Source organism: Hippocampus zosterae, chromosome 17 (assembly GCF_025434085.1).
Source record: "Hippocampus zosterae strain Florida chromosome 17, ASM2543408v3, whole genome shotgun sequence".
NCBI lineage: Eukaryota > Metazoa > Chordata > Actinopteri > Syngnathiformes > Syngnathidae > Hippocampus > Hippocampus zosterae.
This window is the reverse complement of record NC_067467.1, coordinates 11,755,164-11,881,590: the sequence shown is the minus strand read 5'-3', so window position 1 is coordinate 11,881,590 and position 126,427 is coordinate 11,755,164. Positions and strand designations below refer to the sequence as shown.

Here is a 126,427-nt window from a genome sequence, read left to right as displayed (position 1 = left end):
CGACGTTCGTATGTGGAGTGGATAATTATCTTTTGGTGAAGCAGCAGGTGGCTCAGCTGGTCATCTTGGACATTTTGACAGCAGCTGTCAGTCTGAAAAATAAAAAGGAGTCTGCTCTATGCACTTTCTACTCTTTTCTTGCAGGGAAAACTAATAAGATGTTTCTTGGTGTTTCCTGGTTGTTGGGAATCAAAATGTCTTTGGTGAAGCTGCATGTGGGTCACTGCCCGAAATTATTTCTGTACCCCGTGTTGCATCCACACATCTGCCCTATGCAATTTCTACTCCTTGCAAAAAGTATCCTTAAAAGTTGCTTCGTGTATCCTAGTTACACAACATACATTGTCAACAATTGCGTGCAACTAGAAATAATTGTATATTTGTGATCACGAGGCAACTCAGGGTGGTCCGGTGATGAGCGTGTCGATCTCACAGTGCAGTGGTCGTGGGATCGATCCCACCTCTGGCCTTCCTGTGTGGAGTTGAAATGTTCGGCCCGTGGCTGTGTGGGTTTTCTCCGGGTACTCCGGTTTCTTCCCACATTCCAATACATGTATGGCAGGCTGATTGAACGCTCTAAATTGTCCCTAGGTGTGAGTGTGAGCGCGAATGGTTGTTCGCCTTTGTGTGACCTGCAATTGGCTGGCAACCGGTTCAGGGTGTCCCCCGCCTACTGCCCGTAAACAGCTGGGATAGGCTCCAGCATGCCCCGCGACCCTTGTGAGGATAAAGCGTTTCAGAAAATGGATGGATGGAGGCAACTTGGTGTTTAGTATAATCGTCGCAGAAGCTACCGTGTCCCTCTAATTTGCATTCCTGTGTTTTCTTTTTACAATTTCTACTCTTTCTATTTCTTGTATACCAGGTAAACAAAACAAAACAACTATATATTATGAGGTGGATCATTTTTCATATGAAGTCTGAGAGCAGCTGTTATGTTAGTCAGAAAGCCTTGGATACTGCATTTCTGCTCTTTGCACTGAAGGAATAATTCATTTTATGCTTTTGCTTATGTTAACCACGCTTTATTGCTCTTTATTCAGTGTGTAAGAATAACAGACATGTTCTCTCAGTTCTTCATCTCAGGGAGTAACGCACATAACGGCAGTTCTTTATCTCAGTGAAAAACACCAAGGGAGTGACATAACGGCCGTCCGTGCGGGCCACTGCTGCGCGGGCAGTGGCGGGAAAACACCAAGAAGACCAGAATACGTGGAAACACCAAGAAGACCAGAATACGTGGAAACACCAAGAAGACCGGGCTCCAGAATGCGTGGACCAATCCGCGTTAGTCTAGGCTCATGAATAAACAATGATCTGTTGTAATATATTCTGTCTGTCCACCTGAGGGTGACGAGTCTGTCCAGTGGCGGTGCAGCTTGTCTAGACTGTTTGTTAGGGAACCTCAGGAACAGACGTCTGTATTAGATGACCTGTTAGGGAAATAAATCTGCGTGACTCCAAGCTACTGAATCCTGGTCATCACTCTACTGGTATGTGTTATTAGAATGGTAGTGTAGCATCGTTGGAATTGGCTTCCTCCTCCAGGTCTTGAACACGCTAGAGAAAATGGTCCGGTGGAATAAAAGGACCAGTTTCTACAAATGGTGACCCCGAGACGTGCTTGAACGGGGGAGTGGAGACCAACGCGGACGACGGCGAAAGGTCCGATCCGGTAAACTTGATCGCGGTAGACATACCAGTGTCTTTTTTCCACGACCATTCAACCTTCACCCCACGGCCGGCCACATAGAATAAGGTAAGACGACTTTACTCTATTTTAATAAAAAGAGTCTCAAAGTACGTCTTAATTGGAAATTGCCCAAATTTTAGCTACAACACGGGGAAAAGTGCGAATGGTAAAATCTATATATTGATGGTGGAAAATTGAAGGGACACGTACAAATTAAGGACACGTACAAATTATTAAAATATCGTGACTGTGGTATTGAAATAATTGGAAAAATAAAAAACAAGCTGCTCGAAACCGCACTGTGGAAAGTAAGAGAAGTGAATTCAGATAATGGTCGGCGCGCTGGGTTCTACCCTTTAAAAGCCGAAAGGTGCGTAGGCGCGACCGCCTGTAGTTATTGGGCCAGTTTCTAAAAATAAAACGTTGGAATAGGCGTTGACGACTTCGGGCATCGTCTAAAGTATCCCGGTTGGAGTCCGTGAGGAAGGGATCCTCTAAATGCTAGTCAATTTAGAATAATATAGGCCAATACCACGTCACCTATTCGGAAAAATTACAAAATTAATTAGGTCATAAAACTGTGTGAGTTGAAAATGAGAAAGTACGCGAAACTGCGAGAGCGCGCCGAACCTGTTAAACAGGCGGCTGTCGCCAATTGGACTGAGATGAACAGAATTTTCACCCAGACCAAAGAAGGTGTTAAGGAATTATTTCGCTAGAAGTAGTAGTAGAACATTGTTGATGAATTTCATCTTGCTATGAGAACTATTGACACTAGTCTCTGTCCTGAACATTTGCTTGTACTTAAAACAAAGAGTGTAGGGTGAAGTTGGGGCCCTAAGTGTATGCAGAAAAGTGGTGAAGATTGCACGACTGTCTCTGTCCTATGTGTTGTGTTGTTATTTTTGTTATTTTTTGACTTCAAAATGGCGCCGCGAGAGTGGCTGCCTTTCCAGCAGCTCCTATTTTTTTGTTGTTCTACTTCTTCCTTTCATAACTTTGCTGCTGTGAATCTGGAATTTCTCCATTGTGAGACTAATAAAGGTTTTCTTCTTCTTCTTCTTCTTAATTCCCCTTGAGTGATTAACAGCACCTGGCTATCTTCTTTCCGCCTCCCACATTGTAAAAGTCCCTGAAGGCTGTCACGTGCCTTCGAGGAGTAAACCTAGTCTCAAGGTTTGTGAACCAGCAGATATGGTCTGCACTTTGTCAAAATGCCAACATTGAACTTTGCTTGACTTTCCTTGTTTCAGATTTTTACATAAGGGGAAGGACTACCCGCCCCTAATTAACATAATTAACATACTATGCCTATATGTACGTGTGACTAAAGTTGCTCGGGGCTTCCTGATGAAATCTGAGACTCACAGGAGCCCGAATCGATTCGTGTTGCATTGCGATAAACTGAAGAAAAGACTACGTGGTGTTGGGTCTTCTTCCACCTTATAGAGAGATAAAAGAATCTGTAACCAAGGAAGGGCCAAGAGCAAATTGACAGCTCCCATTCCTCAACAAATGGCGTCACGAACAGGATCTCTCTGGAAAAAGACTGACACCGGTTTCAGGAACTTCAGACTCAGGCAGTAACCAAGGAGCGCTCCACTATAACCAGGTAAGACACACCTGTTCCTGTTATTACGGGCAAAGTGTCAAGATTCGGCTTATGTCCAATAAGGACCGATCAAATCAAACTGCTCTGAACCTGAATGTGTTGAACCAAGTATAGTGATTGGGTCTTGTAGGTGGCAAATAACAAATTGATAATGAGTTGTATGAAATATGTGACAATGGAAAAATGAGGTACTGTACAGGAAAAAGGAATTAAAGTATAGGTGTGAGGTATATTCAAAACAATATACCGTCCAAACTTTGCCACTGAGTAGTAGATAACTGAATTGGCACAGTTATTGAGTCACCAAGTAGGCGGTTTAAATTAGGTAGAACCGCTGAGTTGTAGGTATGGCTAGTAGCTGACGAGCAAAGACCATACTGAGTTTGTAGGCAATTAAAAAATTAGTGGTTAATTGCTGAGGCAGGTCCAGGTAATTTTTATTATTCTGGATGCTGTTAAATTGTAGGACTGACGACTGGAGATCGCGGTCTGAGTAAACAGCTGTATATTTAGGGCAAGTTAGGGACAGCTCCATTGTTACAATTGGAGAATTACGTGACGTCACACGGTCCATAAGAGAGTATATTGGACGGTGAGTATGATAAAGACATGGTGAACTGTAAGATGGACGGAACGCCTGAAGGCAAGAAAACAGTTGAAATACCGTCTGGTGGTAAGTAGGAAAGAAAGGAAGACGAATGCATTGCGCAGAGAGAGAAAAGGGTGAATGCACTGCGCAGAGGGGTAAGTAAAGCGAGAAAACAAGGTCTTAAGAATAAATTGTAAGAATAAGACAATAGTTTGAAATATAAAAAGAAAAAACTAAGTGTATTCAATTTGAGCTATAATAACAATATAATAATAATAATACATTTTATTTGTGGGGGTCTTTCTATGAACTCAAGGACACCTTACAACAAGCAGTTAAAATCACGAATACAATGTTAAGATCAACATCAAATAAAATAAGAAAAAAATACAACAACAGAAAGAATAATGGCTTTATGGTCCGAGTGAATAGGCTTGTCCAAAACAGATGTGTTTTGAGGTGGAATTTAAAATGTGTTAATGAGTCTGTATTACGAAGGTCAGCGAGGAGTGTGTTCCAGAGCTGGGGAGGAGATCGACTGAAGGCTCTGTTTCCCATGGTGACGAGACGAGCAGGGGAGGCAGAGAGAAGGAGAGAGTTGTAGGAACGAAAAGAGCGGACAAGTGTAGGAATGTGGATGAGGTCAGATAGGTATGGAGGGGCTAGTTTATGGATGGCTTTGAATGTGAGGAGTGAGAAAAGAGCGGAGCCGGTGGGTGTTTCTAAGATGATAATATGATGTGGTTGATATGCGAGGGGAAAAGAGAGGGTCAAGTTGACAAGTAGAGGTTCTTCTATATATTGCATTTCATGGGCAGTTTGACCACTGCCTTCGACATAGGAAAAAGAAAAAATATATAACCAAAGTAACTCCGACAAAGTTATGATAAACAAGGCAGCGAGGATGCCTCCTTCACCGCATGAGGTGACGAGCGCTAAAATTATGACCTCACTACAAGCGCCGAGTGGTCACTTGTACATAGACAAGGCAGAAGAAATTGGAGCGGATGGTCAATCTGCAGGCAGAGAGACCTGAGCTCACCACACACACGAAAATGTGTCTATATTCACCACAATCGCAGACACTGTTGTGAGGGTTAAAGATATTGAGTGAATTAAAAAAAAAAAAAATTATAAACGTCTTAATAGAGGGGCACTTTAATCATTGTGTAGGCTCCACAGGCAGGTTTGTAAGCACAAACCTACAGGAAGGGGGATAACACATACTAGCCATTTTACTGGCACCCACCTGAATCCCTTGTGTGCCAAGCTTCCCCCTGATCTGCCCAGGCTGGTTCATAAACAATTGGTAAAAGTAGAAAAATGTAGGCAAATTAAACAGGATAATGAAAGCATGAGTGTTTGAGATGCAACCACTTTTGTAACTAAGGAGACTGAATTGACGAGGCAAATATTGCTGGATATGCCTAAAATTGACTATGACATACAGTTGTGGGCAACAGACTGGCTTAAGAGTACCGGTAAGTATTTACCCAAAGAGATTATGGACCTATTAGAGGGAATAGCCTCTTGCAAATTGACTAGGTTGAATGATAGAAAATCAGACGCGCTGAGTTCCATTTATCCAACAACTCTGGGTCCTTCACAACAATTGGCGTTTGAATTGCTATCTGAGGTACACCCAATGACGTATTTGGTTAATTGTATGGATGCTTGGGTGACTGTCACAGGACAGGACCCCAATAGTCATCCATTGAATCAAGCTTTGTTCAGGCAAGCAGTGCTGGGGGGTTGTCCGTCTGATGTGCAGAAAATGATGACTAACTCTCCCACTCTCTCCCCACTTCAGATGACGTGAATTGGCGAACTCATTTCCTATATTATGTGCAACAATCTCGAATGAGAGCCGAGGAAGAGACTGAGAAAACATCCAAGCTACAGAACAACTTTTTGAATTCACAAATACAAGAGGCCAAGAGAGCCTCCAGTAATGCATGCAAAAAAGAGAAACTTGGGAGATCTAATCAAATGTCAATCAGTGTCTCTCAACAGGCTCCACCGCGGCTGATCACACCCACACCGCAGCTCCAAGCCACACCTCAACATTACGGCCTGCCCACAAGGCAGGGCCGAAACGCTTGGCTGGGGGGAGGTCTGAGACGGGAAGGTGGGCGTGGACGAGGAAGTCACGGGAGCCAAGCTGGCTGTTTCATTTGTGGTGATGTGAATCATTGGACAAGGAAATGCCCGCACCGCCGGCACCCACCTGTTCATCAATCAGGCTATGATCAACAAGCTCTGACTCCTCCTCCGCAAAACCAACAACAATGACAGGATACGGCACCCCCAAATGGACAATACCCATCTGCTCCATGGGTACCCGAATCCCCAACAATAGGGATCACTGCTGGCCTCACTGAAAGACTGTCATGAACTTGGACATGCTGGACCACACTTGCTCCCAATGCCTGCTGATACAAGGCTAACTGTTGCTAAAGTCAGCCGATGACCCACCACTGAACTCTGTCTTCCAACAGTATCGGCTTTGGTCTCCTTAGACTTCCTCCATATGACCTTACCATCCGCTGATCGGTCCTTCCCAATGCACAATGCTTTTGACAAACTAGAGATTGAAATTTATCGCATGGCCTGGTTGGGTGAAACACAAGGCAATTTATTTAATGTTCGCTCCTCCTCAATTATTGTAGGTCCTGAAGGGTGTGGCAGCCAGAGTGGACCTGTCAGAGGATCTCATCTCATTGACTGGTATCTAGGCCTGACATGGCCGCGCCGCTCATACTTTTTTGCCGTCTACTCAAATATCCAAAAATTTGCATTCGTACACCTTTTTTGTAATCGATTTAGGTAAGGTTTTTTTCCATATACCACTTTCGGAGTCGTATAGGGATTTTTCTCATTCTCTCACCTTGGAGTTAAATTTTACTGGATTTGCTGTTTGGATGCCATGTGTTGGCTCCTTTGACGTTTGGCTTTTTGCAGTTTCAAGCTATCGCACGGAAAAATTACAATGCGAATTGCCTTTATATTGTTGGGGAGACTGAACACATCAGAAGGTACAGCGATGCCGGTTTCTTGTGTGCAGCCTGGTCTAGCTGATTTACTTAGATGTTTCTGAAAAAGAAGGTTCTGTTTCTGTTGTTCTTTTTCAGAAAAGAGAGGGGAACGTGAATGGCAGGAACGTGAACAACAGGGAAGTAAAAGACTAATTTTGACGAATTTTGACATACGTCAGCATGCAATTGGACCCAATTGAACAAAAACATTCAGCATGCATCAGATATGCGGCAGCATGAGGCCAATGTTTACAATAACAAATTTTAAAAAACTGCCACAGGAACATCGATTCAACATAGCGAGATAATAATTAACAAACAAAAAACTTAGAGAGGCTCTGCTAAAACCAAAAGAAGTAGTTATTAAATGCAGGAACTTTGTCCATCAGTGTCATACCTGTTCACTGTACAACCCACATCCACACCATTCTGGGGCTGCCGGCTCTGTTAGGCGGGGCCAACATGCGGGCGAGATCGTACAGATGGACTTTACAGACATGATTGATGCCCATCGGGGCAAACGTTTTCTTTTGTGCATTGTTGACACCTTCTCTGGGTGGCCTACCTTCTATCCTTGTAAGCGGGAAACTTCGGCTGAAGTCATTACTGCTCTGGTCACTCATTGGATACCATTGTTTGGCGTCCCTACCGAAATACATTCTGACTCAGGTAAGCACTTCACGGCAGGGGACGTGTCTAGAGTTTGTGCCCTTCTGGGCATAAAGAAAACGTTCTCCTGTGTCTATTACCCTAAAGGCAATGCCCAGGTTGAGCGCATGAATAGGACACTGAAGGGGGTTCTGGCTAAAATGCTGTGTGATGCCTCCTCCAGTGGTCTTAAATCCACGTGGCTCTCACTGTTGCCCTCAGCCACCTTTCATATACGCTCCATGGTTAATCGACGCACGGGCCACTCTCCTTTTGAGCTTATGTTTGGCAGAGCCATGCCTGGTTGTCTGCCCACTGCAGAGTCTCCTGGTTTACCCACTGTTAAGCAGCTTTTCCAATTTCGACCTTATTTTGAGGCTCTTCAGGCAGTCTTGGCAGAAATTCGTTCTGCCCTACCTGACTCGGCCTCCCCCTCTGACTATACCTCTGCCTTGCCCTCCAAGGTGTACATCAAGAACCATACCCGCTCCAAGTGGACAGCGCCCCGCTATCGAGGACCGTTTGCGGTTACTCATAGGACTGCTACTGCTGTTAAGATCCGGGGCAGTGAGAAGTGGTACCATTGGACGCACGTCAAGCCTCATCATGCGGGGAGTGGGACGGACGGTCCCACTGAAGGGGGGGAAGCAGGAACTATGCACCCCGGACAGTGAGGACGGTGACTGGGACCCTCCCACTACCAGAATACAGGCTCTTTACAAATGGGCTTGGGATATAGGCCCATTATCTCTTCCGAAGTGGGCATGGCTTGTGTTTATCATTTTTTGTTGTTTTGCTATTCCAATTGTATTGAAATGGGGTGAACAATTGCCCCACGATCTGAAAGAGTCACATGTCTCTAACTCTTCTTTGCCTGCAGAAGGAAATGAGTCCAGGAAACGACGCTCACTGATACCTGATAATCATGGTCCAGCAGGTAATGCTTAGATGAAATTGGCCAAATACACAGCTCAAGTCACTAATGTCAGCACACCATGTTGGGTTCGTTCGTTCAGACCACATCATTCTGGAGATGCCCCTACTTCTGTGCCTATACCCATCGCAGCCGACAAAATGGTTTGCCTGCTGTGGGCGGCCAGGAAGGCCGTCACACAGTGCGGCGACTTTAGATGTGTGTTTACGAAAATAAATGATTCAATCTCGACTATAGGCTTAGGGTTTAACAGTAAGTGGGTAGAGACAGTCCCTACAAATTGGACGACGTGCATTGAATGGAGTAGGTATACTAGCCCCGATCGTTGGATATTTCCCAAAAACTTTTCCCGGATGTCGAATCGCACCATTCACAAGGGTATGACATTACACCGTAACCCAGTCCCAGCCCCAGTTGGCTTGTATCGGGACTGCCGGGAGGGTGATGTTCCGGTAGGAACACAAAAAGCTACACAACTGTTGGTCACATATAGGCGCTATACGAATGCTACACCTCTAGTTAGAGATGACCCGAGTATCTACCCCTACGGTAGAGATGGATCGCTTACAGTTCGTAAACGGTGTGGGAAGGCTGATGGCACCACCTATGCCTGTGAAAGTTCTGGGTGGTTGACCCTTAATGTTACCCGGTTGAAGGTGTCTGAGGGCACAAAGGTTGGTAATGTCACGACGGCACGACTAGCAGTGCCAGATCGACGTGGGTTCCCCACCCCTAAAGGCCACGTCTGGTTGTGTGGGGATCACACTTACTTCACGCTGCCTGAAAATTGGTGTGGCACGTGCACGTTGGCTGTAACCCGGCCATCATCTATTGTGCTTCCGGAAGAACTGATGCAGGAGACGGTAGGTAGATACGGGCATCATAACCCACACGAGCACCACCAGAAACGCAGACTCACGGTAGGTGACCGACCGGTAGGAAAGGAATATGTCCCCTTCTCAGACAATGACGGTAGGCAACCATTGTTTGGGGATGCTAAGGGCTTCTTTGGGACAATAATACCGAGGTTAGGGACAGCCTCATCCATGAAGTCCCTGAACGAAGTATGGTGGCAATTGGAGGACATAACAGACATCCTAGGTGAAATACTAGATCAGTTAGCAGCCAGTCCTGAATTGAAAGCTGTGGCGACCGTGGCCATGCAGAACAGAGTAGCATTGGACGCCCTGCATGCTGAGAATGGGGGAATGTGTGCAGCGGTAGGGATTGACCACTGCTGTACTTACATCCCCGATGAAACAGGTAATTGGACTCTAATCCGACACAAAGTAGCAGATTTGCGGAAATTCCTGCGGTCTCAGGAAGACCAGAATCCACAATGGACCTGGATGAATTGGCTTAATTCCGGATCCTGGACTCACATCCTGCAGAAAATAGCTCTTATTATTGGAGTGATATTATTGTTGGGTTGTGTTTTGCTATGTTGTGTTGTTCCCTTGTTCCGAAGCATGATCAACAGGGCCCTCGCACCTGCTTCAGGGATATTCCCAGTCCGAAGTCCCTCGTATGATGTGGAAATGGATGTGAAAAGTAGGGCCTCGGCTCACCTGCTTGAAGGGGGTGACCCAGACCTACTCCCACCCGAATTGAGGGCCAGATTGCTGGCGGTGGGATGGTCAGGCCCGCAAGAAGGATGCGACGGACGATGTGGTGATCATTACTCATGAAGTTGATTATTTTTGCTGTACTGTGCTCTATCTTGCAGGTACCATGGTAACAATTTTCTAAGTTCTTTCCCCAGGATAACTGTGGTAATGATCTCTTCACAGAGATCAGAAGGGGGAATGAAGGAATAATTCATTTTATGCTTTTGCTTATGTTAACCACGCTTTATTGCTCTTTATTCAGTGTGTAAGAATAACAGACATGTTCTCTCAGTTCTTCATCTCAGGGAGTAACGCACATAACGGCAGTTCTTTATCTCAGTGAAAAACACCAAGGGAGTGACATAACGGCCGTCCGTGCGGGCCACTGCTGCGCGGGCAGTGGCGGGAAAACACCAAGAAGACCAGAATACGTGGAAACACCAAGAAGACCAGAATACGTGGAAACACCAAGAAGACCGGGCTCCAGAATGCGTGGACCAATCCGCGTTAGTCTAGGCTCATGAATAAACAATGATCTGTTGTAATATATTCTGTCTGTCCACCTGAGGGTGACGAGTCTGTCCAGTGGCGGTGCAGCTTGTCTAGACTGTTTGTTAGGGAACCTCAGGAACAGACGTCTGTATTAGATGACCTGTTAGGGAAATAAATCTGCGTGACTCCAAGCTACTGAATCCTGGTCATCACTCTACTGGTATGTGTTATTAGAATGGTAGTGTAGCATCGTTGGAATTGGCTTCCTCCTCCAGGTCTTGAACACGCTAGAGAAAATGGTCCGGTGGAATAAAAGGACCAGTTTCTACAGCACGTTCTCCCTTTTCTTAAGCCAGTAAAAAGATTATTCCGGTCTCCTACTTAGTTGCTTATTCAAGAAATACAGAAAATATTGTGGGTCATGTCAGTCACAACATGTTCCCGGTTTAATGACCCCTCTCCCCGCTCTGAGCCGCATCCCGCTAACGGCCTTCTTCCGCTCCATAATAGGCCACGCGTCGCCCTGACCAATTTGACGCCACCTTCCAACCGCAGCTGTTGTATTACCTGCGTCCACCCCTTTTTTTTTCTTTTTAAATTCAACTCAATTTGCCTGCTAGCCGCGAAAGCAGTCATAGACAGGAAATGACAGCAATTGTTTTATAATGTGAAGACCCCTCCCAAAAATACAGTACGTTTATATTTATTTATGTGCGTTTATGTATTTGTGCTCGGGGCGCAGAACATGATGTTTTATTTTAAAGACTTCATTTTAAACTCATTTTTCAATGCTGCAATAAACATGTTTTTATATCAGCGTTGATAAGCAGCCCATTTCATCCAGATTCTTGGAAATGAGCCCATCTGGAACTTTTAGTAGATATACTGCATCCAAATAAAGAAAAGAAAAAAAAATCACAATCATCAGAAAGACAGTAGTACCATTACAATCCAAGTCCGAACTGTCCCCACGGCCATAAAACCTTCATTTGGTTAACTCGGAGCACTTTAAGTGTAAACTCGATGTTGTCGCAGCAGTGAAAGATGATTCATTGTCATTGGTTGCCAGCCAATCACAGGGCACAAAGAGACAAACGACTTTTCATGCTCACATTCACACCAATGGACAATTTAGAGCCTCGTTGAACCTAAGATGCAAGTTTTCGGAATGAAGCTGGAGTACCCGGACAAAACTCCCCTATGAGAAAATATTCTACACAGGCAAATTTAACACAGTAAAGATAGAGGAAAGATTCCAATCCAGAACCTCCCACCTCTGACGGTGGTGACTTCTTTTAATCCCTCAAGTACAAATTCGATTGCATACTTCTTGCCTCCTCTATGTGTGACTTCATGTTGCGTGTTCAATGTTTATGTCATCAACGGGCTAATGGCCTCTTGAAAGCGTCTGCTGACATTATTAAGGCTCAAATGATTGTTTGCTCACTTCCAGCCAAAGACTACACTTGGAAAGTCAGACGGAAGAAGCGCGGCTTTAACAGCCCCCGGGCTCGCTTAACCTTCGTAAACCGCTTGGAGGACTTTGACGCTATTCTAAGCGCGTTAGCGTCTTCAATATTCTTCAGTAGTCGCTTGTATTAACATTTCAGTTTGCAGCAAGTCATGAATAATGAAACAGTATGCATGTTTATGTGACTTGTGTCACATATAATGCCAATTCGCACATGTAGACATCAACATTCCAGGTTGCCTTTGTTCCCCTGAATAATAAGCGAGGGTTTGAAACAGCTGAAAAGGTTAAAAGATGTCAACGGAACATCGTTTAAGGGGAGCTATTAGGCCTTTTTCTTAAGATTCAAAACAGAAAGTGTTTCTACAATCTAGTGAGAGACCAGAGTGTCTCCACTGCATCGCTAATTTTACAGAGCAAGCATTTCCCACATATTCAAAGCTAACACTCTTTGCTAGTGCTAATCTGAGCTAATGTGGCGTTTTTTCCCCCTTTAATCTTTTCTGTGAAAGCTTTAGACCTTTTATAGAAATGATTGTGTACATGTGTGTTTTTATAAGTAATTATAACAATCCTGGATTCTAACATAATTTCATGATCCTCAGTTAAACTTTAAGAAGCGTTAACACAGATAAGTCTAAACAGGCTACTCATGAAAACAAATGAAGCACACTGCTAGTCATAGTTATGACACCAGTGAAAAGTTAAGGCAGAATTGTCCAAGTTTGAATTTAACAGGGTAAATTCCATTCGAAAAGTTGAGTCAAAAACAGCACGAATGAATAATGGCTGTAAAACCTCATTTTGTCTTCCGCCAACGCCATCTATTATTTTTTTTTGCGTAGGTTTCTGTCCCTGAAAGCACATGATTTTTGATTATGATTCGCTCTGATTTCCAAAGAGACTTGGACAAAAAAAAAATTCAGAAAGGTGACGCATAGAAAAAAAAATCAAGAGTGCCTTCATTTTAGAGCGGCTATTATGAGCTACACTAGCGTCAGCCAGTTAAGTGCTCCTTTTGAACAGCTTGCAGGTGTTACACTTTAAAACACACTTAATAATCGTAAAATATTCCATTAACGCGAGTCATTAGAAATCACTGGGAGGTATCATTATGGCTTATTGTTTTTTATTTCTTTTTAAAGAAAGTAAAAGTATTTATTGCCTGGCGGTGTAGCTGGAAAAAATGTTCCTTCTCATATGTGGACCTTTTTGGAGGTGTTCAACATGCCCCAAAACACACAAAGAGAAGCTTCGAAAGAGAGATTCAACCAAAATGTTCCTCACCTTTCCCATTTCAATTTTACACTCATTTATTCCATTTTCGGAACTGTTTTCCACATTTTCACAATGATATTCCCAAGCTCAAGAGATATTTGTCATCTTTACCTCCTTCTTCCACATTTCTTGACCGATTTAAACCATTCCAACTTCAAAATGTTCATCTCATTCTGGACATTTTGGAAACTATTTCGACTCTCCCAGCCCCCAATTTTGACAATAAACTTACCAAATTTGGGGATACTTAACACATTGACCTCCTCCTTCCACATTCCTTGACCAGCATTCCACATTTCTGCAGTTTAATCCCCACACAACTGTTCAGAAACAAAAATGCATAATGGTTTAAATAAAGTGCAAACATTTCAGTATTTATGGGGGTTGCCGTGGTGACCGCCTTACAGGATTTTCTTTCTTTGATATCATTGTGGGGCGTCTCGTTGCCCAGTAACTATGTTAGAGTGAGTTTAGGGGCTTCATTCCGACAAATGCCATGTCTTGTGGAACATCTGGGTGCCAAGTGAGTTGAGTCTCATTTAGACAAAAGTAGTGCTTTAGCTCCATCTTTTGGCATCTTGGGCTCCTAAAAATACTATTGTGTAGCAGCTCGGTGTTCAGGATTTATATTGAATTGAGTTGACGACCTTTATTGTGATAAAAGTAGTGCTTTGGCACCATATGGTGGCGTCTGGGTGCCAGGTTAATTATGTTTGCATTAGTGGGTTGAGCTTTGTTTGGACACATCTACTTTGTCTATAGGCGATGGATTGACTGAATTATTCTTATCCTTACTGTTGCTTGAAGGCAGGGGCGGGCGTGTCCATCTCCGGTCCTCTTGGGTCCCTATCCAGCATGCTTTCAATGTCTCCCTCCTCCATGATGATCAGGATTCTTATGAGGCTTCTGAGGCACTTGCTGATGAGCTGATCATTTGCATCAGGTGTGTTGGAGGAGGTCGACATTGAAAAAAGGCTGGGTCCTGGGTCTTGGGTCCTGGGCCCTCGAGGACCGGGGTTGCACAACACTGTACATATTCATTTCGTCACAACTCTTCGGGGCCGCACTAAAACCAAGGTTTTTTTTTCTAATTTGATTGTGAGCCATTGTGGGTTACGGGAAATGTTGTTTTGGGGATTTTTACGACAGCTCCTAAGGTGTTTTGTTTGCTTTCGGGGTCGACTTGGGTTGTGCCCGACACGATCCAGCGCGTGTGCTGTTTGTTGAGCAGCAGCCGACTTGTTAAAATTCATTGGTGACGTTCATGCTATATTCAACTTTGGCTTTATTTCACACCCAAACAAAAGACACAGCTCAAACAAAATTCCTTTGACGCGAGGATTTTATTCTTCTTCCATCACTTTGGACACAAGATATACACACACACACAAACACGCACACACAGTAAAATGATCAACTGTTTAAACTTGAGCACTCACAAAATCGACTGTACACCTTGAAGAGAAATATGGGTCATTTTAAAGAATACATTCAAATAGTAGAACCACTTAGAAAAAAAAGGATCAAGCGACCCCAACAAGAACAACATCCAGGTCACAGCTTAATTATTTATCTGCAAGAAACGAACGCATCGACTCCACTCACGGTATACATACTGTACATATCTAAATGCTTTTTGACTCAATGTTGTACAACAGCTCGAAAACGGAACATAGCGCCTCCATGTAGCAGCACCACGGTGTGAATACGCTCAATACTGTTTCCGGCTTCCATTCGCGGGGAAGGGAATGACCTGATCCCCCTCACGACCTGATCCTGCAATACTGACTTTGTCCACATGAGGACACAGCAGCAAGCCGCTCAACAGGGGCCCGCAGAAACAAAGACTTGCATCCAGGACACACGCTACCTGGATGCTTCATACATTGCCAATATTTCACAAATCCCGCCTTTAAGCAAGATGGGGCAGGCCGGCCTGTGTACCTAATCAAGTGAGCGGTGAACGTGCTGCATGATAAATGAATACGCAACACCGCGCAAGCAGTTCCGCACGCAAAAACAAAACGTACCAAAAATATCTGTTTGTTTGTCCCTCAAGCCTTGTTCGTAAGTGTCCACGGCCCCTGAGGAGAAAGTGAGGCAGTGTACGTTGCGTTGCAGGAACCCTTTTTGCGGCAGGAAGCTGGTCCTTTCATGCCTCTTTTCACAGCAACTTCCCCCGCGGACGACGAGTCACGCCGCGTCCCCAAAAAATTGGTGCGACAGCCTGAACTTGACCCCAAACAACTCTGGTTTGTGGCGCGGTGCACTTTTGTGCGTTTGGAGTCTTGATTTGTACACAGAGCAACACTGGGGTGGCATGATAGCGCCACACGGATTGGGGCACGTCTCAAAAGTAATCAATTCGCCCAAACTTGGACTGGACTCCACCCATCCATTTACCGGTACTCAAGTGCTTTTGCATGACAGTAGTGGTGGGTGAGGGAGGCATTTATTTGTCTTGAACAAATAAAAAAAAAATCACCAGGAATGGACTAATTGGTGATGAAATCTTGGCTTTAATTATTGACTGAACCTGAATTTTAACAACCATTTCGAAGCCATGACTTACTCTGCCTACTACCACCTGCAAAACGTACGGTAGCTCAAATTAAGGGCTTTCTGTCGGAACCAGACACAGAAAAACTTGTTCGTACTTTTATTTTCAGTAGGCCACATGACTGTAATGTTGTCTTTAGAGGTGACCTTTAAAAAAAATTTTTTAAAAGAAGAAAAAACCCGCTCAGGCAGCTGATTCAAAATGGTGGCGCCAGAGTCTTTACAAAAACCAAGAAACTGGACCACATCGCACCTGTCCCCAAGTCACTACACTCGCTTCCAGTGAGTCAAAAATAGAGTTTGAAATATTGCTGCTGGTCTATAAATCTCTAAATGGTCATGGGCCAAAATACATGCCAGATGTACTCCTACCCGGTGAAGCATCCAGACCCCTCAGGTTCTCTGAGACGGGTCTCTTGTGTGTTCCCAGAATCAGAAGCAAACAAAAGTGAAGCAGCATTAAGGTCTTCTGCTCCTCACCTGTGAAACAAACTCCGTGACTAGCTGAAGTCTGCCCAAACTGACAGTTCATTTCAACCAGGGCTGGAAACATGATTGTTGCGCATAGCATTCTCATGCGTCAGTCTTTCATTCCCTTGTGTAAATCCCCATTTCCACACTACCTTTGCAAATGGGCGATGCTTGCTTTTAAACAATCGAATCAAATTCTTCTGGATGATTTTATTGTGATTTTTGCCATGTCTTAATCTTTTGTTTCTCTTTCTGGAATGCTTTTAAGGGTTCATGTAAAGCACTTTGAATTGTCTTTTGGGCCATGGCATAGATTTGAGGGAGGCATTGATTTAAAAAAAAATCCTCTTTGCTTTTAAATATAGTACATTTAATCATGTAAAGCAGATTGAGTTACCTTGTGTATGAAATGCGCGCTATCAACAAATCGGCCTGCCTTGCCTTATGACGATTTGAGCATGCCGTTTATTTGAGGAAGGAGTTTAGCAGGGTTTGGGGTTGTTTTTGTAGACCACAGACACACAAACACCTTTGAGATTAAGATAGACGACGCTCATAGTCAGTTTGGCCAGTACTTTGGTCTGCACGGTATCATGCACAGGAGCCGGATTTAGCGACAGAAGTACTTCGAAGGCTGCAGAAGCAATTACGTGTTATTTTTAATACATCCCATAGCCTCCCTTGACCTCTTTGGTGGTGGGGTGGGAGCAGGGGGAGGGGGGTGTCCCGCATGTAAACCAGGAATGACCTGGCCAGAGCAGCTGTCACTTTCCCATGCACACAGACGCAAAATCAGCACACAACAGGACATATTTTTAAAACCTCCACTAAGGTTTGCAGGATGACACCAAAACGACTTGGTGTGGATTCACTTCATTTCTCAATGAAGAATGAAATCAATCGCAATGCTAAAATTTCACCTGCATCCTTAACTCGCTGGATTCAACAAGCTGTGTGGAAAGCACTCGGAACCAAGTACGAAATGTCCTGTCAAGCAAATTTTCCGGTCATGTCACACATGTGATGTTATAATGCTAACTGGCTACATGTTATTATTACAAATTCCAACAGTCGTTTTGGATGATTTTACGCTCTCGGGTGGCTTTTCTGATGTTCAGACAGGGTATTCATGGATTCTTTTAAAGGCAATTTTCCACTTTTGGCCCCAAATCTTTTTTTAAAATAAGCCAACGCGGTCAAGTCAACTCTGAAACACCATGACAAGCCAATTGTCTGGTTGCGCCACACTTTTGATATCACAACGCTAGCCGACTACACGTTAGCATTTCTAATTTTGATCAATGTTTTTGAGGAATTTACATTCTTGGGAGGTAATACTTATCGAGACAAGAATGTAAGTGGATTCTAAAAAATATTTGCCCCAATTATCCTGACCTCCACAAACCCAAATTGAAGCCTGGTAGCTTCACACATTTCACATTGTCACGCTGGGTGGCTACGTCTTAGCATTTGTCATTTTAACAGATGTTTTTGAGATCTAGATATATATGTAGCCAATCCCAGCTGTCATTGAGCGGTAGGTATTTCAATTCACTTACGCTGCATGTTTTTGGGACATGGGAGGAAACCGGAGTACCCGGAGAAACCCACGCAGGCACGGGGGGAGAACATGCAAACAGCACACAGATAGAAATGCAAAAATATCAACACAACATATTAAATCCACATTGCCCACTCGTGTTCACATTTACTGAAGGAGAAGGCTTCAATTTGATCAGCGTGGCCTTCAATAAGACTTTGGCTCATACCCCGGTTAGATGAGACAGTAGCTATAAGCATAACACTTACTGTACATTTTTAGTCACCTTATTAATATTTTTGGGACAGGAAGTCTCTGCAGTCGATTGTAATGTGTGTGTCCAGTTTTGCCTCAGCTACTGCAACATGCACACAAACAAAAGCAGAGGCTCGAATGACGTCTGTTTTTTTTTCAATGTGAGGTTTCGGCGTTGTTGTTGTGATATTATTTCACATGGCTCGTCTGCCTTGAGATATGCCGACACGGACCACCTCAGACTACCGCGTGGCGCTCAGCGTCTGTCCTCGCCGCTCAGTGCAGGATAAAGACAGCTTCAAGTCAGTGGCGGCTCTCGGCGTGCTTGCTCTTGGCCTTGTCGAGAAGGCCCATGTCATCCACCATGGTGCAGTTACTGAGCGTGCCCTCGTGTTGGTCCGCCGCCTTGCCGTTGGCCACCAAGACGTGCCACTCCTCGGGGCTGCAGACGGGCGTCGGCGGCTTGGTGGAACCGTCGGCGACTTGAGGCAGCCGCTGCGAGACGTGGTTGAGCAGGCTGGCCGTCTTGGTGTTGGGCGTGTTGCTGTATGTGTGGCGGTATTCCTCCTCGATGTTTCGGCCCAGTTTCCAGCGCTTCCACTTTTTCAGGACCTCCGACTGAACCTGCGGACACGCACGTTATGGACGGTGCAAAAACGGGACGAGTGGAGGACGTTACGGAGGTATCTCACTTCTTTGTTGACGAAGCAGTACAAAATAGCCACCAGGAGACCCTACAGAGACAACATGGACACATTTAGTTCCCTTATTTATACATTATATTTCTACATAAAACCACAAAGAGTCTACATTTTGGCCTGTTTTACTGCCATTTCCCCGCTCAGAGAGAGGGCTAGGTGGCGATGATCTCAGTGAGACTATTTCTGTAAGGATTGATATTATATTTGATTTGATTTTTTGATATACTGAAAATATTTGATTTGATATTAGCCACGGCTTTGGCATCTTTTTCAGAAAGGGCACACAACTGGCAAAAAAAAATGAAGGATAAGTTTGCCCCAAAAATTACACACATTCATGTCGGTATACCCCGATGCTGTGTGTTAACTCTGATGCTGAGCTGCTACACTTGGTGTTTTCTCGCTGCTCTCAGCCTCCTCTTGGGTAAAATATGTCTCCTCACTGTTGAGGTAAATACAGAAGACCATCGCTTGGCTTCGTTGTTGTCGACTGTTTGCGTCTTGCTCCAGGTGATGCGTGAATAAATAAAGCTCAGTCAATGTCTTCTGGCTAGACTTTTGAGTTTGCCATTCTCTCTCTCTGTCTCATTTCACTCTCTGTGTCACTGTGATCACAAGAAGTCCCCCCCCCGCCCCCTCCCCACCTCGCCATGAGCTCGACATCTTTGCCTTGGTGGCCAAACGGTCAATGGTTATGTGACAACACGACAGAGCCAGTTTGCAGCACATTATGTTCATGTAATCCTCGCTGACAGACTGAGTCATCACTGAAAGCTGCACTCGTTTCATCGTGGAAGACGAAGCAGAGCTTGCAGCAAGAACAAACGTGATGATTTTCAAAGGATTGTTAAAAGGCGGCAGGAGCAAGCGTTCTTGGGTCATAGGCAAAAACCACTTCTGAGAGAGAACATGAACTAAAGCAGGCAAAAAAGATGCAATTAAAAGTTTAATGTCCATTCATTTTATTCTATATTCTGTGTTTTACACACTATGCACAACTCTCATTTTTTTTGTGCAATTATCTTATTGTAACTTGTATTTGTTACATATTTTGATGCATTTTTATGCTTTAGAAAACATTTATGTCTGAATTTTGGGGGGACTTGGAACGGATTAGGGCATTTACATGGAAAGCGCGTCTCTATTTACAAACTTTTCTAGTTATGACATTTCTTTCAGGACCAATTAATTTCAAGTCGAGGTAGCACTGTGCTGGAAATAAATTTTCTTAACATGCGAGATGTTGATAGTGGTGAATTTTGCTGCCGACAGAATCATTTCTTCAGTGCACTGGCTGAATTTCCTAATTGACCACATGCGAGGAAAATTGTAAATATGTGAAATAAGTGTACCGCCTGCCATGTTTGGAAGACAACAAATACAAGTAGGTCATGTCTACCAACGGTGAGGAGGTTCTTCCTTTCAAAAGGGCTTTAAAGCATATTTGACGTTATGCTCGAAAGCTGAAACTCTGCAGAGTTACTGTACCTGGAATGAGGAGAAGAAAAGATCAATGATCAGCTTGGTGAGACGCAGTCCGATGGTGCTTTCGGTGGCCTCGTCCGTTACATAAATAAAGACCACCTGATGGATGCCCAGCAGTGGGATGAGGGTGAGAGTCGACTTGGCCAACCTGCGACGGACCACAACACACTCAGATGACACATATTCAAAAGTGCTTTCCTGATTTCCACTCACCTGAATTTGTAATCTGTGTATCTCATTTGATGCGCTCTCAGTTTGGACACAAGAATTTTGATGATATGGATGAAGATCAGGAAGTTGATCTGCGTGAGATACATACAACAAAGTTTGTATGAAATTGAAATAAATTAAATAAGCATTGGACAGTGGAGTTTTCAAAATGGAACATATGGGCATTGGATCATTTTCTCATCGATGTGGGAGAAAATTCTTGATGAAGACAGAGATTTTAAAAATGTTTAAATGGGCACTTTCTTTTTTGAGATGAAATAATTTTGTCATGGATATGAGAGAATTTTCGTGCTGCTATAGAAGAAACGGTGTCTTATTTTGTGCCATTTTCAACTCAGTCTGTCGGCCTCTGTTGCATCGCTGACATCGTAACTCTGGGCATGAGAGAGCCTTCAAAAAGAAGTGTCATTTCCAGAAGCAGCTTGTGTCCACTAATCTTTTGTGATGTGACCTTTTTAACCGCGTTGAGTAACCAACACAAATCATTAGCATTAACACAAGAGCATGACTCCGGAATTGGAGTCAGACCACGTAGTTGAAAACGGAATCGTGACACTGTGGCCAAAGATGAAATATTTGTTCATATTGCTATACAAACACCCATCCACCCATTTTCCGATCCGCTTTATCCTCACAAAGGTGGCGGGGCGTGCTGGAGCCTATCCCAGCTGTCTTCAGGCAGTATAGGCGAGGGACACCCTGAACCAGTTGTCAGCCAATCGCAGGCCACACACAGATGAACTACCGTCCGCGCTCATACTCACACCAAGGGCTGATTTTGAGTGTTTAATCAGCCTGCCATGCATGTTTTTGGAATGTGGGAGGAAAACGGAATACCCGGAGAAAACCCACACAGGCACGGGGAGAACATGCAAACTCCACACAGGAAGGCCGGAGCAAGAATCGAACCCAGTACCTCTGCACTGTGAGGTCGACATGCTAACCAGTCGACCACCAGGCCGCCCGCATACAAACATAAGGTATTCATTTCCTGGTCATTAGAACAACGTGGATCGGTGGATTGGGGATTATTTTCTCCTGTAACGTGCATCTTGAGCGCAATAGGATTGGGATCAAGAGGGAAACACTAAAACGGGAACCAGGCCCGCTGGTCGCCAAGACAACGCAAACACAGGAATTCCTGCGAGGTACTGCCCACTTAACGAGACGGTGAATAAGTAGAAAATAGTGTGTGTGTGCGTGTTGCGTACGTGCGTGCATGATGGCCCTGACATGAGAGTCATGACAAATCGCACTTATATAAACGCTCGCAGATGACCTTTGAGGAGAAACTCCGAACTAAGGTGTGGTCTTGGTCTGCTTTGGAGGGGCATTAGAGGGCAAAGATTAAGGAATCTTCTTCTGGATTTTACAATATCTATCTATCTATCTATCTATCTATCTATCTATCTATCTATCTATCTATCTATCTATCTATCTATCTATCTATCTATCTATCTATCTATCTATGTGCGTGTGTGTGTAAAACACACACACACAAACACATACGCTGACTAAATACAAAATATGTCTAGGCATACTCAAAAAACAAGATGGTGGAGTTGTATGACTTTTAGGTTGTTTGACTTTGGAGTTCCCCTGTTGGCCGTCGAGTAAAAAACACAGGAAGTAAGTCAGTCAAAAATTACCACAACTGCCACCAGTATGGGGGAACGTATGATCCACCAGTAGTTCATGTTTATATTCTGGCCCCAGCACCTGTAAAACAGCCACAGCATTATCAGCACTCGGTGTTTACATGTAGCCCGCTTGCGTAACAAAGCCACTGGCCAAATGTTTACATGAAATATTAATGAGGTGCTGACCGCCTGTGACGGCTTCCAAAAAGTGCTTGAACATATTTTCCATATTTGGATACTCATAACTGAGTGTTTATGGTGCAGTTTGTGGTCGTGATGTGACCACACTAATGAGGTGTTAGATTTAGCATCAACAGTGACTTTGTTTGGGAGCAAGACAATCTGCCAACATTTGATATTACGCAGGCAACTTTGCTATTTAGTACTTATGTTCCACATTTAATTGTCTTTATATCCACCGCTATAAACTTTACGAGGTGTCATGTATATCCTGTACTTTATTCACTTCGGCTACTGTGCAGCTACTAACCCACTTTTGTGTTAGATTGTTTTTCCACTCTGCTGTGGCTTGTGTACTGCACCGGAATTTTCCCCTATGGGAATCATGAAAGGTTTATCTAAACTAATCTTACACATTTATTGCCTCCCTCAAGTTGTATTCAGAGGATATTGGGAGTGAAACAACTTTTCACGAAATATGAAGTACAAAAACATCACCCACAAGTTATTGTTGTTCTCAATTTGTCGTAATTGAGCCTAGCTTAATTTAGCTGAGTTTTGTTAGCTGCTCCACTCGATCCATATTGTGTTCATAATTATTAGTTTACATGAGATTGTTATTTTAGCATGATTGGTTCTCAGTTTGTCTTGTGATAGTTGTCATGCTAATTTATGATAGCTGTGTTTGTTCCAGCTTCATTTAGCTCAGTTTGTATGAAGGACTCTTTGCTTGCTTTAACGTTTCTTATGTCCGCGTTTCTTAAGCACAGTTTAATTAGCTGCGCTGCTTCCATTCATTTCAAGATTATTCGTTTGGTTTAGTTGTTTAACTTTGCGTAGCATATTTAGTTTAGCTTAGTGTAGTTACTTTGAACTTAGTTCATCTTATTCATTCATTCATTCATCTTCCGTACCGCTTGATCCTCACTAGGGTCGCGGGGGGTGCTGGAGCCCATCCCAGCCGTCTCCGGGCAGTAGGCGGGGGACACCCTGAATCGGTTGCCAGCCAATCGCAAGGCACACATAGACGAACAACCATCCACACTCACACTCACACCTAGGGACAATTTAGAGTGTTCAATCAGCCTGCCATGCATATTTTTGGAATGTGGGAGGAAACCGGAGCACCCGGAGAAAACCCACGCAGGCCCGGGGAGAACATGCAAACTCCACACAGGGAGGCCGGAGCTGGAATCGAACCCGGTACCTCTGCACTGTGAAGCCGACGTGCTAACCACTGGACTACCGGGCCGCCTAGTTCATCTTATATTAATTTGGTTGTTTGAGCTGTTTAACCTTGTGAGTTGGTGTATTTCAGCTCACCTTACTTTATTTTAGTGAAGTTTGTCTTAGTTTAGCTAGGTGCACTCATTCTATTTTATTTAAAATATTCGTGAGCTGTGGCGGCCCGGTAGTCCAGTGGTTAGCACGTCGGCTTCACAGTGCAGAGGTACCGGGTTCGATTCCAGCTCCGGCCTCCCTGTGTGGAGTTTGCATGTTCTCCCCGGGCCTGCGTGGGTTTTCTCCGGGTGCTCCGGTTTCCTCCCACATTTCAAAAACATGCGTGGCAGGCTGATTGAACACTCTAAATTGTCCCTAGGTGTGAGTGTGAGTGCGTATGGTTGTTCGTTTCTGTGTGCCCCTGCGATTGGCTGGCAACCGATTCAGGGTGTCCCCCGCCTACCATCCACGCTCACACTCACACCTAGGGACAATTTAGAGTGTTCAATCAGCCTGCCATGCATATTTTTGGAATGTGGGAGGAAACCGGAGCACCCGGAGAAAACCCACGCAGGCCACAAATTATTAGCAAGTTTGTGCGTCAGTTTGTACTGCCCGAAGACAGCTGGGATAGGCTCTAGCACCCCCCGCGACCCTAGTGAGGATCAAGCGGCTCGGAAGATGAATGAATGAATGAATATTTGTGAGCTTGGCATGGTTAGTTCATGTTAGCCTCATTTAAATTAGCTTAATCATTTTTAGTTTGATTGTTTCATCTTGGTCTTGTTTGGTTATTCTTAACTACCTGTGATTCGTATTACTTTGAATAGTTATCTGCAGTGTTAAACAGTCTTTGTTTAAGTTAGCGTAGTACAGTGTTGTTTACATTCAGTGTAGTGTACTTAATCTTCATCTGTTCTTCAATAATTAATCATACTTTATTTGATTGTGTTTGACCATGTCCTCATTTTTTCTGACATAAAAAAGTTGTTGTTTTTTACCTTACTTTATATTATAAAGACAATGAAACAAAAGACAACGTGAAAACAACGCAGAAACCATGACACCCATCTTGTAATTAGCTCAAATAGGATTTAAGGTTATTTTATTTCAGACAATTTTTAATTATTTATTTATTTAATCCAAATACTTACTCATGATTCTCATAGAGATATTTTGCAATCACCCAGGGCACAAGGAATAATAACGGTGTACCTGAGAAGAAAAGATGATGATGTCATTATTAGCAAGTTTGTGCGTCAGATTTCTACAGTGAATTGCAGCCGTACAGGTCCTGCTCACCCCAGCCAATGCACAGGTAGATCTGGAAATAGTTCCTCTCTGTAAACACGGTGATGACCAGCAGGTTGTGGAGGTAAATTCCTTCCACCAGGAGCCAGTAGCTGTTGGCCAATATGCTGTACTGCATCATCACCGCGGCCGTGCGACAGCTGATGGTTATCTGGCGGGCCAGAGTCATTGCGTTCAAGTTCAAAGAGAAAATGCTCTGGGCAATTTTGCTCGTTCATATCAGAAAATTTCCTTTTTGACATGGGAGCATAAAGTGTTTTGAAGATTGTTCACAGACCTCATTGTTCACCAGCAGGTCCACAGGTGACACAGAGGCCCGGGGGAACCCCTGCTCCTGGTCCCGGCTCAGGTCCTGCGACGTGATGTTTGCCTCCATCAGCGCATCTTTAATCAGGATGGACAACGCTCGCAAGATGAAGGACGCAAACAGGTTCATGTGAATGTTATTCCTCATGCAGTGCAGCTTCCTGTTGGACGACAGGTAACGTCACTGCACTTGTTCCGTCCCCCCTTTGAAGAACAACAATATTTTACGCCGTGTACCATTACCTGAAGCATATAAGAATGCTCAAAGCCAACACCAGAGCCACCAGTGATAGGGAATATCCCACTGTGTACATGATCCGAATGTGGCTGTAGTACTGCTGCAAACACAAACACAATAACTTTGTTTTCCAAGTCCATTGTTTGTTGTTTAAAAAAAAAAAAGATTTTGAACTTGATTTTTGTGGATTTGCGAGAGATTCAACTAACTTTGCGTCTGGACCACATAGCTTTCTGCCCAGCTCAGCCCACATTTACGTTTTTTGAAGGATTCAAATCCAGTAGTAACGCTACTTACCAACGGCTCTTCATATGAAAATTTCAAGTTTCAAAACGTCTCAACAGGAAAATATTGCCTCTTGTTACGAAAGAAATTTAAAGATACGAAAGCTCAAAATACAGTAGGGCCCGCTATGCGCAGCTCCGACATACTCCTAGCTGCTCTGGCATTGGCTATTAGCGGGCATCATCCTGGCATCCCATTGGCTAAGAGGGACTTTTGCCGCGTGTGTCTGTGTGTGTAGATAGATGGTTAAGCATGCATGCAGCGTTCTCGTCCTTCGCCCCGGAGGCGTTCCGATGGTTTTACGGAAATGTGAATCACCCAGAAAAAGTGTTCACGAATCGGACTATCACTCACTATGCTGATGTTTGCCTTGGACATTTTCGATGGATTGTTAAAAGTCGACAAAAGCAAACGTCCTTGGATCAGTTCTTTACCAAACGGCAGGCAAAAAAACACTTCTGAGAGAGAACATGGACTAAAGAGGGCAAAAAACGATGAGGACGCAGTTAAAAGTTAAATGAACGTCATTTTTATTCTTTACAATACAATACAATACATGCTGGTTTATATACTCTGTTCTTAGTTGTTTTTGTTTGCCATTGTGCACAACTCTCATTTATTGTACAATGATGTAACTGTAACATCTATTTCTTCCTTATTTAGATGCATTTTTAGGCTTTAGGAAACATTTTTGTCTGAATTTGTGGGGGACTTGGAACGAATTAGGGCATTTACATGGAAAACGTGTCTCTACTTACAAACTTTTGTAGTTATGAAATTTCTTCCAGAACCAATTAATTTCGTATGTAGAGGTACCACTGTAGTCATTGTTAGACGGCCTGTACCTGACTGGGGCCATTGGAGTCACACTCGCTGGTGTTCTTCATAGTGAGCCACTGGCCATTAGCATCACACTCCTGGTACACCAGACCGTGCTGAACTACATTTCCCAAAACACACACTTGATTACTTTAAAAGTATCCCAGGTTGGATCAACTCCAGTGGGCCACTTTAATCATACCTTTATGGTACCAGGGCAGATACCATGGACAGGATACGCTGACCGTCGTGTTCGGCAGTCCATCGGGCCAACAGGCATACTTGTCAAAGGTTCTGTTGCACACAAGCACTGTGGGTAATAATAACAAAGAGGCAATAGAGCTGAGATCACAATGTGACTTTCATCTTGACATTCACCGCGTTCATCCTTGTTCTATCAGTTTATCTTGTTTCTGTAGTTCAGCGCAATCTTCTACTTCCATTTTGCCTCAATGGAACTGATTTGTTCCAGTGTTGGGAAATGTAAAAACACAATATCACTGCGGGCAAATGTGCCATGTACATCACCCGTAGCGCTCCACTATCCATATTTATGGAATAACATGACCAAAACCTAAAACAATTCAATAAAATGCATCACACGCCGCAGAGATGCGCAAAGCAACCGATCAGAAGACGCAGAAATGTTGACCTCACTGAAGGCCAGGACTCTTGCCTGTGAAGACAAATTGAAACTCTGATTGTTAAAGCAACAGTCCCATTGTTGAAATAGTTAAAGTCACATGGGTCAGCGGATTCTGAAGGCCCTGGGCAGATAAGATTGCCATGGCAACACACAGAGGCTGAAATCTAATTGGACACCCACAAACAGTGTGCATACTCGAAGCAATCCAGCCAAGAGAAACACTATAACATTAAGACAGTAGCTTTTTGACAAAAAAGTATCATTTCATGCAGCATTTTTGATAGTGTTTGTTTTTTGTGAATGTGCAAAATAATGTTTTGATGAGGGTAGTTCAGCTCACCAGTGCTCAGCGGGGCTTTGCTGTTGTTGCGCTCACATTCGCCCATGTACAACTTCCAGCTCTCATGCAGTTGATCCAATGTGACGGCGGGGGACATCTAAAGTAGATAAGGGGGGGGGGGGGGGTTATGAGCACATATGCTATATGATAGACACAACCAGGCTTTTATTGCAGCTCCATTGTCACCTGCCGGGACAGTAGCACAATAAGAATGTGAGACTGACACAAAGCGCATGTAAAAGTGTATATATAGTATGCATGTGGTCTACTGTGACATAATCCATGAGGGTGACCCACACTGTGATGTGTTGGTGATGCTGGTGGTTGGGGGGTGGTTACAGACTGACATTACACATACACACACACAGTTCCCAAAACTTGACAGTTTGTTGAAACAAGCACATCGCCACGTTGCTCTGGAGTGTCTCAGAGGGCAACGGAGGTGACGAAGAATTACACGACTGACTCACATGGAAAAAGTCGGTACACCTTTCAAAAGTTCATCACTCACTCAAGATCCTGATATCAAAAAACACCTTTTCGCACGCACGCACGCACGCAAACACACACACACACACACACACACACACACACACACACACACACACACACACACACGCACACACATAGATAGATAGATATGTAATTATGTCACTATACTACCGATGTCAGAGTTTGGTTCGCATTGCCGGCAGTAAGTCGGAATCGTTTCCAGTGGGGGTAGGACTCCGCCAAGGCTGCCCTTTGTCGCCGATTCTGTTCATAACTTTTATGGACAGAATTTCTAGGCGCAGCCGAAGCGTTGAGGGGGTCCGTTTTGGGGGCCTGAGTATTGCATCCCTGCTTTTTGCAGATGATGTGGTGCTGTTGGCTCCTTCAAACGGGGCTCTCCAACTCTCACTGAAGCGTTTCGCAGCCGAGTGTGAAGCGGTTGGGATGAAGATCAGCACCTCCAAATCTGAAACCATGGTCCTCAGTCGGAAAAGGGTGGAGTGCCCCCTCCGGGTCGGGGAGGAGATCTTGCCCCAAGTGGAGGAGTTCAAGTATCTTGGGGTCTTGTTCACGAGTGGGGGCAAGGGGGAGTGGGAGATCGACAGGCGGATCGGTGCAGCGTCTGCTGTGATGCGGACGTTGTATCGGTCTGTCGTGGTAAAGAAGGAGCTGAGCCAAAGGGCGAAGCTCTCAATTTACCGGTCGATCTACGTCCCAACCCTCATCTATGGTCACGAGCTATGGGTCGTGACCGAAAGAACGAGATCCCGGATACAAGCGGCCGAAATGAGTTTTCTCCGCAGGGTGTCCGGGCTCTCCCTTAGAGATAAGGTGAGAAGCTCGGTCATCCGGGAGGGGCTCAGAGTCGAGCCGCTTCTCCTCCACATCGAGAGGAGCCAGATGAGGTGGCTTGGGCATCTGATTCGGATGCCTCCTGAGCGCCTCCCTGGTGAGGTGTTCCGGGCATGTCCCACCGGGAGGAGACCCCGGGCAAGACCCAGGACACGCTGGAGAGACTATGTCACCCAGCTGGCCTGGGAACGTCTCGGGATCCCCCGGGGAGAGCTGGAAGAAGTAGCTAGGGAGAGGGAAGTCTGGGCTTCCCTGCTAAAGCTGTTGCCCCCGCGACCCGGCCCCGGATAAGCGGTAGATGATGGATGGATGGATGGATATGTAATTAACATTTTCATATTTGTAGTCATCTTTTGACTGAATTAAATTCCATTTTGAAGAACGTGCATCATGAAACTTTACGGAAAACTTCATTTCAAAAAATGAATGAGTTGAATCATGTTCACCAAACAAGCATCACTGGTTAAGTCAGAATATTCGAAAATATTAGAACCAACTCACAGTGCGATAATGCAGCGCAGTGCGACCCTATTGCAAACAACAACCACAATAATGAACATATTGGTAAAACCGAGAGCTCTCTGACAATGGCGGTGTCTTTGTAAATGTTGGGTAGGACCCAATGAACGAATTGGTGTACCTAATGACGTGTCTGTTGGGTTTACATGTGGAGGACGCACCTGGATGCTGCCGGAGATGAGGAGCATTGCCGAAAGCAGGAAGAGCCGCGACATGCCTATGTCAGTGGGGAGGGAATTCTGCCAGACGTGGAGGGCTTTCACCTCATTTGAGATAGAAGGAGGCTTATCTGGGCCGTCCACGCTACCTGGATAACAAACACACACACGCACACACACACGCACACACACACACACACACAAAAGCACACAGTAGCACACGCACAAACACACACATACATTGCCAATGTCATGTTAACACATGAGCCAAAAGAGGAAAGAGGCGGGGTGGGATCGTGGCATTGGAAAGTGTAGTAAGAGGCTATTGTGAGCAGGACTTGTCCCATTTCCATCCTGGTGACTCATTGAGGTTGCTTGGTCATAAGTTGGCCTGGTGTCACTCACCTTTGCACCGGAGAGAGCTTAAGCGTGAAGCAGGAGAACGGGACGAAATCTGAAACGTTTCTGCAAAAAACACCTTGACCGTGGAAACATTTTTGGCTAAAACGTTTCAAATTTCATTCGGTTCTGTTTCTTTGCGGGCAGACACGGAGGACAGAGATGAATGGAGTCAAGACACGTTTTTTTCCCCCCGCTCAGCTGTGTTTGGTCTGAACATTCCGAACAAAGGCATGAAAATGTAAATGTCCGACGGCATGGGAGCGAGACCTCAGATAGCATCTAAAGCAAAGACGCATGCCTTCCTAATGGCCTGTACAGTGGAATGACCTACAGGAAACATTAACTGATTACCTCGGGCGCCGACAGGCATCAGATCAACTCCAGTCGCCAAATCCCCGTGATGTATGAGGCATTATGAAGTTTAGAGTGTATGAGTTTAGCTTTTTCTTTAGCTTTTCTCTTGACCCTAGTCCAGAAGGAGGAGCCCCATCAAAAGAAGGCTAACGAAGAATGACACTCTCATCTCAAAACAGCTTTTCCTCATTGAATGAAAGGCAATCCCATTAATCTGTTGTCTCCCCCCGCCTGCTCTCTGCGCCCCCGATAAAATAAAAAGGGCACTCTACAGAATGGTATTGTATCACCAAGACGAACAGTTTTAACAGAAATAATCAAGAATTTCGTCATACTAATGTACATTGTGCTGCTCCTTCTGATGTTAACACCATGACCACCAGGGGTCAGTATAGTACATACTGACCAACAACATGTAGATTTGATGACAAAACCAAATATATGCCTAGGAGCATTGTATTCTCTGTCTGCATTCTTTACTACCGCTCGCTATGGCAGCATTGATGCTAGTTATTAGCCTGTCCATTACACTTTCCATCTTGTACTAGCATCACACAAATGTAATTTCGTAAGGGCTCAGACTTACTGTAACTTCTCAACAAAAGGGAAAAGCACCGTCTCCAATTTCATCCCAAACATTTTAAATGTATAATTTCTCTCAAATGTCTTCAACGGAGGATTTTAGCCCAGCATCTCATTGAGTTTAACTTCACCTCTGTCCATTCGCTCCCCTGACAAACACAACCAGCCTTGCTAACGAGCACAAAGGCCTAGTTTTATTGTTCTGCCAGTTGGAGGACAATAATGAATAGGCGGGAGGGCAGGAGATGCCCCGCAGCCCCAATTGATTGCTCATAGCTTGTCGGCTCGTGACGTGGCTGTTCAAGGCCTATTAAGTATTCAGCACTTTTCTTTGTATATGAAATATTCATATTCTGTGCCGTTCTGAAAGACGCCGATAAATATGAAACGGGGAAAGAAAATAGTCATAACAATGTATATCGCGGATGTAGCATCGCTAATTGCCTTTACTTGAGGCGGGAGCGGATGAAGACAGATAAAGACAAAGTCACGATGAATAATTCTGCATGTTCTAGTCATGCAGATGTAACATGTACAGTATATATGATACGTTAGCTCGGATATCAGCTCAGGAAGTAAGGCAGCCATTGGTGAGGGGGCTGGAGTCCAGCTCGCAAGATAATTATGTTGGTCTATTATGCTGCTGCGATACGGTATCATGTTGGAGTGGTTTCTCTTTCTCACTAACATGCAGGTGACCTCTCCAACCAGTTGGTTTTGTGCTATTTCCCCCAAACACAACATGTGGGCAAAGTTTTGTGTGTCAAGCACCCTGTTTGATTTTGGAAAACAAACAAATGGGCACAAGTTTCAGTTGACCAATATTTGTACATAGTACAGTAGTGCCTCTTGTTACATCCCTCTGAGCCAATGGGATGCCAGGAAGTTGCTCGGTAATAGCCAATGGCAGAGCAGCTATAAGTATGCTGCATTCAGTAAACTCGAATCTGTGAGTAGCAGCCCCATACTGTACTTATACCTTTTGTATCTTGACATTTCTTTGTAACAGGAGGAAATATTTTCCTGCTGAGGTGTTTTGTAACTTGAACATTTTGAATGAAGAGATGTGTTCCAGTATTCTTGGTACTACCCTTGATAGAGAATGAGAGTTTTCCGTTTAACTGGCTCTGTCTATCCTGATTGGTCGTTTTGCGTTGTATAACATCACGCTTCAGAACCAATCCCAACCTGGAGTACATTGCAAGGGCTAATGACGCGCGTGCGTTGGCGCATTGACTGATTCTGAGTTTTGGTGCGTTTTGTTATCCGGCTAAAAATTAGTCATCACATTTACTGAATAAATGGCAAGAGTGCTTTCACACAGCGGTTGATATTTCTTCGGAACACATCGAAGGTGAAACGCCTGGTTATTACCTGCGGCTGTGACAGTTTTGGCATTTTTGGGTGCTGATTTCATTTGTGTGTTTTTGAAAACATTTCCTGTTGTTGCTGATTGAATTTGGAGCTTTGGCAATGTCAGTTGAGGTAGGGTTTATGGAGATCGCATGTTTGGTCGTCAAGTTTTGTGTTGGTTTCTGACTGGTCGGGACTGACTAAGTTTTTATATTTTGCATTATGCTGTTTGGTGCGTTGACTCTGTGTTTTAGCATTGTATGGGCGGTTTACAGAGGCGTTTAGGTGATGCTGTCCTCCTCTAAATCCATATATAAAATTGACGGGTTGCTTTTGTCAGGGGTTTTGCCAGACACAAACTGGCCGGTGTTGAGCATCCGGGCACTCTGTGACGTCAGCGAATTAAACGATTGGTTGCCATCTTGACTTTGGGCAAAACAGTAGTTTGGGGTGTGGGCAATTCCTGTTTATTTGTTCGGAAACAGGACATTTATTCTTTTGAAACAAATGCTTGAGCGATTTACGGAATTCAAAAGTCCTGCTTATGTGCACTACCTCCGCAAACAACATGGGTGCAGCAAAGTTTACAAAAGCACAGTATTCACTCAGTATTGCGACTTATTCCAGAGAAACAAACTTTGCCGAGCCATCTCGTGGCTATTCATTTTCATGTTGTTTTTAATTACCGGTACCATGGACTATTTCAGTGATGAGCAATCAACTGAATTTACGCCATTTGAACTGAATTTGTTCCTTTTGGTCGAAAACAAGCTCTTTGTTTCAATAATGTTTGTGTGGGTAAAACAGGTGACACTCGCAAGAAAATTAGGAAAATTTGCGGAACGAGCAGGAGTACAAGATATTCAAGTGCTTGTCGGATAATTTGTGTTCACACTTGCTATTGTTCTGTTGAAGGGCACTTCATTCATACACTAACGTGCACAGACAAACGGAATGATACCACACTGTACGCTTGTTTGAAGGAGATCAATAGGAATTAAAATCAAGCCCCTTTACCAACACAATTACTGTTCTGCTGCAAACATTGAGTTGAGTAGTATTTGAATAATAAAGCTTTGTTTTGCGGCGTAGCCTGAACAGATGTTCATTAAATGAATAACCACGAAAGCAAACATGCAGGACAACTCTTGTCAAGCGACACACAAAAGGCTGTGTATTTTTTTCTTTTTAACTTATTTTTAACATGACCTTACACTGAAACGCTCCAGGTTGAATAGGTTACATCGAGGACGGCCGTTGCCTGCCCGATATCAGATCATGAGTTGAAGGGGAAGTTTGAAACGTCGCGTCCCGCTATGCACCTTCGGCCAGTTGCTCGCGAGGCAGGAATCGCATTAATCTGCCCTGAGCTAGTTTTTGGATAACACACCAAACATTAGCTGTACAATTTTGGTCAACTCAACAAGAATAAGATTTTTTTTCCCACAAAAATCGTATTTCTGATTGTAAGTGCTCATCCCTCGCCCATATTTTTAATTTGTCTTGACACCAGACAAACTGTGATCCTTTTTTTTTCATTTTCATTTTTGCTTCGGCAACTCAAAACTCTCAAATAATCTTTCCAACTGAACTGAATGGAAAACAACTGAATTTAAACAACAAAAAGCCACAAAAAAAGAAAGAGACTAAATAACAAAATAAAATCATCCTGACGAATAAAATCGGTTTTAATGTAAAGACGTTTCTTGGTAAATTCATCGAAAGAGCAGCGACATCCACTTAGCAGTTTAATGACAGCAAAACACATATGTTGTGTCACATTGATACAATACAGGATGTGTGAGTGTTTGTGAGCAATGGCTTTCCCCGATGTTGTATACACGCATCGCTAACAACCATGTAACCTTCGGCACCATGGTCATGGCCTAATTTGGTCACTCCGCCGGGGCGCTCTGTTGTCAGATGGATTATTCAGCAGGAGGACTTTGACCATTCGCTGTTCGATAGCGTTTGTCTGCTCTGTTGTGTTTGCAAAATATGTCACAACTAATATTTCGTTTGGTGGGTTGCCATTGTTCTGCCGAGCCTCTCGCTTAACGGCTGTTTCAGAACGTTTTCATGATAACGCTTTTCAGTGTCACTGATTATGCAGAAGGCTCACTCCCTCAGAAGATTTATTGATTTTTGGAACAGATCTGTCAGAAACGGCCAAACTGTGATCAAAGTCCAAATCTCTGTGCTTGTTACCTCCCAGTTTTCTGCCATTAGAGCAATGGTTCACAAACCTTCTTTCTTATCCTCCAAAGTGCCACTCAAAAAAACGTATTTCACGCTCAAAGTACCACCATCATAAACGTAGGGTTGCGCTTAAACAATATCTCGTTATTGATGGGACATTGTGATTTCCCTGAAATGCTGTTGAAGTGATCATTCATCCATCCTTTTTCCGATCCGCTTATCCTCACAATGGTCGCGGGGGTGCTGGTGCCTATCCCAGCTGTCTTGTGGCAGTAGGCGGGGGACACCCTGAACCCATGTTTTTGGAATGTATGAGGAAACCGGAGTACCCGGAGAAAACCCACGCAGGCCCAGGGAAACATGCAAACTCCACGTAGGGAGGCCGGAGCTGGAATTGAACCCGGTACGACTGCACTGTGAGGTTGATGCGCTAACCACTGGATCACCGGGCTGCATAAAAGTGATCATATAATCTTTTGTTTTCCTGTACGGATAAGGAAGCAGAACTTCTCCCCAGCTCACTCGCTGTCTCATATTGTGTTGTCACCTTATTTTGAGTGAGACAAAGCAAGATGTTTGTGGCTCGGGGGCGCCAGTTACATGAGGCAGATGAGAACCGCCCGCTCATGAGTGCATATCTGACCTCGCCAAAGGAGAAATAGACAGACACTTGCTCGACCAGCCATCAGGTTTCAAACGCTGATATTTTGCATTATTCTCCAGGTGGTAGTCGCGTTGAGTACAAGGTCAACATTTTACCCCTTCGAGTTATTCAACTCAAACGAACCTTGTTCAAATGTACACAGAATGTTGTTTTCCATCTCCATCAGAAACACGATTTATTCTCAAGGGCAATGCAAAATTAGAGGTCTGTGCAACGGGGGGGTCAAAGGTACTGTTAGATTTTTTTTCATCACGTGATCGTGGTCGGCCCAAAACCAAATCGTCATGAATGCAACAACACTACTGCCTCTGGATAATCTTTTTGTGGCTAATGGCTCCCATTTCCTGTATCAAAAAGTCACGTCCTCCACTCACATGTGTACCAGCAGGAAACGAGAGAACATTAACGGTTAACCTGTGATCTGAAATCCAAAAGCAGAAGAGTTGCACATAACCATCTGCGAGGATGCACACACGTAGTCGTCTGTGACCCTAGCCTGGTTTTCTCCCCTGCCTCTTCCTCCTCTTCCTCCTCCTCCTCCGCTGGGCGCGTTATTGATTTGTTTTTGTCAAGTCTCTATAGGAGTCACATCTGGTGAATATGCTTGGCAAACAATGATGGACGCCTATGAAATGTTGGCCATGATACCTGCATTGTGCTTGCGTCATGTGTGGGCAGAGTGTGAATGCGCTTGTTAGTCACTTTCAGGGTGAAGTGGGCAACGACTGCGAGGTCACAGCAAAAATCCACTGGGGACAATTCCATTATCAGCTCCTCCCACTAACGGTTGAGCATTCTGCTTCTTCGATTCAGCTATGCCGGTGGGTAAACGAATGTTTGAATGACATATTTACAGATGGGTTTCTTTCTTTTGCTTACCTTTGCCATATTGTTTGGAATGTAAGCCCAGAAAATGGATCGAAATTGACTCAAGTGTCACTTTCATAAAAGCATTCCCTTAAGAGATCCTCAGGACAAAGTGGACCATTCGAGTTTTCATTTTCCAGCCATGTTAGCTATTTTGAATGACTATAGGTTCAAATTTGGCAGGGAGATATCGAATTAAAAAAAGGTTATTTCAAGTAGCCGGAAACGTGTACGCAACACAAAAGCCGGCACATTTGTTTCTCTTAAAAACGTTTGGCTTGATAGAAAATTATTGAACATGCCAAATTTTAAACCACATTTACATACAGTATATTAAAGTTCCTGTAAAGTGAAAATAAGTAATAAAATAAATAAAATAAAATCTGTCAAATTAGAATAGTACAATGAAAAAGAAGAAAAAAGAGAGAGACTTCAGATTGGTGAATATTCAAGCCGTTGTCTCCGCTCTCAGAGGCTGTGAGCGTATCAGCCAAATGAGCTGAAATCACGCCCCATTCAACTGTCAACTGCCAATCAAATACCGCTTTTGTGATCTGGTAAAACGGAGCTACTTCATCGAGCATCTTTCTTATGCCAGCCATAACTCATGTTTGAGCCCTAAAAGTATATCTGCTTCAAGCCTCTGCAGCTGGAATATATCTCACTGGGTCGTTGCACATTGGCACGCCATGACACGAGGCGCTCTTAAGCAGACATCGGCCTGAAACATGCTTGCTGTCAATCAGACGTTTTGATTACATTTTTGGGAGTGTGGGCATAGCTAGCTGCATGCTGGATAACAAGGGTGCTCAATATTTTATAGGCAAGTAATCGAGGGGCGACAATTGCCAGGGCCGAACTTCATCACTGATGTTAAATTATGATAGCAGTTGTATGAGATTGATTACCCATTATTTCATTTTTGTTTTATACACTAGACATTTTTATTATCATATTGCAGGCTAGACTTGGATCCATAATGCACTCTGCTTTTAAACAGCGATTACATTCAGTCCGATAACGTTGATAAAAATACTCTGTTTCCAGTCGTGCACTGCAGCCTCTCGCCAATAAGTGCACATTGCTTGTCCCAGATACAAATCTCAGTGTCCGATGCTGTCGGGTTAGGATAGCAGCAAAGTGCTCCGTAATCTTCAAACAGGAAGACCTTATGTTTATTTATTTACCGATGAGATCCAAAACAAGTGCCGCATGACATATTCGGCATTTGTAGACAATACAGTTATCCGCCGCCTCTTTGTGGCTTGCTATTTTTCTGTTGAACCTAAAAAATAAAACAAAACTATACTAAACATTTCCTTTGAAATGCCAAACAAGTCTCACAGTATCTTAAAAATGCACATTTTAAAATGTAAATCGGTATGTAAATCATGTAGTTAAGTCAAAGTCTAGGTCTCTCACCAATTCAAAGTCCAGTCCTCATATGATTGATATTTTGACGAGGATTAAGAATCTTTAAAGCAGGGGTGCCCAACTTTTTTTGACCCAAGATCTCATTTTCCATCAACCAACCTCCTGCCATCGACCCGTTACCGCACGCCCCTAAGATGAACGAAGAGAAAAATAAAGTCGACGCAAGAGTTTGTGGTTTTGTGCAAAGGAAATCAATGCCTACCTTGGTCGGGACCTGACACGGAGGCATGGGACGCACGTTTGCAGCATGCTAACGATCGTAGTTCACGTGTACCGTTTTAAAATGCTTCTCTCGGCTCCCCAGATCCCCATTCTTTGCCAGTGTCCTCGGTGAATTGTACATGAAACAAACTGAATGAGAATAATAATAACAATAAGTGATATCGTACAACAACTCTGATGACTGCAAGTTGCAATTCCAAACTGCTAAGCGCTAACAAATTCAAAAAAAAAAAAAACGCACACAGATGACAGTTCGGTGATGTGTTAAACTGCGGTGTTACAGCACCAACCTTTGCTGGGGAGGACTGTCAGATTTAGAAATTTATTGATTTATTACCTTAAAGTATCGGTGGCTGGTATCGGCAGTCGCTATGTACCTTAAAATAAAGCCGATACAGTGCACTCCGCTTAATAGAACACCATTGGGCCGAAGCGCTTCTGTTCTACTAAGCGGGGTTTCTATTAACCGGAGACACTTTATTAGGTACACCTTCAGACACGTCGACGACCAAGTTATGCACGCAGAAAAACCCCTGCTGACGAGTTAGAAGAGATATTTCGACTGTGGACGTCCATATCTTTAATCAAACAACAAAACAACAACTTTAATCAACTTCAGTCAAACATCTCAAATCACGAGAAAAATTTCGTTACTTTTGTCTGGAAACAGGAGTCCATAATTTTGCGGTTGACTTCCCTCTCAATGCGCTGGATAAGAGGGAAGTCCTGGAAACCGCGGGCGTACCTTCTGAGAATCCGGCAATGCATCGTATCGTCTGAGTATGTCCTTCTTATCCGCAGGTGATAGCCCTCGTCTCTTGAATGAAGTTGAAGCCATTGTGACGTGCGTGTGTCTATGTGTGGAGTGACGCGTGGTACCTGTTACTGCATACGGCTAGAACTACCGCGTTTTCTCGCGATAGTGGTACAGTATCGCGATAGCTACACTTCGTCTCTCTCTCGTCTCTTGAATGAAGTTGAAGCCATTGTGACGTGCGTGTGTCTATGTGTGGAGTGACGCGTGCTACCTGTTACTGTATACGGCTAGAACTACCGCGTTTTCTCGCGATAGTGGTACAGTATCGCGATAGCTACACTTCGAAAACCACTAGTTTACAATGTTCATTGCTTACGGCCTGTTCTATTAAGCGGAGATCTGTTCTACTAAGCGGAGTATCTTTCTAGGAAATTGCATTAGGCAAATCCGTTCCAGAGCCTTTTGCTCTACTAAGCGGATTACTCTATTAACCGGTGTTCTATTAAGCGGAGTGCACTGTATCAGCCCGATACGATGCCTGGTAACGTTACTTCTATATGTACGTTTCTTTACTGGACGCGAATTAAATATGAGCTCGAATATAGAAAATATGAGTTTTGTCTCAGGTGTTGTGTAACGTTGGCAAAAATAATCAGTTACCCCGAGGCCTCCACAGAGTTCAGCCCAGCTGATTGTTGGCTACTGCAGCTGCTTGTTTTGCCTCAGTGACACCAGAAGAGCTGCAGTGTGTGTGTGCGTGTGTGTGTGCACGCTGACAATCTAAAGCAGCCATGTTAACACTTCAGTTTTACTCAGAGGGGGGAAAAAAAGGCCGCTAGTAGTTGTTTATTTTCCCATGTCAAGCTTTGGGTTCACTCGTCGCAAGTGACCCAGCTTGGTCGTTAGAATTAAACACACGCATTAGTTCAGGTCACAGCGGCGTGCAAACACACACACACACACACACACACACACACACACACACACACACACACACACACACGCACACACACAGTCAGATGAGAAACGGTAGGAGAACAAGCCAGAGTGGACGCGAGAGGATCCGGAGGCCAAGACGCCAGCGCCACGCTTGCATTTCTCCGTTATCGTCATTCCTTCAATAAGGCGTTACACCTCAGTGAGCTGCAGCCTGATGTGCATAGAATAGACGTGTCATGTGGCTCACACAATAAACATCCGAACTCCCCGCAAGCTACAGCGATTCATCTGTTCGACTCTATTCAGATCGAATTACGTTAGATATTTTCAAAGACGCACTTTACGTCCACGTACAATAGTTGGAAAAGAAAAAGGGTCTGCATGAAAAATCATTCAGTCAGCTCATACATAAGCAGGTCGATGTCAATCGGAATGCAGAAAAAGCCTTATTGTGAATTATAAATAGGTTGATGCCAGCATTTGAAATTTAAATAAAGACACGGCGGCCCGGTGATCGACTGGTTAGTGTGTCTGCCTGACAGTGCAAAGGTGCAGGGGTCGATATCAACCTTTGTGGAGTTTGCATGTTCTCCCCATGCCTGAGTGGGTTTTCTCCGGGTACTCCGGTTTCCTCCCACACTCCAAAAACATGCATGGCAGGTTAATGGAACACTCTTGTTAGTCTCTGTGCACTCTGCGATTTATTTGCAACCAGTTCAGGGTGTACCCATGCCTACTGCCCAAGGACAGGAAAGGCTCCAGCATGCACCGCAACCCTTGTGAGGATAAAGCGGATCAGGAAATGGATGGATGGATGGATGGATGGACTTGGTCATGAGTGGAGTACTTGCCATGCGTCTTAAAGTGGCTACACGATGCATGTAATGTCATGTGCAAATCAAAGCTAATTTGGCAGTAAGAGATGAGGACAGACGCACGCACACACACACACACACACAAAGAGTCTACCTTATAGAAGCAGTTCCACCTTTAGACGCTGACTCAAGAAAAGTGAACGTTCGAGTAAACAAATGCATATATGGCTTCAACCGACATTTTCAAACAGCGTGGAACTGGCAATTCCTTGGCTGTCGCCGGGCAACCGGCGGTGACTCACAAGATTATAATTGGGCTGGTCAAACAAACGCACGCACACGGGGCCCTAAACTGTCTACTTGGCATGTGTACAGACGCTTCGCTCACCGTGCTGTTGTTAAGTTTCTATTTTCATTGCTACCTAAATATGGTAAGCAAAAAAATAAAATAAAAAATGATTTTAGCAACGACTCTTCATGAAAATGATAACATGATGTTAGTAAGTCTGGACATGTTCCATTTCATATTTTTTCACGATTCAACACTGATGGTCAGATCCATCCTCTTATTATAATGATTTTTTTTGTGTGTTTGTTATTACAAATTATGAACTCAATGAGAATAGCTTGAAACTAATAAAGTCTCTTTGCACTTGAAGCATTTTCCATCATAAATGCAATGTTGTGTTTCACGAACCCAAAGTAAAAACCCTTGTACTAATTTTTTATTGCACCAATGTGACTTCTTGGATTTATTATTATTATTATTTTTTAAATTCAAAGCCACATAGGTTCTGTTGAATGTTTTTCAGACATCATCTCACTCCAGCACGCCGCGACATAAGAGGCAACTTTTTAGCCTCTGGCATGAGCAGACAGTAATAGCTGAATTGAAATGCATCTTCCTCCCACTACCTTGTATGCTTTGTAAACATGACTGTTTATTTTCATTTTGTTATTTTGTTTTTTTTAAACATGCAGCATGATGGATGTTGAGCGGTACGTGTAGGCTGTCGAGCGCTGAATATTTGATGGTGTTTAGTTTAATGACAGCATTGGAACAGGTCTGCCTAATGGCTTCACTTTAAGAGAGAGGCGTGGAAGAGACCTGCCAGAAGTGCGTGTTAACAGCACAGGTTGACGGCTGTGAATCACCACCTCGACACAGGGCAGCCAGCCCCTCTGGTACAAATATGCAGAGATATGCATAGAAATCAAATCTGGGCGGAGGAGGAAGAGAGTGCCTCTCAAAGCAATCTTACGGGAAGAAACATTGCCTTTGCATTTTCTTGCTGTAAAGCAGGGATGTCCAAAGTAAGGTTGCGGACCATTTGCGGCCTTTCGTCTTTTTTAGCGGTCCAGAGCATATGCACGCAAAACATAGATTTGACCAAAAAAAAGTCTATTATTATTTTCTTTCGTCTATCATTTGCCTTGTCTAATACAAAAACTTACATTGGTGCCATCTTGTGGTATTTTGCTGATAAGGAGGTATGTTGAGTGGAGGGAACTAGCTTTAGTTTGTCAGGCCATAGCCCTGTCTAATATCAATACAACGCCTGTCTAATACAACACCTCGTTCTCGCTTTAGTAAGAATGTTGCACCATTCCGGTCGTGCTGCCTGGCAGGCGGTGGCACAACATGGTATTGAACTACATGCACACGGCTCGGAAGTCAGACTTGTCGATTTAAATCAAAACCTTTAGAAACAATTAAAAAAAAAAACAACACGATACAGCAGCATCACTGTGCTGTAATCCAGTTTACATCACGTGTGTCTCTCTGGCAATCAAAATGTTAAACCAAACTTTAGTTTGACCCGATTTTTGTTAGGGGGTTGGGGGACTTATCTCCCATATGTTTTGTGAGCTGAGAAACCGCATGTTCAAAGACATATGTGCGAGTGGAGCCTGACTTAGATTCTTCTTCACATGATGGGAACTGCTTCTCCTCTCTGTGGACGCTTCATGCTGCAGCAGCTCATCACGCATGAACTGCGCCGGCGCTGCAGCAGGGGAAAAAAATAAATAAATCAAAATAACTAACTTGTATATCAAATCTGCTTTCCAAGGGACCACACAATGTGCAGGACAACTCGTGTGTGTGTGTGTGTGTGTGTGTGTGAGTGAGCGAGAATAGATTTTCTTTTTCTTTCCGCAGAAGAAAAAAAAATAGATCAAGAGTTTTGATGTGTAACTCCCCGAGCAATCTGAGTCCATGTAGGACTGATACGCTTCAAAATGGACATCTATGCTGAGGCCTCACATCTTCGACGTCCGCGTTCCCGCATACATTGCTTCTCATGCGCGCCACCGTTTGGTGCGGCGTACGTCACCGATTTCAATCCCAGTCAACGTTATTACTTTCATACTGTCACAGCGCTGATCTTGTTATGAGAGGGCAGTTAGTTTAGTGTCATATTCGCGTTACGGCGTACAAGGCAGTCCCAATGAAATTTGGTTGGAATGTGCGCGCATCTGCTCGCACTGGGTAACATCATTTGAGATGTCTGCCGAAATGACAGTCACGACGGCAACTTGATGGATAAATGGAAAATGCAGGAGCTCACACTTTCCACTTGTGTGCGTGCGTGTGTGTGTGTGTGTGTGTGTGTGTGTGCGTGCGTGTGTGTATGCAGGTATTTTGCCAATTTTCTTTTTTCTGCAAAGAAAGTGAATGTTTTGAGGACGATTGCATCCGTTAAATTAAAGCTTTAAATGAGACAGAAAACATGAGAGAGGTGTGCGTTGGAAAAGCAGAGCGAGTATAAAACTTCAAATCGTCCTTCCTCATTCAAAGGAAACTAGGACTTCACAAATTCGACCAAACAAGTGTGCCGTAAACATATGTCAGTAAGTCATGTCAGATTACAACAGTAGCTGCGTTTACATGGAGATTTTTACCTTTTCCGATCCGTCATTTTCATGCTCCATTCCGTTAATCAGTTGTGTTACACGTAGCGAATACTCAATGTAAGCATCACGTGATGTATCAAATATTTCATCTATTTATCACAGTACCTGTGCTAGTTTTAAAAGCTTTATGAAAGCAACATCTGGATCAAAATAAGTTTTAAGTACCGTATTTTCCGCACTATAAGGCGCTTCAGAGTATAAGGCACACCTTGAATGAACGTCCTATTTTAAAACGTTTATTAAATAGGGCACACCACATTATAAGGCGCTTAGAATAGAAGCTACAATCATGGTTGTGGTTGCATTATGCATCCACTAGATGGAGCTACGCTAAAGGAATACAATACAATGCAATACAGTTTTATTTCTACAGAGCCATCAAAACCACTGCAGGTGTAACAAAGCGCTTTACAGAACATTCGAAATACTTTGTCCAAGAAATCATAACATTGATCCATGTATAAGGCGCCTCGGATTATAAAGCGCACTGTCGGCTTTTGAGAAGATTGAATGCTTTTAGGTGCGTCTTATAGTGTGGAAAATACGGTACTTTGAAACAAGTTCCCCCATCCCAGACAAGCTCTGGTTCGACGCCGACATTTTAAAGTGCGTATGCGACGACGTCACTCCACACTTCCGTCAAGCCAGAGCACGTGCAGATCGGATGGAGCACGGCTATTCCGATTGAAATGTTTAATAAGGAAAAGGGAATATAGCACCCCTGTGAATCCGAATAAAATTCCATTCCGAGTAGGCCTTTTAAAAAAAATTCCGATTCAGGTGTGTATATTTTGATTCCGTTTGGTCATTTGAATCCATTCCATGGAAATACATTAAGAAAACCTTTATTAGTCTCGCAATGGAGAAATTCCAGATTCACAGCAGCAAAGTTATGAAAGGAAGAAGTAGAACAACAAAAAAATAGGAGCTGCTGGAAAGGCAGCCACTCTCGCGGCGCCATTTTGAAGTCAAAAATAACAAAAATAACACAAGACAACACATAGGACAGAGACAGTCGTGCAATCTTCACCACTTTTCTGCATACACTTTGTTGTCTGAAGCAGTTATAGATAAAAGAGGAGAGGATCAAAGTGTCCTTTCACCAGTGGATCAGAGACATCATGCTGAAAAATGTGCACACGTCTGCTACAAGCAAAGTTTTGAAAGCAAACACGAAGCTGTAGCGTCCATTGACGAAAAGAGATTAGTTCACTTCTCCTGTCCCACATAATCCGCTTCAAACTCCAAGCCGCGACTCCCAGCTCCAAATCCGCATCGACACTCCGCGCCAACGCTCCTTTCTTCTCATCGTCGGCTCCTCAAGACCTCCATCCATCCAGCCGCAGACCGTTCAACAGCACCGATCTCTCCGCTGAACAAAGCGGGGCTGTGAAAAATGCTGCCCATTACAGGGGCAAGACACAAGCGCCCCGGGACTGTCCAGCAACGACAGTCAAATGGCGCCGACATTCCTCCAGTCAAAAACAGTGCTGGTATACCCATGCTGCCGAGAAGGCGCAACCACCAAGCACAGAGTTTCCTCCTTGATGAATGTCGTGGCCAAAAAATGCTGAAAAAGGAACACATCAAGTCCACACGACGTAACAACAAACACAAAGTGACAAAAGAAACACAAGAACAAAAAAAAAAAAGCAAGGCTCATGAGAGCACTTGCTGACGGCTGCCTACTCGGGCGCCATCATGACTCCGTGTCAATTCTGCTCGTCATGCTTTGTCACTTCACATTTTGATCTGTCATGAAACAAAGATATGTAAACACACGCGGACCGCACTTCTGAAGCACTCCACTGATCGAGACTATAAAATTGCATTGTGCTCCGATGCGATGATGATTTGAATCCGTTTATTCAGCCCCAGTTTCTCAAGCAAATCTACTCGCGTGTCGCGCCAATCAGTAAAACGCATCCATGGTTATAATTGCTCGCGGAGGGGGCGAGCCAGCCGAAAGCAGTGGAAGACGTCCTTCCAGCCAAGTGAAAAAAAAAACAAGCGTTGTTTTTGTGCGCCATGCGGCCCTAATCGAATGACACTTGAACCTTGACCGGCGTTATCGCGAAGGGAAATGGAGGCGGGGTGAGGAGAGGATTTGTGCTTGTGAGCGCCTCTTCGGCGTCGATTTGAACAAAGACTTGAGAGAAAAGCAAAACCATGTTGCGTTCATTCATCCCCCCAACCCCTCTTCACTTTCCGTCCTCTGCTGCTATCGATTTGTACGCCGTAAATCTTTGCGCCGTGACTTTATGTGCGCTGAAGAGGAATTTCAACTCCCGAAAGGGCCTCGTGAATCACGCCGCCCACTCAGCCAGACACGAAGCAGACACGAAGGGCCATCGTTTTAACGCGCACGATCGGCACCGGCCGGCCACTCGGTCCGTCCCCCCCTCAATCGAGCCACGTGCGGCTGAATGTCGAGTGGGCGGGTCATCAGTCAGTTAATCGCATCAGCCGTGTTCACTCTTGATTGGGTTAATTCCGCCCTGAGCGAGTTAACGCGACTGATGTTTCCGTCATCACAACCCACTAACCTCTTCGCCTGACACACACACACACTTGACATGTCTGATAACGCCAGTCACTAGCATTTGGGCGTCTAAATCCACAAATACCGGTAACCTTTTTTTATTTTTATGGCACGACTCCCGCAAAGACGATTCTTCAAGGCTCATTTAAGTACGAACATCTGAATCGATGGCTCTCCACATTCACTCCATTAACTTTTCCTTGTTCCACAATTGAAGGTGTTGACAGATATGTGACTGCTCAGGTCTACACTCAAGGAACGGTCTAGCGAGGACGGCCCAGGTTTTCCTGAAAAAAAAAATCCCCATCAGGAAAAAGCCATGAAACAAGATGACAACACTCGCCTCCTTCCTTCACCGATGCAGTCAGCGTGATATGCGGCAAACGAATTCGAATTCGGGCCTTGAGCTGAAGACGTTTGCAAACATCTGGGTTGAAGCAACGAGGTAATGGAAAAGCCACTCTTGTCTGCAGCTTCGCTCTCCAACAATCCCAACTGGACCACAAGGACAAATAGTGTCCCAAATGAATATTTATGTGTAAAGGTGAATATGCCAACTATCAATCCTGCCATCGCCTTCTACCGTATATTTTCTTGTCTCTTACATGTTTGTTCATGTGGCGCAGTAGAGTACCATAGAGCTGTTTCTAATATCTACCAACTTCACGTCTTTTTTTTTTCCCTGCGGTGAAGTGGATTTTTTTTTTTAATTGTGTGAGGGTATAGTGAAGAGAGTACACTGGACTCTATCATCCTAAATGTCTCCTCTGTGAATCTTTCTTGAACAAGATGAGGGCAGGAAGGATGCGAATGAAGTGTTTCTGTGTTTGGCCGCTCTCCAAAGAGAACGTGCTCGAGTCGGTCTGTTGCTTCTTTGGTTTTCTTCCATGTGGACGCTTTACAGCAGCTGTCAAGTGATACCGTCTGACGGGGGGAACCGCACAAGCTGAGATGAAAAAAAAAAAGGGAGAAATGCCTTTGACCCACTCTGATATGGGGACGCTGGGGTTTTTGGGCCTGTCAGCTTGATTAATCTGACCGTTTCCCACTGTGGCTCGGCCGCCATTACAACACATTACGTTTGTTCACACGAGCAGGAAGGTACGCTGCTGGCCGGCCGGCCGGCTGGCTGGCAGCCACCCACGCCGCGCTCAAGTGATGGAATGTTCCGGGTTCCGTATGTGCTTCTGTTTCTGGTGCTGAGCGCGGAACATGGACCAGTCGGGAACACGTGTGTTGCGATTATCAATGTTAAACAATTGGGTGGGAACCAACCACGCAAGTAGTACTGCAAAACAACGCTCATTTCACTTTCAATTATTATTTGATTTAATTATTGAAACGAAACTTCAGCGTGTGACCGTATATATTAGTCGAGAGCACGAGTCTATAAGTCATATAAATATTCAACATATCAGCAATGTTATTTGTGTTCATTTGCAGCACAGAATGCTGAGTTGTTGTGCAAGAGATTCCATTTAGATTGCGATATGAATTTTAGGCCGAATCGCTCAGCCCTAACTGTTGCATTGCAGCGATAACGGCCCCAACAACGGTTTGTGGACAAAAGAATTGGAACACCTGGCCATTACACCTGCACAGAGTGAAAATGAAAGAAAGCAATTGTGAAGTCACCTCAAGTGCTACACCTAAAACTCATCAAATGAAAGTTGCACACAATCATCCAAAATACTAAAATCGGTCTAATTATGATTACAATTTTTGTGTCATAGATGTCCCACAAACATTTGACCAGACAGTGTCGTAAGAACCTTTAACGGAAAACAACAAAAATGAGCCCTTTACGGGGAACTGATTCAAGTGTACGTTTCATTTCACCCAACACTTTTCTCAAGTGTGTGGTTTTATTGGCCAATAAAGAGCACATCGGTAATTGGGTTTGCTTCTGGGGTCGGGGGTGGATAAGCGCTTGTTTTGGAGGTCACACGAAGAGGTTTCACTCTACGCTTGGAGAACAGCTTGCTCCACACTTGGGGGGGAGATGTAATAAACTTGAAATGTATCCATTTAAGGCAGCACGTGCCTGAATCCAAAAGAAATGGTCCGTGTAAAAGTGTCTGCAGGCGGCATGGGAGTCGATGTCTATTCAATCGGCAAGGAGATGTTTCCTGCTCCTTAACAGGAAGGGATCGGTTCTTATGCTTCCCTTTTTAAATAGCGTATATCAACAACGCGGACGTGTGCATGGACACGGAGCGTGTGCCTGCGTAGTAGTGCCGAATGATTTTGAAAAATGGAATTGTGATTTTTCTTTGGTGCGTGTGTGTGTGTGTGTGTGTGTGTGTTTGTTTCGCCTCACTGTTGCGATTGCAATTGAATAGGAAATAATTGTCATGTTTCATTAAAATGCGGACTGCACCTAATTAATAACATTAAATAGAGGGAGAAGGAATGGGAGACTGGATATAGTCGGACTTGCCTCCACACACAGCCTAGGTTCTGGTACCAGTCCTCTCGAGAGGGGTTGGACTCTCTTTCACTCTGGAGTTGCTCACGGTGAGAGGCGCAGAGCAGGTGTGGGCATACTTATTGCCCCCCGGCTCAGTGCCTGTACATTGGGGTTCACACCGGTGGACGAGAGGGTTGCATCCCTCCGCCTGCGGGTGGGGGGACGGGTCCTGACTGTTGTTTGTGCATATGCACCAAACAGCAGCTCAGCATACCCACCCTTTTTGGAGTCCTTGGAGGGTGTGCTGGAGAGTACTCCTGCTGGGGACTCCCTTGTTCTACTGGGGGACTTCAATGCTCACGTGGGCAATGACAGTGAGACCTGGAGGGGCGTGATTGGGAGGAACGGCCCCCCGATCAGAACTCGAGTGGTGTTTTGTTATTGGACTTCTGTGCTCGTCACGGACTGTCCATAACGAACACCTTGTTCAAACATAAGGGTGTCCACATGTGCACTTGGCACCAGGACACCCTAGGCCGTAGTTCGATGATCGACCTTGTGGTCGTGTCATCGGATTTGCGGCCGCATGTTCTGGACACTCGGGTGAAGAGAGGGGCGGAGCTGTCAACTGATCACCACCTGGTGGTGAGTAGGCTCCGATGGTGGGGGAAGATGCCGGTCCGTCCTGGCAGACCCAAACGTATTGTGAGGGTTTGTTGGGAGCGTCTGGCGGAATCCCCTGTCAGAAGGAGTTTCAACTCCCACCTCCGACAGAGCTTTTCCCATGTTCCGGGAGAGACGGGGGACATTGAGTCCGAGTGGACCATGTTCCGTGCCTCTATTGTTGAGGCGGCCAATCTGAGTTGTGGCCGTAAGGTGGTTGGTGCCTGTCGTGGCGGCAACCCTCGTACTCGCTGGTGGACACCAGCAGTAAGGGATGCCGTCAAGCTGAAGAAGGAGTCTTATCGAGCCTTTATGGCCTGTGGGACCCCAGAGGCAGCTGACGGGTACCGACTGGCCAAGCGGAACGCAGCTTCGGTGGTCGCCGAGGCAAAAACCCGAGCGTGGGAAGAGTTCGGTGAGGCCATGGAAGCCGACTTCCGGACGGCTTCGAGGAAATTCTGGTCCACCATCCGACGTCTCAGGAGGGGGAAGCAGTGCACCACTAACACTGTATACAGTGGGGATGGGGTGCTGCTGACTTCGACTCGGGACGTTGTGAACCGGTGGGCAGAGTACTTCGAAGACCTCCTCAACTCCACCAACACGCCTTCCTTGGAGGAAGCAGAGCCTGGGGACTCTGAGGTGGGCTCTCCTATCGGAAAAGTGGTTAGGACTGCACGACTGTCCGTGTTCTATGTTATGTGTTGTGTTTATTATTTTACTTTATGTTAACTGTTTTGTAAAGCGCTTTGTTACAGCTGCCGCTGTTGTGAAAGCGCTATATAAATCAGCATGTATTGTATTGTATTGTATTGTATCTCTGTGGTTGAAGTCACCGATGTGGTTAAAAAGCTCCTCGGTGGCAAGGCCCCAGGGGTGGATGAGATCCGCCCAGAGTTCCTCAAGGTTCTGGATGTTGTGGGGCTGTCCTGGTTGACACGCCTCTGCAACATCGCGTGGTCAACGGGGAGAGTGCCTCTGGATTGGCAGACCGGGGTGGTAGTCCCTCTTTTTAAAAAGGGGGACCGGAGGGTGTGTTCCAACTACAGAGGGATCACACTCCTCAGCCTCCCTGGTAAGGTCTATTCAGGGGTGCTGGAGAGGAGGGTCCGTCAGGAAGTCGAGCCTCAGATTGAGGAGGAGCAGTGTGGTTTTCGTCCCGGCCGTGGAACAGTGGACCAGCTCTACACCCTTAGCAGGGTTCTCGAGGGTATGTGGGAATTCGCCCAACCAGTCTACATGTGTTTTGTGGACTTGGAGAAGGCGTTTGACCGTGTCCCTCGGGGAGTTCTGTGGGGGGTGCTTCGTGGGTATGGAGTACCAAACCCCCTGATACGGGCTGTTCGGTCACTATACCACCGATGTCAGAGTTTGGTTCGCATTGCCGGCAGTAAGTCGGAATCGTTTCCAGTGAGGGTAGGACTCCGCCAAGGCTGCCCTTTGTCACAGATTCTGTTCATAACCTTCATGGACAGAATCTCTAGGCGCAGCCGAAGCGTTGAGGGGGTCCGTTTTGGTGGCCTCAGTATTGCAGATGATGTGGTGCTGTTGGCTCCTTCAAACAGGGCTCTCCAACTCTCACTGGAGCGTTTCGCAGCCGAGTGTGAAGTGGTTGGGATGAAAATCAGCACCTCCAAATCTGAAACCATGGTCCTCAGTCGGAAAAGGGTGGAGTGCCCCCTCTGGGTCGGGGGGGAGATCTTGCCCCAAGTGGAGGAGTTTAAGTATCTTGGGGTCTTGTTCACGAGTGAGGGCAGGAGGGAGCGGGAGATCGACAGGCGGATCGGTGCAGCGTCTACTGTGATGCGGACGTTGTATCGGTCTGTCGTGGTGAAGAAGGAGCTGAGCCAAAGGGCGAAGCTCTCAATTTACCGGTCGATCTACGTTCCAACCCTCATCTATGGTCACGAGCTATGGGTCGTGACCGAAAGAACGAGATCCCGGATACAAGCGGCCGAAATGAGTTTTCTCCGCAGGGTGTCCGGGCTCTCCCTTAGAGATAAGGTGAGAAGCTCGGTCATCCGGGAGGGGCTCAGAGTCGAGCCGCTTCTCCTCCACATCGAGAGGAGCCAGATGAGGTGGCTTGGGCATTTGATTCGGATGCCTCCTGAGCGCCTCCCTGGTGAGGTGTTCCGGGCATGTCCCACCGGGAGGAGACCCCGAGGAAGACCCAGGACACGCTGGAGAGACTATGTCACCCAGCTGGCCTGGGAACGTCTCGGGATCCCCCGGGGAGAGCTTGAAGAAGTAGCTAGGGAGAGGGACGTCTGGGCTTCCCTGCTAAAGCTGTTGCCCCCGCGACCCGGCCCCGGATAAGCGGTAGAAGATGGATGGATGGATGGATGGATGGATGGAATGGGAGAGCAAGAGGGAGAGAAGAAGAGACGGAGAAATGGTGGGAGAGGGATGGAGGAGTGGAGAAAGGGGTCAGGGGGAGGGAGGAAGAGATGGAGGGGGGAGAGAAGGAGAGAGAGAGAGAGAGAGAGAGAGAGAGAGAGAGGGAGATGGACAAGGAGGGAGGGATGGATGAATGGATGGAGGGGAAGAGGAAGCACGAGGGAGATGTGGGAAGGGGGAGGCAGGGAGGGGGGAGAGAGGGAGAGAGAAACAGTGATGGAGGGAGGGAGGGAATTATAGAGGATAGGGGAGAGAGAGGGAGGGAGGAAGTGATGAGCGGGAGATGGAGGAGGGAGAGAGGGAGAGAGAGCGAGAGATCGAGGAAGAGAGAGGGAGAAATGGAGGGATGAGGGAGATGGAGGAATGGAGGGGGAGAGAGGGAGAGATAGAGGAAGAGAGCGGGAGAGATGGAGGGATGAGGGAGACGGAGGAATGGAGGGACAGAGGGAGGAGGTAGAGAGAGGGAGTGAGAGATGGGAGAGGGAGAAAAGGCGTGAGGAGAGAGAGGGTGAGGGAAAAGAAAGAGAGAGAGAAAGAGAGAGAGAGTGGAGGTGGGGCCTTGGGAGAGAGCCCGAGTGTGTAAAGATGGCAGGTAGCGGAAAGAAAAGCCTTGACATAAAATCTGGCTCATGTCGTCTTTATTAACACGGTGTTAAACCTGTCATGCGTCGCTGGCAAGAAAAATGTATGACAGGTCAGCGCCGGCGTGTTTTGCAAGTGTGACACCTGGGACTGTTTATTCATCTTAATGCAGATTGAAGCAGCCCCCAGAGGAGATATGCTGTAATTGCCTGTGCGAAATGCGCAGAGCTCTGCTGCTGCCGAGCTCATATTCTTCGGGCCGTTTCTATCATTCGCTTTCATCGCGGCTGCACACGCCAACTCCGTGAAATCTGTTATGACTTCGCCGCATGACTGATATTTACATGACAGTGAAAGAGCGAGCGCATGAGCGCAAGCCCACAAGATGCTCCAAAGTAACGGGACACCTGGCCATTTCATCTCTCGTCGTACCTGACACATAATGCACTTAAACGAAAAATTATGAACACCCAATGAAATTACCTTCCTGCTTGATGATTATTAAAATATAACATTTTTATCTCAAACACTTCTGTGCCCCTCGGAATTCTAAATTATTCCCACAGCAAGGTTATTGATAAAATAACTGAAAATTGAGCAAACGTTTTTGTTCATGAAATAACGTTGCAAAATGAAAATGTACATTTATAAAACGAATGAAAAGTAAGCATGATTATAGCCAAGAGGTCCTTGCTGTTGATGTTTGTCATTTAAGATGAAACATGCACCTTTGCGGATCATTTTAAATGTGTTTAGTTTGGGATTGACGGACATCGGTACATAAGGAGGTCAAACCGCGGTTTGAAATTGTGGTTTGTGATATGACACAATGCATATTTTCTTAGCTTGCAATTTACAAATACAGTTGAACCTCGGTTTTCGACCACAATCCGTTCCAGAAGGCCGTTCGAAAACCGAAACCATGTACCCCATTAGAATCAATGTAAAAAAATTAATCTGTTCCAAGTCTATAAAACAACTTTTTAAAAGCATTTTTTCAACTATTTTACACCATAAACTGTCTTTCTTAAATTCAATAGTTTTGTGCAGTATATGCCTCTTTTTTTAGCAGCTTTACTACTTCCACTTGCTTTCTTTGGTGCCATGCAGAAATAACAGTCCAATTTGCGTCGATCTCAACAAACACGTCTGCTCACAATGGACACTCTTTCTTTAAAACAAAAAAAATCTTTATTGACCACATCTGCTCACAATGGAGGCGCCACTTCTTCGTCAACCAGAGGAAGCGTCACTTCCTCATGTAAGGAAGTCGAGAGAAGTCGAGTGGCACATTGAAGTGCCCTCAGTTTGGTCGAGAACCGAATTTCGGTTGTATTCCGAGGAATAAAAAACTCGACATTTTTGGTCGAAAACCGATTTGGTCGAGAACAGAGACGTTCGAAAACCGAGGTTTGACTGTATGACATATTTTAAAAAGCTGAAACAAATACTAAAACTAAAAAATGAACTACAACAAAGCATCTTCAAAATCATAAAAACAGTTAGCAATTAAAAGGAGGAGGTTTCCCAAAAAAGAAAAGTCAAAAAAGAAAATCGAAAACAACATGCAAATGAAAACTCGCCCCAAACTGTTGGACGCCGTTCTCGCACCAGCCGGCACCCTATCTCTTGCGGATAAAATGTGCGTCTGGGAAAGGCGTTGGGAGGTGCTGGTGCCCTGCGGCAACATCACCCTTATGGACCCTTATCGGCACTCTGTTACAATCCAGAGTGACAGCTCTTTGTAGCGCGGGGGCTATTCTTAGCGCCCTCCTGGGTTCTTAATGTTTGGCGCAGAGCCCAAAGAGCACCCTCCGGGCATACATGGAGGTGCTCGGCTTGAGGATCTCCTGAGTGACAACTCTTGTTTCTTGACACTCTTTTGTGTGCTATCGCTTGTCTCATCTCGCTCATGGCTTCTCGGGAAGCCCTCATTCACCCGCTGCGACACGTCAAGTAGAGACGCAAGTGTTCCTTTTGGCCTTTTTTTTTTTTTTCCGAGTGAATGAGCCCAGCAAAGCATCGGTTGGAAAGGGATGAAAACAAGCGATGTTGAATGCAGTGGAAGTGAAGCCATTCATCATCATTCTCTTTTCCTTGCAGCAGCCTCAAACAAGCTGGTGCTTTTAACTCCATCCTTTTGAACTATTACGACATACACCTGCGCAACTTAATGAGCTGATCCACCAAAGCCGAATTCCATTCCGAATAGAAGAATGCTTCATTATGATTGGCACACTCACACTCAGAATCCAATCCGATACAATACATCCTTTATTTATATTTATATTTATTTTTATTTATATTGCGCTTTCACAACAGCTGCAGCTGTAGCCAAGCGCTTTACAGTACAACACATAACATCAAAACATGGACAGTTGAGCAATCTTAACCACTTTTCCCCTCATACGCTTTGTAGTTGAAGCAGTTCTAGATGAAAGAGGAGAAAATCAAATACCCCTTTCCCACTGAAATTAGTGGGTAGTAGTGATCCGTGGCGACACGCAACCAATTGGCGTATTGTCCCTTTCCTATTGACCAACAAAAGGCGATTCTGCGCCCCCCCACGCTCTTCCACCACTTTGCGTCTGGTTACGTCACCACGCTCTGATTGCGTAGATGATAGTACGACAGATTTCTTGGTGGTAAACAAAGCAACATGGAAGCGAGTGTTCTTTCTTTTATCATGCTTTTTACCGTCCTCAAAATGGTCGAAAAGCACCAGAGGATCAACTCTTTGCCACTACTGAGACAACAGCTTAAGGGGCGATCTCCTAGCTTTGTTGTAGGGGCGCGCTATATACGAGGCCGATGGCCCACGATGTTATGACGCGTCACGTACCGCCCTATGTCATCACGTCATTACCGGGAAGTCCCGTGTTAGGCTTTCAAACTACAAGCACAGGCAATTGGAGGCGATCACAACCCGCCTCCCATGGCGTGCTGGTGGACATGGATTGACACGGATCGACACTGGCTAGTGAGCCTTCCCCACTGCCCAAAAAAGCGTGTTTACCCGTGGTTTTGCGGCAGTGGCAAAGGGGTAAAAGTGCCCTTTCGGCAGTGGATGGGAGACGTCATGCTCAAAATGTGCACATGTTCGGCTACAAGCTAAATTTGTCAACAAGAAGCTGTAGTGTCCATTGATGAAAATAAGAGATTGATTCACCTCTCCTGTCCCATGTAAATACGCTTCAATTCCAAGCGGCGACTGTCAGTTCTAAATACGTATCCGTGCTCCGCCCCGACGCTTTTCTCTCCTCATTCTCGGGTCCACAACCCATCCATGCAACCGCACCAACGCAGACTTTCCAACAGCTCCGGCATCTTCGCTGAACAAAACGGGGCTGTGAAAATTGCTGCCAAACCCCCCACCCCCCCAAGCACCCGGGCTGTCCAGCACCGCCAGTCAAATGGCACCGACATTCCTCCCAATCAAAATCAATGCTGTTACAGGCGTGCTGCCGAGAAGGCACAACCGCCAAGCACAGATTCTTCTCCTCTGACGAATGTCGTGGTCCACACGACGTAACAACAAACGCTATGTGACAAAAACAACAACAACAAAACAGAAAAAGCATGGCTTTTGAAGAGCACTTGCCGATGGCTGCCAACTACGGCGCCATAAAAGGTTTTGGACGTTGTTAATGTGGTTGGACTGAGGGGGTGATCTGGAATCGAGCTACGTCGTAGCATTTTTAGTAGGAGTCATCTAAGACGGAAGTGCGCCGGCTATAGAGTGCGATTGCGCAAGTTGCCGCCGTTTTCAACGCTCTCCACCAAAATAAGGGCAAATTGCAGACCGTTACATTTCCGTGTAGTTTTCATCGCGGCAGCTACATGTCACGGTCAGACAGGCTTGGTTCTCACTGCATGGCGTGATGCCCAATTCGGGATTTTTTGTCAAATTATCCGTGTTCTTGTTCACATTACGAAAAGAAACGTGTCCTCTTGTGTTAACTTAACATGTGCGAGAGGAAAATGTAATGCAATGTTCCCCTTGTATGTTTTACAGTTGCAGCAATGCTGACCACATTAATGACGATTATGGAAGACGGAAATACCAAAACGCGCTTTCAGTTTTCGCCCTTTCAGGCCAACTTGGCGGCCGAGTCCTCCACACGGTGAGTCTCGCCAAACATACAACGAAGCAGGGGAACAAATGGGTCACCTGAAAAACTCTGTCTGGGTTTGACGTAAGAGAAAATGTCTCAGTAGAGAGGAAAGATCTCTTGTGCTCATTTTGTATGCATGGAAGCGCACGCTACTCACCACTTAAGACAACACGCATCACTCATTCATGAAGGCACAGCCACGGACGTTTGTGCCGAATATATTTGCACGCTTAATGGCCTTGCTGCGGCGTATAAGATCAACATGCCCAAATTGTTCTTGCACTTTGTGCCCTGTCCAATTGGTTCCAATTAGAAGTCAAGACACAGCCAGAATATTAAAACGGCAATTACAGTTGCTTATTGCCCCCCCACAACCTCCACTATTTCGCGATTTAATAAATGATTGTTTTTGGTTTTTAATGAGTTTTCACAGTACGCAAACAATCCAAATTTCGGGTTGCGTTCAGTATCTTCGGCGTAGTAGCAAGGTATGTTGCGAGATGCAGCATAATTAACGGCAAGAAGAAGAAGGGGATGCCCCGGTGCCAAGTTTTGAATTACCAATCGATATCGATATCAAGTATCGGGCAGATACCAGCCTTATTTCAAGATCATCGATCGTAAAGGCAAAAAAAAAAAGCGGACATTGAGTAAGTCTTCTTTGCGTGTCTTTGATACATTTTGTCCATTTGACACAGCGGCACATTTATCTATCACAAGTATTAGTGGTATCAGCACTTGGTATCTGTATTGGCCTGTACTCAAGAATAAATACTCATACTTGGTATCGAACATTTCTAGTTTGAATAATTGTTCTCTCAGAGCAGAGAGAATACATGCCTGTGAGCACTGCGGTATACTTTGTTTGTATGTTTTGCTGCTCCATGTTAAGCAGCAGTTGTTTGAGCGTTTATAATTACCAAAGCATCTATTCTCAGTAACCTTGTGGACTGAATGCTTCAGGAGGTCCTTTGTCCCACCGGCGATTAGACCGTTTTGTTCAGTGCCTCAACCAAGTGCGTCGGCATGACTGGGGCCCATTTATTTACAGTACTTGTGTTGTTTGGACTCAATGGCTGATTACTGGCTGCCTGCCTCGCATGGTGTCTTGCTTTTCATGTATTTATGCATAGATGCATATGTGTTTATTTTGGTCATTTGACACTAAACTGTGAGATGCCAGAATTCCCCCCAAAGTGATGAATAAAGTATTTATCTATCTGTCTTAATATGCATGCTAATTTCGTTAGACTGTTCATAGCGTTTTGCATACACGGCGTTTTCAGCCGATTTTGGAATATCGACCTCAGGGGTGGGTGGGTATAAATCAATTCATCTGTTCATCCTTCCTTTGCTAACTGAGCAAGCTAGCAAACAGGCAGATGAAGAGATACGCAAGCGACGCTGAATGAGCAACGCTTTTTGCTTGGCAGGTACCGGTAGGTTTATCTTCTAGGTTTCAAGTTAGGTTAAAATGTTTCTTTTTTTTTCCAGACAATGGACTTTTTGGGTGAAGAGAAAAACTCATAACTAGCTGTCACTTCAGCCTTCGTCTGAGCTGTCACTGCTTCCTTGTGAGGTGTCTTAAAGACATCATTTTTAGTACCGATGTTAAAACAAATACAAATTATTGAAATTATTTACCTTCTCTTTTTGATTTGTAATTGATTACACATTATTATGATTAAGTCATCCTACCAACATAGCAGCTGTGTCTAATGTTGACTTGTTTACAGCAAGAATGTTTACAGCTTGTTTACAGCTTAGCATTGCTAGCGTTGCTATTTTGTTGAAGCCAGACAAGATTCTCCGTGACTATTTTTCAAAGCTAGTCACTTTCATAGTTGCATGCCGTTATGAATGGCCATATTTGAGAATCAAATGTCAGTCAGGGGCACGGATGTGGTTGGGAATTAGTCTGCCTAGAAACCGCAAACTCTCCCTTTTAAGTGAGTGGACTTTCGTTCTATGGTTTGGTTTAACATTTTGGTGTTTATATGTCAACTGTGATTGTAACTTTTTTTTTTAATGGTTTCAAATTGCAGATTTTTCTTTTTCCCAGGAGGGATTGGAACATATCCCCCACAATAAATGTGGGCTAGCTGTATATTCTGATGTTGGGTGAGTACCCTACTCTTGCTAACAAGTCCCTTTCACATACAGATGCCACGGAATCGGCATATCAGAGCCGTAACAGACACCAAGCCACTTTATTTTTTGCCTTTGCATTTTACACAGAACCCGACGACAGTGCGATTATTCGCCCAACTTTGTACGCCTTCCTGCATTGACACAGCATTCTGTAATCAAATATTTCAAGCGTGACGACATAAGCAACAGAGTCGGTACCCCCAAACTGGCGCCTGCCGTGAAGTTAAAAACAAAATGGACAAAACAACAACGCGGCAAAAAACACACCACATGGGTAGATCTGTCAGAACAAGATATATACCTGTACGTAGATATCAGTTTATTCCCTGAGGGAAATTAAATTGTCACTTTATTCACACCCATACACTTGTATCAATAACATAACACAAGCACCAATGTGAAAACAAATACAAAGGAGGAATTCAAATAACTTGCATGTTCTCCCCGGGCCTGCGTGGGTTTTCTCCGCGTGCTCCGGTTTCCTCACACATTCCAAAAATATGCATGGCAGGCTGATTGAACACTCTAAAAATTGTCCCTAGGTGTGAGTGTGAGCGTGGATGGTTGTTCGTCTGCGATTGGCTGGCAACCGATTCAGGCTGTCCCCCGCCTACTGCCCGGAAATGGCTGGGATGGGCTCCAGCACCCCCCGCGACCCTAGTGAGGATCAAGCGGTACGGTAGATGAATGAATGAATGAATGAATGAATGAATGAATGAATGAATGAATGAATGAATTAAAATAAATCTAAATCTGAAAAACAAAACGTCAGATTAAGATACTGGCACTCTATGTGGTAAATAATATTTGTACTGTATTCACGACCACTTGTTGCTAGGCAGAGTTCACCAAGCTTAATTACGACTGCCTCGTTGGCCAATAAAGGTTCCCCTATGCCAATCGTGCATTCTCCCAAGTTAAATCAAAAACAGGTTCAAGAATTTAGACACACTAACACAATGAGCCTTCTTACAACACTATAACGCTGATGAGGCGACTAATTTACCACACCGACTGCTCTGTATTAAATACAAAATACTTTAAATCCCTCCTCAAAACTCACTTGTATTCTTTGGCGTTTGACTCAGCATGACTTAGATTTGCTATTGGTTTTACTGCTTGGTGCTTTCTACCGCCTTATTACTTATTACTTATTACTGATTCGTCTTACTGTTTATTGTATATGTTAAATCGCTCCATGTACAGCACTTTGTATGCAGCGATGGCTGTTTGAAAGTGCTCTATAAATACTGTTGACTTGTTGACTTGACAAAATACATAGTGGGAAAAAAGAGTGCCATCTGCTGGATCTGTCGGGCACTGCCCCAATCACATGCACTTGCCAATGCTGAGTGTGAATTCAGCCAACCCGCAACACGTATTCCGTCTGCTCCAGACCTCATTTATAAAACTCAAATATTTATTTAAACATGGCGCACATCTGCTTGTCAGAGTTTTACTCTCCAACATGCAATCGAATCCAATAATGTGTCTGACAAATGATTTATGCATCGGCTGGACTAAACATGGTCTGAAGATGACAGCACAGTTGGTTGACTGTCTAGTTTTGTCTGCTTTAAAGCAAGGGGCGGTTTGCAAACTGAGGGTCGGGCCTCAAATAGACTTTTAAATGCAACCATTTTAATTTGTATTGTTCACCAAGTAGCCATACAATTTCCTTGCAAGTGTTGAAATTAGCTTGAGAGCAAAATTATTAACACTATTGGACGCGTCAACTGAGAAGTACTATAAAAGAGCTCTTCCCCCAACTTGTGTGAGCCGTGCCGCAGTTTGCCGCCTCAAGTTGGAAAGTCTGAATGTTTTTTTAAAAGACAACAATAAGTGAAAATAGTTTGGCCGTAATGCACAGGTGCTGGAGGAACTTGTCAGCCACGAAGGTAAGTGGTTGCAGATTGACTTCCATTTATTACACTGCCGAGTCGGCTCATCATTTTAATTTTGGCATCACTTGTTGCTCTAAGACCTTTGAGAAACAATGCAACCACAGTGATTCGCTGTTGTGAAGTATTAAAGCCTTGTCAGGGGGGCTCAGTACGAGCGAAGACTCTGATGACACCAAAATAAATTAGCACAATTGTTATTTATTGTTTTTTTGGTCCAATTCAAACTGAAAACTTTTTGGCAGTGCAAACTGTTACTGATGTCATACTAACTGTAAATATCTATCTATCTGTGAATATATAACAATGAAAAACAAACAGTGAGCACAGCAGTAGCTGTCTTCATGTGCCACGTGACAAAGGACTCTACCCAGCAAACTATTTGATTGCGCGATCAGTATTTGTTACTTTAAAATTTCCCAATTGTTCAGAAAAATCTGTATACATAAAGCTTCATTTAAAAAAAACTCCAAATGTCGTGTGAGTATGACTGCAACTGAGCCTGCCATATTTGTGACTAGATTAATTTTTTCCAACTTTGTTTACTGGGTTTTGTAAGTTTATTCAATGGTACAGGACAAGCACAACGAAGGAATAAAAAATGTTAAATAAAATTATGACTCAGAAAAAACCCCCACAAAAAATCAATTGTCAGTTTGGAAAGACTACGTACTCGACAAAGTATTGATGTGCTACCCTTGTGCTCCATTTGTAACGTCAACAAGTACAGTAACTATTTCAATGAAAAACACTTGTTAACCATGACCAAAAAAAAAAAAAACAACAAAACAAATGAATGATGTATGTCATCACTTTTGTTGATGGAACCAAAATGCAAGTACTACCCATAACTTTTAATTTTTAATTTATTTTATCTGTGGGAGTTTTCATTAAATATGACTATTTTCTTTTCTTAAGAATTATTCTTTGATTAAATATGTTGTATGTATAAATTGTTTCTGATAAAGCAACCTTGTTTTGAAGAGCTCTCACATACAAAGAAACAATCAAATTATCACCGGAGCATCACAATTTGCAGCAGAAATGGCTTGGATATTTTTAGATTGTAAAGGTCTACCTGATAAAACGACAGTGAGCATTGTTGGATCAACATTTTAGTGCTATTTGTCATTGTCTGCAAACAAATGCTCGGCTGTTGTCAGCGGAGAATAAAACAAAAGAAGGCAACCAACCTAGAAACAGCAAAACCTAAGAAAGTGAGAACCAGACGTTTTTTCAGCGCATTTTTTTTCTTCTGTTGCCTTCACTCACCGGCTGTAAACTACAGATAGAAACCGATCGGGATAACGTCGCCTTTGAGCAGCAGTGATAAAGTCGACGCAGCAACAGTCACATAAACTTCACGTTTCCAACCCGTTCAAACCGCAATCAAAGTGAAAGAGCACAATAACAATTAAAACAACAACAACAAAAAGTATTTACCGGTTCTTGAGGGCTCGGCTGTTTCGACCCGCGTCAGATCGTCTCATCCTGAGAGCATGTGGCAAACGAGACAAGAGTGGCTCCTGAATTTAAATCCCAAAACTTCTCCCGACCCCCCTCCCGCACACCCCCACATCTCCCAAGAATCAATTATCGTTCTGCGTGACCGCGCCAAATAAAAAGTTTCATTTTTAATGCTTACTCAAAAGGGGGGGCTAGGACATGATAATTAACGCGGGTATGGCTCTGTTGTTGATGTCATACCACTGCAGGCTCGCTCACGCTGTGCGAGCTCCTAGTACTCTTGTGACGTCACAAGAGGGGGGGGCGTTGTTTATTGTGTGCGTGTGTGTGTGCGTGTGCGTGTGTGTGTGAGCGTGTGTGCGCGTGTGTGTGTGCGTGTGCGTGTGTGCGTGTGTGTGAGTGTGTGCGTGCGTGTGTGTGCGTGTGTGTGTGCGCGCGTGTGTGCGTGTGTGAGTGTGTGGGTGTGTGTGTGTGTGCGTGTGCGTGTGTGTGCGTGTGCGCGCGCGCTTGTGTCAGATCGCTCGGTAGTCTATTCATTGTATAAGCAGGGGTGTCAAACTCATTTTTGTTGCGGGCCACATGGTAGTTCGAGCAGTGATTCTCAACCTTGTTAGAGGTACCGAACCTAACCAGTTCATATGCACATTCACCGAACCCTGGATTAGTGAAAAACAAAAATATGACTTTTTATTTCTCAGTTCAAGACATAAAAAATGCATTCATTAAAAATAGAAAAAAATTCAAGACATAAGTATATGTTTTTTTTTTAAATAGTATGATGCACTCACACGTTGACGACTGAGCAAAAGAAATTTCCCACAGCACTGATTGGACAAGCACTGTCATGTGATCATCTGCAGCCAGTGATGTCCAAGTGGGCGTGTCATAACTAATTGATATGATGAGTCAGGTGTGTCTTAACCTCCATGGCAGAGGCTCTGTCGAACCCCTGAGACCGATTCATCAAACCCATGGGGTTCGATCGAACCCAGGTTAAGAACCACTGAGTTAGGGTTTTTTTCGGAGGGCCATTCTGACTGAAATTCACAGTGCGAAGTCAGATAAACATATGATTATCTCCGATTACAAAACACGCAACAAATCTATGAGAGACTAGTTTTGAAATCGGGGACCAGTAATAGTGTTAAAATTCGTTTTAAAATGTTTTCCATCCATCCAGCCATCCATCCATCTTCCACCGCTTATCCGGGGCCGGGTTGCCTGTGGAGAAAACTCATTTCGGCCGCTTGTATCCGGGATCTCGTTCTTTCGGTCACGACCCGTAGCTCGTGGCCATAGATGAGGGTTGGAACATAGAGCCACTGGTAAATTGAGAGCTTCGCCCTTTGATTCAGCTCCTTCTTTACCATGATAGACCGATACAATGTCTGCTTTAAAATGTTTTCTAATGTTAAATTGATTATAAAAAGGGTGATTGAGAGCAAAGAAATTCTTGCAATATCTCAACAAGCAAAGACCATTTGCATTGTTGATAATGAACAAGAAACATGACACTTGATGCACATCATGACACTTGATGCACATCATTTGCTTTGGCGGGCCACATAGACTGATGTGGCAGGCCGGATCTGGCCCCCGGGCCTTGAGTTTGACACTTCTGACGTAATGTGTTCACGTTATTAGGTATCCTCTTCTCAATCTAATTCCCAATGACACACTCAGTCCACCGGAACAACAACAGCAGCACTGACCCGAATTTGAATGTTTGTTCCATGAAATCATATTAACATATTCCCACTGGGAACAGAATAGCCTGCTGGGAATCCCCTAAGTCTATTCTCTTATTCTGTGGTGCTTCTCTTGCTTGCACTGCTTCCAGTAGGCTATATTTGGATGTTAGATTTAGTTTTTGTTTTTTGTTTGCTTGTTTTTTTGTTTTTTTGTCTAATAGCTTCCATGTGTTGCTAAATCAATCCAATCTGCCCAGTGCCTTCAGAATCAGTAGTCCCGGGCCACATATGAAATAAACTATATTAGCAATGTGGGGTTTCTTTTCTTTCAAATCAAGAGTCAATCTTTGATCTTTAAAGTCAAACATTTTCTTTGCAATAATATGTTCTGTGCACCCCCACTTCAGTAGTGGGTTTGTGAAATGTGATTGAAGCAGCAAAATACACCTTTTCTGTAAACCGTCTCTGACACAGTCTTTAATGTGAATGGACTGAAGCAAAAGGGCAGCCATGTTATGTTGCCATTGTTAGTGACAATTTATGTTGGCTGAAAACACTGTTATCAGTGTTGGTTTTACGATAAGATCTCTGTATAACAGGGGTGTCCAAACTCAGTCCTCGAAAATTTGAATCAGGTGTGTTGCAGCAGGGAGAGATGGAAAACAGGCAGGACATCGGCCCTTGAGGACCTGAGTTTGGAAACCCCTGTTGTATACAGTAATGAGAGCCTCTTAGAAATAAACGTAAATGTTTGTATCATGAATCGCGACTTAGCAAAATCTAGGTTTGTATTTCACAACAAATCTTGACCCAAAGGGCTCCCTGACTTATTGGTATTACAGTACTCCACACATTGTGAATTTGTTTTGCAGAAAATAAAGTGAAAACGCAGCAGAGAATCCAATGTGTTGAAATGTGGCGTACTTAATAAGTGGCAACGTAAACTGGCTTCACTTCTTGCTGTGGTGTGAAAGCTGCATTAGCACTCCATTCATATAGAAAACCGTAATCTCCGTGCGTCGCCATTTTGCAACTTGCTTTCGAAGGAAAATGACATCACAATTACTCAGGGGTCAGCTTGAGAATGTGACGGCTCACCTGTTTTCTGGGTTTGGTCACGTGACAGCCACCGTGACGTCATTTTTTGTCACAGCAAGTGTCAGTACAAGACAAAATGGCTGCCCCCGGTGATGGATAAAAACACATGAAATTGTATACTCCATTCCTATTTCCCAAATGGCGTATGAATAAGAATGCATGTTTAGATTCCTGGGGACTCCTAGAACATATTCTGGACTTAAAGTCCCCCTTTTAAAATGTATGTATTTATTTCTTTATCTCTCTATCTATTTATTTATTTATTTACAAATAAGGGTTTAAAGTTGATGTCTCCTCCATATGTAGCGGAGTCAATAAATGCTTCTAACCACAAACCAATGAAATGTGGCTTAGTCTTCCATTAACTCATGTTGCTGGAAGTTGAGCTTTGTTGTTTATTTTGTAATCGTTTGATCTCATCACTGCTCCAGTGAAATGTGTGGTTGTGTGTGTGCGTGTGTCCTTGAGAGGCAGAGGTCACTAAACTTTATTTCATTAATAGTCAGCCAGCAAAGTGAACTTAGATGCCAGGTCTCTCTCTCTCTCTCTCTCTCTCTCTCTCTCTCTCTCTCTCTCTCTCTCTCTCTCTCTCTCACTCTCGGCTTTGATTTAGCTGCTATGGCCCATCTCCACCTCCCGAGGTCATTCCATTTTCCAAAGGGAGCCCAAAATGAAGAAGCGACATCTTAACGTGCCAGGAATTGTTCTTCGCTGCAGATTGGCCGCTGACTCATGTCTGATAGCCACCCAAATGTCAAGCCCAATTTGAACTGTTTTCAGCGATTGGATGAAGCGAATGGAAAAGGAGGGATGTTTCACTCAAGAGCCTCTTTTTTTGCACAGAGGTCTCGCAAAAATCGCTGCAATTCAATTCAGAGTCACAATTCCGAGACCCAAGTCTGAAGTTTAACTTGCCTCTCCCACCTTGGGTACCTGTATTTTTATGATGCGTCACAAATGAGGCTGCAACTGGCAAATATTTTTAGAATCGAGTATTTCACTGATTATGATTTTGCATTAAGCGCTAACATGTATTTTTTTTAAATTCATTTATTTCATTGGGACAATGCATATTAATCAACACAAGAATAAACAGTGTAAATGCGCTGGATTTAGCATAAATGCTCATTTTAAACCATAGTCCCAAGGCAGGTTTCTAAAATAGCACGTGAGACACATAACACTTTAAAATAAAAAAATAAAAACCATATAAGTAAGCCATCATAAAACAGACACAAGATAAGCAGTTACAAGACAATAGACCAGGACAGACCAATCACTTACAGCTACAAAATTGTTGGCCAGAAGCCCAATGAAACGGTCTGGAGTCTGGAAACATTGTTTAATGGGTGCATGCTGATATATTTTTAGGCACTGTTTACATTTTTTTTTAAGTGCATAGTTATCACAGTCTCGAATGTGTATTGGCAACTTATTCCATGATTGCGTTCCATTTGACCAAATTTTGTCCGACATCTTCTTATATTGCAATCAACTCTGGTCATGGCCCTACATCTCCGTCCCTGATTATTTCTCCTCTAAATGAATTTATCTAAAGGTGGGGGTGCAAGCACACTTAAAACTTTGTAGGTGAAACAAGCATCCACAAAGACCTGGTAGCTATCCAGATCGAGAGCTGCAGGTCGCCAGCCTCACTGTAGTATCTGTGACAGCTGTTTTGTTGTTGAGAAAACTGAGCTTAATTTCATTGGTCAACAATTTTTTACGATTATTTTTTTTCGACCGGAAAGGAAAGTAAGCCTTTCGAGAGATTTTTGGAGATGGTGCTGATTCCAAATCTGCCCTTAGTTTTTCCTCTGGCACATCAGGTTTTTATAATAATGATAATAGTATAACAACATCCGTGCATTATACGAACTGTAGTAATACCGTTATATTTATGCATTAAGGGTTAGGGTTAGCAACCAGTTGACTTTTAATCCAAAACGTCTTAGCTATGAATTGCAATGCATAATAAAATCCATTTTGATGCTGTGCTGCAACAGAAAGGAAAGGCATGTTTGAAATCAGCATCAAAAATACACAAAGCCAACACAGATGAAAATTTGCTGCTGCTCATTATTTTCTTCATAAAAGCTGAAATTCCGATTTTCACCTCCAAGAAACAGGAGAATGTGTTCAGAATTGATTAGTCCGAGGAAACTATTGCAGCACGTGGAATTAATGGAGTAGGGAGCGGGTGGGAATCCCCATTTTTCCCACTATGCTAGTTCCTAGTAATCCTACTCGAGTTGATGAACACTGGCAGTCCATTCGCTTCGAGACCCTTGAGCAATCCATTTATCTTGCTGCACATTTTGCTGACACTCGAGCTAAAATCAGCTCTTTTCACTGGAGGACCGTCGCTGTCAAACAACGTGCATTTGCTTTGAACTGTCTGTGCCTATGCGGGTTGATCCCTGCGTCCTCTCTTTGAAAAACACACATGCTCTTTTGAACTTTGCCCATTAACGAGGTTGAACGACCTGAATGTGGCAGAACATAAGCTAAAATGCAATCATCAGCAGACCGACCGTCTGAGTAACAGAAAGAATCATTTGAATCGCTAACGGTGTGTCCTCTTTGAGGCTTTTTAAAAATTCTTGTGTAACTCTTCGTTTCAAGGCTTTGTTTGTTTGTGAGCCAGATCAAATGCTCTCATGGGACGTTAGTAGCCTTCGAGCCATTAGTTAGTTGTATTTTTTTCCCCCTCGTCATCTCTTTTATTGACTGACCGTTTTCATTTTTTTTTTGCATTAAGAAGAGCCATATACTATAGATTCCCCAGAGTCCCGTGAAGAGTGTTTGCTACATGAAAGCGATGTTTAAATAACACAAGCCAATTTCTCGATTGGAAAAGAAATTAAATGAGCCCTCTGGGGAATCAAAACGTCTGTTCTCTCAACAACCAATTAATATAAATATACCATGATTTAAATAATGTATCTGCTTATGTTTATGTTCTTTTTAATTGAGATGTTCACAGCATCCTCTTAATGTTCTCAAGGGTAATAATATCCCAGTGGGTTGTTCTTTCAAAACAACCCCCACCCCCACCCCCCGCAGGCACAAAACGAATGAAAGACATACATTTTCTTGTTTGCAACAGTGCTCAAGATGAAATCGTCACATGGTGTTAATAAAAGGACTGCGCAAGAGCAGCATTTCCGTAAACACGCAAAGACTCTGGCCAGACCCAGAAATGGCAATCAATCAATCAATCAATGCACTTTTCCTGGCTATTTTCACAGGCCCACAGCTGTGGCAGAATCAGAAATTTCCAGTTCTTTAAGAAAAAAAAAACACTTTCAGGTGTGGTGGAAAACCTGGAACTTGCTACTCCCTTTAGTGGTATGTAAAAGTTTCACTCGCTAAGTACAGATCGGTTGTGTTTAACTTTTTTTTAATGTTGTCTTGAGAGGGAAGAAATTTCATCTGTGCTGTACATACAGCACATTTGACAATAAAGTTGTATCCAATCCAATCCAATTTCATGCATTTTATCTTTAAGAGTTATTTTACCTTTCAGAACTCTTTTTTAATTTCTCTTTTATGTGCATTACAATTTAATCAGTCTGCAGAGGGTTTTTTCCTTCCCAATTTTAATATTTTAAGAGCAATGTTGATCTCGACAGGTGGGTAGGTAAACTTAGCTGTTTGTGGTTCCACAGTCTTTACTGTGTGTGCATGTACACGAGCACCTGAGTGCATTTTTGAAGTCCAACAACAACAAGTCTTATCACTACAGTATAAAATGTTACTGAATAGAGGGATTTGAAACAAGATGGCAAAAAAAGGTTTAAAAAAACAAAACAAATATTAAGTAGGATAATTGGGTCAAAACTGTTTAAAATGAAAAGCTTTAATCAAAACAAACGACCTTAATCCATTTTTTTTCTGCGACTCTGCTCTTCCATAATTATACTGTTGCCTCTGTTCTCTGTTAATTGTACTTGGGGGCCCTCTAGTGGTCACGTGAACGAGGTGCTTCCTTCGCTTATTCCCGCGTTCCAAGCCTCTGCTTAAAACAGTGGTTCTTAACCTGGTTTCGAAAGAACCCAGGGGTTCGGTGAATCAGTCTCAGGGGTTCGACAGAGCCTCTGCCATGGAGGTTAAGACACACACAACTCAACATGTCAGTTAGTCATGACACGCCCGCTTGGCCATCACTGGCTGGTTCATTTTGTGCACAACTGAAAAAGTTCGGTACCTCTAACAAGGTCAAGAATCATTGACTTAATTCAGGAGGAGTGACTAAGTGTACGAATAAAAGACAAGATGCAGCGTATGTAATTATACCACCGGAAGTGATTTGGCCTCACTTCCTTAGCAACGACCGATTGCAGAGCAACCACTTGGCAACAACACACTCGAGTCCGTCGTGAAAGCGACCCCGGCCAATAACCAACCGTTTTTAGTCCAGATTATTTACATCGCTCGTGTTCATTGAAGTAGCGAGTGGAAAGGCCACTTTATGACCAAACGGTACCTCACAAATCTGCGGAGTTCCAAAAGAATAAAATGAGTAGCTACCCAGCCGAGGAGTCCTCACGAATTTCCAAAAAGTCCCTTTGGGAGGAAGTTTGTGCCGGTAAGATCACACCGCTCTCTCTTTTCTTATCGTGGAATAATGTCTGTGCAGTTGCTATATGTGAAGTAAGATATAAATAACCACTGATGAGAAAAATAAGATGGATGATTGTTTCCTTTTTTTATGACGTGTGTGCGCATGGGTCGATGCATCAAACTAACACTTTAATGGGGAACCTACGAAAGGAGTTTAAAAACAGTGGTTTTCTTCATGTGTGTCTTTGGAGACTTTGAAGCAGGACTGCCGTGTCCTCCATGTCCAGTTGGGACCTGTTCGGAGCCCTCCAAAGACAGCGGCTCCTCACACAACTCTGGCAAGGTAAGAATGTCCATAGCCGAATCATTTTCCTGCCTCTTTTTCTCTGTTGCTTGGACAGATTTCAAATGCAAATGCATTGTACTTCATTCCAAGTCACTATAAAAACAACAAGACTGGATTTTTACTAAGGTTTTATGCGTAGCTACAAGAACGTCTCTCTAATTTTTTATTGTACTTTGGATATTTTCTTTATGCTGTATTAAATTCTACTACAGTATTATTATTTTGCCTACCGCTAGAGGGAGCCTGTGTACCACGTCCACGAATGGACCACGCTTGCTGCCACATTGAGAAATGCGGGGGAAAAACACTCCTGGCTAATTTAGTTCAAGTAAATTAAGCCTGCGCTACTCATTCTAGACAGATTATGTTGACATGGCAACATCTATAGACTGAAATGTAATCCCCTTTACCTAAAAAAAAAAAAAAATGAACATCCACAGACTGGAAGCAGCATAGCCAAGAGAAATGCTAGAAAAAATGAAGAGAATGGACTGTTGGGAATAATCTAATCTAATTTCACGGAACAAATAATACAATTAAAATGAGAAATGTAGCCAGATGCATCTGATTGTGTTCTGGGTGGCAAATCTTGATTTCGCTGACCGTGAAGATTGTGCACTAAGCGCAGGTGTTGCTGGAGGATGACGAGGAGGAGGAGAATGCACTATTGTTGGACCTGGACCCGCTTCTCCACCACCCTGCCCACGCTGGTTTCTCCGTGTTTGGAGTCCATCCTCCTCTAAGCCACAAAAGAAGAGCTCACCCTCCTTTCTGTCCGCAACCGTTTCAGCGTAAGACAACTTTGTCATCTGTTTGCGTAAACCAGCTCAGTATCCTCATTACGATGTGCGATGTACGATACGGTGTGCGTTAGATCCTGTCACGCAGTACATGGAGGAGAAGCTCTTCCCTGTGCTGGTGCCTGCACTTGAGGCTGTACTGAAAGAAGCCGAGAGGCAAGGCGGTCTGCAGGTATGCAGTTTGCATCTGACAATTGGTTTTCTTTGCAAATGTAGAATTGTTTGAGACACTTTTAATTTTCTATTTTCCTCCAATCCATATTCCACCATTTATTATTGTTTAATTTCCACCCCTCTACTTTTCCTGATTATTTTGATTAACAAGAGGCAATTCACAATGGCATCATTGTATGTTATTTTCTATCCATTCATTTGACCTGTTTATTATATGAACGCAATTTAGAATGGCCTCGCCCAACTTCTGTTAAAAAGAATTTTAAAAATTGTTCTAATGCTTTGCCAGCATGCACCCAATGTATTTATGTTGTGTTTCAGAAGAAAGTAATAACGTTCAACCCCATTGACTTCCTGGTGGAGTGGCTCTACAAGTAAGTCTCATGGACTCAGTCATGTCATATTGTTACAAGTCCAAAAATTTCAATCGTGTCCTTCAATAATGAACAGCCGTCTCACCTCGGAACTTTTCGATGGAGTCCAAGATTGGTTGGTTGTTTCCATCTGCTCCTACTCTCTCTCTCTCTTTGCCAGTCACAACCCCCGCAGACAAGGACAGCCCCCGCGACAATTCAACAACATCCCATTTGTCAGAGCCTGGCTCAGCATGCAGTGAGTGCAATTTTCAAAGAACATTTGTCTTGTTGATGATCATCACATAAGGTGAATATTGTTGAACCTGATTACGTAATTTTCACCTACATTGTGTTTTTCCATACAAATCACTTGTTTGTTTGTTTGTTTGTTTTCCCCCTACGTTGTCAGTCCGAGGCCTCCTATCCCGCTCTTCCTGCAGCTGAGTGACGAGCAGGCTGCTTTGATCATCCAATCCTTCTGGAGGGGCTACAAGGTACAAAATCCATTCAAAATGTCCTCTAAGTGTTAAGGGAAAGAGGCTTGGTACAGGTCTCATCGAGACAAACATTCACACCCATGTACAATTTAGAGATGAGAACAAAACATACACAGGGCGAACGTGCAAAATTTTCTCCCAACAATCGAGAGCGTTGAGATTCAAATCCACTTTGCATACCGGTGCATGACCAGCAGGGGGCGCCTTGGCTTTGTGGTTGAATGTAGTTGCATACTGGTCCTGCAGGTACGTCCGTTTGGAGTAAAATATTTTGACGGCCAAATACGCTCAAAGGTATTCCTCAGTGCGTTTCAACGTATTGAAACGTATTTCATTACGTATTCAAAACGTTGAAACGTACTGGCCGGTACGTTCGAATATACTTGTAGGCTACATGCTACAGCGTGGCATTTCTTTAAAAAGCCACAGCATGCATAATAACATCCACATGATATGAAGTGGTTTGATTTGGTGGCGTATATGAAATTGTGTGATATGATGCGGTGACTCGTTCTCACGTCATAGTGCAGTAGTGTCGGTAGTGGCGTTCCGTCAGGGCCAGCAAGGCCTTCTCTGCTGGCCTAAACATTCTCAGAAAAGTACATTTCATAAATGTACTTTTCTGAGTTCTGAGAATAGCATTAATTTATGTTATTTTATTTTCATAAATATGTAAACAAAATTATTCTCTATATTCTTTACGTCATATTATTTCCACTTAGTCGAGTGGCTTTCAATGTTATTTAAAATAACTTATTTATTATGGTAGAGTTTTTAACCAATCATATTTCAGCTAGCTTGTGTTGCCAGGTAAATTAAACTTGCTCCGGGCCTACAGATTAAACAGAGCAGGCCCCTGTGCGCTGTAAGTGAATGGGCACAGGTTGCAATAGCCAATCAGATCACGAGTGACTCGTCTGCATACTAGGGCCAGTTTGAAGGCCTTACGTCGTGACTGGCCGTGCTCGTTCGGTGATTGGATTAGCGCCTTTTCTGTTTACTGTGACTTGTTCAATAAAGATTCTCAAAAAAAAAAAGATTGGATTAGCGCCTGCTTGAGCTATCGCTGCAATTTAACCCAAAATGGCCGAAGGAGAAGACTTTGATCTGGTTGCAGAACTACTTTCCACACAATTTTCAAGACGGACCTTCCACGAAAAGCTGGATATTGTGGAAAGAGGTCGCCCAACTCCTGCGCTAGCTAGCCTGTCCCAGCAAGGAAAAGGTCCGTCATTTTCAGACGAGCAATTATGAACGGTACCCGTGGCTCACAGCCTCTGAGAAACGCTGCAAATTGTACTGCTGGGAATGCCAATTGCTTGCAACGAACCGATTTGGTGTTTGGAGCCACACTGGATTTATTACAAAAGCAGCAAGGAAAAACATCAGAGCATGGCTGGGCACTTACAGGCTACGGTGCGTTTAAAATCGTCTGTGGACACTCGCGTAGATCTGCAGCTCAGTGAACAGGCACTACATTGGTGAGTAAATGAATTATATTTTACATTTCTTCTTGTCGGGCGGCCCGGTAGTCCAGTGGTTAGCACGTGGCTTCACAGTGCAGAGGTACCGGGTTCGAATCCAGCTCCGGCCTCCCTGTGTGGAGTTTGCATGTTCTCCCCGGGCCTGCGTGGGTTTTCTCCGGGTGCTCCGGTTTCCTCCCACATTCCAAAAATATGCATGGCAGGCTGATTGAACACTCTAAATTGTCCCTAGGTGTGAGTGTGAGCGTGGATGGTTGTTCGTCTCTGTGTGCCCTGCGATTGGCTGGCAACCGATTCAGGGTGTCCCCCGCCTACTGCCCGGAGACGGCTGGGATGGGCTCCAGCACCCCCCGCGACCCTAGTGAGGATCAATCGGTACGGAAGATGAATGAATGAATGAATGAATTTCTTCTTGTCATTTTATTTCGTTAGTATTAAATTAATGGTAACAAAATAAAATGACAAAGATACAAAAATGTATCAAATCTGATCACCTGCAATTTATAATGGCGCATTGTAGTCAAATTCGTGCACATAAATTCGTTCAATCTCAGCTGCTCAACATTTTCAGTTATTTGCTGTTGTATCGCCGATTTTCAAAATGCAAATGATCTGTTGTTTACTTTATTTTCAAAGAATAGTTTGTTATTGTTTGCTTGGTGTCTTGTATGAAACTGCGACAGTGCGCAATTTATTGGACAGACTTGTTTAAGATCACACAGCGTAATTTGGGTGGCATTTTATTTAGTATTTTTAAATCATCTTTTTATTTTTGACAATATCTGTAAATTTAGTTTCCTGCTCTTAATTGTGAATGCATACTTGATGGTTTTAAATGCTCCTGAAATTAAGTGCTGCTTGACGAGCCTATGTGACGTCACTGAAGGCCTAAGGTTGAAATGCACGGCCCGCCACTCAGTTGGATTCTGGCTATTGTCTTCCTGTGTTATCAACTAGTGCACAATTTTGTCTCTTTATTCACACGTTGTCTTAGAAGTGAGGAAAAAGTGCGAAATAGTACACTGGCTTTAAGGTGCCAATCAAGGATATCAAAGAATTGTTCAAATGATTAAGGGTACTAGTAGAACCACTAGGGCAGGGCTGCCCAGACTTTTTTGACTGAAGATCTACTTTTCGATCAACCTACCTCCCTCGAGCGACCTGTTACCGCGCATGCGCACGCACACACGTACACACACATGCCATGATGAGCAATAACCTGAAGCTGAGGTATGCGATGCACTTTAGCAGCCTGTTACTGATCGTAGCTCATGCGTACCGTTTTAAAATGCTTCTCTCGGCCCTCCAGATACCCATTCTTTGCCCTTCCCCACGGTGAATTGTACAAAACAAACTCTGAATGAGAATAACAATACCGACAAAAGATATAGCGCAACAGCTCTGATCACAAGCAGCAACTGCAGACTGCTGAGCGCTAACAACTTCCGGATAGACGCCCGTGCACTAGGGCATACCACTAGAATTATTGCGTTTGTCTTCACTGCCACCTGCCACTACTTAGTCAAATTTCTGGATCCGCTAGAACAGCTCCATAGGAGGCCAAAAGTAGTACTAGTAGTGTAACAAACTTTCCTACTAAGACATTCTATTTCATGTGGAGGCCTTGAATGCAGCACTGATAGTCTGCAGGGTTCATTCATTCATCATCTTCCGAGCCACTTGATCCTCACTAGGGTCGCGGGGGGTGCTGGAGCCTATCCCAGCTGTCTTCGGGCAGTAGGCGGGGACACCCTGAATCGGTTGCCAGCCAATCGCAGGGCACACAGAAACGAACAACCATCCGCTCTCACACTCACACCTTGGGACAATTTAGAGTGTTCACTCAGCCTGCCACGCATGTTTTTGGAATGTGGGAGGAAACCGGACCACCCGGAGAAAACCCACGCAGGCCCGGGGAGAACATGCAAGCTGCACACAGGGAGGCCGGAGCTGGGACCGAACCCGGTACCTCTGCACTGTGAAGCCGACGTGCTAACCACTGGACTACCGGGCCGCCAGTCTGCAGGGTTGTCTGTGTGTTTTGGAGTCTTTGGGGACACAAGAGGATCATAACTTATTTAAGATACACAAGATATTTTGGGCATTCACTGACTCAGTGCGTATTTGCGTGTGCGTGCATGTGTGCGTGTGTGATCATGCGCATTGTCACATTGTGCCCCTTTGCAAAAAGCATGTGATCGTTTTTGGATGCAACCAATTACTATATTAACAAACTATCTGAATCTGTCTTGTGGCCACAAAATCAGGGAAATGGGGGTCTGTCCGAAGCTATCAATGCTCTGTTTTGATTGACGCTGTCAAGAAGGTATTAATTATTGAGAGCTGAGCTGTTTCTAAGCTGATGCTTACATAGGAGGTGGGGTTGGGGCGGGGTTGAGGGGGGGGCAAAGGACTAACTTAGTTGCACTCCAGGTCCAGGAATAAACAGGATACGAGTTTAATCAATTATCTGACCGCGCTGGTATCGCAAAGCATCTTTCCCCACTGAAATGTATGGATGAGCCATGAATCCATTCCAGCTTCTCCTCAAAACCCAACTCCCCAAAATTTGTGTCTTAAGAAGGAAAATAGAATTCTATTATAGTGTCCTCATAAAACATACTGTAATACTATCATTAAACAGAATGTCAATAAACAATTTGTGCGTTGTGATGAATTCATTGTAGCTCATTCTGGTATGTGCGACTTGGCCACCTGAGGGCAGTATAATGCAGTCATGCAGACCTAAACGGAGAAAATAGTTTCACAACTGTGACAAAGGTAGAAAAAAATTATTTAAAAATATATGCTCTCCAATTATCATTATATTGTCTTTCTACAAGCCTTAATGCACTGTGTGTGTTCAAATGTTGAAACAATGTCGCGATCGATGTTATCCGTCTGTTGTGTTTTGCATTGTGCATTGGTAATAAACGAGCGAAGGCAACGTGTTGTTTGAAATACAAAACCGTAACCGAATAGTTAATTATCTTATTTATTTATTAATTTCTTTTATGTTGTTATATTGTTTAACAGCATTCTTCAACTGCTGCTTGCTGTGCATAGAGTTCACTGCCACCATACAGTGTTATCTAAAATATTTGCTTACAAGTTAACGCAAAACAACACCAACAACAAAAATTGGTATCTCCAAAACCTTATAAGCTGAGTCACTCATATATCTCAAGACACTATTGAATGACAGTGCTCACAGACACATATTCTTTATCCTCTGCAATGAATAACCAATATTATTGTAGTTTGCAGAGGAGTAACTAGTGACCATCTGCATTTACTGTCTACCCATATGGGTGTATTTAACAGACCCCAACTGGCTAAGACGCACACTCCAGAAGGAGCAGCACAATGTCCAATGAAGTAATCCACAATCAAACCTATTCTAATCCAATCATCTTCCGAACCGCTTTATCCTCACAAGGGTCACAAGGGGGTGCTGGGGCCTATTGCAGCCGTTTTCGGGCAGTAGGCGGGGGACAACATGAACCGGTTGCCACCCAATCGCACGGCACACAGAGTCAAACAACCTTCCAATTTAGAGTGTTCAATCAGGCTGCTATGCATGTTTTTGGAATGTGGGAGGAAATCGGAGTACCCAGAGAAAACCCACGAAGGCACAGGGAGAACATGCAAACTCCACACAGGAAGGCCGGAGCCGAGATCGAACCCACGACCTCTGCACTGTGAGGTCGACACGCTAAACACTGGATCACCGGGCCACCCTCATATCTATTGAACGTGAAATATTTTTGCCTCAGACACCATCTTTGGTAATGCTCTTGTACCGGCTCCCATCCCATAGTGCAATTGTGCCTAACTTGTGTCCCGGGGGGGTGTAAAAGTGCCTCAATGAACATTTTGCAGACGGAAATATGTTCACAAATTCCTGATTGTATCACTCCTCTATTTTTAACAGTAAATATTTTTTGACAGAATGAGGATTATCGTCCCCCCCCTTTCCGTGTGCACACACACGCTCACGCGCACTATTACACTCTCTCGTCTGTTATATAAGCCGTGTGACGCAGCTTTGACTGCAGTGTGTGTGTGCGTGCGCGTGCATGCGTGCATCTGCAGCAAAATATTGCACAGAGTGTATACGAGTAGAAAACACGCTCACGCTTAATGCGATTGTCTGTTGTCCCCGCGACTGTCAAACTCTACCCAGGGTTGCGGGGAGCGCAAAGTATTACGTAATCGTTTTACACTGTGTGCCTTAACACCGCTCGCTAATCCATTCATCCATCCATGCATGCCTGCGACTGTAATGCACACACACATATGTATACACACACACACAAACAAACACAGGCACACACTTTCCGCTGATGGCTCAGAGCTTTCAGGCTCGGGGGGGACAGTCAGCTGAGTCCGACTTGTCACTGCAGTAAACAGGCATCACACAGTACGGCCTCCATTGCGTCGAGCACACATGACGTACAGTCAGTGTCATGATGGTAACTTTCAAGCTATTCGTTCCAAATTTGTTCCTACCCACCCGAGGGATTCTAACAGGAGTAATGGCCGCAGACCGGAAACATGCAGGCAGGGTGAGGGAAAAAATAGAAAAAGAAGTTGTCAGCAAAGAAATTATGTAAAGCCTTTAATAATGCAATGGATCTGGGAGAAAGCAGTCGGGGTTGAGCTCTCGGCTTCCCGAAGCATTTCACGTGGGGCACCGAGTCACGTGGCTGTCGTTGCTTTTTGCAATGAGAAGCGAAACGTAATCATAGATATGTTGAAAATGTGGGCGGTTTGTTTTTCTGCCAACAGACTGCCTAAACGTTAAGGGGTGTTGGGTTTGTTTGTGAGTGAACACGGATATAAACAAATAGATGAGATGACGCACTGAGCAAATGCTGCGTTAGCGTTCGCCAAACAAGCTCCTGTAAGCATTATTTGATTTTTAAGCCCCATACATGTATTTAATAATAAATAGATCAGTGCAGTAAAATAAACGTTACAACTCATGTGGCTCAAGTTTGAGTCCCCCTAGAGAAGAAAATTCCCCCTGGAAGACTTTTAAACACCCTTTCAAGTCAATTCATAGATTTGTTACTGCGTATGTAATACAAGCAAGAGCCAGGAGTGAGTACAGATTTGTTTGATTATTTTTTTGAAGTCTTGACTTGACATCCAGCATATGTTCATGGGCTTCATGCTTTCTTTAGAGCGCCTTGTTGTTGTGGTGAGCCAGTGGTATATATTGCAGCCACCGGATGCTTTAGGTGGGTATGTTTTACCGGCTCGAAAAGTGCTTATCTGTAGGCAGAAAAAAGATGCTCGACAAAGTGGCTTCTAATTTCTTCAGGACGTGGAAGGGGTATTTTCATTGACAGATGAATGGGGCGTGGCTTCTGCGCATTCAGCGTACACGGGCATTTTTTGAGGGCAGAGAAAATGGCTCCATTATTTTTCTTCTCACAATTTGAAGCAGCATTTTACATAATAAAAAAAATGTTTGACATTACCCTTCTCTATTGTGGGTCAAATTTCAAAGGGATTTGGAATTTCACTCTACATGGACTTTAAAATTCCACATTCATTCACTGGGTGAGATAAATTGTTGGAGTGTGCTCATTGTGCGACATTTACAGTGACACTCCTCTACAACGAAATCATGTTTGCAGCAAAAAAAAAATTCACAACAGGGGGTTTTTCACTGTAGCAAATTTGAATTCAGATGTAAACACACACACACACAAACGAATGTGTACACACACCAACACAAACGTATGTGTACTCTTTATTCCAATAGTGCATAAGTATAAGCATACACTTATTTGACACTTCATATCGTCAGTGTAGAAAAAAAAATTATGATCACCATTCACTTTCACTTACCTTAATTTCTTGAATAGTGTCTTATTTTGCTTCGTCATCATTTTGATCACTTTTACCCTCTCTTCCAGCGTCAGAGCTCTTGTCTTAGCTGCTTGACATTCAAAGGTCCGTTTAGTAGCCATTTTAGCAATGCAATGTTCTTGCTGCGTCTGAAATGAACAATAACAAATACTTCCTGGACTACTGCGCATGTGTAAACCAGTGTGGTGGTTGCTGTTGTCGTTTCCCAACGAAGCAGCAGAGGTCGCTGTTGGATTAGACTTTGTTGTAATGAATGTCATTGCAAGGCAAGAGCAGAAAAAAATCAACAGGGGGGTTTTCGTTGTATGGGGGCAGGAAAGTGGGAATTGTGTTTTTTCACACTAGAGGGTATTTTCGCCCATGTAGGTTTCGTTGTAGAGGAGTTTCACTGTCAAAAAAGTGGGCCGCCGTGAGTCGTGATTCCACTTGACATAAGAAGAGATGAGAGTGACACACACGCACACACACACACACACACACACACACACACACACACACACACACACATACACACTCTGGCGATCACCCAGTTTGCTGTGGAGTCAACAGCAGAAGTAGGTCTGCGTTTCCGGCTGAATGAATCACTTGCCATCGTACGTGAATCGTTTGAATAGACGGCCCACGTGCAGACACGTTCATGCAGGAAATCCGCTAAATGCATGCATGGACCCCCTGAAGCCTCTGCATTTCAATACACATAGTTGGTAGAAATTTGTGACGTTGACATGGTGAATGAAGGGGTGAGGGGGACCCTAATGAGATTATTTTTCAAAATTGTTCAGACTTTGTCTGTACTGGCTGATAAAAGTCAAGCAATTGCTTTTTTTGTCTCCAGGAAAAAGGTCGCACGCGTCTCACTTGGATGCCGACAGTGTGTGTCAGCCAAAAGTTAACCGCTGTCCGGCTGACTGTGTTGAGTGAAGGCATCGACGCAGGTCGGCAGATTTGAACGGAGTCCCAGGGAGCTTTGCGCCAAACAAAAGGCTGCGAGAGTCGCACTTCGGTGGCTTTTGAAGTCGGAATGCGCTCCCTGCATGTGACTCGTCGCACCGGATTCTTTTCTCTCGGTGCCTGTGCTGTTGTTTTTTTTGTAATCCCCATCGGCCTACAGAAGCAGCCTGCGAAGAATAACTGAAGTGGTAGACACTCCAAAGCCAAACAAGATTCTTTCTGGGACAGTTATCCCATTGGGTTAATATGAATTAATTTGCCTCCGATTTAAACTGTCACCAATGTCATTTAATTAACTATACAGGCCATTTTTAAATAACATTTCAGCATTCCTCACTGTGTTAAGACTAGAAATAGAATTTATCACTGTGGAATCAAACTGTAATAGAACCATTTAACGGTACATTGGTGTTTTATGACCCATTTGGTCATAAAACATTTGTAAATGGTCATAAAACACCTGTCAGCTTGCATTATAAGGAAACATTTTGAGCGTTGTGGTGGTTTGATGCTGTACGAGGGCAACCTACTGTTGTATCTAGCAATGTTTCCATTGAAAGAGGAGTTTATTGAAGTATTTAATTTTTTATGAGCTTGTATCTATGAACATTTGGGATTATAAAGGTCCTTTTATGGGAAATAAAAGTGGAGTTCAATCCATTGATTTCTGGTCAGTGCAAGCATGCAGTGCATTTCGGTAACCAACTTTAAATGAACATACTTTCACCAAATATTACCCAATTTACGTAATCGATACAGTACATCAATGGAAAGCATTTTTGATGCTCCTCAGAAAAATAAAAATATGGATGTTCTTTTTAATTAGTCTCAAGTCATCTATCTATCTATCTATCTATCTATCTATCTATCTATCTATCTATCTATCTATCTATCTATCTATCTATCTATCTATCTATCTATCTATCTATCTATCTATCTATCTATCCATCCATCCATCCATCCATCCATCCATCCATCCATCCATCCATCCATCCATCCATCCATCCATCCATCTATCCATCTATCCATCTATCCATCTATCCATCTATCTATCTATCTATCTATCTATCTATCTATCTATCTATCTATCTATCTATCTATCTATCTAAAATATGTTGGTGATGATGGGATGCGTTTGTGTTTTATGTAGGTCAGGGCGCAGCCTCATGTGCAGGAGCTGCGCCAGTGGCAAATGAACCTGAGGGTGACCCGGGACAGTCCAAAGGCCGTCTCGGAATTCTGGGCTCGGATAGAGAAACGAGGTGAGAGGAAACGCATTGAGCACGTTAACTCATGGCCAGCGTTCCCTAAAGAGGACAAGCTCCTCGGAAACCCGCTAGAGTAGATGGGAGCCTGGCCTCGTCCGCCTCGTCCAGCGCATTCTCAGCTCGACGCGGCTCGCCAGCCGGAAGGATCCAAAGGATGAGCGTGCGTGGAGGAGATGGCGTTGCCAATGAGGGCAGAGATGAAGGGAGGGAAAGAAAGGAGCAGAAAGACGACAAGCCAAGAAGAGAGGAAATGTCTGCAGGGCTCGGCATGTTTTTGGGTCTGCAATTGAGAGACGGAACTAGAGTGGGGGCTGGGTACATGCAGGAGAACAAGAAGTGTGTGTATGTCTGTGTGTGTTTGCGTGCGTGTGTGTGCGCATGTGAGAGAGAGAGAGAGTTTATGTCTTTATATCTTTGTGCGGACAGCCTTGGACATTCCACCCTCTCTAACTCCAAACAGAGCCAAAAATAACCCAAATTATGTCAAATAATTGCGTAAAATGATTAAGCCACTAAACAACCCATCTTTTCTGGATTTGTTTTTTATTTCGATAATTATCTATTTTTCTCTCTGCCCATCTATCCATTAATCCATCCTTTCAAAGGAACAGCTCCTGTTCCAAAGCATACCACATCTTTTCTCCGTGCTCTCCCGCTCTCCGCTCTCACTCTTCATTCATCCCCCTCGTGCTGAAAGGAACCGCTCGTGATCGAAAGCATCGCACATCATTGACATCTACCCACCAACCTAACCCCACCCGCCCCTCACTTTGCTTCTTCCGCGAGGGCATCACCAAAACAAGCCCAAGAAAAAGCCAACCGACATCTCCTTGAGATGCTGGCTAAGCAGCGTGTTTTCCAACAGGGCACACGTAGTCCGCGCCTGTAATCGCTGCCAGTTTCGGCTCATGCACATTCCTCGTTGCAGCATGGCTGCTGACCTGACATTCTATCTAACAGGGGGTGAGGGAGGGGGGGCTTCAGAGTGAGTGAGTGAGGGTCTGCTGCCCCCCCCCCCCACACACACACACGCACGCACACACTTCTTCCCTTCCCCTCCCCTCCCCGACTGCATGCTCTCTCACCAACAGATGCCGTTGCACATTTCACAGCACGGTATCCGCATCAGTCAGGCGGAAAAACAATAAGCCCCATGAGCGACCCGCACAGGCACACTCGCTGATACTTTGAGGGCACGAGGTGAAGGAACCGAGGACAGGTGCGGCTCACGAATCGCATAAAGCCTCCCTTCGCTCTGACGTGTTGGATTTGTGGTATTTATGGTACTCGACTGATGTAGAGTCTCGAAGAGGTTTTGAAAGAAAACGCTTAAGTCACAAACATTGATCATGGAAAGTACAAGGGAGTATTAGTGCCACACATCTAGAATGTGCGCGAACATGAAGCCATGTTACATTGCTGTTTTTCTGTGGTTGAAATAGTCCATGCAACCACCAACAAACCACTTTCATAGTAAACACATCCGGTATAGTATAACCAGCATACTCGCCTAAGTAACCATGTATGAAGTCATTTAACTCACCTTTTGACCTTTACACTTAAAACATACAGTAATAGATACGGTACGACACAGTAACAGATACAGAACCAACTCAAGTGCCTCATTTCTCGAATTGAGAAATCTTTTTGTGCAGTCACCCACCGGCGAGTAACTTGTACCTCTGCTTGGTCCACAGTTGGCACAACCATGACTGAGACCACAGAAAGGACAGAGTCGGAGAATTCCGACCCGTGCCTCAATGTGATATCCATCACTCCGCTGAGCATGTCTTTCCCCACCCCCCGGATCACCCCGGATGGCGGCGAGCGACCGATGCCCAGCCTGCCCAGCGTGGAAGAGTTGGATTGCGCCGAATCTGCACTCAGGTCCAGGTCCTCATCAACACCAACACTGTCACCAACTTGAGAGAGAGGAGTGAAGGGGGGGGGGGGGGGGTAGAGAGAGATATTCTAAATCCAAAGTAAAAACTACCGAGTTTTCCCCTTTCCCTAAGAGTTATGGCACAACAACTCAGGGCCGCTACACTATGCCAACATACCTGCTCACAATGTCCTGAGCATCTGACAGTTCCTAGCGTAGAAGGAGACATGAAGGATCAAGGTGGATATGATGACTAAGAATGCTTCCAGGAGTCCAGGAGTGCCGAGAAGGCTGCAAAATTGTCCTCGAGTATACACTCGAAGGGATTACTTAGAAGGCATATTTTGTCGTGACACCATTCCTGAAACCTTTCTGACACAAATCTTTGATTTGCATTGGGACAAAAATGAGTCTCAAACTGCTTCACATACTTAATTCATTCATTCGTTGACTATAGAATCACATTATTTTATTTTTTGTCTCCTCTTATGGATCAGTCCAAGTATCAGTATAAGACTTTCAAAAAGTATAGAGAGTGTCCAATTTCTTTCATTTAGAATTTTTACCCAAAAGTCCAATATCCTGAACTTTTTGAGAGTGCCATATGTTTTCAAATACAAATGTGGCCAAATGTGTTTCTTGGGAAAGATGGAGATGATGTGTTGGCTACGTTGAATGACGATTGTCGGTGCGCGGCTAAAAAAAAAGTTTGTGGAAAATTCTTGTAGAGTTGTTGACACAGCCATTAATAAATTGTACGTGGATGCCACACTGACTCGAAACATCCGTCACACGGGCCATTTTAATGCTTCTACACAATCAAATGGAGCAAAGCGGGGATCTATCCGATCGTGTGATTGCTTCCATTGCCTTCGTATTTGCTGTCACGTATTTGGCCGTCATGTGTCACCATACTGTTGGTGTGGCAACTGTCACGTATTTTAATGAGGGGAAAAAAATCCTAAATGTTCCACTGAGGCCAGGAAGTGAGAGCAGAGGAAAAGGGGAGATTCCATTGTGCAGAGCTGCAACTTCTGGCCGGTTTATCAGGAAACCATCCCCATTCGGACGCAGGTGATGGAAAGCAACTTTTTTTTCCTTCCCAACGTCACTGATGGTGGCTATTTGACCACCACGCATGGAAAAATATAAATGTTATGGTATACAGATTTTGCTCTATGATTTAGTCCAATAACGAGGGTAAGAATAATAATAAAAAAGAAATATGAAAATGTATGTATTTGTACTTACTCACTGTCTTTTAAGATCCAAATACATATTTTTGAAAAATCTGCCCTTAGAATTCCAGCGATGCTCAGTTTTGAGTGACAACACATGGACAAGATAAATTGTTTGTGAAATAATTAATTGAATGCACATATAAAATACTTGAATATTCCAAATTATAAACCCCCCAAATATTTTTGTGGGACTGTATCTAAAGATAAATAACACTGGTCAACTACAAATTTGAATCAGATATGACATTGTGTCCCTTCACGTATTTTTGACGCTGCTTTCAAAAAAACATTTTGGAGATCTTTGCATTTCTCCATTAAAATTCATCTTAACGTTTATTTCTGTCTCTGATTTAAAAAAAAAACATGTAAAAGTGTGTTGAGCAGTCTAATTACATAAATGTATCAAATATTTTTTTTTAATTACATTTTTATTATCTTATTTTTTCAAATACTAGCATGTGGTCATAGTTAATTAATACTCTTTTATTATGGTCCTAAGTGCTTTTTTTTAATGTATTGAATTACAGTCCTACTGTTTTTCACTGAACTGTTTTTATGTTAACCAGCTGTTACTAAAGTGGACAGCTTATCATGTTATCAGGTCCATTAACTACTTGTAACATAACCTTTAGTTGGGTCTCCTTAGGTTGTTTACCAATTATTTTTTTTCCCCAGCAAAATCTGAACATTTCTCCCAATTTTTGTCCACGGTGTGAACCATCCCGGGCTTTTCCCCATCCCTCCACGAAGCACAAAATAGCAATTTAATGTCGCGTGGCCTCGTGATGGCCTCCGACTGGCCAAGCGGGACCAAGAAGGTGATGGATCTCCCTCGCCAGTCGCTTAAGAGCATGGGAGACAGCTGCTACACTTGTTGGGCCACATGATGAAATGATCCATTTCATTTGGAGGACATGTGAGAGTGTGCAGTCAGACACCGGGCCAGACTGAAACTGGATCGCAGCACTTGGTTGGCAAGCTGTGCCGGTCAAAGTCTTGGGCTCCATTAAGTTTATCTAGTCATGCTATCAGCACATATCACAGTCCCATCAAATCTTCGCCACATAGTTAAGGACAATCTTGAATACAACATGCGCCACGCTGTCATGTCATTCATCCGATAGACACGACTTGCTGCTCTTTTGGTTAGCAACAGAGTTTGAATGGGCTTCGCACGTCACTATTTCATGTCCGTGGGCACACAATAGCATTGAAACTTTTCGCTTCCTGCAATGTTTCTTTTTTTTCCATCCCTCCCGGACAGAGAGAGAAACATTTTTTCCCCACTTTTTTTGCCTTTTCTCTTGTAGCTGATACATCCGGCCTCTATTTGACGAAAACATAGCATGTACAGCACAGGTGTCAAACTCAAGGCCCGGGGGCCAGATCCGGCCCGCCAGATCATTTTATGTGGCCCGCGAAAGTAAATCATGTGTGTCAACTTGCTAAAATCTGTACCGAAATATCAATTTGTCAGGTGTGATACAGAACATTGAGATTTTGCATTAATTTTGTGACCCTGTTTATACCCACTTGAACAATAATTGAACACACTATTATAATTGACTTGATTTAATAAAATTAGTAATCTATTAATCTATTGTGTACAAGTGATACTTTTGTGGTTTCACTGTCATAACGACCCTCCGAGGGAAGATGTAACTCCAAATTGGCCCTCGACTAAAATGAGTTTGACACCCCTGATGGCTTGGAATCAAATAATAGTTCACCTACATGGCAAGTGTTTCACGATTGAATCCTAAAATTGTAATTGTATGGACCTCTAATCATTTCAATTCAAAGGCAACATATAATTATTGCGTGTACTGTCAGCAGCACAAAATCACAATCTTTATCATTGAACAGTACAAGTGTGTGGTTAAATTAAACATTTTTTTGTTTTAATACTGAGAACATTATCATGTGTATGTAAACTGTTTTAAAAAATCACATCCAATCAAATGTACCTAAACATGACACTTTATTGAACTTTTTTTTTTCCTGAATGAGTTACAGAAAGAGTTATGTGTGTTTTTTCATTATCATAGTTTGCTAATAGTGGGGGTGAGGGGGGGGGGCGGATGAATGAAGCTCTACGTAGGCATGCTGCGTCACTGCACAGTCACAGCTGTGAAAACCAAATATCACACCCGTCAGCTGCCCCGACAGAGCAATCTGAAGGCAACACACAAAAATAGGACAGGACAGGCAAGGACGAGTCAAAACCTGGGGGAACATACGTGACGGTGACCTGCCCCCTCACCCAAAACCGCCCATCCACCACCTCCAGTTAACATAGAAATGTGCAAACTCACCACATTTATATCACAGAGATGATATATCAGGTGGAACATTTTGTAACCCCCTTTCAAAGTCTGTACTGGGTCAAGCAATTATGTCATTTTTTTTTTGAGAGACCCATCTGCCTTCTGATGCGAAGCTGAAGAATCCACTTCCTTTGAACGTGTCATCCAACATACACTGAGAAGAAGATGGTTGTCACATGACCTCCACATAAATAGCTAGTATTCAAAAGCACGTCTGAGAGAACGGTCTTACACATGTAGAAATGGCGCTGAGCATGCACATATACATACTGTAGGTAGTCAACAGTGCAAAATCTACAAAGTCATGTTATTGTTTTTTTTTTCAATACGTCACACTGAGTGAAAACATCAAGTGTTGAAAATGTCTCCCGATGACACTTTGACATTTCGAGTCAAGACTCGTTCATGTCATCAGCGTTGACTCGTGCGCATATTCATTTATCGCCTGTGCTTTATTCTTATTTTTTAAGCCTTGTGCTGTTAACTCTTGACTTCCTGTATGCCATGATAAACCCTGTTCCCGTAACACTTGTTCCCGTTTGCCGTTAACTCATTCACTGCGGTGGACATTTACTCCGGTCAACTGGTGTGTGAGATTCTACCAGGGCTGCACAATATATCCCAATATATAGTCATTCTTTTTGGTTGATCTCAAAATTTCATGGCGATGAACTTTTAATTTGGACAGGTACATTTTTTTAAGGTTTGGCTGCTGTCAAAATTGCCTTGCATTTCACAGCCAAGAAACGAGTTGACAAAATGGTTGTCCCTTTTATTAATACCCGACTTAACGATATAAGTGAAAACAACTTTCTTTAAAAAAAAATTATTGGAAAGTTTTTCCAACTTAAATGACTGTTTTTCGTTTTTACAATGTAGAGAATAAAAACGTCACGCTGTGAATTCGGGAATTTCTCCATTGTGAGACTAATAAAGGTTTTCTTCTTCTTCTTCTTTTATAGAAATATAATAATAATAATATTGTAGTAATAGTGATATCGCAATTTTCAGCACTCGTATCGCATGTTTTTCTAGTATTGTGCAGCCCTACCGTCTCCTGCCACCAACGAATGTATTCATCATCATCATATGTCGCCAGATGTTTTTCAACAGGTAGACACAGAAGAGGGTTTCGCTGGCGCTTCCTTTGGAAATTTTGATTTGTAAACCACTAGTGACTAAGGCGTTGCATGCCTCTAGAGTTGAGATCAGCACAGTTTATGAGTCGAAGATAAAGATGAGGGGATGAATATCAACTTGTCATACCAATTACAAGAGGGAAGAAATGCCAACACGTTGGAAGCCAAACAGGTTTAGGCCCCTTAATTTTGAACAGAGAAGGAAATGTCGTGCGAAGAGTATATGTTGTGGTAGTTAGTAGAATTTCTGTGGAGAGAATGAGAGCAGATGACACGCTCATAGAGTAAATGATGAACGGCATGTAAAACAACAAACAGCCATTCAAATCGAGCCATCACAGAAAGATAAGTGCTGCTTTTTTTGGTTAGCAACAGACGTTGAGTGGCCCTTTGTCAGTTGTATAGTTTGAGGTGTCACAACCACAAAAAAAATACTGTTACCACGTTTACTGCTTGACATGTTCCTTTTCACACAGACGCATCAAATGTTTCGCCACTTTTGGGTCAGAAACTGTTTTTGGGGGTGGAAACTAACTTGAATGATCTGGCAAAATGCTCTAAAATGGCTGGCAGTGAATGAGTTAACAATGGTTCCTGACCATGTTAACCCCTGTTCCTCTAGCTCTTGCTGATCGTCAACCTTGTCCCTGTATCCTCATGCCTGTAGCTCATGTTGACCCTGTATCCTGTATTCCATGTTGTCACTCATTGTTCCTGTTGCCCATGGTCCCTTTTACCACGGTTCCTGACCATGTGATCTTTATCCTTGTTCCTGTCGGTGGTCTTAACTGCTGTTCCTGCAGCCCATGAAAGAAACCTTGTTTGTGTGTCTCATCCCTTGCTCATGTTGCCCAACACTTGTTCCTGCAGTTAATTAGATGAATCTTGTTTCGACAGCCTCTAACATCAACCTTGTTCCTGTAGCTCATGCTAACCATTATTCCTGACAATATTAACCCCTGCTCTTGTAACCACCCTTATTCCTGTTGTAGATGTTAAATCCAGGGTTCTGGTAGCACATTCTCTTTCATTGTATATGCCACTTTAATGCCTATTCCTGCAGCCTGCTCTATTCACCCTTGTTTCTGTAGTCAGTGATATTAACTTGCCCCTGGTGCCATCCTGTTCCTGTATGTGAACCCCTGTTGCAGTTGGCCATGTTCTTTGTGATGGTTAACTATTGTTCCAGACCATGTTAACCCTTGCTCCTGTAGCAAATGCTTACCCATGTTACCGTTGCCTATTGAACCTCTGTTAACCTGTGCCTTATAATAACCTGTGTTCCTGTAGCTTGTGATAAATCCTGTTCCTGTAGACCCCATTAACCCATGTTCCTTATAGACCCCATTAACCCATGTTCCTGTACCCCATGTCGGGCCTGTTCATGTAACCCTGGCGATGTAGCAGGACAAGCAGGGTTTGGGCCTGTCGTGTCATCGCTCCTGTTTTAGAAATAGACATTAAAAAAAATAATAACTGCGGCGGCCTTTTCTTAGTCATGTGTTGTTGTGAGGGCTCCACTGCGCCCGTTCCGCCGCTCTGATTTTTGTTTCAACTGTGAACAAGATTTCAGTGTCGTCTCTCTTCCTGCATGAAGTGCTGCAAATTATTTATAGCTGTTTTTTTTTTCACGCTGATGCACAGACAGAAGAAAAAGACCACTGACTGGACTTGAAATATTTTGGCCGAGAAAAAAAGTATACAAAATTTTCAAGAAAGAATGTATGAGCACGCAAATGCATGAATACAAAGCAACCATTTTAAAAGGAATTCAAATAAAATTAGCAATTGACAACATTAAATTATGCATTTAAACCAGTGAATCCCAACCATTTAGCACACAAGTGTGAAAATGATTTAGTACGAATATTGCACCTTTGTTCATCTATCTCTGCCAGCAATGTATAGTAACAGGCAGGACAATTCAATGCTCTTCCGCTAGATGGCAGAAGGTGCAATTAACCTACGTGTTGGGTTGTCCCCATTCAGGCAACAGAATGAAATACAGTAATCCTTCATTTATCCCGGGAGTTAATACCAAACCAGCCACGCAAAACAGCAGATACACTAAGTAGCAATCAAATACTTTTGAAAAAAAACTTCTGCATATGGTCCAAAACATATGCACGTGAGATGTACTCTTTAAAAACAGTTCGGTTATTTCATTAACTCAATTTTGGGTTCCCACAAACTTCGACGAAACAGGCTCAGATTTGACACCAACTGAAGTCAACAAGACATTTGAGACAAGCTCATCATTTCAGGGGACAGAATTTTTTGTGAGATTTTGTCTTGGCCCACTAAAGGTTGGGAAACACTGGTCTAATTAGACCACGGTTAATTTATAATTAAAAAGTAAACAAGCAATCTGGTTTTTTTTTGTATGTATATGTAATGTATATACAGTACACATCACTACTTGAGTATGTACACAGCTCCTCCAGTACAAGTCGGTGACAGGATGAAGGAGAAGCAGCATTGAAATGGAAACACACTCTCGTGAAGCGAGAGTCGTCCTCCAGACGGCAGGAGGATGAGGAAGAGGAAGAGGGCCGCTCCCACTCATTTTCTCTGACGGAAGGAAGGATGATTCCACAGTTGCACCTCCCGCCTCATTCTGCTGCCTCGCACTGCAAATCTGCACGCACGTTGCTCTAAATATAGTGTTGTTGCAGAAACGAATGCGCTCCATTTTCTCCCATAGTGATAAAATTCCCCGGCGTTTGGCCTAGAGTCACCAAGGCACCGGTCGGGATGATCGCTTCCGCCGTTTCTGGATAGGTGATATCATTATTATTATTTTTTTCTATTGTCACTTTTCGTGTCCATGCCAAAAAAAATGCATGGGGGAAGAGGGGTGCTTCTTGTTGTTGACACGGTGAGAACTGATGGAGGACAGAGCTAAATGAAGGATGTTCACAGTTTTAAGAGTGCTTTACAGTGCTGCAGTCAAGCCAAAGTCGTGTTGCTTTCCTTTTTTGCCGCTTCTATTGGTCACAAAGGCCTTCTTTCCACATTTGTGTGCTTGAAGACATTTAGCTCTGTCCTCCATGGCCTCCTTTTTACACACAGTATTTGATTGGCACAGAGTCTGTACAGAGTGAAAGTGGCATCCTTGTCATTTTTTTTTTTTGAAGTACGCTCGCCTCCCCTTCGAAACTCCGCACCGCCCCCGCGTCGTTCGTGCGATCTCCTTCCACTCACCACAGCTGCCTCCCCGTGTAGGTGGGAGGGGCCGAGGGCACCTGCAGGGTGTGGCACAAAAGGGATTTAGGTTAAGTCTGTCAAGCGGTATAATGTGTTTATTGTCAACATGAACCAATCACATTCATCCTCATGGTAAAGTGGAGGCAACGCACATCCCGAATCAAGTTCAGCTGTTCTAGTAGTTGCCTGAAGGTTTTGTGATAAGACTGCATGCCAGGTATTGGAGCTGTTTATTCCTTCCACTTTGACTAAGGTTCAAATTCCATCTGAAAAAAAAAAGCAGTCCCAAGCATGATGCGGTATGTTGTTTACATTCATTGTGAGTCGTGAAAAAAAAAGAAAAAAAGCTCCTAAGTGCATGTTTTAGCTTGAATATGTGAACGTGTGAAGCGGATTTGTTTGTAGCCTTTCGGCAGTCAAAGATGATCGACAATACAGCACTAAAAATAGTGACAAGCTGCAATATTTTGCCGGTGTTGCCCTCGCATCTGCGCCCCGCTTGTGTGGTTGGGTAGCAGCTAAAATGCAATGACAGAACAGCCATTCGTTGTGTCGAATGGGCGTCAGAGCAGCTAGCATTGCGCGCACAAATCGACGTCCACGGCGTGAGCGTTTGTGTCCAAGCTCATTCGTGCATGTGCTAACAAAACGCACGCCTCCATGGAAAGCCATTTGAGCGGATAAAATCTAAATCCTTGATAGCTAGCTTCAGGTCAATGTACTGGTATGCACACAATTCAATGGTGACACACGAATAGAACAACTGTGTCCCACTAGTGATGTTTTTTGCACTAGGACACTTTTGGCACAGTAAATAGGACATCGGCATGCCATTAACCCTTTCAGGAACAGCGGTTACGACAGTGGACAGCCAGTAGTTGTCAATCAAGAATATCAAATAGATGCTGAAACGGCCAATCAGAGCACATTTGATACGCTTGATAGTCTGTTTAAGGCCAGTGTACCAGCGTGTTTGCTCACTAGTAGCGCAACTACGGTACTTGTTAATAGTGTGGTAAAACTGTGGCATTTTAAAGTTCTACTAGTCAGCAACTAGTAGTGCATGGATATCTATTAGTGAACAGTTTTGCCTCACTAGTAACTAATGTCCTCATCGTCTGCAAATAAATTGTACCATTAGTGAGGGGGGAAAAAAGCATCGTAGTAGTGTGTATGAGCCTTAGGCAGGATATCAAGGATACCGAAGCTAATTCATATCATTGATATCAAGCTTTGTACTCGTAGGCAAAATATGACACTCGCACATATGTGTCAAAGTCGAGGCCCGGGGGCCAAATCTGGCCCGCCACATCATTTTATGTGGCCCGGGAAAGCAAATCAAGCATGTCAAGTTCCATGATGCTTGCTAAAGTCTGAACCAAGATTTCAAATTGTCATATGTAATCCACATTAACGGTTATTATTCTCGACTTCTGTTTTTAAAACTAGTTATTCATTCATTTGTTGTGCGTTCTGTATGTAATATGTGGAGGGGATTAAAAATGGATATGGCTTCCCAAAATTCATAACGGCCCTCTAAGGGAAACCGTAACAACAATGTGGCCTGTGACAAAAAAAGAGTTTGACACCCCTGCACTAGCAGTAGAACTGTTACTTGTGAGATCGTCATTCCACACGTGCCTTCATTGTAATCGTTCACGGAGTTGTCTCAAGACTGTACAGGTTCAGTGAGTAGTCGCAGTTCAGCATTGTCAAATTTGCCCATTTGAAAAACGTGCTTTCTAATAGAAAAAGGAGTGTTGCTTTGGCGGCATCCTTTGGCTTTTTGATGCCAAGGACCTCTGTTGAAGTCTGTTGCGGTGCCGCATGTAGTGCTTTGCCGCCATCGGACAGTCTTAAAGGGGAAGTCAAGTTAGATATTTCCTTTCCAGTAATCTGTTCGAAACATGGTGCTGTGACTAAAATTGCGTTTGTGCAGTAAGAATTAAGCAGGCAGATTTGGATTCATCTCGGGGGTGGCCATTTTGCTTAGTACTGACTAATGCTGTCGACCGAAAATTACATCACAGCGCCTACGAGCTCAGGTTGCGACCGTCACAACTCAGCTGTTTTCTGGGTTTGGTTACGTGACATTCACAAGCTGAGACATGAGCACTGTGATGTCATTTTCAGTCGACGGCACGTGGCAAAATGGCCGCCCCATTAGATGGATGAAAACAGCTGGATTTTTCTTCTTAATTCATATTCCACAAGTACAGTTTTGATCAGATTACGGCATTAAGACCAGGTGTTGCACAAAGCTGTACTGAAGGTTATAAGGACCGTAAGATGGATCGCGAATAAATACTGAAACGCCTTCGATCCCAAGGACATTGAAAATCTGCTGAAAGAGCTTTCCATTGGCTTGGCTGTAACATGCAGACACTTGCAGCTGAAAGCTTCGCTTTGTCAGAATGATCCGGAGGCGCACATGTGATGGCGCATGCAGTCCGGTTGGCGGGCGGGCAAGCGGCCGGCCGGCGTGTGTACCTGCGACTGGGAGGATGTACTCACCGCTCCCCCGTTCAGGATCATGGTCATCTCGGTGGGTTGGTAGACGTTGCTGCGGAAAGGGGCGCTCGGCCTGGCGCCCGTGTTGTTGGTGTGTTGTCCGCCACCACTGCCGGCGCCGCTTCTCAGGCCTAGAAAGAAACATTTGTCATTCGCTGATTGTGACTGAGTCATCACACATCTTGAGCTGAGTACGTCCTGCAATTATACAGTGCAAATCACCCCCCCCCCCACCCCATTCACATTGAATTAATTCCCTAACTAAGTATGTAACTTAATGTACGAGTGGGATAGCAAATCAATTTGCTCCCCTGAAATCTATTGAGGTTCCGATAATCTGTTCCACTCCCACCCCCTCCAAAGTTTTCTTTAAACATGGTTTTAATAACAATTGTACTATATATTATAAAAACAAAGAAATAAACTGGTTTCATAAAGTGTAACTACTATCGATTATGATTATGATATGGCCGGAAGATTTAAGTTATTTGTTCTTTTCAAATTGGCAAAAATCTATATTTTTCATAAAACAAATATAATTAAACTATTATTTAATTTGCAAAATTTGGGGGAATCTTGACCATTTTTCTCGGTTGTTTAGCAACGTCAATAGATAAAAAAATGTTATTTTACAATATCTATTCATATATTCTTTATGTTAGTATAAATTTATGTATTAATCGCTCAATTAATTGGTTATTGGTATTTTATTCCACCAAATGACGGAATCTGTATCGGCCTCAGTTGAACAATAAAAGTGGGGCCCTAATTACTACATATTATATACAATATACTATATATAAATACAATTAGAAGAAACAAAGAAATAAATACATATTTCTCAGATGACTAACGCTCCAAATGGTCTGGTTCCAATTTTGAAATATAGGGCACAGTCCATTTATTAGACTCTTTTCTTGATCTTTCAATGCAACGTCAGAGGAACTCCCATTTCTAAGATAGCCGAACCCATGAAACCAACCTTCAACTCCCACAAAAACTTTCAAATGTGAGTCTGAGATTAATAGCAGACTCAGGAAGTAAGTGGATGTCATTTATCCTCATCAAAGAATTATTGATAGATTTAATGGATGTTTGGATTTCGGCCGCTATTTGCATTGAACCATTTTCCTCGATGATAATGATCACAATACAACCTAAGGAAGTGAACATGACAGCATATGGATCATAGTGAAAGCAAAACAGACACTGCAAAGCAGCTCAGGGCGAGCCAAGTCCAAAATTATATTTGGCAAAATGCCCAAATCTGCCACACATTTCCTGTACGATATCCAGAAGAAGAAAACCATTGCCGCATAAATCACCAAGCTATTAATCCTCCAAATTTGATTGGAGCCATAAAACACGGAATCACTCTCCTTTAAAAATAAAAATAAAAATTAGTTACTTCTCTCTTGTTTGGTTCTACGCCGTCAATTATTCACTTAAAACGGTGCAGCTAAATGTCGTGACTGTAGCATACCTGCGGTGTTCTCATCGTTGTATCCGTAGCCTTGGTTCTCCACAAACTGCCTGTGAGAAAGCGGGATGTCCTCGTCGAAGCTGGTCTCCCTCATCCGCGTGGAGTTCTGCGACGTGTCGAAGTAGTCCGGCGCGGTGGGCTGCGGCGGGGGCTTCATACACATGTGCGCCTCGGGAATGGCGTGGAAAATGAGCAGCAGCCAACCCTGGGCCACCAACGCCATGGCCAGCGCCGGCTCGTCCCACTCCGGCGACTTCCTCAGCCAGTCGTTGCCGTATAGATAGAAGCCCACCCATGCCACCCACAGCAGCAGCGAGAGAAGGCAGGTGACCAGCAGCCAGATGGCACTGCAGCGCCATTGTCGCGTCTTGCCGCACAGGGCCAGCGAGGCGGCAGTCAAGGCGGCGAGCAGCAGCGCTAACACGTAGCTGCAGGCTAGCGAGAAGTCCATGGGCAGGTACTGGCAGGCGCCCTGGCCCTCCCTCAGCACGGTCAGGAGGAGCCACTCGGCGGCGATGATGCCCTGCACGGCGCTCAGACCCAACGCCAGGCCCGTCAGGGCGCAGCCGCCCGGGCTGCGGTGCTCGCGGCCCACTTGGCGCAGGCGGACCCCTTGCACCAGCAAGCAAGAGAAGCAAAGGGCAAAGAGGAGGCCCCAGAGGGCCCGCCGCAGCACGCACAGCGACTCGTCCCGCTCGATCAGGTAGGCGAAGCTCAGGCCAAACAAACCCGCCACGCCCAGGAGCAGCAGCAGAACTGGCCCCACGCCGCTGCGCTTCTCGGGCTCGCCGATGCGGCGCAGGCGGCAGAGCAGGACCAAAACCAGCAGGATGGCCACCAGGGTACCGCCGGCCGCCACGCTCTCCACCGCCACACCCCATACGGCGTCCAGGTCGCACAGGAGGGTGTAGGGTCGCCCAAGGCCCCAGCCGCAGCCTGTGGGGAGCGCCTCTGAGTCCTCGGGGTCTTGACCCGTAGCCCCGTGGGTGAGCAGCAGCAGGAACAGGACCAGGGAGAACGCCATCTCTTTGAGAAAAACAATCAAGACAAGGCAAAGGTATGTGAGGGAGGGGGAAAATGTTCCAAAACAGCGATTGTGCTCGTAAAAGCCGTAATAAAAGCAGGAGGAAGCCGAGCACAGAAGCGACTTGTGAAAGACTCCAGACGCAGTTTTTGACCCGAAAGAGCTCAATTGGAACTGTTATGAACCTTTAAAAGGCCAATTGACCACATTCGCAACCACAAAAGCATAGAAGCCGATTGCAAAGCTGAACTCCGTTTTAGCCATGCCGGCATGCTGATCTAACCGACAAAATACAACAGAGTTACTTTTACAGTCACAGCCTTTAAGCATATTCATCTTGTTTTGGGATTGAAGATGATGAAATGTATCAGCCATTTCCAAAATGGCCTTGCGGTTGTAAATGACACGTCGTCCATATGACACAGCTTTTCAATGACATCATACTCTTTGAAGATGATGTGATCAAATTGAGCGAAATTCTTGAAGGGAGAAAGTAGTTGTCTCTTGAGACCATACATAAGTCCTGAATCGCAAGATAAAAACAAACCAGAGTGCCAGAACTAAGAACTAAAGTCTTGAATCTCGGAATCGCTCAATAGTTGGGCAAAAGGTTTCCAGCCTTTATTTGCAGATCGAAATCACTGAACATCGAACTGCGTGAAAACTGAACACAAGGATTAGAAACTTTCTTTTTGATGGCATAATAAATCCTGCCAAGCCGTTTGCCTCTAATCACCTTCAACAGATATAACTTAGTCGATTGGAGAATACAGGAATGAATGACTAACCCAGGGGTGGGCAATTCTTTTTTGCATAGGGCCACATGAGAAGCAGAAAATATTATGGAGGGCCGGATCAAAAGGGTGAACTAAATTCGACATATTAATTGGATTTCCTTATTTAAAAAGCAGTATTTTGCATTTTTGGGCACGTTTTTCAGACTTTAAGACTACATTATTCTGTCGTATCGAACGGGATTTGCTTGACTTGGCGCTACTGCGGGCTTCCGTATCGTCTCCCCCTTCCTCCCTATGTTCTGCAACTTCAACTAACTGTGCCACCTAGCGTTGAAATGCCTGTCATTACAAGTCCAAATGAAATGAATGCAGTCGTTGATATCGAACCATAATTGTGTACCAACCTTCGGCGGGCCGGATTAAAAAGACCAACTGGCCGGATTTGGCCCGCGGGCCGTAGTTTGCCCACCCTGGACTAACCACTTCAAAGTGTTATATGCTTTTTTTAAATGTGTATTTTATTTATTTTTTGGGCGGGCGGTGCTGAAACCACTCCATGCATGTTTTAAAGGAGTATCACACTACTTTGACAGTGTCAACTCAATCTTGGCATCATTTTCTTCGCAAACGTCCAATTTTGTATGTCACCAGATTGTGCAGATGTACCTGATGATGTGACACGACACATGCAAACCAGCGCACGATTGTGATTTTTAAGTCGCGCTTGTTTACCACCGAAAGTAAGTGATCACTATTCATGTCTTTGCCACCTCCGGAGTCTTCTAATATGCACGCATGGTGCATATTCATGTGTATCTAGCTCTTTCATCTGTCCCGCAAGGCTGCACACCCGCTGAAATTCTTGGCCCTCCCCTTTTCCCTCATGGAGCCTTCGCACCCGCTCAAACCCCAACGCCCCCCAACACACCCACGCCCGCACTGACGCCCCCGGCTGAACCAGAGATGAGTCACCAAAACACAAAGATAGAGACCAAAACAGTGGTCTGTGATTTGCACGCCACCTTCACATTCAAGACGCACTTGAGCTCCTCCGAAAAGCGCCGTTATCCCGGCCAGCCCTGCCGGTAACCATGGTTACCTCCCCCATCTTGACGGAAACGAGAGAGCGCTCGCTCGTCCGTATTAAGCGGAGTGGACAGCTCCTCCTCTGTCTCATGTTTTCCTTTTGAATTCGGCCCCGATCTTCGTCTTTGTCACCTCTTAATGAGCGAGTAAAAAAGAATACAGTGAGGACCCTCACAACGTGAGGCAGGAAGACCTTGCCCCCCCTTCCAGTGCCATCACGGCCCCGTGTCACACTGTCATTCCTCACACAGATGGTTGCTCTGGCTGCAGGACACACACACACACACACACACACACACACACACGCACACACACACACACACACACACAAGAGCCAGTGGCAACACACACGCAATCACATGCAAGCAGTCACTTGCGAAAATCACAAAGCAGACCTTTACACGCAAGCACAAGACATCCCACAATTTTTTTTTTAATTAAATTTTTTGTTGAATGGGAGTCACAATATAGAAATACAAATTAACAATACAATGAACACAATTTCACCGTTTGTTGTTCACACCCTATTTGTAAGTTGTTTTTTTTAACGGTTTATTTATCCGGGGGTGGGGGTTGTTTGTTTTTTTAAGCGGTGTAGAGGCAAATTTGGAGTTGTGCACCTCCAGCGTAGTACCACGTTGTGCCACAACATGCCGGGCAGCACTGAGAACTACTGGAAGATGTTCAGTGTAAATAACAGCAAGCAAAAGAAGAAGCTTATTTTCATTTCCTTGTTGTTTCATTTTCCATACTTGTTGTATGCTTTGCTTCTGTGTGTGTGTCCCGAGTAGCATTTCTTTGAAGGCTAACAACTACCGCAACATTAATGCTAATTTTCTTTAGCCTGTCAATTGGGTTTCACATATGTTAGCATTAAGCTAAAGCACTTTCCATTCGATGTAATGTGGTTTGATGCTTCTGCCTCAAGAGTTGAGACGTTCTAGGTTCACTGATGATCCGTGCCTTAATAATGAACACAAGAACTACAGAAAATGGGTGGGTGGAGGATTTCTGTCTTGGAAAGTCACAAAATGTATCACATTCAGTTGTAATTGAACAAAGACAAGATGGTGTTTCATTCGGCTTCATTTCCCTCCTCCACGTGAAAAGCCTGTGATTTTTTTTTTTCTTCCAACAACATGTCTCCTCTGCATCTCTGTACCAATGACATGCCCTCTCCTCCCTTCCATTTTAGTTTCCCCCCTCCTTGCTCTTCCTCGCCTCCATTCTGTGCATCTTATGTAACGGGAGGAAGGATCCAGCTCCTGCCAGTTGCGGGGCTGCTGCGGCATGGCTGCCGCGCATAGCCTGTGTTGGAAATCCCTCTCTATCCACCATGCAATGCCCTGTATGGCAAGTTCAGCATTTTCTGGCGCTGTTTGAATGTGTAGTGAGTAAAGGATATTCCCTACATCAGTGTTTTGCAAACTTTGAGTCAAGGCAAACATTTGACAGAACAGCACGCCACCAAATAAAGACGTGACAAACTTTGCTGCCTAATGGCGGAGCATTTAATTGCTGTGCCTGACAAGGCACACCACTGGCATTGACAGAGTAGCTAACGAATAGCATCATTGTGTTCTGTGTGAAAAATAGCTCACTGGTTTAGTGAGGATTTAGTTACACTGCCCTAGGAGGCCTGGTGCTGGTATTCTGTTCAGCACTAATTTTTATGTAAGTTGTTTGCTCGGTTTTACATGGAAAAAAAGGTAAAATTATTTTATTGTACTTAGGCGTCATTAAAATGTAAATTGCTAATAATACATTGGCTAACTTGTACCTGTCACCTGTCATCAAATGGTGAGTAGTTTTACTTTATTTGAATGTTATTGTGCCGGTGGCCATTTTGCATTTGTGTTAACAGTTCGCAACACACTTTCTGGAAAAGGACACGTTTTACCCACATCTTCAAGTCAAGTGAGTCTTTTTACTCTTTTACTGATTGGCTCTTGCAGTAAGACTGGCCATCAATCAAACAAAAATGACATCATTATATTTTTAATGTGTTATTGATAAGCAACTCAACATTATTATTTCACAACATGAAAATAACTACCATGATAAAATTAAATAGCCTGGACAGTGTTTGGCTACATTCTGTTCTGATAACAAAGAACCAGGAAAAGGCGAGAAATGGGAAGCACTTGCAAACGGCAAGGAATGAGAAAAACTTACATTTCTTGAGAGAATCCAATTCACGAGAATACAAACTGTAAATAGACAACCAGAAAGTACTTCCAGGAAAAACACTATGAACTAACGTGGTGAAAAGCTAAAAAAAAAAAAATGTCACGAACATCTAGAAAATGAAGCGCTTGGAGTCGTGAGCAAGTTTTAATAATTCGACAGCCTGTTGTTGGCGTGGCATGGCTTTTAAAGGCAGCTAGGTAACAAGTCATGAGAGACAGTCCACTGTAAAAAAACATAAACAAAGCCAATATGACAGGATCATAAAACACTCCGTGGAATTTTGCCTCCCAATACCATGTACTTAACCCGGTTAGGGCTGATTTACAGGAACTGATGAAAACCCGCTTCCATCCTTGCTTAGTGCTTCCTTTAAAAAAAAAAAAACTTCTCGTCCTCTGTCCCAAAAAAGGAAGGCTATCCGGGACGGACGGACGGACGCATCGTTTTGTCCCAGCGATGGAATTGCATCTCAGGTTATGACTGTGGTTTTCTTTCAGCTATTGAAGTTACTGAAATGGGGGGTTTGATAACAGGAAAATGCTTACAATATAGCTGCTTTCGTGAGAGTTTGAAATGTTGGTACAGATTTTAGGAAGCACCATGGAAAATGACATATTTGATTGGCTTTTGTGGGCCAGATAAAATGATGTGGCAGGACAGATTTGGCCCCCGGGCCTTGAGTTTGACACCCGTGCATCACACGTTGTAAAAATAGTTTTGACTGGCATTTCAATGGGAAATATCGCGATTGTAGTGGGAAGTGGGAGGAATTCCATTTGACCTTTGAGCTTCCACTGCTTTTCTGAACTTTTCACTTCTGCTATCTTGAGCGAGAATTACGCGTGTTGAGCAAATGACACGAAATCCTCTTTCTTACTCATAGACCTGCTGACAGGACACATGCTTGTTGGGAGGGACTTTTCCGAAACAACAGCGCTGTTGTTCGCGTAGTCGCAGTGCTATTATTTGGCTGCCATTAGTCCCCTTTTGGACAGCTCGCAGGCAACAAAATACAGGACAGTGTAGTCGCTCCACTTCCTCGTTAAACACCATCATGCATCCATCTGTGTCTGCTCTCACCGCACTGATGTCGTCGATTCTTTTCATCTTCAAGAGTGATATATGACGCAGTAAAACAGTCAAAGTTGCAGATGAAATTTTAGGCCTCGAGGGGGAGGGGGGCAGGGATCAACTGGAGGGTGAGAGTCAACATGCGGAAAGTAAAAGTAGATTTGCCAACGTCTTCGGGGCGTCTCCGATCGCCCTAATTAGGTCTCATTAGCATGGAACAGAGGCTCGCAGCAGGAACATATGCTAATGGACTTGGCAATTAACAGTGCCAGTGATTAATCCTTCCCCACTCCCTTCACATAAACACATAATGTGGGTTGTCAGATGGGGTATGATGGTGTGTGGGTGTGCGTGTATGTGCAAAGAGTGCTCGAGGGGTGCTCGAGGGGCACATCCCAAATGGTCCGAAATAGACTCCGAGTCACACTTCCAGCCAAGGTGTCACATGTCGTCTTTCATTTTCACGCTATATAAATACCCAACTCACACACGGAAGTGACGGCAATTGATTTGCAGGAGACCGTTAAGATAATAAACGATGGGAGCTGGCAGGAAAGACCAAAAGTGTGTGTATGTGTGTGACCTACGGGAGTGTTCAGATTGTTCATTTTTTTCAATTGCGATATGACGCCAATATTGCGGCCTTGAGGAACGCCCGATACCGAGATCGATCCAGCACGATATCAGCAGGAATGATATGTGCTTTTATTTATTTTATTTTTTGGGGGGGGGTGTTAGAAGCTACTGGATAGAAGAGCGTTGGGACTGGACTGCTTTTATATGTGTGCTTATATCGGAGATTTAGATTTAGACCGATATACAGTAATCCCTTGCGATTCAGCACTTCATGTTTTTCGTGTTTTTCCAAAATACTGTATTCATAAAAACACTTAATCAAAAAATCGAAATGGCAAATCAAAATGCATCTTTCGCATTGTTTCATGTTGATGTGCGAGAGATGCTTCATTGCATGCCGAACGACTCTGAGGCATGCCTGTACTATACTGTATGTGCCATGGGCACTCATTCAAGATCAAGGCATGTGATTGGTTACCGGCGCTACATCGACCAATGAGAGCATGAGTGGATTTATCCCGTCAACTGATTGGCTGTGTATCATCGTGGCCTTCAACGGCAGTGGCGCGGGCCTAGCTCGCAGCCTTGACCGTGTCGGGGTGTCTTATTTTGAACGTTTCCCGACCCAGTCATCTTTTTTTTTTTTTTGACACGTAACAAGGAAGTCATGACAGCCCAGACGAAAGCAGAAGTGACAGCCAAAACTGTTAGTTCAGTCAGAGTTTTGTTCTTTATAAAAAAAAAACAACAACAACATTCATTGATTTTAAAAAAAAAGGAACCATGAAACAATTTCAACGAATAAGAGGACAAGATGAACGTCAGCGCTACCCATGACCATGTTTTTCTCCAATTTAAAAACCTCAGCGACAGCATCAGCGCCTCCAGCAGAAAAATCTCAAACTGAAGCCCAAGCCTGTAAGAGTCAAGTTTGAGCTGCCTTTTATGCAACCAACGCACAGCTCTTTGTCTCTATCGGAAGGCAATAATGGTGAATGTTAATTACACCTGTCTTTGTGTGAAAAAACACACATTTACATACTTGAAAATTCTGGGGTGGGGGATTCTACTTTGCGGTTTTTCAATTTTCACGGGAGGTTCTGTTCCCCATTCACTGTGGAAAAACTAGGGATCAATGTGTGTAACGTGTGATCTTTGTGTGTGCATTTGTGTGAGAGAGTCTGTTTCTGTGATCTGTGTGTGTATGTGATCGGCATGTGTATGCGTTTGGGGGAGGGCTCGACGCATGGACACAAATGGAAAGGGGAAGCAGGGACATTCCCGTTTACAAAAAAAAACTGTCATGGCATACAGTCGACACATGCGCGCACACACACACGTACACACGCTAGGACACATCCAAATCCTGCAGCGCACTATTAGAACCTTCGTAGTTCCCACTCACCATCATGCCGCAAGACAATTAAAAGTCTTCCGCGAACACATCGTGCAATGCTTTTAGATGTGAAGAAGCCAAAACTTCAAACCCAGAAATTGAAGACTGCGAGCTAGCTACCATGCTGTCCACAGATTAATCCAATTTCCGTAATTTCCAGTGGAGAAAAATTAGATTCTACATCCAGACAAACGGGATGTGGACCAGCGTGGCCAATTTCAACCTCAAGAGTTGTCCACACAACCTCCTTGGTGGAGGTAATGCAGTGGTGTCCCGAGATTTTCCGAATGAGAAAAATAGCACCGTATAATATTGTACTATGTACAAACATACAGAAATAATTGAATTAACCAGACTGAAAAGAAACACATTTTTCTTGAATACAATGGACATTGTGCTGCTGCTGCTTCTAGATGTGCACCTTGGCCAAACTAGAAGCAGACCAAACACGAGTCAGCTGTAGTAATATTGGTTATTTTCGCAGAGCATCAAGAAAATATGCCCGTGAGTGTTCTTATATTCTCTGTCTACATGTGTTGCTCCATTCTTTGTGTTCAAATAGCTGTTGCTCCGAGGGACACTGCAACATTGATGGTAATCGTCAAACCTCGATGGCCTTTTGCATTGTTCGATAACATTAAGAACGCAGCTATCCCAAATAGACAATATATTTAGTTCAACATTAACCGGGAGTACCAAATCACTACTTGTTGTGAAAAGAGTTCAATTCACTTCCAGTCCGTGGTGCTTGTAGCTCAGATTTTCCCTCTCAAGTCAAAGCAAACAAATTGGCCGAATGATGGCTCGCATCGAAAGGCACCGCTGTAATCCAAACAACACACGAGCCGACAGTAACGAGGCTCATATCACCAATAATCTGTTGAGCAACACTAATGCCAATGCATCCGCAGACGCCCGTTTCCACGTCGACGGCCTCTTTCTGCTAATGGTACCCAAGTGGCTATTAGAGCTTCATTTTCAGATAAATTATAGGCAGCACACTGTCGGGGTTCCCACTACCACATCCCCCCACCACCACCACCTGCATCCTCCCCAAAAGGTGGGTGCACTCTTGCTTTTAGCTGACCTAAGGAGCAGCTGAATGCAAACGCACCCGCGCGCGCACACACACACACACACACACACACACACACACACTGTTAGAGAATGCTCTTTTTCCAGCAAACCCCCCCCCCCCCCCCCCCCGCCCACCCACCACCAATTCCTCTCCTCATGACAATGTTGGCCACATGCAGGCTCCCCAGGGCATTCCAGAAGAGCGTTTGTTTGAGGCAGCATTGTTACAAATGTGTGTGAGCCTGGAATAAAGAATGACACCTCACCTCCTAACAATGATGGAGTGCTTGGCACTCCCCAAAATAAACTACTGTGTGCATGTGTGTGTGTGTGTGTATATAGTGGGGGATGAAAATGCACCACGTCAGAGCCAACCGTCCATTTACACCAAGATGCTTTTTTTGGGGGGGGCGGCGGTGTCAATGATGCTGAATGCATAAATACAAAACAAAACAACAACAACAAATCATTTGGGCTTTATGCAGTCGTGCATTCATTACACCCCCCTCCTCCCCAACCCCCGTCCACCCCAATGCATAGGACATGAGCTATTTATGGTGACATGAGGAACACCACCGACCTTTTTTTGTTGTTTTTAATCGAAGCAAATAGATCCGCTGGTGGGTGGATGAGTGGTGGGGGGCGCAGGGTGCTGTGCGCAACGTCGACCAGACTCCGTGCTCCAAATGTCACATTTCGGAAAGAGCCTCGTCGCCCGCCTCGACTCTCTGCATCCACACGCGCGCCGCCGTCGTAGATGCTTCCGACTGTCTCGCTTTCGGAACCGGCGGTGGGCGCAGCAGCCCGAATGACATATGTACAGCAGATCAGCTGACCCCAGCAGCCGCGGATGTGTCCCGGCAGGTCCGACGCAGACGAGGGTGGTTGTTTCCCTTTCTCCCCCTCCCTATCACTCAAATCCTTTGTTTAAGCATCGTGCGAAATAAAAAAAGAAAGCCCACCGCGCAGGGCAAGGCGCCGTGCTAGTCCGTTTAAAGTCCACTTCAACGCTCGCTGCTGCTCAACGAATGAGCGCCACGCAAAAACTGCGCTCCGCATAACGCGCTTGAAGATTAGGCCCCCACCCCCTCAGCGCCCCCCACCCCCACGCCTCCTTTCCGCCTCTGCGCATGTTCACACACACGCACGTCCACGTCCACGCACACAGAAGACAAATTCACTCCATGCTGTTGGAAATGAATTTGAAATGACTGACACATACAACAAAAACCAGATTTTAAATCCTTCCCGTCTCTCTATTTTGTATGGTCACATTCGTTAACGCATGCGCAGTCGCATTTATTCATTGACACGCACTATTTGGGGAACGGTGGTAATTCTAGAATTGTATTTTTTTTCTTTGGTCACAAATTTGCGTGGATATGTCTGATTGATGGATTGACAAATTGGCAGCTGGATGATAGATGTAAGGGATTAAATTAACTCATTCACTCCCAAAGACGTTTTTTAACGTCTTTTCAGACTTGGTCCAGAATTGGCTGGTACTGAGTGAGTTGATGGCTTAATAGTGTCACGTTCCGTGCCTGCCTGCAGGGGGCGGGCTTTCTCTCCGCCGACTGCACACCTGTTGTTCATTTTGGGATGATTATACTTCCTTTATTAGGAGACTCCGGCAGTTTACTCACTGCCGGAGAATTCCACGCCGTGCCATATTGCTCTCGATCTCGCTATTTTGTCATTTGACCAGTTGCCTTTTTGCCTTACGGCCGTTACTCTTGTTATTCGCGTTTAGCTCCTAGATTTTGTATTACTCGTATTTCCGCCAATTCAGGCCCTCCTCGCGTCGTTTTGTTTTCCGCGAGCGTTTTCAGTTGTAGTATCCTTCTTTGTTATTCCTGGTCCTTATTTGACCAGCGTTTTGTGTTACCGTTTTTCCCTGTCGGGCTCTTTCTGTTTTTTGTCATTAAAGACACTCTTTTTCTTTGACAAGATTTTTTCGTTGTCTGTTCTCCGGGGATCCAACCCTTTATTCCATTGTTCTGCACGGAGCGATAGTTATCGCTTCGGGCTTCTTATTTCTTATTCATCCCATGGCCTAAGAGGCCGTCGGGGTGCCATGGTGGAGGTCTGGGCAGTCAGGGATCTCCAGCACTCTCGGTCCTTAGCTGTTCGTAGCAGGGTCTGGAAGCTGCAGTTAGTCCATTCCTTAATGTTGTCCATCCAGCACTTTCTCTGTCTGCCTCTTCTCCGTTTCCCTTCCACTGTCCCCTGTAGGATGGTTTTGGATAGCAAGGTATGCCTTGTAACGTGGCCATACCAGGCCATTTTGCGACGTTTTACCGTTGACAGTACGGGGTCCTGTTCTCCAGCGAGGGTGGTGACTAGCTGTCTGACATAGTCATTTGTCCGGTGTTCTCTATAAGATATATGGAGCATCCTTCTGTAGCTCTTGTTCTCAAAGGACTGAATCCTGCGTTCCGTGTCTGCTGTGAGTGTCCAACTCTCACAGCCGTATAGTAAGGTGGAGAGTACCAGGGGCTTGTACAGCCTGACCTTCACCGTGAAGCTGATGGTATTGCTCCTCCAAATTCTGGCCAGTCTTGTCATGGCTGATGTTGCGATGCCTATTCTTGCTTTAATCTCCTTTGTGGAGCTGCCATCCTCACTCACAAAGGACCCAAGGTATTTGAAGTCCTTAACCATTTCCAGGGTTTGCCTGTTCAATGTGATGCTTGTTGGTGTTGTTTTACTGTGGCTATTGACCAGTATCTTGCTTTTCTCTGCACTTATCTCCATGCCATAAGCCCTCGCTACCTCTTCCAGTCTGGTGGTAAGATCCTGGAGTTCAGCTTCGCTTTTTCCCATAAGGTCTATGTCATCAGCGAACCGGAGGTTGCAGATGGGTCTTCCTCCGATGGATATGGAGGTGTGGAACTCTTCAAGGGCCTCGTCCATGATGTTTTCCAGAAAGACATTGAATAGGACAGGGGACAGAAGACATCCTTGGCGGACACCGATCGATGTTTTAAAAAGTTCTCCCATAGTGTTGTTAATGAGAACTGCACTACTTGAATTTGTGTAGAGTGATTGGATGACCTGGATGAGATTATTGTTGAAGTTGTAGTTTCGGAGCACCTGCCACAGCCCCTCATGCCACACACGGTCAAAGGCTTTTTTAAAGTCGATGAAGTTGTGGTAAAGGTCATGTTGATGCTGGAGGTGTTTCTCGATGAGTAATCTGATGTTAAAGATCTGCTCCGTGGTACTCCTTTTTGGTCGGAATCCTGCTTGTTCTTCTGAAATGATTTCCTCTTCCCTGCTCTTTAGTCTATTCAGGATGATCCGTAGTAGCACCTTGCTTGCATGGCAGATCAGGCTGATGGTCCTGTAGTTCTGACACTGCCTTGAGTTCCCTTTCTTAGGAATGGGAATAACGAGAGATTGTGTCCATTTTTGGGGCCATTGCTTGGTTACCCAGATATTTTGACAGATGTGTGTGAGTACTTTTGTTGTCTCCCGCAGAACGACATGGCATTCACCAAATGGTGTGACACACAATCAAATCGACTACATATTCACCCCACAAAGATTCAAGTCAAGCATCAACAAAGCCCAAACCAGAACGTTTCCTGGTGCGGACGTGGGAAGTGACCACGATATGGTACTGCTGACGCTCAGACTCAAACTTAAAACACAAAAGCAACACAGTACACCACGCATCAGGTTCAACTTAGACAAACTGAAAGACCCACAAGTTGCAGGAATATTTGAGGCAAGCATAGGAGGAAAATTTGCAACACTTAACCTACTACAAGACATAGACTCATTGACAGACACTATGGAGAGCATACTCGTAGAAACAGCGACAGAAGTATTGGGGAAGTTTAGAAAGAAAAAGAATCCGTGGGTCACAGATGACATCCTTGATTTGTGTGACCATAGAAGGACATTAAAAAGGACCAAGAAGGATGACCCAGAGGCAGCAGAACAGCACACTCTGGTGAACAAAAATATCAGGAAGAGGATGAGGGAAGCGAAGGAGAAGTGGATCACCGAGCAGTGTGAAAACATAGATGCACGGATACGACAGGGCAACAGTAAAGCAGCATACGCCACATTGAAGACACTGACAAAGACACGGCAACATACAGCAACAATAATAGAAGATGGGGACGGTGCTGTGCTAACCGAAAAGACAGCAGTAACCAGAAGATGGACAGAGTACTGCCAGGAACTCTACAATTTCACAATAAAACCCAACCTTAACATAATCACCGACGCCACAAAGACTACCAGCGAAGATGCCGACGTGCCAATACTCCAGGCTGAAGTTGAGGAGGCAGTAAGGAGCCTGCAAATTGGCAAATCACCTGGCATCGACAACATTCCTGCAGAGCTTTGGAAACATGGAGGGCATGAGACAACAAAAGTACTCGCTTCGGGCAGAACGTGACAGAATTCTCCGGCCACCATGGATCCCGCAGATATCGAAAAAATATTGTCCGCTCTTGCACGACATGAGCAACAGATGAGTCAGCAGGGCCAAGCCATTTCGGAACTCCGAGGCGCGGTCTCCATGCTGGCTCATCGGCTCGACGATTTCGAGCCTCGTTTAATACGGGTGGAGGAACGGAGACCCCATTCCTCCGGGGGCCATCCAGCCACCCCGGAAGCGTCCCCCTCTCATACCATTATGTCGAGGGAACCATCGCTTCCACACCCCCCTCGTTATGGGGGTGAGCATGGGCAGTGTGGTCACTTCCTTCACCAGTGCTCACTCATATTCGACCAACAGCCGTCTGCCTACGCTAATGATGCCGCCAAAGTGGCCTATATTATGAGTTTGTTGACAGGTCCGGCGGCGTCATGGGCGATTGCGACCAGCGAATCCAAGCCGAGTCTCCGATCATCGTTCCCTGAATTCGTGACGGCCTTTCGCCGGGTGTTCCACCATCCCGTGCGGGGCCGAGAGGCAGAGGGTCGGCTACTTGCCCTCCACCAGGGAAGACGATCGGTCGCCGACTACTCGATCGAGTTCCGGATTCTGGCAGCACAGAGCGGATATGACGATCGAGCATTGTGTGGACTGTTTCGGCGCGGCCTGAACTCTCAGCTCAAGGACGAGCTGGCGACCCGCGACCACAGCACCGACCTGGAGGAGCTGATCGACCTCGCTCTCCTCATGGACAATCGCTTGAGGGAGCGGGGCCGGGAGCGTGGGGGAGATCGTTTCCCGTATCGACGCACTCCATATCGGGAGGAACATGGGGGAGTATTCCGGGAGACAGCACCCGTGGAGGAACCTATGCAGCTGGGTGGCAAGGACGTTGGTGGAGAGGAAGGAAGTCGCCGTGTCAGCCGTCGAACGACTAGAGACAACACCCAAACCTCTCCTCACGCCACAACCAGTCTTCCAGGATCATCTTTTCACGTCCATCCCGAGTACTGTGAGTCACGATCCCGCGCGTTAACCCCCGAGCCTGGACGAGCCGACGCGCGACCGGGACACCCCAACAGACTGGAACTTGAGGGGGAGATATTTGGTGATTCCCGGTCGAAGCGGGTTCGGGCCCTGGTAGACTCAGGAGCAGACGAGAACGTGACAAATAGAGACAGCCAGTCTGTGAAAATGTTGCCCTTGTTTCTTGCCTTGTGTAGTGTCCAGGGTTATAATAATTGTTATTTCATTTGGACTTTTATTTCATAAATTTAGTTCATTTTAATTTGTTTGTTAGTTTTTGTTTAGGTTTTATTTTTTGTTAAATATTTCACGTTAGTTGAAAGTAGCTTTAATATATATATTTTTTTTAATCTGACAAGCGCAAGATTAAACAAAACTGTCACTAAGTATAATATAATAAAGTCAAGTCAACTACACTCCTCGAACGACATTTTCACTTTTAACATAGATGCAGTTGATTTTATACTAATATAATAAAGATGATGGTTATTTTTTTCAAAGCATTTTCATTAAAAATATTTTGTGACAAAAATGTTTTTTTTTCTATTTTAGTTTGTTTCACTCCTTTAATAACCTTGTAGTGTCTTGCTATGTACTCGAGCTGCTGACGTTTATGATTTTTGTATGGGCCCCTCAGCTGCTTCAGTCCATCAAAATGGGGGTTGGGAGGGCTTTAAGAGGCTGACACACCCACCCCCCGGGCAGGATACACATCTTTCCCCGTCGCCTCATTTGTAGCCATGTTATGAAAAAAAGGAAAAGAAAATGTTCCGGTGTGGTGCTGATATTAAATCAGCTGACTAATAATCACTACATCTCTCCATCCACTTCAATTTATGTGATTCCACAGGAAACGCTGGGGGGCTTGTGTGCATGACTGCTTAAAATCCTCTTTTTGGGGACAAGCCAGCCACAGCCTCCTTTTATTATTACCTACATTGTACTTGAGTGTGTTCCGTCTTTTATTGCCATGTTCCCCCCTGATTTTGGCAAAAATCCACGCAAAGCGATGTAACAGGCGGTCCAATGGGAGCTGACAACTGGAGGCTAATGTGACAGGTGCAGCCCAGGAGAGCAACAGCACGGGAAGATGAGGTGCAGGCCCGATGCGAAGATTAATGGCCGTTTTGTCACTTTGCTCTATGTAGCATCACCGGGGTATGCCTGGACACAATTAGGGGGCTCGTTACAGCAGCCATCATAAATACATCCATCCATCCATTTTCTGTTCCGCTTGATCCTCACTAGGGTCGCAGGGTTGCTGGAGCCTATCCCAGCCATCTTTGGGCAGTAGGCGGAGGACACCCTGAACCGGTTGCCAGCTAATTGCAGGGCACACAGAGACGAACAACCATCTATGCTCACACTCACACCTAGGGACAATTTTGAGTGTTCAATCAGCCTGCCATGCATGTTTTTGGGAATGTGGGAGGAAACCGGATTACCCGGAGAAAACCACGCAGGCCTGGGAAGAACATGCAAACTCCACACAGGGAGGCCGGAGCTGGAATAGAACCTCTGCATTGTGAGATTGATGTGCTAACCACTGCCATCATAAATTGGTTGTAAAATGGGAAGGCCACATCACTGGTAATGGTTGTATTTAATTACGTGCCTGGTGTAGGGTTACATGAAGTTTAAGGGACATTATGTCCTCAAAAATCAACTGTCGTTTTTTTCACGATGGTCCACTTAGGTCATATTCGGGCCTTTGTTGGACAATTGGGAACGAGACACTCTAGCATAGTGTAACCCGGATTATGGCATGAGGCAATGGGGAGTGGACATAACCAAAATCTATATTGACTAAAAGACTAGCGTCGTTAAAAATTGCTTAATTAAACAGAACTGAATATTGCCGTGGCCCGAGCGAATCAGGGCACAAAATATTAGTGGGGTGTTAGCGAATGAGAGGTGACATTAGATAAATTTATTTAAAATTTATATAAATTTATACATTTATTTTATTTGTGTTGGTGATGTTTAGAAGAATTTATTTTGTATGACAGGAGTTGACAAGAACATTTTGTGTTTAGTTATTTCAATCAGATTGAAAGAAAAAAAAAGCAAACTCACACCGGTGTTGAGAAAGGTGATGACCGATTATTTTGCTTGAGGGAAAGGTCAACTAAGAGGTTGAGACTAAATTGGATTTATTTACTTTCTTTTTCACTGTGTTTGTCGTGATAATAATTTTGTTGTCCTGTGTTTATGTTTGATATAAAAGTTACTTGTTTTTACAACTGTTGTCTTGTTTCTTTGCCCATGCCACCCCCTCAATGGTGACATCATTGGCTCCAGTGAATCGAACCTAGTGTCCCCTTACTGGTCCAAGTAGAAACCCGTTGTCTGCCCAGAGTGTTTTATCATCTCCAGCAATTATAAAACAGATGTAGCCTTTGTTACAATAGCCTAACATATTCCAGGGCAAACAGCATTAGTCATCAAAAGAAACACTCACTTTAGGCCAGATTTATTTACAAATTTTCAGTGTGCTAGCATTTAGATTACATCCAGAAAAAGGTTAAGGCTTTTTATTTATTTAGCCCTCCTGTAATAATTAGCAAGTATGTCAGTAATGTTAGCCATGTCTGTGTTTCCACTATGTCTACAAGTGCCTTTGGGTCTCTCTTCCAAGCAGTTTACTCCACGGTGCATCTTTTGTTTGACTGACACTTCATACTTTGAAATCATGTCTGTAGAGAAGAAGGCTAAAATCGTCATTCAAACCATTTCCCCTTTTTTCTCAATTGGTCAAAAGACAACAACGCGTTTGTTTGCCAGTAGTGCCATCGGAGCACGCTTTCCATTTTGCCACTTGGAAGAATGTGCAACATCATGCTGAATTTTTGTATAGATGTTATTTCAGATTATTTTGGGGGGGAATTTTAAATCATCACCTCGGTTGTTAGCCCCAAATGGGTTCGAAGAGCTCTGTTTGTTGCCGATAACTGGTTGCTGTGCAACTGAGTCACTCCCGAAGATATATGGAGTACCGCAGGGTTCTATTCTTGAACTCTTATCATTTGGTCTGCTGATGCTGCAAGTTGTCAATGTTTTTTGTTGTGTATGTCCCAGATTTTTGTTTTATACATTTTTGTTTTATACACGGTAGCTCATGTGATTGTGCATTACGATGTCTCCTCAAGATAATACATAGATTTATCATAGGATCGGTTCCCCATTGTTCAATCAGTTGTAAACTATTGAAATTCTCATCAAACATGAAGTCAAAGAGATTTCATGGTGTTTTTTTTTGTGGGGTTGGTAATACAAAGTCTCTCTGTTCTTTTTTCTTTTCATGACATCTGCGCTTCCAATCTTGAGCTTGAGGGTGTAATGAAAGAAGCCAATGAAGGATTTCTGCTTCATTTGGTATTTATGCTAGACTAACAGTGCGGTCATGTGACAGACTCAGACATTGACTTGCAAACTCTGAAGCCGATTTTGGATTATGTGTCGATAAGAACAATAGTTTGTTGTGTTTGCGACAAAACAACTGCATCAGTTTCCAGAGAGAGACACCAGGATGAAAGGCAGGATGTTTTAAATATGACAGGATGCAGGTGTCCAAAATTAGCAGGAAGAGAGTCTAATTTTAAACGCACCCCCCCCCCCCCCCCACACACACACACACACACACGCGCAAACAATCAAACACACATGTTTTGACTCAAACAAACAAGTTATTTTCTTCCAGGGTAACAGCTTCAGTTTCATTTCTGTCTGTCTTCCATGCAATCCTCCCTGTTCTTTTTCTGGTTAGTTGGGCAGCACAGCCCTCTGTCCCACCCCACCTTACCTTTGGCAGTATTGTGAAGAGAATTAGTGTATGTACTTTTTTGTGTTTGTTTTGGACAGTGGGGTCAAATGTGCATTATGAAGTCTGCCTAGTAACATGCAACCGTGACACAATTGTCAAAAAGTTTCAGAGCAATTCTAACATACTTATCCACGATAGTTACCTATAACTAAAGTAGGCTGTTAATCATTAGCATAGCACACAATCTATTCTATTTGTATACTATTCAGTTTGAAATTAAAATTAGTTGTCTTTATGAATGCGTTTATTTTTTTTTCTCATTGTCCGATTTATCTAGCCATGGAGATATCTATCCATCCATCCATCCATCCATCTATCTGCTAAAGAGGAAGCCATCATTAGCACAGGAGAGTTATTCTAATTACATTAACATTCAAATTTGTTAGCTATGTTTTGTTGACTGAACAGGTACAGATGTACTCCCAGATCTTTAGAATGTACCTATAATCAAAGTACCGATAAATTATTTCTTGTCAGGAGGGTTCCAGTAATCTTATTCTTCCATTCGGGTACAGCTAACAGAAAATGTTTGCGCTAGTTTTGGCTAAATGGAGTTCCATTTTCTGTTTTGTTTTCTTTTTTTTTTTTTGTCCATGTTTTTCTGAGCCTCAATGCCAACATCGATAAAGCAAAAAGTATATCGCTAGCATATTAAAGATGACATCGCACATGCTAGCCAGTTAGTTTTAGAATTGCTAATAGCTAGCTAGCATCTTGCATTTTGTCATCAGAAAATGCTTCGTAGAACCTTCTGTTCATACTCATAAGACAGGGGTGAGCAAACTACGGCCCGCGGGCTGTCTTTGATTCCTGTCTTTGATTGTTATCATGTTAAAAACTTTCCGCAAACTGGACTGCTAATAAGAGTCAGAGAGCAGTCAAATGTGTAGAGCTTGAACAACAGGGGGCTCAGTACACTTGAGGAGAACCGGTGCTGAGTGTGATGGTGGAGGAGAATGTTACATTATTACTGGCATACAAAGACATTGTGCTAACTTCTTTATTTTCGATTTCTATTTCTAACTTTTGGCCCGGCCCTCTACAATATTTTCTGCTTCTCATTTGACCCCCCACCCCCCAGGAAAATAATTGCCCACCCCTGAAGACAATGGAGCTCAACTCAAATTCGGAAGCTAATCTGAGCCTTATCAACAAGGACGGCCTAAACCCTCCGGCTGTTGCTTACCTATTCCGTGGTCATGACCTTTCAAGTAGCCTAACCTCACAGATGGTTGGCACATATGAAAGGTCACCTATTCTCAATTTTTCTAAAATCATTACATAAAATGGCCAAAACACATCAACAAAGAGCACTCCCACCAGCGATCTCACACATACTGTGCATGCACGCAGATCTTACTTTGGCTCCTCAGTCACGGTCCATAGCTGATTCTCCTTGATTCAATGAGTCTGATTAGGGTCCGCATGTGAGCTGTTCATGTTTCTCAAATGGCTCTAAACAGGATTTAACCCTTGCCGGGTGAGGGTGAGGTCAGTCGAATAAAGGCGGATTGAAGGTGTTACCTTCCTCCTCTGTTACCCAAACACTGTGACCATACATTGAAAGTGACTTATTGTTCTTTAAGCTCCAAAGGCCTCGAGGGCTGGTTGATGTCCATGGTCAGAGGTGAATCAGAAGGCTTTTTTTTTCCATCAGCAGAGGACAGCAAATATCAGACCCAAATTGTGGCAATCTCATCGTCCAGTAAACTGCAGTAGTAGTCATGAGCTACATTTTAGGAGCTGCAACATACTTTTTATTTTCACTTGAGTATTTTTCATTAGAAGACATTCTAGTTGAAAATTTAGCAAAAGGTATAAAATTAGATATATAAAAAATAAAAGGTATAATTGCGTGTAGAATCTCCCTAACAGAGACTTGTCTCACATGATTCCCATTTCGCCAATCTAACGACTAGCGACGTTTGATGTGTGATACAATATTGAGAATGAAAAACATACCATGTGAAAATCAATCTGTACATTTACTTCACACAAATGCACTCATAAACATATGCTATATACCTTTAAAAAAATCAAATAGCTTTGTTTTTCCAATTAGCCTCGTTCACCTGTGCATGCTAATTAGCCAGTGTTAGCATTCTACGGCTCAAATCTGGTTGGCCTCGATTGTTTTCCAACTGGCGCGTTCGCAAAAACCCTGTGAGAATGCTGACTTGAAGCATTTGATTCAATCCCCTCGCCTGCTTTCAGCGAGCTTGTCTGCAATTACAGCAATGTGGTTATGTAAAAGTCTGCAGCCTGCCTCTCTCTCTCTCTCTCTCTCTCTCTCCCTCTCTCTGCATCACGCCAGGCCTTGACCTCGAGCTCTCAAGTGTTGCCTCCATCCTCGTTGCACAATTGCCCAAATGGAAACTGACATGAGGTACAGATTGACATGGGGGTGTGTGACTATTTTTAGGGATTAGGGGGGCCATCACATTGTTAGCCCCCCGTGTGGAATCAGACACCACGCAGACAGATAATCCCCCACAAAGAGTCTGTTTTGAGGCTGTGTGCATACGTGTTCTGCATATATTTAGCACATGTGAGGATTTGGGGTCACAGCATGGGGATGGATTACTGATTTAGTAGGACAGGAGCCAGATTTTACCCTCACGAGCGGCACACTTTCACCTCCATGGATGACATCATCATCATCAGCTCCAGTACAGGCCAATACGTGCTACACTAGCCATGATCGGAACTCAATTTACTTGTATCACAAATCTAAGTGACCTCATTGAAAAGAACTGAAATGCCATTGTCAAGCACTGACCACCATTCACACCTTTTGTTGTGAAAAGTAGAATACAAAAATATAATTAAAAAAAAAGAATGTAAAAAAAAAGGTTTTCTAAAGTGTAGCAATGATTCAATATGAGCAAATATTTATTTGAAAGTACAAATTGTTGAAATTACAGTATAAAAACATCAAAATGGAAAAGTATAGAAATAAAATACCATTATAACTGTAGTGGTGTGTAATGTCCGGAGCTGGAGTTATTTTATCTGCGTGTGAGTGTCTGAGTATCAAGTATGGGCTAATACCAGCTCCCATTTTTGGGGCCTTCGATTTTCTTTCAAATCAACTGGTTTTACAAAGTGTAGCGATGAGTGACGTTGGGAGTTGGAGCAGGTTAGCTAATTTTCTTCCATGTGTCGGGGCGAGTTGTGCCCGACAGCAATTTCTCAACAAAAATAGCAATAAAAAATAAAACTAACTGTCACGTCCCGTGTCTACCTGCAGGGGGCGGGCTTTCTCCCCGCCGACTGCACACCTGTTATTCATTCGGGATGATTATTCTTCCTTTATTAGGAGACTCTGGCAGTTTACTCACTGCCGGAGAATTCCACGCCGCGCCATTGTTCTTTCGCGAAAAAACCCTATATTAATATTACTCGTTGCTTCCTAGCCTTTTGGCAATTGTCTTGTCGTACAAGTTATTGATCGTATGTAAATTATTCCCATAGTCTATTCAGATCTTCCTCGCTTTTGTTTTCCGCGAGCGTTTTCTGTTGTTCTCTTATTTTTCCCCTGGTCCTTATTTGACCAGCGCTTTTTGTTATTCTTCCTGTCGGGTATTTTGTGTTTCGTATTAAAGACTCATTTTTTGTTCTTTGACAAAATCTCGTTTCGTGTCTGCTATCTCGGGGATCCACTTCCTTATTTTTGTTGTGCACGAAGCGATCTGTCTATCGCTTCGGGCACAACGTGACACTAACTAACCATAAAATTATCCATAAGTAGGGGCACAAAACATTTAAGTCAAAACCATCGAGATGTGTAACATGCAAAGTGAAGTTTTTTTTTTTACTTGATTCATTATCGTTTCGTTTGGTGGTATTATAGATGTCGTGATTCCATTTTTGTATGTTTCCAGCAGGTGGCAGTGGAGGGTTTCTCCTCCAGCGTGTTAACCTGCTGCAAATTTGATTATCATGATTAAACCTCGTATTTAAGGACTGCCAAGATTCCATGTCTCTTGTCGGATTATTGACCTTGTTGCTGCTGTTGCTCAAGTGTCTTTTTCTCGATCTCGTCATTGTAGCTTTTGCCTCTTGTTCCTCGGTAGTAAGTATTATTATTTTGTTTTTGCTCCTGTTTTTGTTTCGTGCAATTGGACTGGAGTCACTTCACTTGTTTTCTCTGATTATTTCTTTGCCTTTCGCAAGCGCTTTTTGTTAATGTATTGTTTGTCCTGGTTCTAGTTGACCAGAGATTTCTGTTTATACGCTTTTGTTATTCGTTTATAAACCTCAAGAATCCTTAAATGTTTTTAGGATTTGTTGTGCATTTGGAACAAATCACTTCTCTTTAACATCTTTTCTCCAGAAAATGATTTTGAAAGCAAACTCCAAAGTCAATGGAACATATTGCGTTCCTCCCGGATGTTTTTGCTATTGAGGCGTTCCGATTCATGCGCTGCGGAGTGACATGAAGTGCTTTCTTCTTCCTGGGATGTTGGTATATAATCACCCTCCCGCTAATGTCTCCATGCAAAGGCTTTTCATTCACGTCTAACAGAATGCAGTTCCATCAGTCCACATGCCATGATCCAATTCTTTCCATGTCAACAGCTTTGACCGAGGCCTTTCTTTGCAGTCACATCTCATTTGTGCCATCTACACTCATTTGTTGACTCCTAGGTAACAGTTTGTAACCTTTTGAGGGCTAAAAGGTGAAGGCCAGAGTGTGCATTTATTCCTGTTGACTTGGACCTCCTGGCGTCTAATCTAAAGTTAGCAGTCTTGAATTTGAGTTTTAAATTGGACCAGAAAATTGTTGCTGTCATCAAATCCCTCTTTTTTTCTTAGGCTGTTGGCTAAAGTAAAGACAAGAGTACTTAGAAGCAGTAACCATGCCTTCGTTACATCTTGACTTGATTGCTGTCGTTTACTATATTTTGGAGTCAGCCAGTCCTCCCTCAAGCATCTCCAGGTGGTCCAAAATGCTGCTGCTCGCCTCCTAACTGGAGTGCCTAGGAGAGGGCACATAACTCCAAGTCTGGCCTTGCTTCATCCAAGAGTTAATTTTACTCTTTTATTTGTTTTAACATGGTCTCGCTCCACTTTACCTCTCTGAGCGCCTCAGGTCAGCAGTCCAGATGCTCCTGGAGGTACAGAGTCAACCCCGCCCCTTTTGGAATGACCTCCCATTAAATGTTAGGCAAAAGTCCTCCACCTATTCCGAGGTCCATTTTTAAAACTCTTCTTAAATCACATTTTTATTTTTTTACTTTTAACTCAACAAGAGTCTCAGCATTGTTTTCATGTTTTATTGTTTACTGTCTGTTACTTATTAACAGTCTTTGTTTTTATGTTTTTTTTTCTCTCTAAGTACAGCACTTTGTGCCCGGCCACGGCGGTTGTTAAAGCGTTCCATAAATGAGGTTGAGGTATTCTAGTTGCCTATGACCATTTGTGGCATCGGCAAGATGACAAATCGAATGTTAGCGTAAGACTTGAGGTGACAAGACCTATGTGGTGACGTACATGCTGTATGCCTTCCTAAATGTTGCACAGTCCAGTAAATGTTTAACGATGACATGAACGAAGCCAGCAAGAGGAAAGTGGCGGTGCAGACGTACAGAAGGAAAGTACTTCTCTAATAAATCTGCAGTGAAACCAGAGAGTGAAGGAGCAGGCCCATTTTTGGGCTTAAGGAGCGATCTCCTAGGCGAGAGCCATAGCAACAGCCACCGTGGGCCCCCAGCATTCAACGCTGTCCTTTTCAAAATTGGCAGGTCAGGTTTTTTTTGTTTTTAACTTGTCTTGCGTTCCGTGTCGCTCCCATTCTTCCATTCCCTTACATTGCCCCATGTGACATGATCACCAAAGGGGAGGGAGGCTGTGAGAAGACTGCAGAGTGGGAGTCTGTGGGAAAATGTTGCCAAAGAACACAGAAGCGAGGGCAGCTTATTCAAATGCAGCCCATAAAAGACAGACTGTGGGGGAAAGCATGAATTAGTCTTGAGCGCCGTTTTTGTTGTGTAAAATACGTGTATAAGCTTATGTTAAATTATTTTCATTTTATTTTTGAGCATTATATTCTTTTGTGTTACAGTTACCTAGGTTATATTCTGTTTAATAATTGCTTAAACAAGTTTATGTTGCTATTGTCTGATTGGTTACGGAAACCAGGAAGTGTTTGTGTTACCGGAAGTTCGCGTGTTCTCCTTCGTTCGTTCGGAGATGTAGACGTGGGAAAATAAAAAAAGTTGCCTTCAAAGGATTCCATCGATCCTTTTGCCCATTCTTAAAGTAGAGCTATCTACTACATATCTAGGAACTCCTCAACTTAACCCTTGGGTCCTTCAAATGAAAAAAACCCTAAGTTACGCATTTTACAATTTTTGAAATGATGTATTTTGTGTTATACAAACATTCTTTTTTCTTCAAACACTCAAAATGTTCAGAGGCATCTGTGCTATCCATACATATATATTTTTATTAGTTGCTTGGGATTTTTTTATTCTTTATTTTTTGCAAAAGGAAAAAAAAATGTGTCTGGAGGCCCCAACCAAGCCCTATTAACAATCCCGACCGGACGTGTTCATGTAAAATGCATTGGTTTGAAGCCTCCTGCAAAAAGGCAAACTCATTTGCGATCCTCTGGCGCCACCTAAAAGTTGCACAATTGGAATGACCTCAACCCAACAATGTGGCATGCATACGTCTGTCCAAGCGAAAACAAAGCGATTGACGTAAAAATCGCGTGAAATGGATGTTTACACATTAGGTTTACGATGCATTCAAACATATGAATTATAATGGGTCTCTATGGTGCAAAATAGGTAAATTGTGAAGATTACGGAATCAAAACCTTTTTTATTATTGCTGCAATGCCTGAGAATTATCAGCCGGTGACAATCATGAAATTTAGGCCATTTTAGAACCCCCCCCATACGTTTCAGCTCTCTCGTGTTTTTCCGAATGCCTTTGCCTTTGATTCCAAGACATAATTTTACATTTATCGCAAGCGGTGGACTACGAGGGTTAAATACGTATACATCCAATATCATCTGCTTGGCTAGATACAATTTTTGTGCGTAATTGAAATTTGAAATCTATTATAGAATTTAAGTAAAATAATGTCATCTATTCAGTAGTTTTTAATTTTGAGAAATGTACTGGAAATGAAAACGGCATTTCTGATATTTCAACATTTACACAAATCAAACCCGAAATCACTTTTGGTTTACTTGAGGGATGAAATGAAATTCCAAGCAAAACAAATTATACTTAAAAAAAAAAAAATCAAAAATATGCCTAGAGATTCACTTGAAATGACATGTTGGAAGCTAGTGTATTTCAAATATTTCCACAAAGGGTAAAAAAGAGACTGGGGGATCACGTGTAGTTTATTTGCGGTCTGATGATTGCATGCATGTGAAAGGACGTTGTGTCTAACAGGACACTTTCAGAGCGGTTTCATGCAGACAAAGTCAGTGCATCACGTGGACGTTTACTTTACTGGAGCGCCACCTTGTGGATAAACAATGAAAGTCTGCATACATCTAATATAGCAACGGTTGAGGTTAATGTGTTTAAATGTTGAATAAAGTCACCCAAGTGAACAGGTTCGAAACATGGATTCTGAAGCCACTACAGCGAGTTCATGAGCGACTGAATCCAGCCCAGATGGCGCGAGACTTTCTGAAAGACGAACCCTTTGCTGCACTCGGCCCCAGGCGGCTGGCTGACCACGCCGGTGAGGAAGAACACCCCCCTGTATAAAGTGAGCAGGGGGCTTCCGGAGCTCACGCTGCAGTCGGCGTTGGCCCGGGCGGCCGTGCAGCCCATCTTGTTACTCATCAGATTGGGATACGTCTCCAGGCACTGAGGCAGGCCTTTATACGCCAGCTGGTTGAGGGTGAGCCGGCCCTGGAAGGACGTTGCCCCCGCCTCGGGGTCTTTCCAGCCCGTGACAGTGGCGGGGAGCTCGCCAGGCGTCAGGATGTGGTCCGCAAAGTCTCTCTCGGGGATGCAGGCGGCCGACGCTTCCCTCTTGAAGATGATGCGGTCGCGCAGCTCCACCACGGCCAGGTCGTTGTCGGGGTGACCCGGCACGTAGCGGGGATGCGGGTGGGTTACTTTCACGTAAAGCGTCTGCTCGCCGTCCTCGGAGGTGACCTTACGCTTACCTGGACGAAGAGATGCACCGAACGCAATCTGTGTCGTGTAAAAGCCGCTTTCAAATTGTGACCGTTTACTTTCAGCGCTTGTGTGTACTGACCCACAGCCACTTGGAAGGAGGTGTACTTGCTGGCACACTGCGCTGAGGTCAGCACCAGGTTCTCCTTGAGAATGACTCCGCTGCAGAAACCTTCCGACTGGGAGCTCTTGAGAAGGGCCTGCGAGTCACGTGGACACAGTAAGTTTTCGAGACAATGAAATGATACAAAATTGAGCCCGCTGTTTCTATGAAATAAGGGATGCAACTAACAATTATTTTATTAACCCTATAATGCCATAACAGTGTCCCATGGGCAAAATATATGTATATATATTTTTATGGTTTCTGAGTAATTTGGGAACGCTGAGTTCAAAAATGACGTCTGTTTCTGTGAATTTCTGAGATGTCAATATTTTAGGGAACTAACATTTTACGACATGTTCCTACAAGTTATGTTTGTGTTTTGATGTCCCCCTATTTTTGCATTTGTTTACTGCTAATAGTGTTTTTTTGTCGTTTTCAAAATAATAAACCCAACTTGATTAAAGATGAAAAAAACAACAACAAAACAATCTGCTCACAATAAAGAGCTGCCGTGCAAGTGTGTCAGGAATACAAGCCGGCATTTTTTCATGTGCATGCGTGTGAGTTTTGCTACCTGCCAGGGACACTCCCCAGAGTTGCAGGCAAGTCCCTGAAAGTTGCTGCGGACGATGGTGGACTGTCTGTTCTCCCACTCGCTCAGACTGTGGACCTTCCCGCATGGATAGCGGACTGACGAGGAGAAGAAGGTGCGTGCGTGTGTTTCTTTCTTCCCTTAATGCCGGCATCGTCACGACTGAGTGAACGCGCGTACCTGCGGGCTCGCACTTGTTTCTGTCCGTTTGATGGAGCTTCCACCCTCGTGCGCAGGAACACTCATAGGAGGTGTAGCCCGGTTTACAGAACTGGGAGCAGCCCTTCTCCTTCTCCAGGGTGCACATGGTTTGGTCTGAAGTGAGGAAAAACACATGAGTTGTCACAAGATTAAGTACGCTTGGGGAATCATCCAGTTTGTCTGGACAATAATATATATTTTAATCCATCTATCCATTTTTTTTCACAGAAGTGCTAGTTTACAAAATCATATTTCCAATTGCCAAAATAGCAATTTGATGCGTATATATATAGTGATTTATTGAGTATCCGGAAAATATTACTTCGTAAACGAATGGCTTCTGTTTTTTTAAATGTAAATGACATCATAACTTCTCCTCAGCTGCCGGTTAACCTGGCCGATATTCGACCCACTCTTCTCCAGATTGTCGCTACGTTCCTCCATTTTCTGTTATCTCTTTTATTTTCTTCTCTTTTCCTTCTGACCACTATTTTTTATTTTTCTTCTTCGTGCTACCGCTATTTTTATTTTTATTCTTCGTGGCTGGGGTTCACTTTGGCCTGAGGAGTCAAGTTCAGCATTCGCTTCAATGGTATCTGGCGCCATCTAGCGTCGTCGTGAATGGGTATAATATCTAGACCCTGAATATAAGACGACCCCCACTTTTTCAGTCTTATTTCAATGCAAAAAACACAGTCTTATATTCGGGTCAATACGGTATTAGGAGTAGTTGCTGTGGGGGGGAAGGGGGGAAGGAAAATTCTTTTTTTGAAAAATGTCATTTACTGAAGACGGAAATAGGACAAATATGTGAGATATTATTGCATATTCTCCTCGTACCTGCGTGGGTTTTCTACGGGTACTCCTGTTTCCTCCCACATTCCAAAACCATGCATGGCAGGCTGACTGAACACTCCAAATAGTCCCTCGGTTTCAGTGTGAGTGCGGATGGTTATTCGTCTCTGTGTGCCCTGCGATTGGCTGGCAACCAGTTCAGGGTGTCCCCCCCCCACCTACTGCCTGAAGATGGCTGGGATAGGCTCCAGCATCACCCCCGACCCTTGTGAGGATGAAGCGGATCGGAAAATGGACGACTGGATTATTTCAAGGCCCTATGGCCCAGCCCGTTAAAGAAGTAGAAATGGAAACAGCTCACCGGTCTCACAGTGGACCCCCGAGAAGCCCGCCTTGCAGACGCAGTCGTAGCCCCCCACGCTGTCGGAGCACAGGGCGCCGTTCTTACAGGGATTCTCTGCGCACTGGTCTCCATCTTAAGGTACACGAAAAAGCACCAGCGTCACACGGGAGGCGGCAAAATTCCCACAATTTTTGCACCAGGAATTGACAAGGTCACCTCCAAATATCGACAGTTATAGCTGAATACGCTACCTTTCCTGTCCTCCTTCCAGTGTGGAATATTTACAGAATTTGGAATTTTATAACGGGAACGTACCACCCTGTAGCAACCCGTTTCACACGAAAGCAAGTGCAGCAACTTACCGATGTAGACGGACCAAAAGATGTCCTGGAAGAGAAGGTGAAGGTGATGAGTGAACGCATGATGAATTCAATGAGGGGGCTCGAGGATCTCACCGTGCGATACGAGTCCTGGAAGTGTTTGCGAGCCTCCTCGTAGGTGCACACCCTCTCCATGCAGGCCTGCTCCAGCGTGGACGGCTGCTGGACGGTGCCGTCGACGCTCCTCTTCTGACGCGAGATCATCGAGCTGGCCTCCTGCTTGTCCAAGAACACTGGAGGACGAGGACGAGGAAGCGGGAGAGTGTTAGATCAAAAGTGGGCTTCGTTCAGCACACCTTCTGAGCTCACTTCCTGTTTCCTATTGCTGGGTTCTTTGATGGCTTAAGGACATCCCCCTTATTGTCTAATTTATACTAAGCTGAGGATTTGGACAATATGAAGTCAAACAATAGCTCAAGATGAGGCTTGATTTTTAAAATAGTTGTTAAAGCAGTTTATTATTTAACGCTAAACAATACCAAATAAACACCAATAATTGATTTGTAAAGAGTAATGAGGGAAGAAATTAGTTTGGAAGACACTTTCATGCAAAATGCATTCATCCGTTTTCTGGACCGCTTTACCCTCGCATTGTTCTCGGGGGCGTGCTGGAGCCAATCCCAGCTGTCTTCGGGCAGTAGGCGGGGGACACCCTGAACCGCTTGCCAGCCAATCGCAGGGCACACAGAGAAGGAAAACCATCCGCACTCACACTCACACCGATAGACAATTTTGAGTGTCTAATCAGCCTGCCATGCATGTTTTTGGAATGTGGGAGGAAACCGGAGTACCCAGAGAAAACCCACATAGGCACGGGGAGAACATGTAGACTCCACACAGGAAGGCCAGAGCTGGAATTGAACCGGGTACCTCTGCACTGTGACAGTCAAGGCGCTAACCACTGACACACTGGACCGCCATGCAAAATGCAATTTTAGCGAATTATTTGGTTAATGAATGGAATAATCAGCCCTGCTCGAAGCAGTGTATCTGTCATGACAAGAACTTGGCAACGTGACACGCTCCTCTTGTTGCCGCTCTCCTCACCTGTTTGCGGGGGGTTTTGCAAGGCGGCCACGGCTGCCGCCAGAAGCCACACAAGGGCACCAATTGGGGTGGAGGAGTGCATGGTGATGCCGGAGTCCTACAAATGACACAGAACAAAAAAGTACTTGATGCTGCTTGCAAAAAGTTCATCTTCAGTATGGACCTAAAACGCACTACGACACAGATTGATTTGACCTTCTGTAGACTTCACATTGTCCAACTGCAGTGGCGCTTTCTGGGATGTGCACCCAACATCTCAATGTTTCTGTACTTTTGACACAACTTGCTACTCTAGCAAGAAGCTGAATGGCAAAGTTCACATTCACATTTTTTTAGACTTCCAAGGACATCCACTTCTCTGCCTTTCTATGACTCTTCCAGTCTTTCTTTCTGATCACATTCGAAGCTCAGTGCCTGGGAACATCCCGTTTGAGGTAATTTTGATCAATTACGCTGTTCAACATCATTTATCGTGAAGATGTTTCAGAAACAGTTCTGTTGCTGAACCCAACCATACAATTTATAACAATTAATAAATATATTACATATTTTTATTATTACTATTATAAAGTCATAGATTTAAAAAAAAAAGGCCAAGATTTGGAATCAGTCATAGATTTAAAAATAACAGGCCAAGATTTGGAATCAGCGCAAAAAAAATCTATGGAAGTTTACTTGCATCTCCGATTAAAATATTAGTAAAAAATATGCTAACCTTGTTATTACAGCAATAAATAACACAAAATATTTCAAAACTGTGAGATATAAAAGAAACACTGTTTCTTAAAACGAAGAGCAGAAATGCATCCATCTAATTTTAGTTCGGTGGATGTCAACAAACTCAAATCGTGCTTTTATGTTATGTTTTGAATATGTATGACGTATGAATTTATACATGCATAGTCACATGCAATCACATGCAACTATAAAAGTACCGCAATCATTTTATTTTGGGGGGTTGACAAAGCGTTCCGTAATTAGCGTTCCGAAATAAAGTACCGACATATCATGAATGTCCTAAATCAATAAAAACAACAATTCTTGTCCATTCGATGTGACAGGGCAATTTTCCAACAGCTGCCATGTTGTCAGCAGGTCCGTTTGTTGACTTGCTGCACACGACGCCCTTCCTCCAGCTCTGTGTGCGTCCACACAAGGCCGACATAACACCAAAATTCATCTTGCACAAATAATTCCGGGAATTGCTGCTTAGCCTTTAGCATTAGCTCGTACGAACAACGATTGAAGATCAGCTGGCGCAAACAAACGAGAGGGATAAAAAAAAAACAACCCATCTCCTCAGTACCTTGACATCACATTCGGGGAGTCGATCTGTCACGACTCACCTCGTGCAACCCAAAAACAAATGGGTTGAGTTTTGGAAGCTGTCGGTTCCGAACCCAGCACCGGGCCGGAAGATTGGGGGCCTGCGTCGCAAAATCTCCAACCACAATAACACGACTATGGCAAGCGGAGATGATACCACACAGATTCACGTTTATTTTGAAAAGCAATGCAGGCCGTTTTTCAAAATAAACGCTGGTGGCCGCTAAGCGTCAGTACGGACCTCGTATCGCCGTACAGCACTCTTAAAAATTAACGCAGCTTTGCGTGGATTGATACGATCCGCTTGCCATCGCCCCTGTCGCCTCCTCCGCAGTCGAACTGCCGCTTTATTTTAGGAGGTGTAATATCAATAATGACCACTGGAGGGCATCAAAGGACAAAATCAAGACGGGAAGTCAGCGCTCACGATTTTCTTCAATTACTATTACAGTACTGCTACTACTTGTGCTACAGTACTACGAGTCTCCTATTACTACAACTACTTTAAATGTAATTAAAAAAATTACAAATAGTGATCACGCGATGAAAAACTTTTTGCTCTTCATAGGGCTGCTTGTCGTTCAGAAGAGCTCGGTGCTGGCTGGCAATTTGTGCCCAACATAGTACCGATGTTTTTCGAGTAAACGAAAACTAACGTGAAAACAAAAACGTCTGTCTGATAACCGCCTGTCTTGTGCAGCGCAAGGGGGGCAAGTTGTAATCTGCCCGGGCCCCACGCGGTCTCACCCCAATTGGGGCAAATCGAACACGGAAAGCACGTTGTTTCCCGCTAGAGGTGCAAATGAACATTACGGCATCTGCTGATTTCCCCGA

The 126,427-nt window shown here is 44.1% G+C and overlaps 4 protein-coding genes across 9 annotated transcripts; 1 reads left to right on the top strand and 3 right to left on the bottom strand.

Annotated features, from left to right (window-relative positions):
* Window positions 1–16,584: 16,584 nt before the first annotated feature.
* On the bottom strand, window positions 16,585–61,597 carry gcgra (glucagon receptor a). Its single transcript, XM_052049529.1, has 14 exons — window positions 61,317–61,597; window positions 29,612–29,757; window positions 27,588–27,684; window positions 26,804–26,911; window positions 26,628–26,722; window positions 25,503–25,597; window positions 25,231–25,420; window positions 24,945–25,104; window positions 24,797–24,857; window positions 22,251–22,320; window positions 20,584–20,672; window positions 20,374–20,518; window positions 18,877–18,918; window positions 16,585–18,808 (listed from the first exon to the last, which is right to left on the bottom strand). Exons 2-14 carry the CDS (start codon window positions 29,663–29,665, stop codon window positions 18,488–18,490), a joined length of 1,527 nt encoding a protein of 508 aa, XP_051905489.1. The 5' UTR covers window positions 29,666–29,757; window positions 61,317–61,597; the 3' UTR covers window positions 16,585–18,487.
* Window positions 61,598–67,338: 5,741 nt separating this feature from the next.
* iqck (IQ motif containing K) lies at window positions 67,339–82,419 on the top strand. 2 transcript variants are annotated; one of them, XM_052049555.1, is made up of 9 exons: window positions 67,339–67,480; window positions 68,947–69,038; window positions 69,670–69,832; window positions 69,916–70,013; window positions 70,337–70,389; window positions 70,550–70,627; window positions 70,781–70,865; window positions 80,337–80,448; window positions 82,152–82,419. In XM_052049555.1, exons 1-9 carry the CDS (start codon window positions 67,354–67,356, stop codon window positions 82,379–82,381), a joined length of 1,038 nt encoding a protein of 345 aa, XP_051905515.1. In that variant the 5' UTR covers window positions 67,339–67,353; the 3' UTR covers window positions 82,382–82,419. The 2 variants fall into 2 exon arrangements, with proteins under 2 accessions (XP_051905515.1, XP_051905516.1); XM_052049556.1 differs by lacking the exon at window positions 67,339–67,480 and adding an exon at window positions 68,424–68,720 and having other exon boundaries at window positions 82,152–82,417.
* Window positions 82,420–90,051: 7,632 nt separating this feature from the next.
* On the bottom strand, window positions 90,052–104,490 carry gprc5ba (G protein-coupled receptor, class C, group 5, member Ba). Of its 3 annotated transcripts, none has more exons than XM_052049540.1 (4): window positions 103,982–104,490; window positions 94,245–95,268; window positions 92,741–92,892; window positions 90,052–90,288 (listed from the first exon to the last, which is right to left on the bottom strand). In XM_052049540.1, exons 2-4 carry the CDS (start codon window positions 95,266–95,268, stop codon window positions 90,244–90,246), a joined length of 1,221 nt encoding a protein of 406 aa, XP_051905500.1. In that variant the 5' UTR covers window positions 103,982–104,490; the 3' UTR covers window positions 90,052–90,243. The 3 variants fall into 3 exon arrangements, with proteins under 3 accessions (XP_051905500.1, XP_051905498.1, XP_051905499.1); XM_052049538.1 differs by having other exon boundaries at window positions 94,245–95,270; window positions 104,364–104,487; XM_052049539.1 differs by having other exon boundaries at window positions 92,765–92,892; window positions 94,245–95,270; window positions 104,364–104,484.
* Window positions 104,491–119,992: 15,502 nt separating this feature from the next.
* proza (protein Z, vitamin K-dependent plasma glycoprotein a) lies at window positions 119,993–125,957 on the bottom strand. Of its 3 annotated transcripts, none has more exons than XM_052049536.1 (9): window positions 125,574–125,957; window positions 124,268–124,364; window positions 123,296–123,453; window positions 123,203–123,227; window positions 122,859–122,972; window positions 121,682–121,816; window positions 121,484–121,599; window positions 120,886–121,003; window positions 119,993–120,793 (listed from the first exon to the last, which is right to left on the bottom strand). In XM_052049536.1, exons 2-9 carry the CDS (start codon window positions 124,347–124,349, stop codon window positions 120,255–120,257), a joined length of 1,287 nt encoding a protein of 428 aa, XP_051905496.1. In that variant the 5' UTR covers window positions 124,350–124,364; window positions 125,574–125,957; the 3' UTR covers window positions 119,993–120,254. The 3 variants fall into 3 exon arrangements, with proteins under 3 accessions (XP_051905496.1, XP_051905495.1, XP_051905494.1); XM_052049535.1 differs by having other exon boundaries at window positions 125,614–125,957; XM_052049534.1 differs by lacking the exon at window positions 125,574–125,957 and adding an exon at window positions 125,343–125,546.
* Window positions 125,958–126,427: the final 470 nt, after the last annotated feature.

Coding starts and splice junctions, on each gene's coding strand:
- gcgra (XM_052049529.1), bottom strand. CDS start 29,665: ATGTCGCGGCTCTTCCTGCTTTCGGCAATGCTCCTCATCTCCGGCAGC. Junction 25,598..26,627: donor ACTCCAATGGCCCCAGTCAG/GTACAGGCCGTC, acceptor TTGTGTTTGCAG/CAGTACTACAGCCACATTCG. Junction 20,519..20,583: donor TACACAGATTACAAATTCAG/GTGAGTGGAAAT, acceptor GGTCCGTCGCAG/GTTGGCCAAGTCGACTCTCA.
- gprc5ba (XM_052049538.1), bottom strand. CDS start 104,460: ATGCGGAGCGCAGTTTTTGCGTGGCGCTCATTCGTTGAGCAGCAGCGA. Junction 95,271..104,363: donor ACGGCGCCTTGCCCTGCGCG/GTGGGCTTTCTT, acceptor TTTTTCTCAAAG/AGATGGCGTTCTCCCTGGTC. Junction 92,893..94,244: donor CAACGATGAGAACACCGCAG/GTATGCTACAGT, acceptor GTTTCTTTCTAG/GCCTGAGAAGCGGCGCCGGC.
- proza (XM_052049534.1), bottom strand. CDS start 125,447: ATGAATTTTGGTGTTATGTCGGCCTTGTGTGGACGCACACAGAGCTGG. Junction 123,454..124,267: donor GCAAAACCCCCCGCAAACAG/GTGAGGAGAGCG, acceptor CTCGTCCTCCAG/TGTTCTTGGACAAGCAGGAG. Junction 122,973..123,202: donor CTTTTGGTCCGTCTACATCG/GTAAGTTGCTGC, acceptor GTGTACCTTAAG/ATGGAGACCAGTGCGCAGAG.
- iqck (XM_052049555.1), top strand. CDS start 67,354: ATGCACTTTTCCTGGCTATTTTCACAGGCCCACAGCTGTGGCAGAATC. Junction 69,039..69,669: donor CCTCACACAACTCTGGCAAG/GTAAGAATGTCC, acceptor CACTAAGCGCAG/GTGTTGCTGGAGGATGACGA. Junction 70,866..80,336: donor CCTTCTGGAGGGGCTACAAG/GTACAAAATCCA, acceptor TGTTTTATGTAG/GTCAGGGCGCAGCCTCATGT.